The sequence below is a fragment of the Hirundo rustica genome, chromosome 8, assembly GCF_015227805.2.
Source record: "Hirundo rustica isolate bHirRus1 chromosome 8, bHirRus1.pri.v3, whole genome shotgun sequence".
NCBI lineage: Eukaryota > Metazoa > Chordata > Aves > Passeriformes > Hirundinidae > Hirundo > Hirundo rustica.
The window spans coordinates 27,801,466-27,931,706 of record NC_053457.1 but is presented as its reverse complement, the minus strand read 5'-3'; the positions used below and the strand labels follow the sequence as shown (position 1 = coordinate 27,931,706).

The following is a 130,241-nucleotide window of genomic DNA, read 5'->3' as shown; positions in this document are numbered from 1 at the left end:
AGCAGGAAGGAACCAGAGACTGAAGATTTCTTTGGCATTTAGGCAGGCGTTTAAATCATAATGGGGCTCTCGGCAGATGAACTTCCTGAAGATGCAGCTGAACTTGCTTCTTTAAGGTTCTCTGAACATTTCTTTTGGGAGTGGGTGTCATTAGGCAGCCCTAATGAGCATGTGATAATTGTATGAAGATATCCTCTAGTTATTCTTGGAGCCCTCTCAGAGAGAGAATGATTCTCTTCCTCCTTTAAGCAGTATTAAATGGAATGAAGGAAGTTACTCCTCTGGAGGACCCAAGGAATCCACATAGAAGTGGGAATGGACCCCACAATTCATGTCTCAGTGTATTGGTCTGGATGTTACTACTTTTTTCTGGGGCATAATGTTTTTTTATAGGGCAGCGATGAAATCCAAAAGCAGTCCATCCCAAATCAGCCACATGAGCTGTCTTCGATGAGAAAGAGAGGATCTTTATTTTTGAGACTTCTGCCATGCCAATAATTTGGGTTGTTGTCTGGATCTTTTCAACATATTTGCCTTGATCTATTATACTGTTTTCAGCCACAGGAGATTTCTTACCTGAATGAAATACTATCTTGAAGCTGTACAAAATCACACTTCCTATAAAGGGCAGAAATTGCTTCATTAATACAAGAATTAGATTGGTTCAACAAGGGTTCTAATATTTCAGCCCTCTGAAAAGTACATCTTGTCTTTAAGAGAGAATTTATAGCAAATTTGTGATATAGTCCTCCTACAGCATCATATATAACCAGCTGCACATGGGAAAATTCTCCAAAGGGTGACAAATCTTTTCTTGTGGTAACTGGGAAACCTTTAGATTCTCAGCATTAGAAGCATGGAGATAAGTTCACACAGAGATTGGCTTACTGCTGAAAATTCAACACCTCCTGGATATTTGATGCAATTTTTTGCCTGTCACTGGGATGCTTTGGCTTGGAGGGAAAAAAAAAAAAAAAAAAATCAAAAAAAAAAAATCCCTCCAGAAGCACTATAAATGGGCATACAGAAAAAAATTCAGTTTGTGTAGCGGGATGTTTCCTGGATGAAGGCAACATGTGCAGTGCTGCAGATGATCTATGAGAAGAACCAGAGCCTAAAGAGATCTGGAGATAGAAGGCAGGAAGCTTTGGAGGAACAGAAAGGCAGGTATCAAAGCAACCAGCCTGGGAACACAGAGTCCCATGCTGAACAACTCCTTGTGTGCTTGGCTGGCACAGCCGATGCAATCACGCCGGAGTTATACCGACACTGGCAGTGAACACAGAAAGGCTTGGCATTCCTTTTCCTTCACTGGAAAGGGATATCATGTGGAAATATGGTAAAAAAATAAAACCGTAGGCAGAAGAGAACAAGCCAAATCCTGAAATATTAAAAATACTTTCCTACTGAAATTTAAAAGTGTGCCATAATTGGAAAAAGAAGAAAACAACCTTCAACTGATCCAATGAGTGATTGTAAGGAGCAAATAGAGATACTATTCATTTTCCTTCTCTTTTTAAAATATAATTTAAAATTCATGCATATCTTTAGAATTTGTTACTAAACCAGAACTTGAATATATCTGACACTGCAATCTTGCTACTTTTAATCATACTTTACTGTTAGAATAAACACAAGTCTTAGATCCTTGGGGAAATGAGGACTTCACAGAATCACAGAATGGCTGGGGTTGGAAGGGGACTCTGGAGTCACCTTGTCCAATCTCCCCTGCTCAGACAGAATCCCCGAGGGCAGGTTGTCCAGGAACACGTCCAGCATCTCCTTCAAGTGCCATGTGAATTTCTGTGATGGGGATCAATACTGGCATAAGAGTTTTCATCCTGTTTCTCACTTGAGCTTTCTGGTCCATTTGTGTACAAACTCTGCTGAGATAACCTGATGTTCTAGATCAGCAGAAGGAACAAGAATGACAATGCACGTGAACGATGTTTGATGACATGAAAGAAAACACAAATCAGCTTTTAAATTTATTACCTCTGAATTTTCAGCATGTAAAGCAGAACATGTTAGCCCTCAGATAATTTGTTAATTTGTTCTTATAAAAGCACACAGAACATTTAATACTGCGTCAGCCAGTCCAACTTGCTCCATTTACAGCATCAAAGGGACGTGAACTTGAACCTCAGCTGAAACAGAGACCATTCTAGATAGTGCCCCAAGATTAAGCAATGTTTTGAAATCGAGTTCAACGTAAGTCTTCTGTTCTCTGTGGAGCAAGTTATCACTAGTTCTGCAAACAGAAAAGAATATCTTATGTTTCCCAGAGTAAAAAGGGTCTCACAGAGACCCTTTGGCTGAGAATCCAGCCAAAATCAGAACAACTCACTGTATATCATGTTTATTTCAGCTGTATATCTTGGGCTAATGAAGTAATCACTTTTGCATTGGGCAGAAGCACAATATTTATACAGTTTCAGGCAACCAAGTATTTATGATGTTACTGTAGATACATACATCTTTTAGAGGCAGAAAACATACAGCACACTGAATATTTTTCCCCACTTGAAACAAGATGAAAACTGAAGAGGCTGAAGAGCCATTGCATTTTAAATACCGTGAAAAGGATTGGTGCTTTTCACAGCTATATTTAGCTACAATAAACATCGCACACAAGAGATTCACAAACCTAAAGAGGGTACTGAAACCCTCTTGTGCTCTTGTAAGAAATATAGCAATACCTGCTCTCTCAGAAAGGAAAAAATGCTGCAACTGTTTAACATGAAGCAGGAGACGTAACAGTTCCCCAGGAAACTATCTTGTGCTTAACACAGGTATTAAAAGACAGGTTTAATTCATAAATCCTGTTAGAATCCCACACTTCTTTTTTATTCTGAAGGTCATGATATGAATCAAAATGTCTTCACATTCTTACTCAATTTGAAGATACTAGTTGTCCAAAAATCATGAGTCAGAGGCTCTTTTGAGGGAGAGACCCTCTAAGCTGCCTCTGACACCTAGCCTGAGCCAGATCACTCAAAGTCCTGGACAATTTGTGCCAATTCATGTGATGGTGCATTATCTAGCATGCTGTAACTCCCACAGATCTCAAAAAAATGGGTGTCCAAACACCTTTGTTTTGCCTGGATGGAGATGAGGCACTTCCTTGCATGTCTAAATTAGTTAAAGGAGAACACAGAACCGCTCAGATGCATCAGCACTGCCAGGTGTGGTCACTTGTTTTTCACCTGCACGTATTCAAGTGAATACACAAAATTCTGGACATGCCTCTCAACGCTGCTGTCAAAGCAAAAGAGTTGTTCTGAGTAAAACAGCGTGAAATAAAATCTTTTACTAAATTTAACCATGCATGTTACTCAGTATTCTGGCTGCTTCACCTTTGCCCATGTGCAGAGGTATGACCAGTGTGCCTGGTGACTCACACCAAGGGACCAGAATAGAACCCACGAATTAGTTGAGTGTTTATGGCAGAACTTGCCAGAAAGGTGCCTCATTCCCAATTTTAGGTAAGAATCCAGCTGCAGTTTGTAATGTGGTATCCAATTATTCTGAAACCTGAAAAACTGTGACTTTATTAAGCTTGTCTCAGCTAAAAGTTGCTATTTCCCTATCTTACACTAGCTGAACATCCACACCGGTCTTCTATTATTGCAAGACTGTAAAAAATCTCTCAGCAGGAGCAGCAAACGCCAGTGAGCTGTAGAAGTGAACCATCCATTTCTAATAGCATACTGAAGGAGTGTGATAACTTGTTGAGTAGCTTATCCGGAAACTTTTTTACACGATAAATCTCTCCAGTCATTCAAAAATATGGAGAGACTGAAATGGTCTGGAGACAACAGCTTATGTAATGCAGATCTTCCCAGAGCCATCAGAGGTTTCAGCAGGGTTTTTTCCTCTCCATTACCAGAGCATTGAACTCTCCTGAGAAGACTTTGCACAGCAGACCTATGAGCAGTGCCATTGGGAAAGAAGGGTACCAGTTTAAATGTTTTCCATTGTTCCAGGTACTGAAACAGCAGGTTTCCTGCTGAGAATATTCTGGTTAGATGCAAAGACACTTTGATTAGGTTTTAATTTGAAAAATGTTTTAAATTAAGCTAAGTATGGTGGTAATAATCCTCTTAAAAGGTAATGGACTGAAAGTTATTAAATCTGTGAGTATAAGGCTAGGTTTATCTTTAGGCTGCTTCTTAGGAAGGTGGCACCTGGGCCCCTCTGAGAAGGACAACTACATCCATAGATGAAAAAAAAACTACTGAAGTTTTCCAGAAATCTCCAGAAAAGTGGAAAATACATATCTGACATTCCTAGTGGTTTTAAAACATACAAGGTGCCCTTGTCTTTTTTCCTTCTCATGGGTTATTATGAAAAATAAGTCACTTTGAATCAAAACTGATCAGATAGAAGACTATGGGAACTGCAAAAATGCTACTCTGTGACTCAGTGTTCATAGGCACAGTTATTGAGGGATCCCTAATTGCTCTCTACAGCTACCTGGGAGGAGATTGTAGTAAGGTGGGCGTCAGTCTCTTCTCCATGTAGCAAAGAAATGGCCTCAAGTTGTGCCAGTGGAGGTTTAGATTGCATATTAGGAAAATTTTCTTCACAGAAAGGGTTGTTAAACAAAGAAACAGGATGCCCAGAGGAGTGGTAGGGTCACCATCCCTGGAACTGGGATGTGTGGATGTGGCACTGGAGGACATGGGCTAGTGATGAACAAGGCGATGAATAACTGATGAATTTAAAAGTCTTTTCCAACCGCAACAATTTCATGATTCTGTGATTCTAATATCTCCATGCTTCCTTGATCAAATATATCTGCAGACAGAAAGACTGCTCGGGCAGAACTGCACAAGTTTGCCCACGTCGGCCAGGTGCAGTTGAATTCTTCTTTTTCCTTTACCTTTTCTGCCAACACCGCTGTGGAGCTGCTGTTCCTTGTGACCATTGCATGGCTCTTCTGAGGTGGAAGCAAAGCCTACTCATCCCTGAGTCTGCTGTGGAACCTGTGGTTTCATAACTTAGCAACTTCAAACAGAAACGGGTATGGTCCTGCTCTTCTACCTCCAGCAAAGCAAACAGCAAGTGCCTGAATGGGCTGGGACTGGGCTGAGACAATCAGGCGTTGTGGAAAAAACCAGTGTCCTCTTTGCAGCCTTTCATTTCATTCTTTGATTTCCCAATCCCATCCACATTTCTGTGTTGTCCAAGATCTGATCAGTCCGTTAAACAAAATATTTTATTTCTTGTGGATAAACAACTCAGAGAATATGCTTTTAAGTGCTGTGAAGGATAAGAGCATAGAACAACACACCCACCCCTGACATTTCTGCAGTCCTTAGCTACCTGTTGTCTTCCCGTGTTTCTGTCTGAATACTGGCTTTTTTAGTCAGTCTAACAAAGCCGGAACTCAGTTCTGCATGTTCTTTCCAGCACTTCACCATTCTTAAATGCCCAATGCCTTTTATCTCACTTTTCCTGTTTTAATTTTCAGTCACCCCATGAGTGTTGCTGGACCAGGGAAGACTAGAGCCCCCTGTGCAGGTACCACAACCCCAGCTTTTAAACTCCTCCTCTGCCTTGGAGTTCTTACCATCTACATACACGAAGCAGACAAAGGAAAAGAAATGGACAAACGGTGAGCTCTGCAGTATGGAAGGATCATGTGTGAATTCAAGTTCTCACTCGATCCTACTTCTTCTTCTAAAATCCATTTTATTTTACCTTTTTATTATTATTTTATTTTATTAATCTTGAAAGACTTTATTCAGCTCTGATGTTTTCAGCTGACTGTAGCTCACTTTGTCGTTGCAGTATGAGTTGAACAAGTGGGAAGACCTAACCTGAGCTGAGAGAAAACTGTCACCAGCGTCAGTGAATCACACAGACATAATTTCAAGTTGACCTGGTGCATTTAGCTGCTTCCTAATGAGAAATTTACTGGAATGATGCTGTGTCTGCCTACCCAGCCCCCATGGCAAGGGGCTGATTGCATTGGGGATCAGGGTGAGAAGCCTTCTGCTGCTTGTTGAGATTTCTTGCTAGTTAAAAAGAAAAGAAAAAGAAAACAAGTCTAGGCTTTTCATTTTAACTGAAAGAATTGTTCCATAGAGGAAAAGGAGCAGTGTTGCTTCTCCTCAGAGCACATTTGGCCATCATATTTATTTACTCTTATCCTGCCACTCCAGCAACAGTGAAGCAGCAGGTGGCCTTGCATACTTCAAGAAGGAAGGCATTTGGTGGCCATGGAATCACTACATTTGGGAAACAAGGCTCCCATTTCCCAGAGACTGTGCAGTCAAGGCAGCAGTTTGGATGCCACCCCCTTTCCTTATGGTCAAGAATTGTTTCCGTCTCTGAGATTTTGTTGGATTTACATTAATTCTTAATGACTGGCTGGCTGTATTACAGAAGATTTTTATCAAGCGTGCACTTTTAGCAGAGGAGCTGAAGGAAAAAGGGCAGGAAATCTGAACTGCCTCTCAGCTCCTATTAGCATGGGCAGACAGAGCTGCCAAGGGAGGAGGGAGGTTTGGGCTGAAGGTGGTCCCAGCTGGGTCTAACAGCAGCAACCTGTGCCTCCATGGCACTTCACTCATCACTCTTCCAGTAACTGCAGCCACCCAATTTCCTCCCTCAGGCCACAACCCACCGGGAGTGTGAGACGCTGAATTTGCACCTCTGAGCCCTGGTGGCACGGAGAGATGCTGAGGGAGGGCAGGCACTTGCCTTGAATATGCCGGTGCTTACAAAGGCTGAGGAGAAGGGGAGAAGAAGAAATCAAGCAAGGAGCAGGGATCCAGTCTGTCCCTACTGCTGGTCTGCAACTGGGGCAGCTGTAAAACAAGAGCTGTAAAACTTCAGGAGGCTGGTGGCTGCGGTATGAGACAGTCAGCACCTGTTTCTGGAGCAGATGACTTTTAGGGGAACTGTAGCTTGTATGGATTTAGATTTTACCTCATAGCTGAAAAAGCTGACCAGAGCTTTTTTTACTAAATGTAAACACATTTTCCTTTGACAGGTTTTTAAATGAAATGTTTCCTCTTGGAGACAGTGAAACAGTTTTTTATTTTGATGTTTTCCAAATGAAACTCACCCTTTTGAAAAAGCCTACTTTGCTTAAACTGTATTTAAAATGAAATGTCTCAAAAAAGAAAATTGAATAAACTCAATTCTTCAAAAAAAAAAAAAAAAGTTTAAAGGGGAATGAAACAAAATGTTTGCATCCCCAAAATATTACTCCTTTATTTTACCCTTGATTAAATCTCTTTCCTCTAACTTTCCTTTAGAATTGGAATACTGGGTGAAAAGACTTTGTATTTCACTACAAGAGTAAATGGCACCAATAACGCTACAGAACACGAGTGGAGGTTAAACTGAGCTGAGACAGATGGCAGCAATAAGCCTTTCCAGAGACTACTGCAAAAGCACACCCTTGCCACTCTTAGATCATTTTGTTTGAGGAAAACAAAGTAAAGTGGCTTGGAAAGATGATGCGCTGTGTGTCGTTGGCAGTAGCAGCACGCAGGAGGAGATCAGCAATGGAAAATGTTCCTGCAGAAGAGGCTCAATCTGCAAGGGCTCTCTTCTCCTCACAAGCTAAGTGTTAATCAGCACAGCCAGTGGTAAGGGCTTCACTCCCTGGGGTTTCATATGGTTGAAAAACTTATCATAGTTGTGAAGCTGACTTGTAAAGTACATGGGGAGGAGAAGGATACAAAAAGCTGTGTGTTGTTTTTAAACTTACTAACTTACCTCAGAAGGTTTCTCCCAGATTTAACCGTGCATTCAGAGAGTTAGACCTAAGCAGAATTTGCCTTTTAATTAACCCTCAGCAGCAATAAATAATATGAAGAGGAAACTGCAAGCTGAAGGCAGTGGAGTAGACCTGAGCAGGGCCAGGGAAATCCTGGGAGTCAGCCAGCCTGGCTGTGCCATGGTCATATTTTAGTTGGCTTGCTGTGCATGTCACATTTCAGTGAGAACAGTAAGTGATGGATCAGGAAATCTAGGATGGTACGATAATTAATAGCACATGGCTAAAATTAAAAATTAAGCATGGCCAGTGTCCATTATGTAGGAATATAGATTGTTCAAACTGTTTTTCTTAGCAAAGGAATTAAATCACAGTGAGCTGAAAAGTCTGTGGTTACTTGACAGTGTGGCTTTCTCCAGCAGAAACCAAAGGAGTCTCTTTTAACTGATGTCTGCTTTCCAGAGAAGAGTGTGCACTCTCCTAACTCTTGGATCTCACACAGGTCTGAAGCAGACCACCAAGCACCAGGAACTTTGGCTGGTGGCTGACATAAAAGCAGCCTCAAATCCAGATCTATAAATCCAGCAATAGGTTCCACCCCTGTAATTTGCCAGGTTCCAGCAATTGGGAGTGCATAAGCTCCAAAGGTTGTGAATTTCCATTATTTTCTCTAAAAAGCCTTAATGGGAACCTGGAATTTAAACACTGCTTCATATATACAGAGTAATGTAGGAGTAAACAGATTTCAGGAAGATATCTCAGACTGATCCTGACTTCTTAATCTTTATATTGACCTTCTTTTCAATTTGCTTTCTGTAATGAAAGAGAAAAAAAAAAAGATAAAAGCTCATCTTCTGATCAGAAAACTTCTTTAGAACAGAAATCGGGATATAAATGGGGAGATGGGCACAAGTTCATCCTTGCCTGGTTTCTGACATAAATAATCTGTTCTGCAGATACACATCAACGTGAAAATTCTTCTGAAATACAATGTCTTCTTGTGAAAGGCACAGGAGAAAGGCAGCAGCAGGAGCGGCCCAGAAACAGCCCTTCAGAAATCAGGTTAATTTCTCACTTGAGCTTGAGCTTGAGTGTCGCTTGTTTTCAGCCTCAGGCTTTAGAAATGTTATTGTCGGTTGTACTTTCTTTTTCCCAGACAGACATGGTGAAGAAAATATGGATAATGGTGGGATGAGCTCTTCAGCTTCAATAACACAGACCCCCACCCTGGAGAGAGCAGGTGGGAGCAGAAAGCTCAGTTCATCTGTGACCAGCAGAGTACCCACACACAAAGGGGAGTTTTATTAGGCTTCAGAATCCATGCCTGGCTGAGATGGAGTGGCACAGCTCATGCTTCTCAAGTTTTATTTCTTCTTGGCAGAGCTGGAGAAACGCCCCATCAAGCACTCAGTCACTTCAGTGTTTCTACCTAGATAGAGCTTGGGGAGGAGGAACCCCCTCCATTATATTCGGGTTGTCTTTGCAGCACAAAAGGATGTAAATAATTACTTCAGCTGGGCTCTTCAGAAGCCGATTGAGCTGCTGGAGAAACATTAGTAGGGCAGTATCACTTCATCCAACATGCACACGTGAGTACAAATGGCCAAACAAAAAAGGAACAAAGAGATTGCAGGGCTTGCCTAATAAACACAAATATGTATGTTTTATCAGGGTGTTTAGATGCAAAGAACAGTAAAGAGGAATAAGACATGGCTTTTCAAAAGGATTTAATTCAGCCTGTAATGGTTTGCAGACATATCCAGCAAATCTCCAGATAATTAAGCCTGTCTCTGGCATACCAAAGCAAAATGTTTACAGCTTTTTCCCTTTAAAATCACATTATCTGGAATGCTTCCATTGATAGCAGAAGGACGAAGCTCAGAGGTAAAAAAAAAAAATTCGTGCAAGACAACACAGTTGTAACGGTCTTTTCCATTCATTTCTGTGAACTTCATCCTTTTCCTTGGACAGGCTGCCAGGGGACCATCAGGCAGTTTTCAGCATGTGCATCACTTACCCCTGCTGCTGCAGCAATCTGGGGTAAGGAGGGGCTGCTGAAAAAGTACTGGCAGATCTCTGTTCTCTCCCTCTGCCTCCTCAAAGCCCTCAAAATGTATTGTCACTTCCATTACTACCAAAAAGAAAACACACGGGGCTTTCCTGCTTATGGAAAATTAATGTATTCCCATCTATCACAAGCCAAGCCAAAATTAGCAAAAACTTCATTTAATACCATGCTGAGATGGTTTTATTCACTGAGTCTCCTTGACTCAAGACATACTGCTGCCTCAGAGCAGAACTCCCACACATCCTGGTTTATTACCAAAGCTCACATTTTATTGGCAATTCTTAATCCTCATGTTATTTTGTTACTCAGACAAATTTATCTAAACCTATCTGCAAATTCTTGCAAATACAGACTGTGCTGTCTGAGGATGGAGGAGTCTGGGACTCACTGCATAAGGCAATACAAAAATCATGGTTTTTATTTCCTTGGAAGTTGCAGGCCAGGAACCTCATTAAACTGCTTGAAAACTCCCTTTGCTCCACTCATGGAGGCAGACTGGCAAAATAAGATCTATGAACCCCACACCAGGTTAATTCCCTTGAGAGGAATTGGTCTAAATTTATAAAAATGGAACTCCTGGCCTTTCTTCCCTACTGTCAGTATTTAATTTGGAAGGAAATGCTCAAAATTCTTTATAACTCGATTTTATTGCCTCTAAAATGATAGATCAACATGCATTTTTACCCTGTACATTGACCTCCTCAGATGCAGAACATATGACTTAGATCTCCCCTTGAGGTATGTGTTGACTTCTGGCTGATTTTCTCAGTTTATCACAGCTCAGGATCTGTCCAAAGAAGTGTCAAAGTTTTGTGTTATAGCTCTTCCTTCACCAGCAATACATCATTTAGGTGTGTCCTTCTGGTGTGGTAAAAAGGTAAAATATTCTGTGCTTCATCCATGAAGGATGCAGGAAGGGAGTGTTAAGAACAAATTTGATTTGCTAGCGTGCATTTAAAAACTACCTAGAATTTCTTTGGGGTCTATCACAAGGGTTGAAAGCTCTGTCAAAGCTTATACAGATATTTGAAGAGGAAGGCTTTCCAACATACAGATAAATGAATAAATATGCAGTGGAGAAAAAGAGAACTAAACTATTGCTTCACATATTTTTCAATGTCAACCTGCAGAAGCTGCTCTGAAATTAATGGATTTGCACCTGCACGGTTGGAAGTAGAACCTAATTCTCAATCTATAATTTAAAGGAGGATCGCACTGGTATCTTGCTATTTTCCACATTTTGGATTGCTCTAAAGTGCATTCTGAATCTTTAATGTGCATCATTGATTCATGGAAAAGGCATCATCATTAAAGCAATTTGTTTCAGGCAATTCTCGTCACCTGGAAGTTTCTATTCTTCATAGTCAGTGGGAAGAATAGAAAAGAAAAAAAAAAAAAAAGAAGAGAGTGTCTGGAAAATCAGGGACTTGATTTTAGCCATCACTTAATTATAGTGTGGGACTAAACCAACAGCTTTTCATCCCAGGCTTGTTCAACAGTGAAGCTGTAGAACAGTGGGAGGAGGAGAGTATGGTAAAAATAAGGATCTATATTGCAGATACTATCATGTAAAATTATTCAAAAACAGTAAAGACATGGGTTTGTGTATAATCTATTAAAAACTGCACAGGGGAATCTCAACTCTAAGTAAATGACAATGCTCTGGGCTTTCAAATTCTCAGAGAATTATTTCTAAGCTTACATGAAAGTAAACATAATTATCTTTCATTTTCAAATGTGAGACAGAGAGGTTAATCAAATGATGCAGCTTTTAATTTTCCTTTTTTAAATCTCTGAACAGAGCTTGTGATTTGCTGTTTCATCTCTAAGAGTCTGCCCACTGAGAATTGCTGCTGTATAATAGGAGGTTGGGTTCTCATTTTCAAACTTTGGAGTCGCCAAACACGTACACAGAAAAAAAGCTGTAAAAGGAGAAATAATCCATCTGGTGCTGCTGCAGGTTTCCCACTCAATCTCTGCAGAGATGGACCAAGAATAAAAATAGCATGTAATAACCAGCCTGGACTTCTTAGAGTAAAGAAGGGAGAAAGATCATATGAGTGTTTGAACTTCTAAAGCCTTAGGCTGAACTGTGATAAACTAGGAACTATTGAACCAAGTTTAGTTGCAGTGTGATGGAGAAAGAGGAAGCTCTCTCGCCTCTTATCAAACTCTACTCACTCTTGTTGTTTAGAGAGTCGCATCTTAGTTAAAAAAAAAAAAAAATCTGGTTTTAATTATCCTCTATGACTGCCACAAAGGGTAGCATTTTCCTCACGTGGACTCAACATATTTCTGATAAAAAGGCTGATAGGGCAAAAACATGGAGTCAGTTCCTAATCAGTAGATTATCCTCAACACTTTCATTTACTGCATGTTGTCCAGTGATGGCAGTGGGGGGATTGCTCCTTCAGGTGGCACCAGCCATCCCCTCAAACACACAGATGTGAGCCAAGGAGCCCTGACGTGGGCACGGGCTGGATGCTCCCCCAAGAAAACAAAAGCTCGCCTTGAGAAGGAAACCCCCATGCGGTGGGGCTGTCCCAGTTCCAACGTGGATGTCAGACATCTCTTACGACCGCGGATATTCTGAAATGCTACTCCGACCTCCCACCCCCATGGACCATCTCCCTGCTCCTGCTGGAGCCTTGGTGAGGGCTGGACCACCATCAGGGACAGGAGCAACCTCACACTGGAGCGCATCAGCTCCCAGCAGCCAAGAGAGAGGGGGAGGAAGTGTTTTTATTTACAGCGATCAATGCACGGAGGGCCGGAATCCTATGTGCAAACAGGCTTCTGGATGCAGCTCTGTGGATGAGCAGAGCAGAGGAGCAAACAGCCCTTGACACAGCTAATGAGTCACTCTGGGCCGTGAAAAGGACAGCGGCTTTGCGGAGCTGCTATTTCACAGCTACTCTACAGAAGATAAGATCTGCATTAAGCTAGATTTCTTTTGTTCCGTGAGTCAGGGAAAGAAAAAAGTGCAACAATAAAAGGAAAGGCTGTAAAGGAGATAAGGATTCCATTCTGAATTCTGTTAAAACCTTTCTTTTTGTGAGACAGTTATTTTCTCCCTCCCCAGCTCAGCGCCCGAGGTACCTCTCTGAGAGAGCTATACCAGGATACAGCTGGAGTTTGGTGCATTAATATTTGAAGAAATATTTAAATAGATGTGAAGGACACATCTGCATATAAACTAAGACATACACAATCCATTACTGCATTGATTATTATATTTTGTACACACACACAAAAGGTATTTGTTCTATATTGTTTAGTGGGGCTATTCTGCATTTTCACTGTAATAAATAAGATTGAGATTCCATCTTGATTAAGAAACGACTGTAAGAATGAAAAGATATAGCATCTAATTCTCACTCACTTGGTATAGAGATATAAAGTATGCCTGTAGAAGAATATCACCCCCAGGAAACCTTTCAAATGCATGATTCTGGGAAATTCAGACTTCCCTTTGTAGCCCCATGAATGCGTATACAGTTATTCTTTTGGAACTAAATGTTGGTGTTCATGTGACCTACAGAACTGAAGGTCAAGCCTTAAAGCTGAATTTGAGAAAGACAATTTCAACTTGGTTTCTACTTCCTTAGAAAGCTGCCTTAGCTGATTTTTCCTCCCAAGAAAAATTGTAAAGTTCATGTTTTTGCTTTGCTTCTTTCTGCTTCCCTTACTGACATTGAAGGAAATTTGAGAGGAAATCATGGCAAGTTCAAGAAGAGAGGTAAATATTTCTGTCTGGGCTGGAGAACCATGGATTCTTTGGAATTGACAGCAACAAGCCAGCAAATCCAGGAGCCAGAGAAAGAGTAACAGTTTTACAATTTCTAAGCAGCTCTGACTATCCCTGGTAGTCAGCGTTTCTTTCAAACCAGCTGAGCATGGAGAATAGAGTGGCAATTCCAGAACTTTTGGCCATGCCATTCCTCTCAAGGTGGTAATGACCCACAGCTAAAGTGAAGATGTAATATTTCAAGTGTTATGAGCAAACATCACAGAGAGCTTTTTAAAGTGCTGGTATGATCACTACGGGACTCGGGTGAAAAAGAAAGGGAACAAACCAGCTGTACAAAAACTTCCTTGGTAATTCTAAACAATGCACTGCTAACTTTGATGTGAAATGACTTCTAAAATGTGCACTGGTAAAACATAATTCTTCAAAATATACTGTATTATTCACTGTTTGAAGTAAGACCTACCTGGACAAAACATCATTTCACTGGTGCCAGAACTCAGCAATGGAAATGAAGATGTCCCTGCATTGATCAGGAGAATATTCTTTTGTATATTTTCTAATGCTTTGTTTAGCTTCATTTGAGCAAAGTGAATTTCCACATTATACTCATTTCCATACACCTCAGAAACAAAATACTTTTACATTTAAAACCAAGTTTCAATGATAGAAAGAAAGAAACCTGTAAGTTTAATAGAAAATGTCTCTAGTGTCTAGAATATTTAAATAAAATGGCAACATTAGAGAAGTTAGTAAAATGGTGCTTTCTTGTGCTCCTTGTAATGAAAAGTATATTTTTAGGAAGAAAAGTAGTAGGAGAGAAAAAAAAAAAAAGGCACAGAGAGAAAGAAAAAAGCCAAAGAGTCATAAACCCCAAAAAATCTATAACTGAGCTGGCAAAACTACATGCCAAGTTTCAGCTAAAGACATCGAATTTCAGCTGACTGGTTCATCTAATTTACTGCTTTGTTTTGGACATCAGGTTCAAATGCTTCAAAGGAAAGCTGGACCAATACAGCTATGTCCTGAATTTTCCAAGTGTGATGAGCTCAGTTTGGAGAAGGAACTGAGTATTTGACCTTACCCTGCACAATTTGGGTTCTCAATTTTCTTTCTTCCTTATTATTTTTAAAAGGGTTATTAAACTGTGTATCTTATCAAGAGACTATCTTTTCAGGGCTAAGGTCTAAAAGCTCAAGGAGAACTTCAGAGAACACTGAAATGAGGACTTGTACTTAAGGGTGAAATTCAGACTGTGACCCAGGTGCTGTGTAAGTGGCCTTGGAGAGCAACCAGATTTTCTGCATCCCAGTGCCCAGCCCACAGGAAACTAAACACCATGTCCAGATTTGACTACAGAAATCCCTACATTCGTGTTCAGGCACTCACACGTGTTTGTGAGGGCCACAGTACTGAGGTGATGGAGCTTCCCTCCTGGCCCAACAGCCCAGCCCTGCTCGAGGACAGGCTCTCTCCTGGGTACCACTGGCCTTTCCTACAAGTCTGTGGAGATCTGGAAATCAGGGCTCAGGTTCCTGTCTCTCTGCTGCTCATTCCCTTGTCACAGGAGCCAAGATTTTCAGCTTCCAGTGTATGACATAGACAAGCCATAGCGAGCTGCAGGACCTTGCAGCTCCAGTGACTCCTCTCTGCAGCTGATGTGCATCTAGCACAGGTTGGGCATTGCATCCTCAGTCCAACCCCAAGAGCAGAGCACAAAGGGAAATGAAGTGACTCATCCAATGATATACTCTGATGTCCTGAGGTGATAAACAGAAAAACCCAACTGAAATTATTTGGAATGCTGCAGCATGACTGAAGTGCTCAGCCCCAAGGATTTCTAGTAACCAAATAGCAAATGATGCTGCAGATGATGACTTAGGTGAGCTGGCAGAACAGCCTAAGGTCTGTACACACTGTTGCCTAGCCACGTTTTTAAATCATTCCAGTTACCAAAATAGCCTAGAAAGTCTGCTCTGTCTTTCACCTTCCCAATATAAATAAAGTAATGAAAAACTTGGCTGGATTTAATTTGTGTATCTTTGCTTTCTGCACATTCTTTCTAGTTTGGAATAGAGAGGGACACTCCTTTCATCCACAGAACAGCCCCAGTTGTGGCAGCAGCTATTCCAGATTAACCAGATCTGGGGATGAAATGTACTGCACAAAAATGCCTGTTACTGTCTTTTCAGCACTATGCTTTAACTCAGTTCTGGAAAGATCTGCTAAAAGGCATTTACTTCCAACTTCCTATTTCTCTTTCTGCAGTCCAAATGCCAGTCAGCTTTGATGACATATTTCTGGAGGCTGGCTGCATGACCACTAAGAACAGACTGACACTACCTATAATGGGTGTTTTATAGCTGTTAAATGGACAATTCTTGTTTGCTCCCTACTTAGGAACCTTCTGGCCAACAAATTTCTGGTTTCTGAACAAGCAGTTTTGGGGGATGTAAACTGAGTGAGAATGGTATCTGTATGAATGAAACTCACAATATTATCCCTTCCAACTTGAAATATTCTAATATTCAGTGAGTGTTTCTGTCCTCCCAAACGCCACACACATTCTCAGAAGTTTTGGTTTACTGTTCACGGATATTGCTCCATAGATACTGCAAATTCTCTGCAAACTTTGCTTGTGGTCTTTCACTCAAGAATTACAAGTGTGGTGATTTACTCATTTCCTGAATGTCATACACACTATGTATTTTCCCACAGTTTCAATATAAGTCCTTCATAGCTGGATTATTTATTTGCTCTTTTGTCAGCTGTATAATTTTATCCGTGTCACTTGTTGAAGAAAAGCAAGAAAGGTCAAGCTTACCTGGAAAGCAATACACAGTTTTTGAGGCACTCGTTATTGTTAGGGGAAGTAATATCAAAAGAGACAGTGAAGTGAAAATAATTTTTGGATTCCAAGGTGTCTAGAATTCAGGTGACTTTGTTTCTGTTATTCTTGTCTCTTGAGGCTGTTGTTTTCTAGTCCACAACAAACATAAAGTAATCTAAGTTACTATGGCCTTCGCTCAGATAACCCTGCTGGTGACACAGGCCACAAAATGCCCAACTGATCTTTTTAAGTTGTTGTAACTTGACTTAGGCATAAGAATTTTCTTTTTTTCCCCCCAAAAATGCTGTTCTGATGTGCTGAGGGCTCCAGTTAAAGCTTGAGGCCTGTGACACTGATTCAGAGATGTTCTCAACACACACCAAAGCTCCCAATGTCACATTCAGCACTTTGGTGAGGGGTAGGTTGACACCAAGCCCTCACTGGTGGTGATTTCCAGCAGCCCCAGGCAGTTTGGTGCTCACTGGAAGACATTTCATTACTATCAGTGCCCTTTAGTTCGAGTTTGAGCTCTTCAGAGGTCCCCCACAAACTGCTGACCTATGAATGTGAAATACTACAGCCATATCTATTCTGGAAACTATTGTCCTGGCTGTATAAGCAGATTTAAGAAAATCACCGACAATAAATCTTCAGCATTTCCTTTGCGCATAAGGTGGTATCTCCATTTCCCATTTTCCCTCATACATTTTATTCTGTGATTTATATCCCATGCAGAAGCAAAGCTATTTAAAATACAGAAGACCTGACAATTCCCAGCTGTTATAAAGGGCTTTCAGTTAAATTGTTGCCTCAGTTTATAGATAGCAGAAGATGAACAGCCATCCTTTGCAAAATAGATCCTTTGAGGAAACATTAAGTCGGGAATCCCAGAATTGAGCACTTAAGTGCTTAAGCCACTTAAAAATATTTAGAACAGAAAGCTCACCTGACAATCTGGGAGCAGTAAAGTGCTCACAGGATTTGCATGGATGAAAGACTCTGTGGTAGACTAGCACTGCATTGTGCTAGTCAATCATATCAAGATTCCTGCTTGATACATAACTTAATTTTGAACTAAAAGCTGCTTAGTTATGTTGTGACAGGTAAAAGAATTATAAAAGAAAGGCCTCATAAAATCAGGCCCTGCTGAATTGCCAAAGTTAGCCTGTCGCTTCTTCTAAGTCATTTGCAAGTTCCTATGCAAAAACAATCTTTGTATGAAAATGCATTAGCATAACAACCTGTTCTTGGATTGAAAAAGAAACGCACCTGCAATAATAAGGGATTTGTCCCATGAGAATCAGTAAAGAAAATATGTAAACAATACAAGAATAGAGAGATTTGACAGACAAGTAGAATGCCCTTTTCAGAAACCAATAGAGTAATTGGCAAGAAAACTATCAACCAACTAAAGTTGCACACGAGGTCTGTAAAAACTGTATAAAATGACTTGTGAAAATCAAGAATTGGCTTTTCCGTATGAAGAAAACGGAGTCTCGGTGAAGTCACTTATACGAGAGCTGATGACCCGAGGCGATGGCGGGAGGCGACGGCCGAGCCTGCCGCGAAAAGGGACGCGGGGCCAAGCCGAGAGGGGACTCGAAATTCGGAACGAACAGCCCGCAGCTAAAGGAAATTCAAACAGAAAATACACAAAGCAGCTAAAGGCTGCGGCTCCAGCAGGACGGGACGGCACGAAATACACAAAGACAAGAAGCCAGCGGCCGAGCGGGACCCGAGCGGGGAGCGCACGGGGATAGAAACTAACACAGAAACAAACACAAACACAAAAACAAACACAGCTCCCGGGAAGGCGCCGCCGGGGGTGGGGTGAACATGGACCGAAAAATGCAGTGCGGCCACTGAGACGTGGGGAGACAGCGGTCCCAAAGCCGTGGTGAGGAACCGCAGATGAGGGGGACGCGGTCTCGAATGGCGGGGACGGCCCAGGGCCGGGAAACAGATCGCGTCCGAGGAGGCGCGGGCCACGGCCTGAAGAACCGTGGAAAAAGGACCAAGCGAGCCGCGGAGACGCGATCCAGAATCGTGGGAGAGCGACAGCCTTGAGCCGCGGAGACAGCGGCCAAAAAGAGTCGTGAAAAATCCGCTGTGGAAGATGCTCGGCGCGGAGCGATAACACACGCGAAAGGCCGCGGGGTAACGTCCCGCTGAGTTTTAAAGAGGAGTAAAAGAGGGGAAGTCCTCCATCACGAATGTCAACTGACGAAACAGCGAGAGTACGTGTGTGGGCACCTTATATTGCACAAACAGGGGATAAAACAGGATAAAAGGAAAATTGCCAACTTTATTACTATGCCGTAGAAAACACCGTGAGAGTAGATGCACAAAACGCCTTTTCTCTCGAGAGGTGGGACGGGTTGGGGCAGTTTTCGTGGGTAGCAGCCATAGGGGAAGATATGGTAGCCACAAAATCGCTACCTACAGGGTATTTTATTAGAAATTAAGTTTAAAAAATTGCAATCTGCTGAAGGGACCGCAGCTGCTGCGGCAGCCGCTCCCCCCGCGGGCTCCAGTTCAGTATCTCCTGTGTCTGTAGGTCCTTTTCTGTTCCCTCTACCCACGAACGATGGAAAGATTACCTTCTAATTCCATTTTTTCATGTTGAAAAAAACTATTTAAAAACGTTATCACCACTTTGAAAGTGCTTTCAGTCTAAGCCGTGTGAAGACGCCGGCCGCCCGGCGAACCGAACAGAGAGCCTGGAGGCGGCACCGGTCTGCGTGTGCCCCCGTGAAATGGCTCCGGCGGGACACAGGGACACAGGGACACCGGGACACAGTGCCCCGGGCGGCGCGGCGGGGCCGCTCCCGCTCCCCGGGAAGCCGCGGTGGCCGCGGTGGCTGGGGCAGCTCCCTGCGGGTGAGTTTTATCCTCCCGAAAGCCCCGGGCACCGCTCGGTTCTCCGCTCCGTACGGAACGCGGGAGCTCTGCCGGCGGCAGCAAGCGGAGCACATTCCCTGCCCGCAGCTCCTCCCCAGAGCTGATGTTCCAATGGCCGTTCTCCCCTTCCCTCACGGGCTCTGCGCGGGATTTCCAACAGCCCCGCCGGCTCTCCGGGGCCACGAACGCTTTGTGCCCATCTAACCTTTTCTGTATTTGTTTTCGGCGTTTTCCCCCCTTTTGCTACACGCGGCCTTTAGAGGTGTTTTTTTTGTGTCGCTTTTGTCCCGCGGGTGTTCGGGGCAGGCGGGGACGCGGCAGCCCCGGGAGCTCCCGCCGCCACCGCTGCCCGGGCATTGCGGAGCTGAGAATCTCATCCCCACGGATGGGAGCACAACGCCGCGCCGTTTGTTTTTCCCTTTCCCCCTCAGCAGCTGCAAGGTGGCAGCGGCCGGAGTTTTTTTTTTCTCTTTCCCAGCCCCACCTTGTCTTTTTTTATTAATTCAGTAACTTAAAGAGAAGATAATGCATGTGTTTTTATCATCGACAGGGTAAAAGTAGTCATCTGTTCATTTGATCAGACATCAATTGCCTCTGAGAAGATGAGGCCCAGTGAGAAGAGAAATGACCTGACCATCACCCAGCCTTCCTAACCAGAACTAGAGCTAAAGTAGGAGTGCCAGAACTTGGCTGTGGCTGGAGACTTAGGGAGGAAACTTATCAACAAAAGCTTTATGTCATCATCGTAGTATAGTGTTCTTACTAAGCTTCTTCAGCTATTCCCTGTTCCAGGCTCCCAAAAGGACATTCAGTGATGTCAAAGGTCAACATTTCCAGCTCATGGACTTTGTCCTGAGTCTCAACTATTTGGACTTTAGAACAATGGTCATTTATCTCAATTTCCCCTAAAGACACTGGACATTTATATTTTCTCTCATGCTGTGAGACCCTGTGTCAGTGACATGATTGGATTTAATAAGTTTTATTGATTGTGATCGGTTTTTTATGTATCTTGTCCCGTATTTAATAGATAACTGGTAATACCCTTAATAAGATGCAAATTGTTTTAACATCAGACCATATGGGATTTTAATTTAATAAAAAAGAGGGAGATGTTGTGACAGGTAAAAGAATTATAAAAGAAAGGCCTCATAAAATCAGGCCCTGCTGAACTGCCAAAGTTAGCCTGTCACTTCTTCTCAGTCATTTGCAAGTTCCTATGCAAAAACAATCTTTGTATGAAAATGCGTTAGCATAACAACCTGTTCTTGGATTGAAAAAGAAACGCACCTGCAGTAATAAGGGATTTGTCCCATGAGAATCAGTAAAGAAAATATGTAAACAATACAAGAATAGAGAGATTTGACAGACAAGTAGAATACCTTTTTCGGTAACCAATAGAGTAATTGGCAAGAAAGCTATCAACCAATTAAAGTTGTACACAAGGTCTGTAAAAACTGTATAAAATGACTTGTGAAAATAAAAAATTGGCTTTTCCTGCATGAAGGAAATGGAGTCTCGGCTAACTTATTACAATAAGGTTATTTGATTTTTTAAATTGTGTTTATTGAGGATTTGCTCTGTGAAAATGTTCATATGTTTTAAAATCAAAGGAAAAAGAAGAATTCCAGGAGATTAAAGATGAGAGCGTGTTAACCCCTGAGATTTAGAATGACGGAGCATTGTACAACAGACAATATCTTGCTTACAGGATGGAGGGTGTGTACTACCAAGCTGGCATGCATGAAAAATCTGACAATCAATGTTAACCACCTGGCCATACCACTGAAAGAATCTGTTTTAAGAAGCTGTGTAAATAAACTTGGATAGTTTGCATAACAACATATCCTTATCATCTCTGAAGCTGCCGAGTTCAAACAACAGGACACAGAGATTAGCAGCAGGAGCCTTTCTTTGGAAGTGAGATCCAAATTCATCTGTTCTTTGAGCAGACTGGAACATTTTTTGCCATGATGAGAAGCTCTCAGACGCATTGCAGATTTTTTCCCCCCATTTTTTCCATGTTTATTTTGTAGGATAAATGGCACCTACATGCTTAATTCGGGGCTTTTAATTCCTTTTTCACACTGCAGAAGGTTTCGTTAATGGCACAGAAAATGTAGTGCAACCTCTTAAATATCAGGCTAAGGAAAAAAAATCTAGGAAATGCTTTTTATGATGGGGCTATTTAAATATAATCACATATCTGTCACCACAGAGGTCTGCTTATAACAGGCTGTCAGTTCTCTCGGAGAGGGAGTGATCTGCAGTCAAAGGTTTTAAATAAGGAAGTGCAGAATTTTCAGAACTTCTATAATGGACATCCAAGAAAGAATATAGTGGAAAGCCAAGTGTACTAGAATGTAGTATATTAGTAAGCCAGTACCATCAAGGACAGTGCTTATTTTTGCTTGAGAGGGTATGAAACTGCCATATAATCACTGAGAACTGAGTACTCTCTTCTCCCACTGCCATAAAGGATAAGACCTGGCTTGGGCTCTCTTGTGTTTTATGACAGCTTTGGTTATGCAGCCTTACATTCCTGACTAGAATATTAGTTGCATTAACTATAGGTTGTTTTTTATATCTTGAAAGGTATTGTCCAACCAGGACAGGTACATATGTGACCCTCTTCAGACTTTAAAAGAAATAAACCAAAGTTAGGGAATCTGTGAAAAAAATTTAAGATCCTAAAATGATATCTTAATTTTTGTTGCTGAATTTTATTTGTCTTAGATGCTTCTTTCCCAGGTTAATGTCATGTATTGGGTGCTTTACACTTCAAGCCCCTCCATTTTACAGAAAAAGAAAAAGAGTACACTATTCCTTCCAATATTTTCCTTAGATTCTCTATTACCTTAATAGAAAAATCAACTAGGGGAAGGTGTGAAAGAGTTAAAAAGGCAGCTTTTATTGAAGAGCTGAGCTCAGGATTCCTCACATACTGGAAGGAGGCTTTGCAAGTTAGTTCTAATAAAACATCAGAAAACAAGGTTAGAATATCAGACAGGAATTCTTCAGGATTAAAGGTAAAAATAAACCAGACCAGGCCAGAAGATTTATGTGTCATGGCAGAGCTTCCCCCAAAAAAGGGCTTTTGACCATCCAACTGTCAGGGTGGTTCCACTGGTGGCGCAGCTGGAATGCTCCATGATTCCTCACTGACACGGAGGGATCACACAGCTCCATCTCAGGGCAAGGCTTTCCACCTCCTCTCACTGACAGAGACATCAAACCTGGCAGATTGCTGCTCTCGGGTATAAATGCCTCTATTTCCTCCTGTCTGGGCTGCAGCTCTGCAGCACTGAAGGTGAAATCATCACTTATTCATCACTTATTCCATGAACTGCAGCAAAGTCCTGGCAGTGACAGCAGCAAATGGGAGGTCACCACATCTTCCTTGTCTGCTGAGAAAGGCTTCCCACAGAAGAGTGTCCTTTAACTGGTGCTAACAGGCCTTTGACTACTGCCTTTGCTCAGAACAAACAACCTGTGGTCCAAACTGCCAAGAGCCTCTCCCTGCCAGAGGGACCTGGGAGCCTGCAGGAGCAGTGGGAGCACAGGCAGCAAAGGTTATGGGAATGATGGGAAGCAGCTTCTGATGCTGAGTGTGGAGAAGTGTGCAAAGAACAGCTTATACAGAACAGAAGGTCTGTGGCTGAGGAGGTTGAATCCTTCTGCCACAGTCTTGATCCTTCAAATTAAATCCAGGAAACTGTTTGTGACCTTCCAGATGTTCAGTGCCAAAAAGCCAGGTCGGTGTTTATCAGTCACTCAGATCCCCACGTAAGGTAACAGGGGGCAGCCTGGTGGCTTTTCCAAGGCCATGGACTGTAGTTCTATGGGAATTAAACACAGCCACAAAACTTGCCTCCCAAAGACTGCAAACGTGCCCTTTGCAGCAGCACACAGAGGGAAGGCTCATCCCTTCCCTCACATGTGTAGGATCTGCTGTGTTTTGGAGGAAGTCAGAGGTCACACCACAGGATCAAACCCCATGTGTGATGCTCCTGCGTTTTTTATCAATTGTCTGCTCATCCACTAGAGGAGAAAAAAAGCCAAGAAATATCATGAAGGCAAATGCATCTTTAGCCAACTTCAACTTCATTTTTTCAGTATGTGATTAAACTTCCTTATTAAAAGCATGATAAAATCTTTGGATACTCTAGGATTTGAACCTGCACAGACATCCAGCTCAGATGAACTCCATGTGCCCTTCTGGAATTCCTGGACTAAGGACAAAATTCCCCCAGTTCAGGAAAGTCTTTTTAAATTTATTTTCCTATACATTGCTTAAGCTTCGGTGGGACAAGCAATGGGAGATTTATCTACAAACGCGTAGGCAAAATCAAGACATTGGATTGATGGAAGCAGAAATTAATATTTTGTACAAGTCACCTATTTTATCCTTCTGGCTCCCAAATCAATTTTAAAAGCTGTTCTGCTAAGATTAAGCACTGCCAGGGAAATAAACCTGTCATACCAACTGTTATTACCATTTATATTACCACAGTTCTCAGGAAAAACTCCGTGGCACTGCGTGCTCTGTAAACACATGAAGAGAAGAAAATCCCATGTCCATGGAGAGCTAACACTGAGATTTTACAACTGATGGACAACACCAGGCACCAAATGGCACAGCACAGCCAGCAGACAGAGTCTGACAGCAAACAATGAGATATTATTGGTGTAGGAGTGAGTGATCTTAGTCCAGGAGAGCCTAAAAGTTGATGACACTTCAGTGTTGTAAGAAAGGTTTTGCCAGTGTTGATGAGAAAATCCTTTTGAAAAATTAGGGGAAGCCTCAGAGCCTAGCTGTGCAATATTTGCAAGAATAAGAGTGGGTAATGGTGCAGAAAGATTAAAAAAAACCCCAGAGGCTGGAGTTTGTATCTTGAAAATTAATAGAATCTCACAAATAGGAAATGACCAGGCTGAGAAGCACAGTGAAATATGTAAAGGTTGATACCAACAAGCAGGGAGAGCTGGCACCTGGATTCTAGAAAGTCATGTTTCAGTCACCAGCCTTTGGACTGTGAAATCAACACCTGCCAGAGTCACCTTTGAGACAGAATTCTGTAACTAACATGGTGTATTGTAGAAACTGAGACATGAGGTAGAAAACCTCAAACAAGTGTTCGGATTAGAGAGAGCAGAGAAAAGGTGGAAAAAAACCTGCTGATATTCAGATAGCAAGTTGCAAATGCAAGGAACCAGTGAGTAGTTTAAACTACTCAAAAAAGTAGAATAAACTTCTAAGACTTGTCTGTAATCTGAATAAAAATTAATCTGTAACCAGATTAATTGTAACCAAGCAAAAGTTTGCTTACAAAAGGAAAGGAGTAACACAGAGGAGTAATAAACAGATGATGAGTTTTCAGGTATAGTACATTTTATAAAGTCAAAGGAAGATAAATGGTCAGACTTTGTTAGTAGAAAAAGACATTCTGGAGGAGAGAGGGAGGACTCTGACTCCTCAGCAGAGGAGGTGGTTGAGGATTTTTGTACCATCCAGAGACAAAATGTGAAAAGGGATCAGGGAAAGAAGAGTAGCAGTCCACAGGAATTCCCACCAAAATCTGGAGACGGGAAAGTGGACTGTTCAACCAAGAACATGATGAATGAGCAGTGTCCAAAGTATGCAGAGAGTTGGAATAAAGGGAAGTACAGAGGCAAACAAAATGAACATTTCAAAACCAGAAGACTGTTTGTATACATTGAAGGCAACTGGCAGACCAAGAAGACTGAAGATGGTTAGCAATGGATAATTAGAAACCTTGCTGAGAGCAATTTCAATGGTCAGCGTGGAGACAGCCACATTAGTGGGATGTGGTATAGAGGTGAAATAGAGGAAGTAGAACCTCTTGCAAATAACACATCTCATGAGAGTAAAGAGAAAAGGGAAAGGGATGCACAGGGTAGTAGTAATTTTTTTTTTGAATACTAGAGAAACTAAATTGCTTTTCTTTCCAGAGAAAGGAGCTACAAGCAGATGGTTACTGGGCTACAAGCCTTGGGAGAACTAATTACAGAGATGAATGGAGAGTGAACAGGGTCATGTGATGGTCATTTAAAAAAAACTCAGCAGAGATTAACAAGAGGAGCACATCAATGCAGGGATAAATGCATCTATTTGCTGCCTGAGAGAAATGTATAAACTCCACTGCCCATTTAGAAGCAGGAAAATTAATTCCACCTGAGGGTTCAGCCTTTGTGTGGTTCATATCATAGAGTCAAGCTTACCAGTGGATTGAGACTCTTCTCAAAGTGAGAATTCAGTAGGCTTTAATGCTGAGATGTGCTATTGAAGTGCTGCTGGAACATAATTCTACTGAATTTTCCTCACTAATTTCCTTAGCTGACAAAACCAAAAAACCCCAAATAAAGCCCCAACAACGATAACAACCAGAAAGTATGGGATTATAGAATCGTAGAATGAGTTGGGTTGGAAGAGACATTAAAGATTATCTCATTCCAGCCCCGCTGCTATGGGCAGGGACACCTTCCACCAGGATGTATCATTGCACACTGTCAAGGTGGCAAGTCAGAATTGCTTTGGGATAACTTGATTCCTCCATCTGAAAATTTCTTTACTTGACTGCAAACAAGTTCCAAACATTCAAGTTTTCTAGGTAAACTTGTTGGGATTTTCTGCAAACAGCAAAATATTTCCTTCCTGGGAGAACTTTCATTATAAATACAACTTTCCTGAGAGACTGTGTGAAGTTGAGCATGGATTGAATCCTGGTAATTTCTTGCTTGTCACTGTACAAGGTAGTCCCTAAGCTTTCTGCAGGTTAGGAGAATGTGGAAAACAGTCACTGACAGGTTCATCTGAGCTAGACTGTTCTTGGAAAACAGATGCATGCCTGCTGTCAGGTGCCTGCAGCAAGGCAGTCTCTCTTATACTGTCAAGAAAAAAGCTGTGATATGCAGAGTGCCAGAGGGTGTCAGGGTGATCAGGCCACCACTGTATGTGAAAGCAGGAAAGACCCTGTACCAAGTGTGTAAGAAAAACATTCAGTCTTGTGATTACACGTGATGATCTCACATAGACCAGAAATGGGTCTCAAAGCTGTTGAGACCTCAATCCACTAACATTTAAACAAAAGCATTTTTTAAAAATCAGCAAGTTTGTAATATATTGGAAAAAATACCCACTTCTATATAAAATATTCCATCCATCCTATTTCACTCATCTTGGCTAAGTTCTGTATTTCTTCTCTATTTTATGTACTTCCATGTAATCTAAGCCTCCTTTAAAGAGAACAGTTCTGTTCAGCAACCTTAAGTAAATAAGAATTTTAATCCCTTGCTAGTTTAAATTCATAACTAATCCAGTTATGACTCAGTAAATGTTTCATTTTACACTTAGCAGTGGATTTGTGAGGCAAATTTTTGTCACTGTCTGCTAGAGACTCCATTACACCCTCTGCATCTTCCTCATAAGCTCTCAGAAGTTCTGCCACATGCGTGTCTGATTTGAGTCTATGATAACAACAGCACTTTATAGCACTTCCACTGCTAAGAGCATGGCAAAAATGCAAATTAAATCCATCTTCTTCACTCAACTGCATAGAGGAAAGAAAAATTTAAATGATGGGTTTCTCAGCAGCCCCCAGCAAGTTTCCTTTGGATTGAACTGCCACTTAGGCATTGATGCACCTATGCACCGCTTAGTGCATTTCAATGTTATATTTACTCCTGTGGTTCCACTTGCTGAATGTATTCAGATTCTGAAAAAATGGTTACATCTCTCATTCTTGGTGATCTCCGTGTCTCAGTATCAACCCCGGATAACATGGAAAACATCACAGCTTTAGTCAAGTGTGTCAATGTGCACAAGGAAGGGGAGGGAAGGCGCACAGGCCTTGAGGAAATGACTGCTTATGCTTGCTGCTGACACACATCAGTGCTTTCATCAATGATAAATCATTATATCAATAAAAACATCATTGAACTGCTGACTCTGCTTTGCTCTGATTAAAACACCTCACACTTTTTGTGCTGTCATCTCAGATGGGGTTCACTTCACTACTTCACTCGCCCAAGCTCTGCTGTCTAAAGCAGATATTAAACCTGATGTGCTGCCTTCTTGTTAGAAAATAAAGACAGTGTTAGAACAACTACTTAGTGCTCAAGGACAGTAATTGCAATGATAACTTAAAAAATAACATTGCAGTTCCATGGTGAATGGATTTCCGAAGTTATGAAGCACAAGGGTAAGTTTGACTAAATGTTTGGTTTTAGTGAAACAACATCTTCATTAATATCTAACTACTCCTTGACATTACAGCTTTGTTCAGGGTTTGGAAAATACACCCAGAATTTACAGCCTGAGCTAGGAGCTCTGAGCACTAGCATTCCCATATAATCTGCTTAAGGGAATGTCTGAGATAGTAAAATTATGGAGAGATTTAACTACGGGTTATAACTTGCTAATGCTTTTCCAAAAAAAGAAACAGTATGTGCTGCTGTAGCAACACTTTAGAAAGCTACTCCTTTACATACCAAGGCTGAAATCCTCACCTCTGCTTTGATTTCTGTGCTTAAAGCAGAGGGCAAAGGAGCACAAACCCACTCTAGAAAGCCCTGTTACAGCAAGGGTGGAACTTTGCTACCCACACTGGCATCTAAAATAGCCAGCAGGTATTGTTTTCAGTTCTGGTGGGATTGTGTGCACACAATACCAGGGTGACAGGCAGAAAAGATAAAATTCAGATGAGGCAGCAGAGTCATGAGTTTGAACAGCCACAGGAAACTGCTTCAGATGGGAAGGACAGGGCAGGGAGAGGAGCTGCTTAAAGCCCCATTTACCCAATCTCCAGGTAAATTGCTCTTGGCAGGAGATTGCAGAATCCCTTGCAATAACAAGAAAATATCTTGGCCCCATTAGTGATGTTAACATGAAAGGTTCCTTTCCCTTGCCTTTAGAAACAAGCTAATTAATAGTTTCCTAGAGCAGTGACTTTGTGACCACAGAAATCTGCACCCAGCGGTGCCTCCCGGGGTTCTGGCAAAATGCACCAGCCCAGCTCCGCCCCACAAATGCCATTAGAAATGAAAACATCATAGACTTGTTTGCATGTAGAATGTACAGGTCCGTGTTCACACAGGATTTCTGTTTTAAGAACACTGAGAAGTTGGGGGTGAAGGTGTCATTTCAGAGATGACGACTGGAAGCCAGTCAAGGTTCAGCTTTGTGATCTGTGGCCAATGCTCACTAAGATGCTGAGAGATTGTGTGACCTGACCTAAACCAGCTGAGTTTAGCTTGGCAGAAGCTCTTGATGAACATTTTAGTAAAACAGAAATCTCAATCCAATTTGAATGTCTGTCAAATCTGGACTTAATGCATCAGGCTAAGCTGAATATACTGCATCTGCATGAAAATCAAAGAAAGCTGAATTTTATAAGTAGTGTGTATAAATATTTCAAATATTTGACTAGATGAATAAACACGAGGAATAATGTTTACTGGGGTGGTGGGAATGACACAAATTCAACACAGTTACACTACAATTTATGAGGCTGAGCTACAGTAGATGTTCCAGAATTTTTGTTACACAATGCTTTCAGTAATGAGAAATCACTGTATCAATAAACACATGGTGAGCAGCACAAATAAGAGGTCATCTCTGTAGGCATGCTGGTGTCCATCTCCACTTGTACTGGAGCACATGAGAGCCTGCATTATTGCCCTGTACCCACAGGTTCTTGGTCAAAGCTGCAAAACTTATCTGAGTAAAACAATTATTAAAAAAACATAAAGCTTATAAATGTAAAAAAACATACAGTTCAACCATAATTATAATTAAACAGGCACCCACGTGCTGCAAAGTGTGGCACAGCCTAACCACAGTAACAAACATTGCTTCAAGTGGAGCTCCATGCAGAGGCATCTCTTCCAGTAGCTAAATTTGCTCTGGGATCTCTGCAATAAACTGAAGGACACAATCAGGCAGCCTGTGACTCATGCAATGCACCATTTCTAATGCCTCTTACGTGCAGAAATGAAAATAAAAGCAGGTCTCTTGTTCCCAGAGCCCTGGAGGGGGGAGTCCTCACGACTCACGCTGTTTTACAGACCCTCGGTCACTGAAGGGCCGACTGACACCCACGGCTGCAGAGCCTGTGGCAAAGGGAGTGGGAAACAATCAGTACTTCTTAATGAAAGCCTTTTATTCAAGCTGCAACCCCTCACAGCAGACACATTTCATAACTTCTAGATCTGTGTTCACACAAGGATTGACAGAAAAAGCCAGCCTTGAAAGAAAACATGAAATTTTTTAATGTTTATTTTTCCATGAAAAAGCTTTACAAGGAGAAAGAGGCTGCACAGGAGAAAGCGTACATTCTTTAATCACTGTTTATCTGTTGGTTTGATAGCCAAGGCTGACATTTCTTCTACAGTGTATTTATTTGTTCTCATAATATTACAGGACATTTACCCTTTATTTAAAAAAGGATCATCATCTATGAATATTGTTAAGAACACTGTTAGGCAACACTGTGAAGAATTTACATGACCCAGATCAGCTGCAGATGAAGTGCTTTCATTTTAATTCTTCTCATATTTTGTAACAACAAATGTAAACCTCATTTTTAAAATAATCAGATATGTGAAAGGCTTTGCATCAAATGTAATGGAGAAATAAAGGTTTAGTGTCTCAAAGAACAGACAAAATTTTCCAATGCCTACAAAGCAACACTGAAATTCTCATGGAAGAAAACGAAATTCCTATCTTTCTCCTTAAACCACCTGGAGACATTCAAGGTGATAAGTGCTCAAATGCGAATTTCCTCACTAGCATTATACTGCTGGGGTTTTCAGATATCCCAGCAGCAGATCCTAAATGAAGTCACATGTTTTCACAGTGAGATAACCTGACCCTTCTTGGCTGCCCCTACACACAACCTTCTGCTGTGTAAAGCATCCTTGCTGACCTGTAGAACAGATGAAAACAACTCCAAACCAAAGACCAACCCTCCACCCCTCGAAAACCAAGAGGCATCACCTTTGCCTCTTTAGATCAGTGCATGTTTTGCTTTCCATCTCACTCAAACCCAAATTTCAGCAAGCTGTTTGAAGTCTCCCTGCCATGTTTGTTCTAGAGTGTACAAAAGAGGTAACAATAGTTTCAGAAGCAAGCTCACAAGATGGAGACACAACTGCGTTTTGAAGGGTTTTGTAAGAAAAGGAGTTTGACAAATAAGCACCTTAATTTCAAATTAATTCAATAACATGACAGAGAAGGAAAACTCTTCACAGTTTCAGAATTAGTAGAATTAAATCCCTCTGAAGCTTGCAAACCATGAAAGTCCTTAGGAAGGAACCTTATTTCAATCAGTACTCCAGTATTTCTTAAAGAAACACTTTCAAGTATTGTTACAAAAGGCACTGATTTTTTCCTTCAGGCATCAAGATGTAATAAAAACACAGAATTTCTGTCACCTTGGGCCAAACTCTTGGCCCTAAAGAAATTTGCCACTAATCTTGGAGCACCTGGATTTCACTCAGTCACTGTTTAACAACTACCTTCTTTTTCTTTATTGATTTTCTTAAAAAATCACATTGATCCATCACAGGTTTAAAGAGACAATGATTAATGGTACATCAATGATAACGACAGAGAGGAGAATGTTTTAGTTGTTCTAATGCTATTTTGAAAGTGAAAATGGGACACTTCTGAAGTTAAATATTCAAGAGATAAAACATTTAGCAATTTGTTTCTCCACTTCACTATCAATTCATTTTTAAAAACCAGATTTGGAAATCTGATTCATGCAATTCTCAGGACAGATTCCTTGAATATATGGTTCAAACCTGGTATTTCAGTTTAACCAAAAGCTTGGAAAATGGGCTCTTATGTTTTTTTGGGTTTTTTTAATGGGTGTAAAATTAATTTGGGAATTGCTGTTTTGCTTTCTATGAAGTCTGACAATGACCAGATGGGTTGAATTTCTCAATCCTTCGTCAAAATAGGAAAGAATATAGTGTGGAATATCTCTCTTCTGAGGCATGCTGAGTACAGAGCATTACGTTAAGGCAGATGTATGAACAGGTTTTCTTTAAACAGGATTTCTTAAGCTCAAAATTGTCAGTGTTTCAAAGGAACTAGGCAAGACTTAAAGAATACTTGCAATTCCTTTGCTTAGCCCTAGAGCCTGCAATTGGACAGAGTTCCCTGGTACGCTTGAAAGTAATGGACCACCAAAGAGGTAAACTAAGCAATATTTAATTATAGCTACACACACATTCCTCAACTCACGCCCAAGGCTTCCAGCTTCTCATCTGCAGCAGGAGTGCATTACCTGACAATAATTAAACAACCTGCAACAAGACAGCAAATTACATAATAGCTAAAGTATTTTAACCTATAGCAGCTAAAGTATTTAATCTCTAGCATCGAAGTTTCCTGAAACCAAGAGCCATCAGAATCCCTGCTCAAGTTTGATGGGATACCCTGGGACAGCTACAAACAACTTCAAGACCTCAGTGGACAGCGCCAGAGGTAAAGGTAAAACTTCTGACAGTAGCTGCATCAGTGCAAAGCTTGATTAAGCTAACCTGAGGACATCATCTTGTTCTAATGTTATCTAGAATTACTTGCTGTTTACATCCCCATCCCTGAAGCAGGGGAGGGGCAAGGAGCTGGTGGAGGGAATTATCCTTCCTACTTGGATCCCTCCACAGTAATGAGATATGGGCTGCATTTCACTGCGGAAACTACAGCAGGAAAGGACAGACCCAAAAACCTAACCAACCCCCCCTATAACTGTGTGACAAAGAAACAAAGATAAATTTGGAAACTCAATCGTAGGTGTGATGAGTCCTGAACAGGAATGAATCCTAATCCTAAATGAGAGCAGTGACTATCTATTAGAGTACAGAAACTATAAAATACAGATCAGCCGCTTCTAATGGAAGACAGTACTCAAATTTGGTTACATGAACATAATGGAATGTAAAATATTAGAATATTGTAGACTATTAGAATATTGTTTCTAAATTAATGATCTCTTGTTGAATGCAAAAACATTGATGTTATATGTTTAAAAACATTAAATCACAAGATGTTGTGATTTAATTAAAAAATAACGAGGTCTCTCATTTACAAACATTATCTCCAATTACTTGTCACCGTTCCCATACTTTGTTTGCTTGGGACAGAGAAGCTCCTCTAATCCCTGACAAACCAACTTCAATGAAAATTGTAATGATAAATTCTGAGTATTAAATGTTTGCTAACATAAATCAGTAATATTAGTTGATTATATAAGCAAGTGACCTGGAAGATTTCAGTGGAGAATTACTGGGGTGACTGATGAGCTGCTGTGTGTGGAAAATTCTCCTTAGGTAGCACAACTGCAGCCTGGAGAACACAATGTGTCACAGCACATCTCACACCTTCTTGCAAGAAAGAAAACTTAATTTTGAGTTCACACTAATGTGAGAGTGTAGCCTCAACGTGTCTTTGAGGTAAGTCAATGAATACCAGTGATTTTAAAAGATTACTGATCTTAAGAATGTACAGAAATTTCTGCTATCGTCTGCTAAACTAAAACCATTTACAACAAGATCTGTCACTCATAACTCTACAAAGTCAGACATTTAAAGCTTCCATGTAAGTAGAAAACCTTGCTAGGAATCAGAAATTCAAGACAATTTGTAGTCAATAATGCCTCTAACTTTGCTAAAATAAATAGTCAATAATTAAAGGAACAAAAGGACATGGCCCTACATAAGAAGGAAACTTTCTTCATTTTCATCATCCCCCTCCTCTGAGCAAGAGGTAAGGAATATATTTTTCTTGATGTTCTCTCAACAAAACAATTTTACCCATGGTTTCAGCTACAATATTTTCCTACTGAAATAAAATCAGTGCATTAAGAATATATACAGTATACTGGAAGCCATATGCACCTTTTCTCACGATAAGCAGATAAGGCATTTACCTGATGCTATAAAACTACTTCCTCACGTATTACTTGCCTGGTCTGTACTTGCTTGGTACCACACTACCACAGCATTATACAAACATTATAGTGCTCTACAGGTGGAAGATATGAGAGGGCAAACACAAACTGTGAACTGCGTCCAACAGAAAAGCTAAAAAGGATGCAAGAATCTAACACAAAAAGAAATCAACTAAAAATATATGCATAAAATATGTGCCCATCAACAGGTTTACACAGTCATCATATCCCTACCCTTCCTTTAACAGAAGGGAGCAAACTACAGAAAGATATTACTGAATTCAAACAACATGAAAGAGCTATTAAAACAGATTATCCTCCCTCTTCAAAAACACATTCTCTTTTTTCTAGCCTAATAAAAAATATTATACTGCAATTGAATAAAATTACTAAAAACATCTCATGGAACTAATAATACATCCATTCAAAACCAAAAGCTGTCCCAGAAATGCAAACACCTCAACTAAAAACTTAAAATGCCACTGAACTTGTTCCCATTATACAAATCAACCATGACCAATTCTCTTTAGAGACTTGCTATAGTCTTTTAATGCTTTATTAAGGTCTGCTGCAAAACCTGTAAAAGCCAGAAAAAAGTCATGTTTGGAAAAGGCCCTGAATTACAAAATTTTACTGTGAGACACAAATCTGCGAGTGCTGAGCCATTCCAATCTGCTCAGAATTTTTATATCAGGGAACACCAAAAAACTTAGTTCCCATACAAAGAGGTAGCAGTCATCAATATATCTGATTTATTTTTTTTTACAGGACAGTAACATTTCCTATTTTTCTGCATCCTATTTGGAAGTACTTTCTGGTACTTGAATTTCTTGTAGCTTGTACATGCTATTCAGTTTGCCTGTCTGGTGGAATTTATGGCACTTGTTGCTTTACTAAGAGCAGCTTGTAAACCCTGGAGGAAGAAATGGAAATAGAATCCCTAAATATCATAAGCTCTAAAAAAATCTGTGCTTTTCTAATCACAGAACATTTGAATACCTGTACACTACAAGTGAAACAAAAATAGTGACTCTGGGAATGTGCATCCCTATCCCTTGGACAAACAAAACTTTATGTTAGACTACAGGATTAAAGGCCAATCAGTGAACACGGAGACTGAGCAAGGAGAGAACACTTAGAATGAAAATATAACTACAGTATTGCAATTAAACATTATATACTATAGTTAAATAAAGTGAGGAATACAGTCTTTCTCCTACAGCAATACATTAATTGAAAGTGTCAATAAAAAAACAGATTTGTGATTTTTTTTTCTTTTAAATATTGGAATACAAGCATGACCTGATCCAATTGAAATAGAAAAATATAATGACATTCTAGCTGAAAATTTTAATTGGGGTTGTTCAGCTTGGAGAAGACTGGAGAGACCTTTGAGCACCTCTCAGCACCTGAAGGAGCTACAGGAGCTGGACAGAGACTTGACAAGGGCATGTAGGGATAGGACTGGGGGAATGGCTTTAAGCTGAAAGAAGGCAGATTTAGACTGGATATTGGGAAGAAATTCTTTACTGTGAGGATGGTCAGACACTGGCACAGGCTGCCCAGAGAAGTTGGGGATGCCAACTGACCCTGAAAGTGTCCACAATCAGGCTGGGTGCAGCTCAGTAATCTGCCCTAGTGGAAGGTGTCCCTGTCCATGGCAGGGGTTGGATGGTCTCTCAGATGGTCTCTCCCTTCCAACCCAAACCATTCTACGATAGGACAAAATGAGAGAGAAAAGTTCCATCTGGTTTATTACATGTTCAAGGTAATTGTGACCATTTGGTTTGTTATTTTGTACTTCTGAACCTAATGCTTGCTCTTTCCAGAGAGCAACAGAAAATCTGCAGGCTATCTACAAGCTGATTGAAGGTTTCCTGAGTACTCTCCAAAGGTAAAGAGATAAACAAAAAATTGTGAAAGACTGAGTTTTACTAAATTCTAAAAAACAATGAATGCCCAAATCAGTTTCTTTATCTTCATCCTTCCAACAGCATTTGTCATCTGTGAACAAAGTAGGAAAGCTTTTTCATTCTTCAAAGTGGCATGTGAGAATTGAGAGGCTTACCCAAAGGAGCTGAAACAGTGAATTAGAAAAGTTGCTTAAAAACCAAATGTTAAGAAAAATAACATTTCAGCCCTTGCTTTGCTGACAGGTGAGATAACAACCACATTTCTAGTGCCACAAAGAACTCTCAGATAGACTGGCATTTCAATGGAAGGAAGAACCACACCAGTCTACATGGATCCCTTAAACAAAAGCCTCTTGGGTTCGTGACCAACATTTCAGTCAGCCTTTAAGTCAGAAAAAGCAACAACAACTGATAGTGGGGATTTACTGACAGACATCAGGAGTAATTGTTTTAGGAAAGACTATAAAAAAATTCTTTCACTACTGCACTTTAGAATATGTGTGATAATACTATCTCTCAACTTAAAACAAAATAATCTTCAGAACTGATCATCATGACCAGAGCACAGGGCCTAACCCAATTAGCACTTAAGCATGATGGAAACTCTTCCAGTTCAAGTAATAAACTTGCACCTCCACTTCACCCTGTCCCTACTTATTATGGCAAATAGAGGGAATTTTATTTGCAAAACACTTAACCACCAAGGGCAGAGTTTTGCAATAGAGTTTTAAAGCATTTTACTCAAAGATTAGGTTACCAGTGTTCTAGCAAAAGATCAGAAGCTCTAAACATGAATGTAAATAATCCATTATCAAGTATACAGTTCTGGTTCAGTGGCCACTTAACAAATCCAAGGACTAACAGTGACTTCAAAAGATTCTGAATCAGACTTCAAGAGTGTAATATTCTTCGTAATATTACGTATATGCAAGACAGAAGTCTTCAGAATAGTCTTTGCAGAGAAATCATAAAAATGGGAGTGAATCACCCTGCTTGAAATGGTTGACATTTAATTTTTGCAGTGCAGATATTCAACCATTACCTACCACTTTCTATAAAATGCAAATCGGTATGTATCAGAGAGGCTCCAGCATGGCTGTGTGGTGGTTATTTTATATACATATAGACATTGCAGAGAGGCACATTCTTTGTTAAAAATCAGCATGAAATTCTTCTGCAGGAACTTGAATGCTTCCTTTCACAGATGAACCTTTGCTCTTCATGTAAGGCGGTCATGTTGAGTTAAAGCAAAATACTCAGTTTGCATAAAACTAGAGCTGCACCTAGCTTAAGGTGTATTTCCAAAATACACGTGTCATAAGCGTCATTACAGAAGAATAAGCAAGATACTTTTATAGAGTAGAGAAAGAAACTTCCTTTTGACATTCTATTAAAATGTAGTAAGGGCACAAAAGGAATTTTGAAGTGTTAGTCCAAAATGATCTCCTCTAACCCTATTTACAGTGCAAAGATCTTACAGTAACATCACAAAGTAACACCAGCTCTTTCAAATGGACTCTAAAAATTGTTGCCCACTTCTTACGACCGGCAGACATCCAGTATGTTCACAACTGGCAACAGAGTCTACAGTATTACAAAGTTATTGCTGCTACTGTAATGTAGAGAAATGAGGTTGTGATGATAAATTTTCCCGTTAGACTGTAGGGAAAACTACTTCGTTTTACCAAGCATATTATTTCTTAGCTTTGTCATAAGCTCCAGGAAGAAAGAGAGAGAAGTTATCTATTTGTACTTTCTCCCACAGAAATGGTGGGTAGCAAAATGAAGTGTGAAATCAGCTGGCTTCGTGTTAGTTGGTTACAAAGGTGTGTGTCAGTTCCACTTGAGCGGAGCTGCCTCGGTCTGTGCCAGTGACCTGCAAGGGCTGGCTGAACGAGACTCCTGCCATCATACAGGCACTGCTACCTTTGCTGCAGTAGTAGAGGCACGCTTTGATGGCCAGGGTGGCTTCAGCTGACACACAGCTCCCAGGCAACTGAAAGGGAATGACAGTTTGACAGGAAACATCCTTTATTTCTCCTGTCAGACACTGTCCTTGCAGCAACCAGGTGTTATCTGCAAAAGAAGAACAGATTTTATCTTTAGGTTATTTAACACCATGTCTGAAAGCTACACAAACACTTACTCTACCTACAGGACAACAAGGACTTTCCACCTGCAACATCAGAGGAAATCTCCTTCCTGATTTTTCCAGTTGTGAACAGAAAAAAAAAAAAAAAAAAGGAAAAGTAATTTAAAAATGCTTTATCGGTCACTTAAAGATGGAGACATCCATGGCTTTGCATCAGCGCTCTAAGTGTATATATACAGTACATCTTATTTAAATGCAATGGAACTGCAATTTCTCCTATTCACTCTTTAAAGGATATTAAAATTTATTCTGATATGCACAAGCAAAACTTGTTAAATGAATGGCTACCATACATTTGCATCAGAGATCTAACATACCAGGTAAGGTATCTGCCATAAATACATTAAACTGTAGGTAAAATGATGGCATTTCCAAACAGCAGTGCTGGTCTTGTACGTGGGTTGGTGCAATTTAGCAATGCTCAGGCTGACTGTTAGAATGAAACCTGAGTCTCACTTTTATTTAAATATTTGAGAGTATGTGAACTAAAAAACGACCTGTACACTACATACACCTAGCTGATTGCATTGAGCCATAAAATAATGCAGCATGTATTAATTCAAGCAAAAAGCAGTCTACCAGGTGTTTGGCTTTTTTCAGTTTTTGCACTCCAGCTGTTAAATGCATTAACTCTAAATATCATGTATTGCATCACAAGGTCAAACAGGAACACAGGATGGGGAGGGATGTCTTGATTCATCAGACTGAGATCCCTTGCACTGCAGGATGTGCTGACATAATCCACTTCCCTTCCTAACCAGGAACTTTACCTTCTGCTGTGATAAACCAGGCACTGGGAGCTTCTTCATTCAGTTTTGAATCTGGAGGAAGAGTTAGCTTTAATAAAAACTGAATTGTCTGGCCGGGAGCAACAGTCAGTGAAGGAAGTTGAATATTTGGTGCAGATTTAGGCAGTCTTGGAAGGTTTGCTATTTTATCCTTTTGCACAGGCAAGTTATCTGGAACATCACATGCTTCTGGCTTCAGGATAGGCAACTATCAGGAGAAATGAAATACAATATTTATTTCATTTTTTATTACTACTGAAAATAAATGGGCTTTCACAACACAATCATGGTTTCAAAGTGACATCATATGGCTATTGCCCTAAAACTTTCTGACAGCATGCAACAATACAGAAATGACAAAACAGAAAAAGGGAAGGACAAAATGTTTTGTTAAAAGAAAAAGCCCAGATTAATCCAAATAAAAGCAATATTTATTATTAAAGCCATAAAACCCACAACTACTTTATAGTATCCCTTAATTTAAATTTTTTTACAGCTGGATTACATTTTTGCTTTAGATAAACTGCAAATGTATTTCCTTCTAATTCTGGTATTAAACTGCATGCTTCAGGATTTTAACGCTGCACATAGCACAGTAAAATAGAGGAGAATTTCCCAGAAAAGCCACCAACATTTTACACGATATGAAAATTTAAACACACATAGAGACTGTGTATTATTAAATGCAAGAAACATATGAGAAGACATTAGGACCATTATGTCATATGTATACATGCATTTAAGAAAATCACTAAGATATAGTGGCATTGTAAGGTGGACATAAGTACAGATTTGTTTGTTTACAATCAAATAAAGCTGTGCTCCATTTTGACAGTGGTTTTGATTTGACAGCTTGAAAGCCCTTTACATATCTTCCTTTAAGTCACTGACCTCCTACAATCATCTCTTAGCGCTTAATTACAGGGCTTGGTAATTAATTTCACTTCCTTTTTTTACAAAGTGCTAATGAAATTATTTTCATGTGCGAAAAAACTGGGCCGTATGTTTTAATGACTGACATTTCTATATTAACCTTTTCTACAGAGTTGAGACTTTCTGTTTTCATGCAAAAGTTGCCTTTCTCAAGACTGAGGCTTTCAACAGCTGTGCTAACAGGCAATGTTTATCTGCCTGAGCATCACAAAACATCCTGTGGATATGGGTACTGTACCCAAAGTTAGCTGTCTCATTCTTACTACGCTCGCTGAAGTCTGAAATAGTAATTTGTATTAAGAAACACCACTATCAGCCTATTTAACAAGTATTACTTGCCATGGAAAGAATTTTTGTTTCCAAATCCAGCACTTTAATCTGATGATTATTTGTGTCTGCAACATACATCAGGCGGCCGCTTTCTTCAACGCACAAACCTCCCGGTTCATTGAAAGCTGACTGGGTAAAGCTGGAACCAACAACATTGCCTGCTTCTCCTGTGCCTGCCAGGGTAGCACAGTTCTTCATCTTGGGATCCACAACCTTAATCTACGATCAACAAAGACATAAAAAGCTTTTCTGAGAAAACCCAGCAGGATTTAGATGTTCTGTATTATCTCATGTCCCGCATTTCCAGTAGCCAGCACTTTCTGAGTACCTCAGCTGGCAGGTGTGCATCCTAGATGTTGTGTTATCACTCTTTACCAAGTGACATGTCCCATCTTTCCCTCTCCCCACTCCCCTATGGACTCCAATTCTTCCTTGGTCTTCATTCAGGGTTCCCTTCCATGATTTTGAAGGTACCTAACCCTCAGCTACAAAAGTATGCTGGATGACTTGTTTTTCTAATGTTTGCTGCCTTTCCAGAAACATTTTCAAAACAGTGAGAGCAAAACAAAACTGGCAGGCAAACTTCTAGATTATTTTTCTTCTAAAAAGAGATGTTTTTTTTTTTTAATACCAAAAAAGTTTATAGTGTTTTATGCACGATCTGAAACAAAATATCATTTGCCTTAAAATGTCAATGAGCATTTAGTGTTATATACCCTACTCTTCAAATCAAACAGATTACTTCTCTTTTAATGCATGTAGTCAGTGGACATGCATGTAGCTAGAAACCTTCTAGACATGAATGCTTATATAACATCACATAAGAACAATCATTCAAAACAATGTCTCTTATCCCAGAGTTCCATGTTCTCAAAACTTAGGTGGCTTTTTTAAGGGAAAAACAAGTCCTCTTGTCCTGTCAGTTTTCTCAAACCTGCAGTATTCCTGAATAAGCCCTTCTAGCTCTTTCACTGTAGTTCAGCATCTTTGGGAAGGTACACAGAAAGTCTACAGTGTGAACTGTAACTTGGCACTTTAAATTCATCCTCCCCAAGAGACCATCATAACAACACAGAAGAATGTGACAGCAAAACAATGGTAAAGAGAAGGACCCAGAAGGGAAGGAAGGAAGGAAGCAAGGAAAGAAAAAGAACCCACAAAGGAACTCGTGTAATTAATTCAGCTTATCAGGGCCAAGCAAAATCTGCCTATGTTACTAAAACAATTCTTCATAGTAAAAAAAATTTCCAAGTCTGTATATACTATACACTTACCTTATGATTATAGGAATCTGCCACATAGAGCAGCTTTCTTTTCTTGTCCCATGTTACTCCCAAGGGATGCTGCAGCTTTGCATTTATGCCTGCTCCATCCACATCACCAAAAGCAAACAAATTCTGAAAAATTATTTTATTCAATTAATAGATTTGGTTATTCAACGTGGAGGTGAATTGAAATGATTGTAATTAAATGGAAATTCACTGACTTAGAAAGAATTAAGACAATTTCAAAACAAGGATACTGTAATCTGGAAGCGTGGATGCTAACCACAGAAATAGAAGCTCTCACATCTAAGTTATAAATATGAATTCACCTGATTTAAAGACCACACAATGCTGAGTCAAATTGGCTATTTTAAGAGTAAGTAAAGTAGTTTCTTATCTAAGGAGCAACAGTCTGCACTACAACCCGAGCGTCACAACTGCCACGCATTTGCCCTCCAAGCAGTGAAGTTAAGAAATTGATGGCCACGGAAACTGATTTACCCTCTCACCCCAAAAGTGGTTCCTCCAGGTCAGGCTTGAGGAATATTAGTAGGGCAGTGTGGGGAAGTTTGAGGTGATTACCAAAGGGTCTCTCTCTCCTCCTACAAGGTGTTTCACGGCCCCGTCCTTGAGCGAGATGGTTCGCACGGTGCTGCTCTCGCTGTCGGCCACGAACAGGCAGTTCCAGGGCTCCTCTGGGGCCAGGGAGAGCCCCGAGGGCTGGGCAAACCCTGCCTTGTGTGGGTAGGCGTTGTTCCTGTTCTCCTCATTCCCACTGCCAGCAAAGCGAAGGCAGACTCCTTTCTTTAAGTCACTAAAGGCAAACAGCACCCAATTTCAATCGTGAGTTTGGAACAGCTCAGACAAGATGCATAAACAGAAGCTAGAGAACAGGCACTCGTGAGTTGTAAAACCAACTGTAAAACAGCAGTGAGGAATTACTCAATGCCTTTGTGGTAACTTTTGTATCACCTCAGCACATCATTCATTACTAAGTAACTCAGCAAATGCAAGGAAATGTAACATTCAATTATATGAATCGACCTTACCAAGTCATAGCTGCATAGCTAAAGTAGCATCTTTTATTTCATCTAACAGATGTGGGAAAAGGAGGCAGACTTTTAAGCATATAAGCCTTTAAACTAAATTATTTTCAGTTTAATTTGATTATCTCTCTCTTTGGGATTTAAAAGCTGTTTATCAAGACAAGAGGCAATTTCTCATTTCTCTTAACACAGTTGCTTTACCTTCCCTTTGGTAGTTTTCCACCTTCCAACATCAGCGCCCATATCTGGTGAATGCCTGCCATCGCTATCCATAGCACATCATCTTCCTGTGTGCCTGAAACTTTTAGAAAGGGACACAGAAAAACAGATTTAAAAAACCCCCACTTTGGAAATGTTTTATAATACAAAGACATCATTAAACCAATCCTGCTGTCCCCCCCGCCCCCTACTCATCCTCCCAATAGGAGAAAAAAATAAAACCAAAAAACAGAGCGAGAGAGAGAGAGAATATCTTTCATCTACCAAAACTTGCTATTTTTCTTCTTTTCCTCTTGCTGTTTTATTCCCAGGGGTTTAAAAACCGTGGTTTTAATATCCCTACCTGATAAAGGCCATGTTTCAAATGAGATTTGCTCTTTGCAACATTCTACTATTGTGTCTGTCTCACATGCAATTTTTGATTCATACTAGCCAACAAATAAGTACCTATCTCTGCTAAGCATGGTTTTGGGAGATGCAATCTTGATTTTTTTTTTACTACACTAGTGGCAAAATTAGATACTCCAGAAAACTACTGGGAGCTGTTTACAGGTTTTGAAAGAAATAACCGTGGCAATACCATTGTATATTATACACAAAGGAGATCCTGTTTGAAGCTATGGGTAACTGTTGCTTTCTCTGGAGAGCATCAACTGCAGTTTATTCAACCAGTAAATGTGACCTGGGCATTTCCTAATTTTCTCCTGAAGTAACCATCCAGTTTCCAAGTTGTTTTCCATTGGTACATGTAAGTGCAGTGTCACAAATGCAAGATGCAGATCTGTGGAACAGTGACCTTCTGATCAAGAAGTGTTCAAGCATCTATTTTTTTTTTAACTTGAAGTATGAAACTATTACTCAGCAATCCAAATCTATAAATAACTACACAAAGCTTGCCCAGGTAATACTTCACAAAGAAAATGATACAAGTGGAAATTGAACAACATATTTGCACTCTATAGCTTTAAACGTAATCAGAGGACAGCAGTAAAAAAATGCATGAAGGCAGGTTGTGAAAGACAATGAAAAAACTCCCAACAACCTAAAAGCAAAAGACATTTACTTACCTTAGTCTTCCCTGAAAATCTTAAAGAATAGAAAGCTGATATTCAAAAACTGCATTAAAATGAGGACAGTATTATCTTTTTTAACACTGCCCCATGTAATTATAGACAATATATAGACAATATATTAGGTATTGGAATAACCATCAGCCACTCAACAGAAAAATACCTTCAAATTGCCCACAAAAACTTTTTCTTCATAAGAACTTGTAAAGCACTGTGCATCTCATAGCTCTTCCTGAAAAAAACCTCATGGATCATTCTCCCTTGTCTTCCCTCCCTGCCCCAATATTTTAGAGTTTCATTATAAAAGTAATGTTATGTAAAATGCTTGCAAGCATTTTAAAACTGACAAGTTAGTCCAAAAAATGAAATTACCACCATTGCCTCAATGGAGATCCTGCCATTCTTCTTCTAATCCTAAATCTCTTCTAAACTACACACCACAAGAGGGGGAAAATGGCATCCTTCTTTCTCAAGAATTAATTTCCTTAAACTGTGAGCTTTCTTCAGAGCAGTACTGATATGATTTTAACAGAGATTTTCTTCAGCATTTTCTGTTTCTTGGATTCAATATACAAGTTCCCAAGACTGTTATCAAAGTAACTCTGGTGACTCTTTTCTGCACCTCCCTGTGGCTCCATGTTTTTACATAAACTAGAGCTCCAAAAATGAAAGTCAAACTTGCAAAGTGCCTAAAAGTTTTTTTCTTGATTCAAAAAGGTTTGCAAATTGAGTTGCAAAACACACATTTTATAAATTACCAGAAATGCTACCAAAGTTCCAACAATGCCAAAACCACTCCAGTATAAAAAAACAACACCTCCCTGTTCCAATCACTTTTTGATTAGAGCTCGTTTCTAAGAGATTTAGATTGAGAAAATAGATTATGAAATCATTTCACTCCTTCCTATATAGTAACTTCTCAGCCTCAGGATTTTCTATTTGCATTATGCATATCTTGCACTTTCAGATGTTACTATTCTAAGTACCCCAGAATAAAAACTTTTAAAATCGCTGGTCTATTCAGAAAGTCAGCTTTTTTATCTTGTTATGCTATGCAATTCATTCTGAGTTATCTCAGAAAGTTTTGTTAATTATTTAATATTCACTTTATCCACCAGTTAAATGAAGGAATGAGACTTTACTGTTGAAAAATCTGTTCCATTCATCTATCCAGTTCTCTAATACCATAGACTGAAAACTCCCCTGTGACAGCTAGATGTTGAAAAATTGAAAAGGCTTCTTACTCTAATTCTGAAACCAGCAAGACGTATGAAATATGAGAAAAAAACATAAATATTGTATTCAAATGTTACTGAATATTTAAGATTAATAGAGAGAAGATCTCTTCTTCAACTACAGAATAAGGCAGTAAAAATAAGTAAGAGCTCCGTAACTGTCATAAATTTTAACACAAATATTTTCCACTGGATGGCCGGTAGAACAAAGAGAATGAATGCAAGCATGGAAACGGCACAAGATCTTTGTGAAATGTGGAAAGTGCATCAGAGATTTAATAAAAAAAACTAGACAAACTGAGAAAATTAAAACTAATGCTACACAGCTAAGGTATTTTATCACACAATAGTCCTCGCATGGTTTAATACCTTATGTTCTGATACAAGAGGCAGAAAAACTTTTTCACAACAGAACAGTTTGGGGACATCACCATTGTTATCTTTGTACAGTTCTCGCAGGAGAAGGGGGCCAGGGAGAGCCAGAGTGCTAAAGTTATGGTAGTGCCATCATTATAATAACTCCTTATCATCCATGAATGGAAAGTATTTATTTCTAAAGAATTTATTATAAAACAACATAAGAGAGCAAAGAAATTCTCTTACATTTATTCAATTAAGCACCACATTCCAACCCATCTTGAGCTGTTTTAAAAATGCAGGCTAGTTTCTCCTTATTAGGGTATGTGCTTTCTTGTCTGTGGTGTGCCTGTGTCCAAGCAAGGTATGGCTTGCAAATGGGATATCCTCGTGTTATAAACATTCCTAATAGCCAGCTACAGCTCTGAGTGCACAAACAACCCCCATCACACGATGCCTTAGCTCTTGCACAGCGCTACAATCCTGAATATGCCTCTCCTATATGTGTGCTAAGAATTCCCAGTCCTGTCTGTACACAGGCACATCTTCCAGCAGTCAGAACACTGCTGACCATTGCTGGTGGGTCAATCTGAATGCACAGAAATCACTTTCTTTGGCACCAGTCACAAGCAGTATCTGTTTGAAGGGATTCCATTCCCAGGGCTACCCACACTTCCAGCTTCCCTGTCTGGGACTGCATGCTTACTTCCAGTCTGGGAATCAAAAGCCTGGGAATCAAAGTTACATTTTGTGGCTGGCACCACTGACATTTTCTAAATAGACTGAAGTCTGAAAATATTATTCCTGTCTACTAATTTTATCTTTGAAGAAATAAAAAGAACCAAGGAAGAAGTCTGTCGGTACACTCATCCTCTGCAAATTCCCAAGAAGCAAAAGGGGCTACACAACACACCCTGCAGTTCACAGATAGCCACATGCACAGTGAATGCACATCTCACCTGCTCTTCAGTCACTGGAAGTTCAGCAAATTAAATGCAAATATGACAGAAGAATAGGGAATCAGTGTTCTTCAGTGAGACACAAACAGAAAACTCCAAAGGAATGCTTTTTTAGAGAAGCCTGGACTTTTACAAGTAGACATCATCCTTTTTGGATGACTAAAAATCAATTTTCTTCCTTTTTTTTTTTTTTTTTTTTTTTTTTTTTTTTTCCTACCTGGCACTCTTTCTTTCTTAAACATCATGCAAACAGCAGGACCCTTAATGAAACAAAATGCTTCTGGAATTTTTCTCCTTAGTTAGCATACCTTCCCTCTCATTAAGGGAAATCCTTGGATTTAGATACCAATGGGATTTCATACAGTCAAGATAACAGGGAGCTAAAAATTATGACTGTAACAAAGTAAGTAAGTTTTCTAACTCAGGCCTTCTAACTGTAATGGCGGTAAATATTAAAAAAAAAAAAAAAATCCCAAGCAGAAGAGATAGTATTTGCAAACATGAAAGAATTAATTTGGATTATTTAGTGTTGGGATACATCATTATAACCACAGAAAGAGCTAAGTCTGGTTGTGTTTTACTCGTTCCTAATTAAGCACAGCAAACACACACTTGAGGGCAGTTCAGCACCAAGCTCTCCCTCTACTTCCAACACCTGCATTCCATATTCAAAAGCACTTCCAGCCTCAAATGGTAACAGCTAAAAAATGTGTCGCCTTCTGATCCCAGTGTGCCTGACAAAGCCTCTCTAAGACTTGTTAAGATGTGTTTTATTGCAGCAGTTTTGCATCTGAAATTAAGAACTGATACACCAACTATTCTTTAGAAATCTGATTTGTAGTTTAAGCTTTTTTATTGTGAACATAGATTTAACTCCCAGAATCAGACTATAGACTGTGGAGCAAAGAGAATGAGATCCATCACTACATGTACAAATACTTTTTTTACAGAGGGCAATTTCAAGTCATGGACTTCAAAATGATTCTAAGTTTGACACCTGTTAGGATGGCAACTCTGCTAATCCAACTGTTTCTTTTTTTGCTGCAGAAAGTAATCATTGTCACTTTGCATTTTGTCAAGACGTAGAGAAGTCTAACTTAGAAAAGTAGTCTGTCAAACTAAATTGAGTAAGATTACTGTTAAATATTCAGCCACTACTCTGTTATATCCTTATGTCAAGACTTCAGCCTTTGTATGTCACAGGCATGTTTACACTAAAATACTGACATAACTACCTAATTTCTTAATCTGTTTCTATAATGAACATGCAAAATGCTAATCAATTTTGTTACTATTACTATTCAGCAATACTCATAAACCCAAAGTAAGACTGGGTAAGGTCCTGCTTCACTGCAATCCTGCCCTGTAACTTCCTAACTTCTTATTTCCCAAAAGACCTTTTCACCTAAAACAGTTCTTACATAGGAATAAAATCTTATTATAACTCTTTCACTTTACTTCACCCTTCTCTTTAATGAAGTTACATCTCTGAAATTCCAGGAATCTAAAATAAAAAATAATGGCTATTTACAAGTAATTTAGGATCCAGCTCAACAAGAAAAGAAAGACAATACAGTTTTGTGTCAGTGATGGCTCTTACCATGATTTTCTAAACTTGCATAAGGGCAAAGCCAAATCTTTGATATCTTTGATATCTTTGAGCTTGTGCTTTGCATAGGAAACTGCCGAAGAGATGAGCAGGCCTTTTGCATTCCAAGTAAGTCTACACATTGCTACATCATGAAGTCACATCACATATGCAACATATCTTTGGAATAATTCTAGCTTTGCTTTGTCCAGAAAAATGATTCCAAATTATAGACTGATGATAGCAAAACCAGCTCTTTTATTTTCAGTGATTACCCTGGAAAATTTCTTCCATAGGACAGTGGCCAGAGCCTCAATGACAGAATGAGACCAGATTAGAAGGAAAAAGGGTGACATGTAGAAGAAAGCATCCTTTCAAGATACAGACAGTTCAGACATAAACACTTCATGTATGATCTGAGCTCAAGAAGGAAGTGCTAACTGCTTACTGCTTAAGTGATTTTTAATTTTTTTTTTTTTTTTTTACATTATGAAAGAATCACCATGAGTAATACAGGGAAAAAAAAAAAAATGTTTGCTCTGGAATGCAGTGGTACCAAATAACCCTCTGGCAGAAACACAGAGAAGGATGAAAAATATCTTACATACTTTTGCCTTTTAAGGGCTATAAAAATTGCACCAGTATGATAAGGTACTGTCCTTTCATTTAAATCATATCTACATAATACTTAAATTGACGTAAAAAATTCCAACAAGTTTACTGAAAGCATGGTTAATACTGTACTTGGGAGTTTCTATAAATAGATTCCCATCATGCAGTTTAAGACCGGATTTTGGAATGTGAAACACACTGTTATGTCACCAAGCACAGGTCACTGTCCTGCTTCTTCCAGCAGAATGCAGCTATCAAGAACATTTCATGCTCAAATCAACTGTGCATTAAAGTATCACTTGCTTTCAACACCCACTAAATAAAAATAGAAGGGCGCAACAGAGAAAGCTAAAAAAGCACACAGTAATTTTGCAATGTATTTTTAACCTGCTGTCCCTCCCCTTCTATTTCCCACACAATCTCTGTCAATGCAAATTTCAGCATCAACCTCAGCAAAGCCAGAATTTAATCCATGGAGTTCATTCAAGAATTTTAACAGGAAGGTAAAACACAAGCACACTGGCCACAACTAAAGAAATAAAAAAGATGACAAGGAAGAATACTCTGTCTGAATACTACCATCTGTTTTGTCTCCTTCAACTCCCTTGCTTCAAAGGGAGATACTTGTGCCAAATTTCATTTAAATAGTGTTTCAGACTCACTTAATCTCTGTCTCAGATTTCACATCTGTATAGAACAGAGCAACAAAAGCCTACTTAGGAAAATACTACGTGGGTAGTTAAAAGAATGTTACATAGTATCAGTTCTGAATATTAACTATCCACATCCTCAGTTTTTTCCTCAGTATTTTCTATTTCTCAACCACCTATATATTAAGGTTTTAAAGAAAGAATAATTTTTTCAGCTGGTCAATACATACTTTAAACCATATACAGGAGGAAACTCAAAAAATGTCAATGATAGAGGAAAATCCTTTCTCTTAAGAGGCAACCTTTCCCCTTTGAGACTTTGAAAAAGGTAAGCAAAAGCTGTTTAATACAATCTAATGTAGTACATAACCTGCTTAAACATTTCAACTTCCTTTTTCTCCCTTCCATGTTCTGGATAGCATGGCATTAGATACTGAAAGGCAACTCCCAGAAGTATCACTTGTTTAAAAATTATAAAATCCATCTATGAAAAAACAACTATAAATCTATCTTCTGAAACTGCACGGAGTTTAAGCTACATAGATCTAAGGGAAGTAGGAAGGTACGGTGTTATTTCCCACATGCCACACCAATTAACATGGAAGTCAAACTTCTAAAATTTGTGATAATGAACCTACGTTTGCTGAAGTGCATGTTAACTCCTGCAAGTTGCACAGAGAGATACAAGCATACGTCAAAAAACCGACACTGCTGTGTGGGTGCAAACAAAAGGAATTTTTGAAACTCTCATCAATTACTTCACCCATCCAAATGCCTGACACTGGCAGACCAGTTTTAATATTCTGCCAACAAGGTACAGGCTTGTAGGACAGCACTCTGAGAGGCACAACTGAACTCTGTTATACTGCAGAGGAGCAGAAGATCCCACTATGCTAAAGCAAGCTGCAGCTGAGCAATTTGCAACTCAACAATGCAACCTTGGCAAACTCTGCTGCATCGCTGACAAACTATTTTGATGTCTGGCAACAAACTTAAAGGAGTCACTGCAGCTTATGACAGTAAAAAACGCTTGGTAGACATGCACTGCAGCCCTGGTTCCTCATGCTCTGCGACAGATTCCTGTTAACATTCCATTCAATATAACTCTCCACTTTTACAACTCTCTGGTTATAGTTTTCCAAAGAATTTTAGAATTTATTGCTATTACAGTAATGCATATTTTCCCCCAGTTTATCTATTAGGCTTATTACGCTCTCAGAAAAAATAATGCTTAACTGCTTAACTGACAGTTTATTTAATATTTTTTGGCAATGTAAACAGACAACGGACTAGTAGGCTCTAATTGAATATGAAAAAAATCTGCACCGGTCTGAACAAAGTGCATTCAGAAGATCTGATTTCTTTGCAAATGCTTATTAAAATTCAGCAGTCAATGTTGAACAGTACAGATGACTAATCCTCTACAGGTGACTAACTCAGTAAATACTATGTTCATGTTGATAACAATTATCATATCAATTAACATTTAACAAGCAGAACTCTCAAAATGAAAAGAAAAAATCATATATTTAACTACTGACAGAAGCAGAAGAAAGCATAATGAAAAATTAAAAGTAAAATTATGGGATATTTTGAATAGTTCTGTTAACCAGCTCAAGTTTCTGAAGCACTGATCAGTTATTAGTCTCCTCTGCTGATCTGTGAAACAGCTCTGCAATAACATCCCACAGGGATCAGCTTTCTGGTTCAAGATCTCTTGAAAGCGACACCATCTAGCCACACAAGTCTCCTGATTCATAAAAGGAAAATCAGATTATACAAAACTCGGTAAAACTCATGCCTGCATTCATAGCAGCCCACATCCAATGAGACTCTTTTTCAGGTGCTCCTCCGTGCCCTTCCAAGTAGGATTCCATATGCTTAACAGAGGTTGCAAGGCTTGCTGATCAGACCTTTGAAAAAAGGCACTTTTTTTTGGTACCAGACATGTTAATAGAAGTGTTAAATGATATCCCACTTGCTCACTCAAGTACTCAAGGCTGCTGGCTGTACCCTGTCTATGCTGAGAACGTATTTGTACCAGATGATTCTACACTATCAGCATTCCTGAACCAGCTTCATGGACCTGTTGGACCAAGGCCAGAGGAGGCCACAAGGATCATTCAGGAGCTGGAGCACCACCTCTGCTATGGAAACAGTCGGAGACAGTTGGGAGTTTTTCATCATGCAGAAGAGAAGACTCTGGAGAAACCTTAGAGCACCTTCCAGTATATAAAGGAACTAAAAGAGAACTCGAGAGGGACTTTTGATAAGGGCATGCAGTGATAGGACAAGGGGAAATGGCTTCAAAATGACAGAGGGAAGATTTACATTAGAAATTAGGAAGAAATTCTTGACTGTGAGGATGGTAAGGAATTGGCACAGGTTGCCCAGGAAAGCTGTGGATGCCCCATCTCCGGAATTGTTCAAGACCAGGCTGGATGAGACTTTGAGCAACCTGGTCTAGTGGAAGATGTCCCTGCCTGTGGTAGGAGGGTGGGAAAAATGGTCTTTAAAGTCCCCTCCCACCCCAGCATTCTGTGATTCCAGGTTCCCTTAATTTCAGTGTATTTTCCTCCCTCATAACAGACACAGATTTTAACAAATGCTTCCACGTCAGTAAAATGTTACTAAACTCACAAAGCATCTCTAATTTCAAGATATTAGAGGTAAATCATGATCCTTCCCCACCCTCTTCATCTGCAGATTAAAGAAATCCCAATATTAGAAGTCAATTTTTCAAGTCTGAAATACCAACCTAAGGGTTTTATGCCACATCAAAGCATTGTTCTGTCTGTGTTAATAAACTGGCATTTGGAACTTCTAAATTAGATTGAAAGGGAAACCTGAGAAAGTTGTGTTTCAACTCACAGTCAGTAAGAGCTGAAAACACGGCAGCTATGAGATGCCAGGCTCAGATGCGTGTCAAGTGAATTGGAAAAGAAAGCTACTAAAGTCATCAGGAGGTGATTCTTGCATCCTGTTATGCAAAGATTTATTTTACCTCCTGATGCTTGCAAGGTTGGTGCTGAGGTATTTCTCTATCTGACTGCCTCTGTAGTGATCTTGAGTCTAATGATTTTATGTCACCAAAACAGGAATAAACAGAGGTCCCCAACAAAAATTATTTTTATTTCCTAAACTCAAATATTTACAAGTGGTCAGGCATGTAGCTATAGTCAAGGAAAGGAACTTTTAGACAATGCTTGCTTCCTGTAAAATGTACCTGCTTCTTAAATGATCCTGGCTCAAGGCACTGGCCCAACAAAAGCAATCATGATTTCCTTCTGTGTCTGGATCCAGTGACTACACAACTTGATACAAAAGAATTCTTCTTCTGTCAAGTAACATTTGAGGATCCAAAGCAGAACTGCAGTTACCATTGGCAATAGAAACTGTTGCGTTTTAGACTCAGTTTTACAGTAAACCTTTACTTCTTCTATCTCAGATTAATACCAAAACAAGAAAACATTTAGTAAACAGCCACACATGTAAATATGAGATGTTAAAACTCAACTGATACAGTACTTGAACTTCCAAAGATCACATCCCATGGAGAGCTGATGGGCTGTTCTTCTCCTTTTGCTCCACCTTCCTTATCAACACCTTGTACCCCAATGCCTGCTACAGTGGTCACCATCTGCAGCTCCAGGTCAATCTGTGTGAAGCAAAATGACACATTAAATGAACATATAAAATTAACTTGACCAAAGGTACAGATAATTTGAGATAGGTGTCAAAACTAGAGAAATTCTAACAAATATCAGGCATTTGTTTTTTAGGAGAAATAATTAATTTTACCACAAATGCTTGTTGATGGACAGGGAGTATGGGGGTGTGGTAGCAGCTGGCAGCATGAAAACCATGCACATGGAACTCTATTCCACGTGCAACAAAAATTAACACTGCTCTGTCAGCATTTGCTCAACAGCTGTAGGAGAAACCATCACAAATTTCTGGATAAATAATTAGATAAACAATGGATGTATTAAGGGCGCACCTCTAATCAAAAATGGGATATTGGTGAGGACCTGAGTCCAAGATCTTCTGAGATGCACACAATACTTTAAATAATAAGGCAATATTATATTGCATCACCAAACTAAACCTCTGATTATCCTAAATTTGACCTAACCTAATGTAAGATCCAATTCCTACTTGCTAAAACTTAGCAAGTGTTTAATCAAAAAGAATACACTTGCAGCCAATTCAGGTATTAGGGCACTTACCTGTATGTGAGAGACCCAGACAGCCAACGGAAATTTGGATATTCACTGCACCACAGCACTACAATAACTTTAGATAAGAATCTGATACTACTGGAAGTAAACAAAACCAGTTTTTGCTTCCAGTACTAAGAATAGCTGATTCTGAAAACAGGAAATTAAGAGTGACTAGGAAGAAAAAACAAACCAAAACCAAACCCCTGGTATGCTATAAGGAGTAGCCCACCTCATCTGCATTTGAAAGGAAGCACAAAGTATATGTAGCCCTTAAAAAAACCCTGCACAACAGCATTTCTTTATAAGATAGTGGACCAAATTTCCTTTCTGACGATATCTGGAGAGTAATTCATGTGGTGCAAATTCACCTGTGTAAGTAAAATACAGTAGAAGAATTAAACTCTGAATTTCCTTATGGAAAATTTACCTTTCTAATTAGGTGATTTTCTGTATCAGCTACATAAATAACATTATTTTTTATAGCGATCCCTTGTGGTGAGTTGAAAGCTGCCTCTGAAAATCCTCCATCTCTCCTTCCACTGTTTGGACCTATAAATAAAACACAGCAAACTCAAAAGTAATTTTTGAAAAGAAAAAGTGCATACATTTAAACCTCTAGGAGAATTACATATTCCAAGAGCTGCTTTCACAGCACCTTGTACATTTTACATTATTACTATTTGGTGTAGACTCATTTTAGTCACTGTGCTTTGCAATCAAAATAGCCTGGTGCTATTAAGTTCTGAGCTCATTCTGCACAAGTTTTCTGTTTTTTTAAGCTCATATTTTAAAGGGAAGTTTTAATAGGGTCCTAAATTGTTCTAGAGGAGTCCTAATAGGGTTCTAAATTGCACTAAAAGACAACAGCAACAATGGAAGGCAAAAAAAAACCCACTTCAGTTTTTTTTATTCTTGACAAGCCAGCAGGGAAAAAAAAAAATCCAAAGCTTAACTCCATTTCATTGGTTTAGATTTTGGTGTAATCACAAATGAAACTAATATTTGATTAGCAACATTTTCTCATTAGGAAAACTAATTAGGAAAAAGATGATATGGAACTAATTACACACAAAAGGACACTAAGAATGATGGAGTGACAGTCTTCTGCATACAACAATAAGGAAACAGAAAGGAACAGAACAGTTTGAAGGTAAGCACTGTACTTCAGAGGAGGTAGCATTTAAAGTGCATTAGCAGGATGTGTCAGCAGAAGACATTTAGGTATGAGTTACATGTGTACCACGATTTATGATGCAAATGACAATTTCAACCTTTGTGCATGCCCACATTTATTACTGCACTATCAACTCCATTACCTTATTTTCTGCCCACTGAATCATTTAACTGAGTCACTGAAATACACAAACTTTTACAACCTGCTGTCAGAAATCAATTTAGACCTATCAGACACAAAGGACTGAAGTACGGGTGTGTCAAATTCCAGCAGCTCCCCATGTAAGTGAGAGGTGCACATCCCCAGGGAAGGGAATAGCACACAATGCCAGTGAAGGAGGGTACCAGTTTGGAGCTTAGGACACTCCTGAATTCCTGTTTAATGACTGTCCCAGAACACTAAAGGGTAGCTTGTAGGCAGAGACTTCCTCTCACATATCAAGCCGAAACCAAATTCTCTCATATTTGTCACAATAAATTCTGTTTGCACATCCTAAAGGAGAAAGGTATTTAGACAAATGCCTTAATGATAAATCAGATTAACTTGAATAAATAGCCTGTCTAGCCAATGCAGTATTACTTCAAATAGCAAGAGAATTTTTCCTCCTTTCTTTAAACATAAGAGTATTTTTATGAGATTTGTAGGATCCTGCCCTGGGGCAGGCATTAGTCAATTCCAGACTAAGTAATGCAGGACACATCAGCACACAGGTCCTGATCCTGGGACATAAACAAACCACTGTTTTCAATAATTTGAGGATTTGACTGCTTCCTAAATCTGTCTATTATGGTTGTCCAAACAGTTACATACTTGTTGCACTAAGATGTAACTGACCATTTTAATAGGTTTAAAAAAAAACCAATTTCACCTGTGAAACAGTAAAGCATACAAAGATTGTGCAATTGTCTTCATTTGCATTGTAAAGCACATTGATATTTCCCAAAAGCAACTATGGATGTTACTTTTCTAAAGCTGAAATGTTACTTATATAAACTTGGTAATAAGTATAACCAAATTTAAAATAGTTTAATTATTTTCATAACTTGTTTATACATTATCATCTCAGTTTTGATGAGAACACAGGTCTTTTTAGATGTACTAAGACAACTGCGTTTTCAGGTGCCTGTGCACTTACTGGAATGCCACTGTTCTTAGTAATTCTCCTCTGCTTTTGAAACCAGAGGAGATCCTACACACGAATGCTCTTCCATTGAAAAAACTCAATAACCAAACAAAGAACACACATGAAAAACTTCTCCTAACAGCACCACCACAACAATTCAACATTCACTTCTATTGGAAAGGGGGGCATTACAGTCCCTTGTCTTTTCCCTACCTTGATGTAGATATACATCCTTTACACCTAAAACCATTTGCAATTCCTTCAGAGGAATACAAAGTGCATTTCTGTAATTCATATTGGACATCACATGAAAACATGAACTTTAGTCAATGAAGCAATGAAAAACAATTAGGCATCTCCAACAATTGCATTAACAGTGTCTCACTGATGGTGTTACACCATATCCCCCAAATCGAGTAAAAGCGATTTTAGTACAAAACAAAATTCTGGCAATGCTTTAAAAGCTGCCAGGTCCTGTAGGAAAAGAATCAGCCCAGGAGGAACAGCAAACATACTCTACTCCTAAACTAAAATTGCTATAATAAACTTGCATATATAAAGCCTTACCTCCAATAGTGTGTAGAATTTGTCCATTTTTACGAGTAACCAAAATCCTGTGATGTCCAGTGTCTGCTATGACCAACCTTTCTCCTGAATCGTCCACAGTCACTTTGCCAGGAAACAGCAGAGGAGAAGGTGGAAGGGAGTCTCTGTACAGCTTTATCCCAATGTTGTTATCTTTGATTTGTCCTCTTTCCTTGTAGAATTTCAGTGTTATAGAAGTGAATAAAAACAATTTCTCTCTGTGTCCCTCTCCAACAAGAGAAAACAGCATATTTCCACGAGGCCCAAGAATGACCAGAGTTGGCCAGCAGGACACTTCTAGTTCATGCCACAGCGTTGCATCTGCATCATTTACTACAGGGTGAACAATATTGTACCTCAGAACAGCACTTTTAATGTTATCCAGAACTTTTTCATTTGGGAATTTCGCTGAATGGATGCCAACAATAACAAGACCATCTGCAAAGAAAAATGAAGTTGTGCACAAAAATGTGTTTGAATAATAATTAAAAATTAAAAAAAAAAAAAAAAGGAAAAATGAACCACAGTTATCTCATAATCTGACTGACTGCTTCTTAGAATAAGAGCAGACTTGAACAAACAGAAAGCAGTTATATCTCAGCAGGAGCATAGGTAGCTACGTATAGAAAATACTGAAATTCAGAAATAACACTTCAGTAAAATTACCAAATTTTAGGACCATTACTTCCCCAGCTGTTTGACGTGAATTGCTCTCAGTTCCTGAACCTCTACATACCAAGCCAGAAAATAGTTTCAAAATGATTGTGGGTAAATTGTGGCTGTTCAACTGATACTTAGGGTTTTTTTAGGATACTCAGGACACCTCTTTGCCTTCTGATTCCTATACATAATTATTGGGTTTTAGAAAATTCTTTCTCACAGTTTAGTAGAAGCCACAAAAATAACACCAAATTGTGGAACTCCAGAATTACCTGGAGAATACCAGAATAACTACCTCTAGATAAACAGTAAAAGATACAATGAACAGGCCTCTGAAATCAATACAGTATTCTGTATTTCAAATAAAAAAAGGCAGCATTGACAACTGTGACAAATAATGCTCACTACAAACAAGGCAGGCTTGAATATTAAAAATTTCATAACTAAAACATTAAGAAGCCACTGTAATTGTTACATTAGTTTTATTAACTCTTCTGGAGCAGAATGTTGAAGTATCAGACAGCTGAAGCTGTACAATCATTAACTGAAATCCAAATAGCAGGTCAAATATTTTAACTGTAAAGGGATCAGCACCAGTGCCTCTATCTGTCCTTCAAAAAGATCATTAAAGCTAGAAAGACAATTCCATAGTGAACACTTGAACAGCACAAGTAAGGTACAACATCCCCTTGTGAGGAAAACTGTGGAAATGATGGATGCTATGCTCAGAAATAACAATATGCACTCCATTTAAAACACTTTGTTTGAAGGATTACAGCAGAGCACAACACTGGATTTATGCCAAGCTATTTCTGAATATTAAAAAGTACTTCCTCTTATAGAAGTAATTTCTGGACTGCTGATAACATGAACTGGATATGCACTGGGGTTTAAAATAACTTTCTGAATGCCACTTGAAACACAGAAATAGCACCACTGGAGATAGCAGTGAGAGCATATCAGATAAAGATGCTGGGCGACATTCAATCCCATGGAAAGCAGTCTTCATTTTGAAACAGATCTCCTGAAGTTCCAGACAATAGAACTATGGCACATGTACTGTAATGTTTATAATGATTTAGGATCACCCTAACATTACAGCCTCCTGTGTTTAAATTTCTACTGTCTGGTGATAACACATGCTCCATGTAAGGGCATTCGAGCCACATTAAAACAAAGCCACCAGAGTATGTATGTATAGAATATGTATGTACACAATGTACAGTCAACTAGACCAAGGTTTGTTCCTGTAACTAAGAAAAATAATGCAATATGCCTTCAAGTATTCAAAGAAGAGACTGAAGATCCAAATGCATTATGAGACAGAGGCTTTTCCCAAGCAAGATGTTTCGTTCTTCCAACTTTTATCTTTCTCAACCTTCTCAAGTCAACAACACCCCCCCTCCCATTTCTCCCAGTAATTAGCAAATTTCATTTGCCTTGGGTGAAAAAGATGCACACTGATATAAGACCATGTACTGAAAAGTTCTTCTATGGCTATTTTCATCCCAAGCATCTCTTTTCTCACTCCAGTTTCTACAGGAACAGGATAGCTGAAATCCAAAGAAAACTTACAGGGGTAGTTCAAATACAAAAATCATTTATCACCCATCAGCAAAGTAGTAACTCCTTTGATAAAAGTTTAATACAAGTCAAAGGAAAAAATATGTCTCCAAGTGGACCTCTAATTCAGAGTGCTGCAGCCTCTTCTACACCAGTATAGAGATATTCAAGCACTTCTGGGTGAAAGCTTGTGGGGGGAGGTTGTTAGAATAAGTATTTTGTTATTATCTGATTTAACACCCTGGCAGTAAAAACCAGATCAAGAATATGACAGCAATATTATTACCCTCGCAGTATACTATGAAATATTTACCATTTAAAGGTATTTTAAAGGTATTATTCATTTTATGCCAATATAATCTTCCAAAATATCAAGACCTTCTTCCCAACATGCCTGATCCACAACAGTCCACTTATCATTTGCCATTCACCTTCCACTTAAAACTGACTCCTTCTCAAAAAAATGCCATGAACGTTTTTCCTTATAAGATCAAGTTCCTAATATTTGAAACATTACACTGCATCTCAAGTTTCTCCAAAGCAAACATCTAAGCTTTCCAAGGTAGAAAAATTAGTTTGAATCTTCTGTGAAGTGCTAAATAACCTATCTAAAGCACTATGTAAATTTCAAAGATATTGCAATTTCTTTCTCTAGTGAAAAAGATAACACATGAAAATAAACACTGCCACAATTAAAACCAATCAGAAACAGCAACGGAGAATCAAACATTATAATGTTATTTACCATGTATATATTGTATTTAATATCATATTTTAGGGCTGAAAGTACTGTTCTTCATCTCCCTGTTTAGTCTATTAAAATATCCCAGATAAGTGAGTAGCTGACACTGTGCAAGACTACAGCTTATCTCTGACAAGCCATCATGACAAGACACTGCATTCTAAACAGAAATTACCCTGCATTTTTATTCAGTCAGCGTGAGAGACAGATCTCATTTCAGATGAGACTTTAAAGATCTTAATTCCCTCTCTAGAATAAAAGGTTATTAATGGTATACAACATGACGCCAGTAGCGAAAAAAATCTACACTAAGCTTACATATTTTGTTATTTCAGTTCCAACCGAAAAAAAAGTAATCTATATCCTGTTCTACCACCTGTCTATGTCCATTCTACCAGCTTTACTATGTTCTTCTCAAAGCTGGTTCCTCAGTCAAGGGTAGAAAGTTACCTACTTATATTAATTTTGAGCCTGTACCTCACATTCTTGAGTACCTTTTTGAAAGTCACCTTATTCATAGAGGTATCAGATTTGGGCTTTATAAGCACATATCCTGCTTGTCTAACTACACAGGCACAACAGATACTTTATTTAACCTCATTTAAAAATGTGATGGAAGTACACACAGTCACCTTTTTTAGGCTACTTAAAAGATTAGAAGACATTTTTAGACACCCCTGAAATACTGCCAGCAGTTTAGTAACCAGCAACAAAGTGACTCAGCTCCTCAGCCTGCAACAGTGCCAGGAAATTCTATTCCGAGCCAGCCAAAGCACTTTTACCTTTATCAGAGTACTGGTGCTCTAAGGCATGGAGGTCAGGCAGCAGGTGCAAACAATTGATGCAGCAGTAGGTGAAGAAATCCAACACCACAACTTTTCCACAAAGATCTTTGTGAAGAGAAATTGGACCTTCAGTGTTTAACCATTGCAGATCTGGAGTTCAGAGAACAGTGACAGCCAGTTAGGGGAAGGGTAGGGAAAGGCATCAACACCACACAATGCTCCTGCTACTTTTAACTTTAAAAAAAAAGAAAAACAGTTTGAGATCCCTTTTTATGCAGGTAGAAAAGCAAACAAAAAGTCTTTTATTTATCCAACTCATCCTTGTGTTCCGCAATTCTTCATAATTAGTAAATGAAAATATAATTAATAAGAGTCACGGTAATATGGAAGTGTAGTTTATATCTTTACATAGGCACTTTTCAATTGAAAGAACATTTAAGCCTCGTAACAAATTTCATACATTTTAAAACGTAATCTACATTATTCAACCCCCAACAATGCCATTTGGGTAACAATTTTTTTAGACTCACAAAAAGGCTACTAGAAGTTTAAAAGTGTTAAACTCTTAATGATTTTTTCCCCACAGTTTTGTAAAGAACTGATTTCAGAGATCATTGGAATATTCTTGTGCTTATAAGCTTTGATCTTGATTTTCAGAGTTTGAAATGACAGGTATCAATTAATTCTGTCACACGGGAGGAAATACAACTTTTTCAGATATGTACAACAGTATTCCTGGACATTTATTTTAACCACTTGACATGAAACATAACAACATTCTTTCCTCCTCCGATCCCATCAGAGATATCAAGATATGGAATAAATATCCTAGAATGCAGTCTGCCAGTATTACCTCTTAACATTTCTAAAAATTATAGAAGGAAAAGACAGTTATGATAAAATGCAAAGCTAACTAGGTTTTCAACTTTCACTTTGACAGTTTCAGAAAGTAAGTTCTTACTGCTCCAGAAGTTATTCCTACTCAAGTCAGCAGGAGGCTTGTTTTGTGTTTCACTAAGAGGAGGACTGGTCTCGATTTCCCCATACTTAAACATAAATGAATGCATTCACACTTAGCTTTGGTGAGAATAATGAGAATAATTCAAGTATATGCATTATTCCCACAGTGTAGGAGCTTGTTTGTTCACTTTTCAAAAGAAAAGGGTAGTTTATATATTTTACAGCACTTATCCCCTTTTCACTAGAATTAAAATACCTTTCATAGAGATTGGCTACTCATTTGACCTTTTTTCAGAGGAGAAAATAAACCTTGACAGAACACTGAAACAATACTAATGGCAAAAGCTAAAACTCAATTCAGGGCCCCAAATCTAGACAGAGAGAGCATTCCTTTTGCTCCAATGGTTAAAAGCCGTATTTCATTCCCATGATCCGTGTGATTTTAACCCTAGAGCTCAGGGGTGAGCTGTCTGTCCAGCAGCATGATGTGAGCTCCCACAGCTGCAGGGAGCCTCTCAAAGGTTAAAAAGAACCTGAGCAGGACTTGCAAGATCTTACAAGACTTAACCTTTCATTTCCCCCTTGGCACAAGGAGAGACACAGAAATGCGTGAAAGGGGCAAACCATGGCAGGAGGATGAATGGCATCTCCCGCAGTTTGTGTTACCAGGGGCATGGAAATTGACAAGCGCGGTTAAGTCACGGGGACAGAGCTGGGGAACATCCTAAGGGATGCTCCGGGAAACCAAGAGAGCTCAGGAGAACACTATGACCAGAGGCGACAGATATAAACACACAGTGCAGACGGGAAACAGATTTAGAAGAGAGGCTTTACAGAACGTGTTTTTGCAGGTAGCACAAGGGAGAGGATGTTTAAAGGGATTCTTTTTGCCTTGTCCTTCGCTGCTGGTGCTCCCAGGAGCTGCATTTCCTGTAGCTACAAGTGCCATTTAACCAGCGGCTCACGGAGCCGGCCCTGCCCGGTGCTCGCAAGCGGCGGCACCCGCAGGCGAACCCCGCACGGGGAGAGCCGGGGCTCCGCCGCCTGTCCCGGGGAGACCCCCGGCCCCGCCCGGGCCGCGCCACCCACCTCCGCCGAGCTCGGGCACCGTCAGGTCCCGCTCGCGGCTGTCCATTTTCTTCAGGTACTGGTAGACCAGGTTCTCCTTCTCCTGGGCAGTGTCAGCGTCGAGCAGCGCGTACTCGAGCTGTGTCTGGGCGGGCAGGAGCCCCGCCAGCCCGCCCGCCGCCATCGCCTCGGCCGGGCGCTGTTTACCGGCCTGGCGCTTCACCGCCGCACATTCGGCACCGCCCGCGCCGCCAGGGCGGAACACCGCCACTGTAACAGAAAATAAAGCACGAAGCACGGACACGCAATAACTCGTCTATCTTAAAGCAGGACCGCCTCACTTATTCCCTGTTTTTACGTATCCTTGGTATCCACAGCAGCACATTCCCAGGAGCGGCCCGGGGGTGCGGGGGGGGGGGAGATTCCCGCGCAGCAGATTCAACACAGCCCGTGTTTCCCGCCCGGTCGCTTTAGCGTTTTTACGATGTAAAAACTGAACAGCACCGGAAAAAGTCGAAAGCAAGCTCCATTAATTTAAGCGGTGAGATTCGGGGCTCTTTTGGGAGGCATACCATGGGAGAAGCGGAGAAGCTGAGCAACAGCCGCGGTGACGAACCTGCGGAAGCGAATGAGCGGCCGCGGCGGGAAACGGCGGAGGAGGCGGCAGCTCCGGAACCGGCGGGACCGGGGGCATCCCGGGGAACGACCCGGGACATTCGGGACCCGGGACATCCCGGGGAACATCCCGGGGCATTCGGGACCCGGGACATCCCGGGGAACATCCCGGGACATTCGAGACCTGGGACATCCCGGGGAACATCCTGGGACATCCCGGGGAACACCTGGACATCCCACAGAGCATCCCGGTCACTCGGAGGTACTGGGACACGCCGTGGAGGAGCATCCCGGGACACCCCGACAACAATCCCGTGGCCGAATTCTTCCCTGTTTTGTTTTCAAATCTTTAAAATCTTTCTGCCCCCACCGAGGCCGGGTGGAGCTTACGATGCGGAGGGGAAGCTGAAGGGAATGGCTCGCCCTGGAAGGCTCTGCCGATTCGGGCCCTGTGTCACAGGAGGAATTGCAAATCTACAAAGAGACGCTCATTAAATTATTTCTGGGATAGGATCCACCATGCTTCTGTCCCATCAGGGACTGCTGCTTGATTTGTGGCTCAGTGTTGCTTTTTTAACATGGGCTTCTGGAGCTTTTCCTCTGCTAGTGAAGAGTGGAGGGAAGAGAAAATATATTAGTGGGAGGAAAGACAGGTTTGTGAACTGTTGCATAAAAGATAGAGGAATATTTCATGTGTCACCATGTCTGAAGATGCTTTATTGGAAGAGGACATTTGGGACTACAAATCCATTAGGAAGAAAAAGCATCAAAGTAATTCACAGAGCATCTCTACTGTGCAGAAAGTAAGTGATGGCAAGGGCAGGCCAAAAAGAAAGAGAAATAGGAAGAAGAAATCCACAGGAAAAACGGATACACCTCAGAAAACCAAGCAGAGCTCAGGGCCAGGCCAGGATGTGGATCACAGTAAAGAAGACAGTAGTGTGCACTCCCAGGAAAGCGCGAGTAGCCTGGCAGAACAGAGCTCACAAAATGCAAGGCCCGTTCACGATGGATTCTGTCCCAGCTGCCAGATGCCTTTCTCTCTGCTGCTGGTCCAGACGCCTCAGTGGCACGTCTATGAATGTTTGGAAACTCCAGGATCCATTGAGAAAGGTACGATTACAGTGAGAAAAAAGCTGTCAGAGGCAAGCTGCAGACTTCTCACGAAATGTTGCTGGCTTTTTAAAATTCAGCTCAAAATCGGAAATGGCAGTTGGTATGACTTCTGTCATGCTTTATTATGATGTTACTGATCGGTCCTATTTTTGTATGAGATTTTTGCTTCTTTGTGAAGAGCATGGAAATCTGACATGAAAATCGCATTTCAGAATCTAATCTCAAAACTCTGAGAAAGTTTCATGACTGTTTATCAAGTTTTAGTATTTAATTGAACAAACTGAAGGTGCATATTTAAAAATTTGAAACCTGTTATAATAACTAAGTCTATCAGAAAAGTACCTTCAGGCACAAGGGTGCTACTTTTGAGATCAAGATATAGATTCTCTGTAGACATAGATTTTATTAGCATGTATCCATGTTATGTGATTTGTTCAGTTGTCTGTGGACATTTGGAAGCTGAAATACGCCAATTTACTTGAAGTGTTAGCTTGTGTGCCAATATGGTTTAGAAATTTTTTATAGAAATAGAGATTAACGTTCCTGTATCATAAGACAACTGCTTTCTTTTGAGATCTGTACACGAAGAATAAAACTGACACATTCCAAATTCTAGTTTCATGGGGAAATACCGTATCTGAACATATTCAGGTATCCAATTTATGTCATTAATACACCTCATAACTTTTGTAAAGCAGAAAGCATACAGACAGGAAACGTGACTAAAGACTGCTTTAGGTAATGCAACCACTCTCCTTTTTATATTTTGGTAACTTTCTTAGAGTTTCTTCTTCAGAACAATGAAATGTAAGTCCTTTCATGCTGATTTTGGCAATGTTTTTAATTTAAGGCAGGTGTTTTAACACCTCATTTTCATCTTACTCCCATAATTAACAGGTGAAAAATCCTTCTGATGGGTTTATGCATTCACTTTAAAAGCCTGAAAAGTTAGGCTGGCAAACTGTCAGTGGGAAAGCTTTAGGGAAGAGATTCTTCTTTTTTTTCCTAGCATTTCAATGCTGAATGTTTTCTTCATATAGGTAAATAGACTTTTTTTTTTTTTTTCTTTTAGTGTGTAAAATCAGACACTTTGAAATGGAATTTCAGGTTATTTTGGAGTTGAGATTTGGGTTTTTTGTTTATTATGTCTATTTGAAATGTGCTGGCTGCTTCTGGTGCTGCTTCTCTGAGCCTGTTGCTTGGCTGTGGGACATCTCTAAACCTGAAGCTGTGAGGTTACAGGAGCACAGCATTGAAGCAGGGTCACGTATTCTTGTGGTTAACAGGCTGTATAGCTCAGTTATACTGCTGTATGTATACATATGTATGAGCAGCAGCTGTTTGATTTTAGGCTGCATTCTCATTTCTCAGCTCAGAGGAAGAGGCCTTGGGAGCTTGAAAATTACTTTTTACTTGCGCCTTCTGTCCTCCCGCAGCTGTATTTTTAAGAAAAAGCTCCTACATGTTGTTTCATGTGTGATTTTTATTTTAACTATGCCAACTATACTTGCAAAGGTATTAACATTACACATCTCTTTAACTCTCTCCGTAGAGTGTCCTGATGGTTTGCTGTGCACCTCCACCATTCCATCTCACTACAAGCGTTACAGCCATTTCCTACTCGCAGCAGACAGGGCAGGGGAGTATCTTGTAAACCCTTTGGGAACCGCTGTGGAGATGAAGCTGACATGTTCTACTGCTGCAAAGCCCAGCTGTTCCTCAAGTTATGCAGAGGAAACCTCACGGGATGAGAAACCCTCTGTTGAAATAAAGCACGTCCCAAATGATGATTGTGCATCAATGGTACAGAGTTCACCACAAATGAAGGCTCTAAGTAAAATTAGTGGAAGTACTTCCTTTTTTGCAGGTGTTGAAAAACCTCAACAGACATGTCAGCTTCCACAGACAGCGGACGGTCGTTGTAAATTTGAATTTTTTGATTTTGCATCCTCTCAAGAAAGCGAAACAGGAAAAGATCTGTGTCTTGAGAAAGATACAAGTCAGCCAAGTCTGCTACAGTCAGGAGTGGACTTCAATGACTGTGAAATTTCTTACTCTCCACTAAGTACATTTGAGGAAAGTGAAGAGGAGCAGGAGGAGAAAGTAAAAGTATCACAGAATAAATTATTCAAAGTGCAGAACTCAGAGGAAGACTCTAACTCTGTGGCGTTTAAAACATTTGATAGACTTCTCTTACAGAGGAGGCCTCAGTATGAGCATACAAAAATGGAAAATTTTGTAGCTAAAAAAACCCTCTGTGAGGGAGAAAATGCATTGAATCATCTAGATCCTCAGCAAGGGGTGGTAGCCAGTGGATCCTCTTTTGCCTCTAGTTACAAGGAGGCTGAACAGCCAGAACTGAGTTCCTCTGCTGCCAGAGCAGGAACCACAGAGTCAGAAGATGCTGGTGCTTGTGCTCTGGATTCTGCATACATGAATTTTACTGAGACATCATCACTGCTGGACAGAGAAGATGCTGGATCTCCTCTGACACAGAGGAGTAATGTTTTGAGGGAGCCAAGAAACATTTTAACTCATTCAGATAAAATGACTGCCAGTGCAACTGGAAAAATAGCTCACCAGGAGAGTTCACAGACAGCAGTGGAGAAAAAAGGAAATCTTAGTACAGCTGCTGTGAGCTTTCCCAGCCCCATCTCTTCTACATCAGTGCCATCTCTTTCATTAGCAACTATGAACACTAAGTCCAGTCCTGCCAAAGAACTTAAACAAATGGACATTGGTGTTTTCTTTGGGTTAAAACCCAAAGCAAAGGAGGAACGCAAAGGAGAGGCGTGTTTGAATGAGAAAAAGCAGATACCAGGTTCAGTATCTCCTAAAGGAAAGAGGCCCAGACAGCAAAAAAGGAAGGCTGAGGGGTCTGTGGAAGATGTGAAAGCAGTTACAGAAAGTCCAAATAAAAATGAAGCCATTGCAGATGTACCTTCTGGTGGCCAACGAAGGTGGAGAAAAAAATTTAAAGAATTACCTACCACAGGTGAAGAACCAAGTAAAAAACACTGCCCCTTCTACAAGAAAATACCAGGTGAGAGGTAACTTGGTTTTTTGTAGAGGTTAGTTTATTTTGACTGGAGTGTTGTCTTTTTGTTCTAACTTTTTACTCTTGATAACTACTTTCTTTAATTATTTTTAATATATATATATATATATTTAATTTATATATATATAAAATATAAATACATGCTCCTAATTCCTGAAATTAATCTTTTGCATTGTTTCAGTTGTGCCTGAAAATAGCATTGTCAGTAGAAATCATTTCCTTAACACTGAGGTAGAAGAATTGAGTTTAATTTTGCGTTTGAAATTCAATAGTGTTAGAAATATGATTTATTTCAACTGTGAAAACAAAGGAAGAAAACCGAGCAGAAGAGTTTAGTTCAAAAACAGCCAAGAATTTATCAGGATCTCCTCAAGCAATTAGGTAAATAAAAGCATGGTGGCTCAGCATCTTGAAAAGCTTGAGATGCTCACACCACTAAAGTTAGTTTTGGTACCTCTCAAACACTTGAAGGATTTTTGGTTAGGGGTCAGACTGCCACGTTTTTTTTTGACTTGAAGTTCTGGCCTCAGTTAAGTGTAACTATTTCTTGTTCTCATAGAAGATCTGGGAAATTTGTGTAGCATAAAATGCAAAATATTTGAGTGCCACCAGCAGAATTAGTTCTGTGCACTGTTTGGTGGTTTTAAGAAAGAATAATCCAATGGAAAATTACTGTTTATCAGTATGTTTGCATTTAAAAGTGTTTGCAGAGAGTAGGGTTGTCTTCTATACATCTGTCTTTATGCAAAATCTATACAAACACTGAAAGCATATGATAGCAAGTCAGGCACGTTTCATCTCAGCATTTGAAGACCCCAGGTTGCTTGCTTAATAATTGTTATTGCATGCTTTAAGAGAAATACTTAATTTAGAATAGTTGAAGAATTGCAGTTTGATTGCAAAATGCAATTCTGTTGAGCTGCAGTTATCTGTTTTGTGGTAAGACATTAGATTTCAATTTATTTGAACTTTCAAGAATACCATTGAGTGCAGATAAATGTGTCTTATTTGCTTAACCAGTTGACATCTATATAAGAGGGCAGCTGCATGACATATTTGGGAGGCTTTCAAAAGTATTTGTGAAAACTTTGTGAAATTTTTATTTTAGTAAGTGAAAATCTCTTTTTGCAACTGTTGACTGATACATAAAACATGTTAATCTTTAAGTGGCTCCTTCAAGAGTATGCAGAGTAACTATTACCTTTTAATTAGGAAGAAAGAAAGAAAAAAAATAGCAGCAATATCTGATTAGAAATTGGTTCTGAAGTATGCATGTTTACTGACTGCCTTCTCTTCCCTCTTGGCTGTAGGAACTGGTTTTACAGTTGATGCCTTCCGGTATGGAGAAATCGAAGGCTGCACAGCTTATTTCCTTACCCATTTTCACTCTGACCACTACTGTGGACTAACAAAAAACTTCAGGTTTCCAATCTACTGTAATAAGGTAAGGTTTTTCAAGGTTGCTAGGTACCATCATATCCATATGCAGCTGCAATCACTTTTGTACTGATGGAAATAAATAGAAGATCTGTGGCTCCTTTATTGGGTCAGTAGATATGTACAAAGTGCATTTTGTTTGTGAGAAATCCTTACCCTGATCTGACTGACCAAGAGGATTAGTGAAACATCCCTGACTACATACCATAGAAAAATCAGGTTTAAAAAGAATCTCTAGAGGTCACATAGACCAATCTCCTGCACAATGTGGGTCTACCTTCAAAGTTAGATCAGACTGCAGGGGGTCTTTTGTCAGTCAAATTTTGAACATAGGCCAGATTTTACTATGTTTCTTTACAACCTGTTTCAGTGCTTACCTTTTCTGGATTTTTTTTTCACCTAATAATACATTTGAAATTTCTGGTTTTGGAAGTTGACGTTGTAGCTTGGGGGTTTTTTTGTGTGCATCATGAAGAATCTGGCTCCATTTTCTGTGTATCTATTCCAGTGATGGAAGTCTGAAATAGATTCTGCATAACCATCTGTTTTTCACGTTAAGCAAGTGGAATTATTTTAGACTGATGCTTTGTGTCCTGTACTTCAGGCCGTTGAATGGCCATGACTGCCATTTGCTGTTGTATGTCCAACCAGCTCATCTTTACTTTAACATAAGGCACCTTGCCTAATCAACACATCCAGAGCTTGCATCAAAAACACTATTTGTGATTCAATCTGGAAGTTTCCTGAAATGCTTGTGTCCTGTGTTGCCCTTGCAGTTGGAGTGACTGCAGTCCTCCATTATAAGATCCAGGGACCTGTTACCTGCAAACGTCTTCACTTTTTTTAAAGAAGGTTTCACCCACCTCTTCCTTTTGACTTAATAGTTTTTAACAGATCTTCTTCCCCCTTGTTTGCCTCTTCTCTGATTCCAATCCATAACCTGTTGACAGGCTTTTAAAAGTTTGCTATCTAAACCCAGCTTTTCTCATTTTTCTTTTTGAGAACTGAAATGCTGCTGAAATGCTTGATGATGCCCAGGGCCTTATAGTTTCTCTCTCTAAGCCAGGCTGGCTTTGGGAGCTTTTGTTTCTAAAACGATCACTGCTTCTTTTAGATTTTGTTCCTATTTTAAATCCTCTCTGTGTTCCAGGTAACTGGCAATCTGGTGAAGAGCAAACTCCGGGTCCAGGAGCAATATGTCCACGTGCTGCCGATGGACACGCAGTGTGTGGTCAATGGGATCAAAGTGCTTTTGCTCGATGCCAATCAGTAGGTATCACTGCATTTCTTGTGGAAAATTCCTTACAGGTAGTTAGCTTTTGAAATAGGTGAGTTGTCTTCAAAAATGAAACAGGCTTTTTGGAATTTAATTTAATTTTTTTTGTGTGTATGTTGTGTTAAGCACATGTAGCTCCATAATTTTTTATGTTTATTGTGTCACTTGATGCCATGGTCTAATTAGGTGTTAGGGCATGGGTTGGACTCGATGATCTTGAAGGTCTCTTCCAACCTAGACATGCTGAATTCTGTGTGATTCTGTGAGAGGTTGAATGATTTTCTAGTGGTCTGGACACTTCCTGGTTTTTGGTGTCTAGTTGAGAACCTAGTAGATTTGATTATCAGATGCATTAGGTTTCTGTAGCTTGAACTGACGATAGGGAAATCCTGAGCTAAAGAAAAATGTAGTACTTTGGCTTCTGTGAGAGACATAACCTAGCTAACATTTTGAAAATTGAACTTTGGAGAAAAGGCTGTTGAAATCTGGACAAGATTTCTACTGAATTTGGTGATAAAGGGTGAGATTTTGTGCGTTAGACTGGCACTATGTGATAATGCTGGGTTTAAAGTTCAGTAGCACCTGACTTCCAGTCCTGTGCTCATTGTTCTGCCTCTTGGTACTTTTTTGGCCATGTGCTGGAGGAAGACTCCCTTCCCTGCAGTACATATATTGAAAGGCAGGACTGTGTCACAGCTGGTTTGAACATTGCTTAGTGTAGGATTTGTTTATACTTGGAGAGATACAACTCCACAAAGTCCTCTGAGAACCCTCTCTAGGAATGCAGGAAGCCTTTGTTGCTTATGTAATTTGTATGCTTCTCATTTTTCCTGTTTGTCCCTCTCATTCTCTGCTCCAATTTAAAACTCCTACATACCATAGCTACAAAGTTCATCTTCTTGAAGAGTTCACCAATTCTGTCTTAACTTTGTTTCATGCCAGATTTTCTTTTTTTGAGATTTCATTTACCCTTTGCAGAGGACTGATACCTGAAGTAGTCCCACTCAGGTTTTTCAGTCCGAGCTCTTGCCTTTCAGAGAGTTTTGGCAAGCAGCTGCAGAAGGCACGATGCATTCACTGTCACCAGTAAGGAAGTTGTATTTATAACCAGGGAGTTCTGAATCTAGGGCAACATTTAAAATCTTCAAGTAGAATTTAAAAGGAAATGCTCCAGTAAGTCCTGCAGGAAGGAAGATGCATCTGCAGCAATACAACTCTGTTTCTCTTGAATGAGAATGCTGTTTCTCTTTGGTGTGCTGTTTCCCCTTTGAATCAAAGAGTGATTGTAACTGAGGCAGGATCTTTGTCATGCCTAGAAGGTGGGGCATCCCGAAAAGGCAGTTAATGTTTGATTGCTTTACTGTTGATGTGGGTTTTTTGTTTCTTCTTTCCATCTCAGGTGAGACTTAAGCTTGTGTGTGGCCATAGGATTAGCTGCAGAATTCCTTTAGAAATCAGGAATTTCTAGCTAAATTAGTCTGCATAGTAGCTATGATTTAAAATGCTATTCTGCACATTTCTACTACTGAAGGGTGATCTACCTCTTGAAGTAGTTTATCAATATAGAGTGTTGACATAATTTGTGTGGGTGTTTTGTTTGTTTCAGTTGTCCAGGTGCAGCAATGATCCTTTTCTACCTGCCAAGTGGGGCTGTTATTCTGCACACAGGGGATTTCAGAGCAGACCCTTCCATGGAGCGCTATCCTGCTCTGATGGGCCAGCAAGTCCACACCCTTTACCTTGACACCACGTAAGTTGTCTGGAAATGGATTTTTTTGTTGCTGTTTGTTCTTAGTCTTTTCACTTTAGTAAGGCTTTATATGAACCAAATAAATGTAAGTGTAAATGACATTGCTGTGATAACACTTGTTAGCTCTATTTAGTGTTGAATAAAAGCAGATGTTTATTAGGAGTGCATATATGTCTAGCTTGTTCATTGGTTATGCTGTTACGTTAGAGAATGAAAGTGAGTGGTGGAAAAGATGTTGAAATATTTGCTCAGATCACCATATTATTTATAAGTGGTATTAAATTCTGGGTGTCAAAACTCATACATTAAGTGTTCTGCTCTAAAACAAGAGGTTTATGGAACACTGGTTTTCAGTGGATTCAACTCTATTATGAAAAGAGGTGTGAAGGAATTCAAAGGTGAAAGAATGCCAAAAGGCTGAATCAGTTTTGGGGATTTTCATTAGACCTTTCTCTGATTCATGTATACAGAACTGTTTTTGTGTGGATGGTGACTAATGCCCAGCTGCAGACTTTTATTTCTGTTCCATGTGTTTCTGTGAATGCGTAATGAGTTACATTATGGTTTGTGTGTATGACAAAAAATAGGCATAAGGATAAAATCAGGATGTGATACAAATATCTAGCTTGCAAGAGCATTTGGTAATTTTGAAGAAGAAAATGTAGAATTCAGTGTCAGAGAGTGAATAGTTGTAGAGAAAACAGGGATATGCTCAGGGTAATCTTTGTTGGAACAATTTCATTTGGGCACCTCAGTGTTTCTAATAGACCACAATTATATAGAATAAAGTCTTTTTCACTTGGAGTTTTGAGAGCTTTCATGGTAACTTCGGGTGTGTTTTATTTTTTGTAACAAAGTGATTTGTTTTATTTCCATGCCCCAGATACTGCAGCCCTGAGTACACCTTTCCTTCACAACAAGAGGTTATCCAGTTTGCTGTCAACATTGCCTTTGAGACGGTCACTTTAAACCCACGAACTCTAGTTGTCTGTGGCACTTACTCCATTGGGAAAGAAAAGGTTTTCTTAGGTATGTAAAAGGAGTGTACTGGACCAAATAACTAACTTAATATCTAATTTAGTGTTACAAGATGGCCTTCTTGAAGATATAAAAGGTGGTTTGGTCTGAATGTTTAGATATTGTATAAAGAAATTAAATGTGTTTAATAGTGCTCTTGCTATTTTTTTTAGTTTTCTAATCAATAAGTTTTGACTTTCTGAAAGAAATAGTGTTGTACCATGTTTGCAACCTTCCCCCCACAGTGAATATACATGTGGCCAGTTTATATATTCACTGTATGAACCTCTTTAATTGATTGCAGTGAGAAAATTGCTAAGGGTGATTAAAAAATAAATAAATGAGGCCTTTATGACGTTTTTGTTAATAATTTTGTGCTGTCAAGAAGCAGCAAAGGGATGTTATTCTTAGACTTCTGAGTTTTTTCTTCCAGTTTATGTAATATATCTTTTCTGACTAAATGGAGATCTTGTGTGCTAAGCTTCACTCAGTTACAGCACCAGGAACCAACGTGATTGCCCAAATGTCTGCTTCAGAGCAGGCAGATGTGCACCATTTGTGCTTTTGTGTATATTTAAAGTCATCAATACAAGACTTACTGAAGTTTAGTCTGTCTTCAATGTGGGCTATTTGCTACATATTCCAAAAACTGCACATTTCTGGCATCTTTGGAATAAATACCAGTTCACCTCAGTAACTTTCTACCAAAGAAACGTGGCTTAGAATTTATCAAGGTACTTTTCCTTCTTTTTCCAACTCTCATGCAAAGTTCTGCTGCTAAAATGTGGGGGACAAAGGTTTTTAACACCCATTATAGGATTCTCTTCTTAATGTTAAAATACAAAACACTATATCTTGTTGAATATGGATTTCTTTTCTAATAGTAGAAGTAAAAATTGTCTTGTACAATAATCAGGACTATCTCCAAAACAAGCCAAAAAAGAACTCTTACAATTTTCTTTATCTGATTTCTTCCTGATGAATCCTAAAGCAATTGCTGAAGTTCTGGGCTCAAAAGCAAGTGTGTCCCGTGACAAGTACAAAACCCTGCAGTGCTTGGAGTCAGCAGCTGTTAATTCCCTCATCAGTGTGGACTGGAAGGGTACTTTGCTTCATGTTCTTCCCATGATGCAGATTAATTTTAAGGTAAGTTCAGAAAATGGACTGTGTTGATGAACCTGCTAGTAAAATTCTCTTGGCTCCTCCCAACCACTGCTGTGTTTGGTGCTTTTTAACCTCTTGTCAGATCATATTTATTTAGTGAAGCTTTGATATGTAGCAATACATTGAAAATAAATGCAATTAAACATTAATAATTTCTCCAAACGTGATGTGGTGCTTGTACAAGATGAGGCTCGTTCAAAGACCTGCTCTTTGCAGGCCTTTTTGAAGTAGATTTATGTAATGACTGCCTGATCTGTCCTCTTAGCAATTAATATATTGTGACATGGAGTTCCTGTTTCCAGCCTGTCTTTTACCTGGCCCAGTGTAGGAAAAGTCTAAAAGGATTTTCTGCCTGTGAGTCTCCATTATGAGTCAGCCTGTGGACATGGCCAGCTACCAGTTCTCTAATATTTGTCACAAAAGCAAGTAAGCCAGTTGACTTTAAAACATTATTTCATCTAAGTTGATTTCAAATGCACATATGGTTGAGATTTGAGACGCTGAGTTTTTGTTGTTGAGCGTTTTTTTTCTGGGAATTTCTTAGTTTGGAAAGATGACTAATTCCTAGGTTATTCTGAAGAGACTACAAAATACTGAGGAGCAGTAAGGTAAAGCAGCAGGCTCTAGATTAAAGGTAACCTGGAAGAAAGGAAAAAAGAGTGGTTGTTTATGCCTTCCAGGCTTGGATTCATTTTCCTCTTTTGCTTCAGGCCTGCTGTGCCATCTCAAGCAAATCCTTCAGAGCAAGATGGTATTTAGCTGCAGGACTAGTCAAGGTCAGAGTTGGCCTAAAAAGGAGTAAAGAAGGCCATATGGTTTGGATGGAGCTGAAGGAGATGGAACTTAGTATCTTAATGCTTTAACTTTGTTCCATGATGTTTTCTGTGGTGGAGCAGAAAATGAGTAATGGAAATATGTATGGATTTATTTTTAGTGTGTTGTGCTGTCTTAAACAGTGATTTATTTTAGTTTCTTCTGCAGATTTCTGGGTTGCTAAGTCACCTGGATGACTATCCAGTATTGATACTCACACAGCTGCACTTCCAGGGGGTGATTGAACTCTCAAGGGCGGCTTTGCTTCCCAGAGGGAGGCAGTTGTGTCATGCAGGGTCTCACCTCTGAGATCAGGAGGCTCCAGACAAATCTACAGAGAGACAGAAGCCATGCCTGGACCCTGAAAAGGGCCAGGAGAGATGAAAGGCATGATGATCTAGTGGGTCAGAGTGCTGGTCTGACAGCAGGGCCCTCTGTGCTGGGGCTGTGCCCTCAGGTGTGGAGTTGTGGTCTCCTTGGTGAGGATGTGTCCATGTAGGCTGGGCACACCTCCAGAGCGCCAAGCTGCCAGTGGGGCTGCAGCTACAGGAGTGCCCAGGTGGAATGCACTGTCAGTAAAATGTGGAGAACTTTAAATGCTTAAAGATGAGTTCATGTGATCATTTATCTTACTTTTGGATTTGATATATATTAAGAAAATATATAAAAAAAAACCCAGAGAAGTGGTATTTCACTGCAGTATTTGGTTTTACCCCAGTAAAATGCAGGGATTCCTGTATGTAACTGACAAATGGCTGTTCTTGAATAAGCCAGATGAGTTGAAGTGGTGTTAGGGCTGGTGGTAGATTAAATATTTAATCATGTTTGAGTCTTTTCCTACCTTATGGAATCTGTTTGTGTACACTGCTGACTTTAGCGACACTGAATATCAGGCTGTCATGGTGATTGAAGGAGGTTGGTGTAGCAGTGAAATATATTTTCCATTCAAAAGGATGAAGGTTTAGAACAGTGTTGGCTGAAGCAATAAACAAAGAAATTGGAATGTATATTTAAAATGGACTTGTTATGAGCAAACACTGTAGTCATTTGTTTTGGGGAAAGAGGCCATCTTTTCCAAAATGCACGCACGGTTCTTTTGCAACAAACATTTTTTTGTAACTCAAAAACTGAGGCTTTTGCCAAACTTGACTATGCAGTGGAAAATTTCCAGGGAACTGAGTTCTGTGGGTCTGTGAATCTGTTTCACGTTGTTTAACTCAGCAAGGTTTTGTACTGGTATTGAGGTGAGACTTCCAGAAGTGCTTGTGATTGAAATACAGAAATAATTTTTTTAATAAGGTTGAAATTGCATCCTTAATGTGAATGAATGTTGCACGCTTGATTTATAACAAAATTCAAAAGCAGATTAGCATTGTTAATATAATAATCATTGTATTTCAAGTACTATATTTAGATTTCATTAGAGCAAAGGGAGTAAATATGTGAATAAGTACCTTAATCTATGTTAATCCTCCAGAAATGAAGTGTGAAGGAGAATTAGACTGCTACAGTTATACCCTTAATCAAGTGAGGACTGAACATTGACAATGTATTCAAAGTCACAGCAGTGAGCCATAATTCCTTTTGTTGAATGAGATGTCTGCTGTGGTAGGGTTTTAAAAAATTATTTTATGGACCTGGTTTGATGGATTCCGTATGTTGCTACTGGAAGTTGTACTGAAGGTGTTGTTAAGTGTGGCAGCTTTCTGCTGCCCTTTTTTATAGCTGTCAAGTGTCTGACAGGTTGGGTAATGTTCTATCACAGCCCATCTATCCCCCTCTACCCTCCTTTGTAATCAATCTTTATTTTGTGTTCCTCTCTCTCCTGCTACTATGAAGTTTGATTTCGTGTTCTGTAACCTTTTAGGACTTTTAAATTAGGAATTTGCCTGTGAGATTTTATAGAGGACACATGAAATTGATTTTCTATTTTTAACTTGAAGCAATACCAACTTTGCTTTATCCAGAAATAGGATTGTACGTACTTGGAAACTTTTTCAAGGTAATTTTCTTTTTGGAGTGAGAAGATGAGAGGTGGTTTCCTTCCTGTCTTGGAGAGGTGGGAAAACATGGTTTAGTGCTCAGTGCAGTACTCAGCTCATGCACTGGCTTGCTGTAAGTTTTCTGGGGTAGGTTAATTAACTCTGGTTACTTCTGGGCAAAAGCAGGTGTCAGGACCTCTGTGACACTGCAAATTAACCAGATGATTTTGCACTGAAGCAACATTTCACCATTCTCTATCTCCACTCAGCTGCTGACCTCTAGTTTAGAGGAGGAAATTAATGATTTGTGGAGCAAAATTTATAAGAAGGTGTGATTATCCCTCATCTGTAATGCATAGCTGTTCATATGTGCCTAATTCAGATTAAGAAATTGAGATCCTAAAGGACCAGTTGTTTTGCAAAAGTCAATATTTAGCATTCATGATTTCAAGATACATGATCGTTATAATTAAAAAATACCAGCACACGAAAATAAAATGCAGTCTGGAGCCTCTCCATCATGAAATAGCCAACCTTTAGTCTAATTAACTATTTAATGGAATTAAGTATATGCTATATTTTTTTCTCCCGCAGGGCTTGCAAGATCACTTGAATAAATTTTCTGAGGATTTTGATCATGTTCTGGCTTTCAAACCTACGGGGTGGACCTACTCTGATTCATGCCTTTCTCTGGAGGATATCAAGCCTCAGACAAGAGGAAAAATCACTATATATGGTATAAGAGAGGCAAAGATTCAGTGCATTTAGCTTTGTGTGGATGCTTTTCCTAATTTTATTCTGGAAACGCCTACTGATTTTTGTAACTGTTGCTTTTTCTGGTAACTCGTTGAGAAACTGCACCGATCTCTTCAGGAGAGATCTGTGAAATGAGTAATCCAGAACACCATAAATTCAGATTTTTACATGCATTTTTCCCCTGTCCTTGTCATTCAAATAGAGATTTTCATCTGATCCAGGTAGAGACTTCAGGGAAGGAGTCTTGGCCTGACTGATGCTGGTGGCAGTGTAGTTCCAGAGCCAAGATTTCATTCTGTGTCTTGTTTCTGAGAGTGTCTTCCTCTCAGTTCTTATTGGTGGGTGGAGCTAAATCCCTTACCATTCCTTTAACCAGGTCATTGATGCTGCTTAGCTTGCACTGATGAATGACTTGGTGACCTAAGGCAAGATAATTTTCCTAGAAGGGAAAACTGGAGAGGGGGGAGATATGTTTTACCTTAGCTATAAACTTCAGATCCCAAACAGGAATTGTAAAAACCCTTTTATCTGAAGTATTTCTCAGCTGGAAGGCTTGGAAGAAGCTAAGTAGACTGACAGATGGCTGTGATTTGTTTTCATTTCAGGGATTCCTTACAGTGAACACAGCAGTTACCTGGAAATGAAGCGTTTTGTTCAGTGGCTGAAGCCACAGAAAATCATCCCCACTGTAAATGTTGGTGACTGGAGAGACAGAAGCTTGATGGAAATGCATTTTAGAGACTGGATGACCGAGGGCAATAGGCATAAATAAATATAAGGAAGGATGTGTATTTCAAAGGCAGTAGGCTGGAATGGGAATTGAGTTCCTGTGAGTGTTATTTATCTCTCTTTTCTGCAAAGCTTTCTTTAGGGAGGACTAAACTGCCATTCTTTGGGGAAAGAAAAAAAAGGCACCTGGTTTTCTTGTGTAACTACCAAATTTTTTTCCCCCATAACTTACCATTTTTGCAATCTCATATTTTGGGTTATTTTTCTCTTGCTCCTTTTCCCCTGTTCCTCATTTTCCTCAGGCTGTGGAGATGCTCAGATGTGTAATGCTGGACATTAAACAATCCAAGGTACTTTCAGTTAATTTAATTTATCTGTTAAACTAAGTTATTGTAATAAATGAGAGAATACTAAGCTTATGTCACATGCTGTCAACTCAGGCTTCAGGGAAGCTCGTTTCATGAAGCAGAAGTGGCTATTGTGTTTTAAATCTTTTAAAAAAACCTTAACTTGTGAGAAAGTATTGACTTGGGATCCTGCAGCTTATGTACTTTAGACAGTTGTTTACCAAAGACATTCTTTATTCCGCTCAAGATGTTCTGCTTCTTTTTTTTAAGTGATCTTTTTTAAAATAAAGAATTTATCTTATGTCTAAGTGTTCTTTCCTTGCAAAATGAATTTCCTTTCAGTGCCAAAGTTGCTAACCTGAGCAGCCTGTCTGTGCTGTCTTTGGTGAGTGTGCTGTGTGTGTTGCTTGTCTGAACTTGCTCATGTCTTCTGTAGTGCCAGTTCTCATCTCAAAGCACAGAAGTGGTTCCTCACCATGTAATCTCCATTGGGGTTTGCAGAGTTGTTTATGGACAGGTTTGCCACCTGAATTCTGGAAAAAGGCCAATACTAGTGCTGGCAGCAGAAAGGTAAATTTCACTTTGCATTTTTCTGCCCTGCTTCCACCAGATTATCCAGTGCTGATTTTTCTGTGTCTGCCTGGTGTTTATGTACTGAAGTACGTGGGTGCATGCAGGCACACTAGTAAAATTTTAATTACTAAAATAAAACTGTTTCAGATTTCCAGAATGGAAACACATGTAAAGAATCATTCCCCAGCCCCTCAGAGTAGCTTGTCTGGAATCTTCAATGCTATTTTATGTTGTAAAAACATTTTTTTAAATGATCAATGTAAGTATAAACACATCCTTGTCTGAGTGACGAGCTCTGCAATGTGAAGTCACTTGTTTTATTTCTGTCTTGTGAGAGAAATAACTGAGAAACTGATGGCAAAAAGATTCTTTGTACTAAAAGAATTGTGAATGAGTGTTTCACTGACATACAGCATTGTTAAATGCTTCAGTTTAAATTAGGCAGTTAAAGGAATCTGAAGGTTTTGTTTTACATCATGCATAGTGCTAGCTGGCTGTCACAAGAAGTGGTAACTGTCTTGGACTGGAGTGCTCATTTGTAGGATTCCACTCCTTTTTGGAGGTGTATGAAGAAATGTCTTTCATGGCTTTTGCAAATACCAAACCTGAATTAATGCCTTGTACAAATCTAAGCGAATCTTGGGGATTCTATTTGGCAGGCAATTGTTTTAACCAGTTGAATCATTAAGGAATTATGCATGGATTTTTGGCCTTCAGGGTCTTCTTCCTGACTAATTTTTGCACAGAGTATGAGAGGCTGGAATAAGCACTCCAGAGTGAAATCTTAGTCACAGCTAAGCTCAGACATCTTCTTGCTTCCATAGTTGCATTTTCAAGAATGGCTGTTCCTACAGAGAATGGGTGTATCCTAGTTTGTATTTGTACTTCCACCAGCTGGGTTTTGTGTGTAGATAAAATTGTGCAGCATTTAATCCACCTTCATGGTAGGAGATCTCTATCTTACCCACTTACTTGGCTTCCTTTTTATGGAAAAATAAGTATTTTCAGAATCCAAAATCAGGAATAAATTATTTTTGTTCTCTTTATAATAAAGAGGAAGATTAATAACAGGATTAGATTGTGTGGCAGGACATACAAGCAGATGTGGAAAACTAAATATAACTAACAAGAATTTTGTGGGGAGATGTGTGGCAAGACTTTTTCCCTTGTCTTGGTGGTTCCAAGGGGCATCTCTCTGATCTCAGCAGTTTAAGTCCTTTAGGGAGTGTAGACCTGGGATAAACCAAATTTCAGTGTTATTGTACAGACATCATTAATTAGGACTTAGAGTCTGGCTCTACTTTTCCTAATGAAGAACTGAAATTTTTTTCAGTCTTTGGGCAATGCTGGTATTAGAGATGGATGAAAGAAAGCATTCATTACTTTGGTTGAGGGTGGGGGTTCTGACAACAGCAAAAGTGCCACGTTTTCACGGTCAGTGGATGGGGTCTCAGACCTCTGTGGTGCTATAGAAACATTAGACCAGGGTCTCCTGGAGTGGAGGTGTGGTGGAGGAGTCAGCCTGTGCTGACACAAATCTACCAGATTTCTCTAAAGCAAGATGTGAACATCCCAGAGGCTCTTCCTGTTTGCCTGGTGCTGACAGGCTCAGGGCAGAAGGCAAAGCACACAAAAGGGACAGCTGTAACACGCGCTTGATCGGTGCCCAGAGCGGCTTTCAAAGCCAACCCCTCTAAAGAATCACTTTGTATTTCCCATCAGGGCTCCTGCTCTGATTACATATCACCCCAATGGGCAGATAAATGAGCTAAAAGCAGCTCTGTTGGAAAAGGGTGGCAGGAGGAGAGAGGGGAGATGAGGAGAGCAGCTCCTGGCTGTGCTGACTCAGGCGCTGGGTTTCAGCTGGCTGTGATAAATGGAAGCACCCCCAGCCTCTGGCCACCCCTGGGGAGGCTGCTGGAAGGCACTGGGGAGGCACTGCAGGATAAAAGCAGATGGGCAGCTGAAGGGAACTTCAAGGTGCCGGTATCTCTTTAAACCTGGATGTGAAATAACAATTCACATAGCAATATGTGAAACAATGGCAACCTGGAGTGGAGAAAGGAACTGAGGTGCCGTTGGCATGGTTAAAGGATTTCTCTTATTTGATCGAGTCTGTCTGCTTGTATGAGCTTCGTAAAAGTTGTTAGGATAAATTGCCATTTAAGTTTGTTTTCTTTTTAAGGAAGTTTGACTTCAGATACCTCCTTCATGCAATTAGGGATTGATTTTTGACTGAACATGAATTTTGAATTTGAACACTGCTTTGGGGGGATTGTGGGAGACTTATTTCCATGTCAGGGTAAAGAGGCAGTTATTGCTTTGATGTGTTTTCTGTGTCTGAATAATTTTTTTTGAGTTTTCTTTGGTAGAGGAAAAAAAAGCAGCAGGTGAGTTTTGAGAACAAAATGCAGCCCAAACATTTCCATCCTCCCTTAGCTACAGAAAACTATCTGCTTCTCATTTCAGAACCAAAACAAGTAAGACCATTACTTTTAAGGGTGGGTCACAGTCTTTTTTATGTGTTAAGAATTTAAGTGAAATGATGCAATTTGAAATTTTATCCAATAGCCACCATTCCAAGCCAAGTGTGCTTGCAAAACATTCAGTATTAATGTTTGTAAACCACACAGTAATAGTATATAGTGGGAATTATGACTGGGATGAATGAAATTCACAGGAAATACTGAAAGCTTGTCAGTACCAATATTAAAAATTGAAGACCTTGTACTTAAGTTTCACATCTTGGTACACATTATAAATGTGCATTTGGAGTGCTGAATTTAACGGTCTCCCCAGCAGTGCAGAGAAAAGCTAGAAGGAGATTTCAGCTTCTTAACAGAAATGAAGGGATAAGACAGTCTGTCACTGCAGAGAAGGAGAACAGCACGGGAGAGCTGACTGCTGCCTCCCACGGAATCTCACCAGCTCTACCTGCTGTCTGCAGGCAGGAGGTTTGGTGGAGGAGCTGCAGCCCACAAAGGCAGAGCCCTGCACCACCTGGAGGCCTCTTCTCTTTCTCCTTTCTTCTCTGGACCTTTAGCCACTGTTGTACAATGGCACCTCGTTATCAAATCTCCAGCAAATACTTTGGCAGGGAGGAGGATTTTCCACTCTGTCACATCTGCTCTGGTATCTCAGAGCAGATAGGCACTTGTTTGTGCCAGTTTCCAATAAGTTCTTATATAAACCAAACAGCTTTAAAAACCTCTAAGCCTTCCCATCTGGCATTTCAGTTAAACTTCGTTCACCTTTCCATCTGTACGTTGTCTTGCTTGTTAAGGGTGGAAGAGGAAGAAAGTTCACCACCTCAGGGAAATAGATAGAAGCAATGCACCAGAGGAAAAGGTGACATGAGGACACAAATGCCAACAACAGTGACTTTGGAGCAGAGTTCAGCGAGACCAGGGCTGGCTGTGGGGCTCTACATGTGCTGCCTCCTGCTGCCTCCCACCCCTCCTGCTTGTCCATCACGATCTTCCTCCCTCCAGAAGTCATGATTTCAGTGAACTCTGTTGTGAGAAGCAAAGTTGATTTTTTTCTGATCACTCCAGTCGTTTGTCAGCTCCTAGCAGAGACCTCCCCAAATAAGGCACTGCCAGCAGCAGGATCTGACCCAGTTTTCAGCTCCTGTTTCAGAGAAGGTATGGATTGGAGCATTTATCTCAGCGGGGCTTCTTCAATCAGAGAAAGACAGGCTGGATTTCTCTTGTTACTGAGGCCTTGTTATTTGCTCGGCTCTCTGCCCTGCTCTCGGTCACATCTATTGCCTGAACGAGGGAGGTAAAGCTGAAATTCTGTTCTTTGTGCTGTTACCCAGCGACCATCTGAGGAACTGAGCTCTGCAGCACAGCGGGAGCCTGCTTTTCCACTAACACCTTCATGGTCACAGCCCAGCTCGTTCCTTGGGGCTCAGCTGTGGGGCCAACAGCCAGGCGGGGGCCATTGGCACCCCCCAGAATCACTGGGGCAGGGACTGGCACCTGGGGGGCAGTGGGCCATGGCACGGCTGTCAGGGACCCTTGGTGCCTTCCAGGACAGGACAAACATCTCCAGCAGCGTGTGAAGGTTCCTGCTTCTCTGCCATATAAACCCAAATATTCTGTAATTGACAGAGGAGCGGCAGGGAGAGGGATGAATGCAGCAGGACGGGTGCAATTAGCGACAGCTCATTAGGAAATGATTAATGGGGAATATTGTCATTCTAAACATTTCTGAGCCTCCTTGCTGCACACATTCCCTGACAGTGTCGTGGCTTTGTCCCACCTGGAGGACCAGGGCAGGAACCTGCCATGAATTTCTCCTGCTCCAGAAAGGTTCAGTTCGAGATGTGGCAGCAGCTCTTGATTCTGTGAGCTCTGTGAGGGCCCTGACTGGGGCAGTGCAGGAATCCAGTGGCCTTTATTCACCGGTTTTCACACCAAGCACAACCACAGGGACATCACCACAAACAAAACTGACATCACCACATGGTGCCACAGCCCCCTGGCAGGTGTGGGTCCCTTTGGGGATGACAGCCGTGTCCACCCCCCCCTGCAGGCACGGACATCCTCCTGTCTCCCAGGTGCCGTGCCAAAACACCCCTGCACTATTCCCGGCCTTGTGACCATCAGCATTTGGGCCACTGGCAGAACATAAAAAGGCAAATGGATGGCAAGGTCCCAGGGTGACCAGTCCACAGCTCAGGGCATGTTTCATCCCCGTGCCAGAGAGACTAGACACATATTTACTCTGGGTTATTTCAGTGTTCTAGCTGTCCTTGAGGGCAGGTGCTACTTACTGACACTTGTCTTATGCTAGGAAATAACCTGAAGCAGACTTTTATTTATTTATTTATTTATTTATTTATTTATTTATTTATTTATTTTTAAAAAACCCCACCAAATATAAAAAAATATACTTTAAGCAGAGAACTCCTGTTTTACCATCTTTGAGGTGTTTTTTTTTTCCTATCCACAGTCCCTCTTGCTGTTTATAGTTTTTCCCCATGACTGAGTTTTCCTTCCTCTTTATTCTCCCCCCCCAGCTACTTTTCCACTACTGGGGATTTCTCAGAAATGTTACGCTGCCAGAATTCACTTTTATTCTTAGAAACTGGAGCACAAGAGCAATTGCTTGGAAGCAAAATGACATCTGTGAAGAATGACTTTGGACACTGAATAAAATAGAAGAGGGGCAAATTGGAGGGCAGAAGGTCAGAATTCCTGTTGGGCACTTAATTACTTAAAGGACATTTAGCATATAAATGAGGTTATTTTGGCCAAAGGTGTCCTGGTGTAGAATATGTGACCGATCAGTAGATGCTGCTGAGGAGCAACTACTTGAAAACATCGGCTTCTCCTGGTTAAAAAAATTGTGCAACCCTCATCACTGACGGAGGTAGTATCCTTCCAACAGCCTTGAGGCATAAGCCATGGTTTTATGCTGTGTTTTACAGGCACAAACAGAAACAGATTTCTTGGGAGAACTTACAGAGGCAGGAAATAAAAAAAGGATGTAGCTGATGATATCCTTACCGATGAACATCACAAACATCTGACATTTTAAAAGAAGATTAGCGCCGCTGATAGGCACGATCTTAATGCTCCCACCAACACCTCAATTTCATCCTCCACTGCTGGGTTATAAACAAAGCAAATTCTCAGGCACAGATCAAATCAGGCACCCCAGGATGAAAAACTGAACGTGGCCAGACATTTGCTGCCACCACAGCAGCTTGGTGCCCTGCAGAGTGCTGGTCCTGCTGTAAGATGGAGCCACCAAGGAGCTGTCAGCAGCAAGCAAAGGGCTCCTGGTCACTGAGGGTCCTCATGATGAAGGTGTGGTTACATTTAAAACGATTTTCCTGAATGCAAGATTTGTATCTACCTTGTCTGGCTTCTCCACTTCTCTAAGGGATGCATTAAATTAGAAGGTGAAAAGGGGCCAAAAGGAATATTCAAAATTCCAGTGGCATTTCTAGGAGCTGCCTGGCATGCCCCAAGTTCCTGGCAGTGACTTGCTGGCCAGCCTGCAGGAGGGAAGTAGCTTGCTACAGTGAGGCACGTACGTGGAAGGAGTGTTCATCCCTGGAAAACAACCCAAAAGATCCCTTAGGGCACTCAGATTACCCTGTCATCTCCACAGACCCAGAGGTACACAGCCTGTACGTGCACTTTCTGGGCCCTGCTCTGACCAAGGGAGCAGCAGCAGGGAAGGAAGCACCTTTGCAAATATTGGTATGTCCCCTAAAGGCCTGAAACGCTGGATGAGAAGAACTCCACAGCCCCTGCTGGTGTAGCTTTCCATGAGCAGCACAGATGTTGTGAGCCAGCTCCTGGCAGGGAAGTGGGAACATCACCTAACATTCCCTCACGAAGGGACTCAGGCAAGCCAGTTTCTGCAGGACATCGGGGATGGACTCTCCTTCAGCATGGAACCAGCACATCAGCATGGAACCAGCATCTCCCCAGAGCACAGGGCATCCATGAACACGCCCTCATGCCTGCAACATACGGGTCTGGTGGAGGCTTTTCCAGGAATTTCCTGGGAGCTAAAGCAGTTTCTAGCATTGAATGTGGTGCTAGAGATCACAAAATGTGATCTGAAACCTCTCCTTGAATTTTACTGAGTGTGTGTGAGGAAATGGTTCTCCTGGGGTCATCAGAAAATCTGGGGCAAAACACAGACTGAGCAGCTGGTGTCCCCAGCTCACCACAGATCCACTCTCTCTGTGCAGGGTATCATCACTCTCCTTTATTGCAGTTGCTCCTCTTTGAATCCCTTTGCAGAAATTCCAGCCACGCTGAAGTATGTCTGGCTGTTATTTACATATCCCTATTAAACACATAGGTATTTATTTACATAGCCCTGTTACATATATAGCTATCCCTCCAAGCCCCCAGGCTGGAGGGACTCTAATAAGAGAATTAAGCATTACACAGAGCTTGTCTCTGGCTCACTTTAGGGTGGATGCTGCACAGATAACATTTCCTGGCTGGACTCATTCTCCTGCAGGACTTGTGCTCTCCTGATCACTTTATGACTCCAAGCCCAGCTCTCAGCAGTGTTGCCCTTGTGAGGAAGTGTGGAGGTTGTGTGGCCTGGTTTGTGCTTTCTGCTCAATGGACTTTTTATTTTTCTTAACTTCAATGACCTCACATCAATATCCCCTACCTTTCCTTTCTCTCTCTTTCAGGACTCCCTTTTCTCCTGGGCAATTGCCACCTTCCTAGCTAGATGCGAGAGTAGAAAGAGCATGATTCATGTTTAGGAATCCAAGGGGAAATATTAGCAGCTGCAAATGAGTGAGTGCAGCATAGGAGCGTGTACAAATTAACAGCCAGGGAAACAAATCTTTATTTAAGTGCAGCTTTTTTCAAAAGGGCTCTTTAGTGACTCAGCTGCACTTTACTGGGAAGTTACAGGTAAACTTTGCAGGACAAGGAGGGGCCATGTTAGGAGAAAATGAGGCATATTGCAACATACAGTGTGTTGTAAAGTGTTAGCACATTTATTAATCATATGTGGGCAGACAACTTCACACACCCTACCAGAATTTACAGTACCAATCTAATTTCCATTCTGTATCTCTGTGTTATGAATCAGCCAATATGTGACATTAATTATCTGCATTTAGCATTGTGCAAACTGACATAATGATCAATTATGGAGTACAAAAATACACATCTGTAACTGTTCACTGAAGTACAGAAGTAATCCCCCAGTTCTCTAAGCTATTCTGGAATTATTCTGTACCTGCTATATCTAACCAAACTCTGGTTTTGTCCAAAAGTAACATTCTTCCATGGCTGAGAGGCGCAGCATGCAGTGCTCAGTATCTCCTCCAGCAGCAGGTTCCATGGAGGGGGCTCTTCTCCCACCACCACAGGGGAATCTTCTTCACTAATTCACCTTTTGAGAAATGTTTCTCTACAAAGTTCTAGGAAATTGCTCCATGGCTTTGGATTTCTTTTTGATGAAGTTCTTTGAATTTCAATTTCTCACCTCCTTCGTTCATCCATAACAGGAAGCACAAGGTATTTGTCTCATGGTTCAGTGTCATGAGGCCATTTGTAGGAACTGTGTGAAAAAATGATGGAAGAATGCAGAATGTTTGCTCTAAGAAGGAAAGAATGGAGAACAGGTAGAAAAAATACCTCCCATAATGAAGATTTCTCTGCAGACAGTGGCAATCTAAATGTTCCCTATGCCCATTGAAAACAGGGCAAGAAAAAGTCATGTTAATTTTCTGAAAAAATTGTCTAGGATAAATATTAGAAAAAAAAAATTCCTGATTTTACAGACAGATGAGTCTTGGAGCAACACAGGAAAGTTTGGACTTTCCTTTCCCAAAGTTCAGAAGAAGAGCTGAGGGAAACTTTGGCCAGGAGAGGCTGAGTACGACTCCTCAGTAGATACCCTTGAAGCAGGTGATCTGTGATTTTAGGATTCAGGCCATGAGGACTGTCCTAGCAGATTGACAGAGTGCCAGGGCTGGAAGAAGCCCTGTGCAGTGATAGCCAGCCATCCACCCCTCAGGGGCTCCTTAGGGAAAAATGGATTTGCTGTGCTCAAAGCAGCAGTGCAGAGCAAAGGACTCCCATAGCAGCTTTGGAGAAGAGCTCCCAAGGAATGAGTTTTCTTCCATTTTCAGCCTCTGTCGTTCCAGAACTGGGAGTTCCCTGTGTATTTATGCAGCATTCAGAACAAACAGGCCTTTGAACACCACTGAAACAGAAAAATCAAAATGTGATCCTTTCCACCTTGAGAAACAAGCATGTCCCAAACACCCTTATCTCAAAAGCAGAAGTGACAGGCTGTGGAAACATTCAGTGTGGAAATTAATCTTTTGAACAGGAGCTGAGTCTGAATAAATTATATACATATTTGTTTTTGCCTATTTTGAGTTACATGATGCTGTTTTCATCTTCAGCTGAATAAAATTTTATAATGATGTTTTTAAAGTCCAGCACATTTGTCAAATTTACTACTGAAGTAAGTTGCACCAATGCTGATTTTTAGTGTGTGTAGTTCCTTGCTGTAGTAGCCAATTTGGCCTTATTCAATTGGAGGCTGGATAAACAGCTCTTTTGAGCCAAATCCACCTTAATCAAAGCTTATATAAATCTCTTAATATCAGTAATCCTGTGCCTGCTAAACCCAGTAGTTTTTTTTGGTTGTATCTGGCAAGATAAAATTATCAGTCCTCAAACCCAGTGATTCTGTTTGTTGCCACATCACTGTATGCTGGCACTATCTATTTTACAGCAATATGTGTGTGTAAAAATTCCCACACAGCGTCCATGTTCATACAGGGCACAGGTTTGTGCTCTGCCATGTCACACCATGGTGCTGTAAGCAACAGAGGTCACTCTAGGACAGGACAAAAATCCCTTTTTGGCATCCACTGGAGCACTCCTGAAGGCAGTTCCTTATCAATTTCCATTTGGAGTGCTATCAGCTGAAAATTGGTCATGTTTCTATGGTAGCAATGTGAGGAAGGCATATCCACAAATAAATATTTACAGAAAATATCCTTGTTTGGGAAACAAATAAGCACTTGCTCTGCTGCACCAGTGACATCCCTGTGGTACTATCTGGTAGCATCAAAACATCCTCTGTGAGAAACAGTGTACTCTTTGCATTGGTGTGAGGGCACATGCCTTCAGATGCATCCTTTCTCTCCGTGGTTTTCCCAGCTCTCTTTACCAGGAACCCTTTCACAGAGCAGGCCAGTGCTTCTTTCTCCCAAATCCATTCATTCCTTTTCACTTAGGGCTTATTTTGGATGTCAATGAAGCCAAAGGTGCTCCAGACACAATCCTTTCTCCAAGCAGCTCTTCTTCCTGTCATCCCTTGGATGTATTTTTGTTGCTGTGTCCTAACACAAAAGGATGTCCCACTGAACGACTACACAATATTTTATGTACCAGCCTTTCCTCCAGCACTGCAGCTCTTAGCTCACTTGAGCCTCTCTAAGGGGAATCCAGGGAAAACACAGCTTTAGTCCAAATGCTGGTTGTTTGCCCACCCCTAACTGATTAGGAGTTCAGTAATAAATTATTGTAACTCAGTGCAAAGAGGTGAGCAGAGGCACAAACCAGTACTTTCTGCTGAAATGAAAAGTATACAGAGCACAGAGGTCACGTAAATTATCTGACCCTCGTCTTCTTCCATGTAACAGAAATGCATGCTGACATGAAATATAAGCCAAATACATGCAATTCATGCTAAAAATAAGTTATTAGGACATAAAACAAAATCCACATTCTCCATTCTTTGTACTTCAGCAACAAAGATGTCTGGCAGCTGAAGAAGATGATTATCTCTATATACCATATATCACCTTCTCCTCCCTGATTTTTCCCTTGAGTTTTGGCACTTACTTGATTATTGAGTTTTTTTTTTTGTTTTTGTTTTCAGGAACATGAGCAGCCTTTAGCATGGAAGATATCTGAATGTGGAATCCTACATACAGTAAGTTTCACCTTAAAAAAGAAAAGAAATGGACATTTTTATAGCTTGTTATATCTGATCAACACTTGTGCAACTGTCTGACTTGCATTTGAGCTAGCTAATAAAAAATTCCTCATTAAGAGAGATGAGTATTTTTTTTTCCTTGCTGAGACTGGCTTTCCTTTCTTTAGATGGCAATAACATCTCATGACCTCAACATTCTCAGCAGAATTCAAACATGAATGTGTTTGGATAAGAGTCATGAACCTGAATACTGAAATATGAGTTCAGAAACACGTGTCATAGATCACAGTTGGGTTAAAGGACCTCTTAGAAATGTCCCACATTCTTCACAAAACACAGTCTCACACAAGGGGATGTGTAGTGCTTGATAAGTTATAGGACGTAGGAGTCCAGGGCTCTGCCCTCAATACCCAAAACCATCATAAGCAACCATACATCCACTGGAGGCAGTGATTTATTTCCCAAACTGGCAATTTACATGCAGTAGGCAAAAAAATCCCAAGTAACTCCAGTTTATGGTTGCCCAGTAACATCTCTTGGTGTTGCTCAAACTCTTCCTCAAACTCTGCAGCGCTGGCCTTGCGTTCCCCACACAGCTCAGGAATACGAGACACCGCATCAGAATGATGCTGAGGAGATATTTGGTGCTGGAGTTACTAATGCCAAACTTAGACCACAGTAACCTGGTTCAAATTGAGCCTCTTGAAATGCAAAAAAAAGGAGATTGCCTTCTCATTTGGCTTGATACATTTGAGTCAAGGTCAGTCAACTTACCTCCTTTCTCGTGGACCTGCTGATGAAGAAGTAAGCCTCCTCCACACCCTGGGGCTGCAGATCATTCACAGCCACCACGTGGTCTCCGTGGTTAAACAAACACCCCAGTCTGTGAGGACCAGTCCACTGTGAAACGCTGTGCGGGGCAGACCACAAAGGGAACACACAGGATATCCAGTCACTGCAGTGGCTGCACAGGACTGCATTTATGGGGCTGCCCTCTGCAGCTGCTGTGACTCTGTAACTTTTTGATCTGGTTCTGGTTGAAACCATCACTAATTATTACCCAGCGTGCTGGATTCTGTAGAGACCTTTACAGCAGCAGTTGACATACAAACTCGAGTACACAAAGAATCGGAGAGAGCAGAAAGAATCACTGAAGTGCCAACAAGCACCGCCCCTGTGCCCTGCTCTGCCCTGCCAAAGCTGCACGTGGCTGTCTATAGGAGAACTTATTATAGGTGGCACTTATTCCCATCTCACAGGCACTGTCACAAGACATCCAGACTTACCATATCCGTCCTGCAGCTTCAGTAAGTTTTAGGTAATTGTTAATATCAGCCAGGGGTACAAAAATATCCAGTTTCTGCAGCTGCATCTCATCTGTAACTTGACTGTGAGAGAAAAACATCAGAGACCACAGAATCACAGAACAGCTCACACTGGAAGGGACACATAAGGACTATTGAATCCAACTCCCTGCTCCTTGCAGGCTCCCCAAAACTAAATGCTATGACTAAGGGCATCATCCAAGTTCCTCTGGAATGCTGACAGGCTTGGCAAGATGAAACCCATGAACACGTCTGTCTTCTCTGCAACCAGCTGGAGAAGACACTTACCCGAGCAGTATAGACAAGTGAACCACTGAGAGGGGCAACGAGTTTTGCCTTCTCTGGAGGGTTGGCTGCAGGCTGGGGCTGCTTTCTGGGAATTTTGTGTCTTTGTCTGCTTCCAGGTCTCTTGGGCATGCACTGTTGTTCTGGCATTTGGGAGGGGATGGCAGCCCATCACATCTGCCCGTGAGCTGGCATCTCTCATCCAGCAGCTTACTAAAGAGGAACGATGATAAAAAATTAAGGGGTTTGACAATTCCAGGCACTCTTGCTGTGTTTGAAGCTGGACCAAGCAGCCCTCAATAAAGCAAAGAATAACAAGTTCTTGTAGAATATCCAGTGGACAAAATAAAACTTAAGTAAAATAAACAGTCCTTCTAAAAATGGACCATAAATCTCAAAATAAACGTTTTCAGTATGCAATAACTATTTATTAAGCCTGGAAACATTTCAGCTAACAGCATGCCTTGACAAAGAAACTGAGTACAGATTGTTGGCCTTGGCTGTACTGGGTTCTGCAGGGATGTAAAGCTGTCCCTTGGGAGACGTGATAACTCAGAACTACTTGAACTCATTTTAGTTTTATTTGATAAGCATTTTATTGCTTGGAACTGACTCCCCATTGTGCCCCAAACAAGACTTGGGGTCAGTAGCAAAAGCTGCTCTTGGTATATATTAACTCAGATGGCATAACCTTGTGAAGTTTTTCTAGTAATTCCCTCTAGGGGTTCCCAAAGAACACAGGCGAGCTTGAATTGATCTGTTGGGATTATTGGTTAGTGGGTCTGAATTTCCAGTTGCCTCCCTGCCTGTGGCCTAAGATCTGACTGTCTGTAGGTGTCAGGCCAAGAGCCACTGGCCACTCCTCTGGCTCAGGACGAGCTTTACCCTGCAGGCACAATTCTCTTTGATATTCAGTGCTATGTTGCGGAGGTTGTAAAGTTCCCTGGTGGCCCTACAACTGTGACAGAAAGTTCAGGTTTTTCTTTGTGATGTGGCTAACACGGTACCCTCAAAATGCACAACAACAGAGCCATTCTTTGGATGGCAGAATGAAAGGGAGGACATGTCCTAACTCACATAACTTCTTAATGGAAAGGTTGGGAGCTCATGCCCCGTCTCTACCTTTCTTTTAACCTCTAGATAATGCTGCCTGTTTTGGAAGCACCTGCCTGAAAGGTTGTTGGAGTTTGGCTGCAGTGACTCAGTAAAGTGGTGAGCTGTTGTGTCATGAAAACCCAGAATGAGTCAACAAAAGGTGCTGCATCATATAGTCAGAGCCTGTGGAAGTGCAGGAGTCTGCAGTGTGAGCTAAAATTTCACGTTGATGAGTTTGAATTTGATTCCAGTGTTCCCATGAGTGCTGAACTTTGTGATCTAAGGCCCAGCAAGGACTGAATCAAACAAGATGCAGCCTCTAGATCTTGTTATGCAAATACCAGAGATGTCAGCTCTATCTGTATTGCTGTGCCACTTTTGATTTCCAAAACCTTAATGAAGCTGTTACTTACAGTGATTTCATTGACATGTAAATGTTCTCCCTTTCTGGCTTGTTCTGCACTGGCTCCTCTTGCACAGGGACATCAGACTCAGCTGTAGGGTCAGGCTTTGATGCTTCAGTAGTGCACTGTCAGAAACACACAACAATATAACACATTAATGTCATTGCCCTGCCTACAGAAGGAGCCCCCATTAATTTACTTATTTTTGTTCAGCGCTCATGCTGTTTAAACATATTAGCTAATATAGCCTTGGGTTTCCTCAAATCAGTCAATTTCCAGAAACTGGGAGCTAGAAAGGTGCTTGGAACTTAAAAGTTAATGCTGGAATTATTGCCACTGCCGGACTGGGACACGACCAGACATATTCTACAGTACTACCACAGGAAAAAAAAAAAAATAAAAAAATTGTTGCCTTTCAATTTAAGCAGGCCGAAAAAGGACACTTGTTCTTTGGGTGTGCTTGACTTAGAGCACTTAGACTATATGACCACATCACCATTGCTAATGTCCTTCAGTCAGATGTACAGTCTGTGACTTCTGCAGAAAACTGACCACTTATCCTCTCCAGACCACTAATTGCATGGGAAGCCTAGAGAAATTAGCCTCCCAAACTGGGTGTCAAAATCTGTATAAAATTAACAGCATGATTTCTCTTGCTGCCTTGTTTCACAGTGAAATGTTGATGCTAAAATTTACTGCAGTGTTTTAAAAGTACTGCTTTTATGCAGCTTACTGGTGCTTCAACAGAATTACATTTCAAAATATATAAAACTAATGTACTGTTACATTCTCTAAATGAAGTTCTCACTTTCAGAAAAAAACCTCAACCCTACCCCATTATACAATAGGCAAAAGCCATTTACAATGAATGAGCCAATTTGGGGAATTTCAACAAAATCAGCAATGTTTTTTGTCAAAATGCCACTTTGCACCAGGAAGGCCCTTTGAATGAATCTAGCATATTTCTTCTTGTATAAATGAAAGCTCTATTACCTACTGCTTTATCTATGTATTCCTTTTTGCAAGGTACAAGTGGTTCCCCCTACCAGTTCCTCTTTGGCTCATTAAATGTCCCCTGTGTCCTTGGAGCTGTTAACAGACCAGCAGAACTCACAGCTGATAAACTACCTTTGCTAAAACATTGCTAGGAGTTTGGTAATAATCTTCCTCGTCCTTTTTGATGTTTTCCTCTGGATCTGACAACAGCAGATTTTCCTCACTTCTTCCCAGGATTTTATCCTGCTGAAAGAATGGGTTTGCATTTAACAGGCTCAGTTAATACATATTAATATGCATTTTTCCTTTCTGTGGAGCAGTAACAGAACCAGCAAATATTCACAGAAAACATGGTAAGATACATTTCTTCTTGAAGTGAGATATGCTCAGAACCAACTTGTTTTAGAAAAAAAGGTTTCTATATCTGTTCTCCTGCCTGTATTTTTGAAATTCAATGCACACAGAAAAAAACCAGCCACTGGTATTACTATTTCTCGTAGACAGACTAGTGGTAACCAGTTGCAATTGATTTCATGATTGCAGCCTGTTATTTTGTTTAAAAATCAAGTGTTTTAAACACTTTGTGTATGAATCTGCATGAATTTGGGGTCACTTTTGTGGAATAGATTTTGGTTTTGTATTCAGTTCTGAAGTCCTTACATTAGGAAGAAAGTCTGTAGGAAATCTAGGGGTGAGTTGGGATATATTTGTCCTTTTAAGCAGCTTCTAACTGCTATCAAATAAAGAATGAATTTGGGATTTCCTTGACTAATGAGAAATTTATTATCTCATACTTCTCTGTGAACAAGAAGATTCTGCAGAAGACTGGAGCTCTGACATAGAATCCTTTGTGTCCTGAGTGATATCCTGCCTTCATAGGATATGAGGCAATTTGGTAAGCCAAGGAGAAATTAATCCCTCCACCAAGTTTACCTTTTCAAGTCACAAAGAGAAATTATTTATTTTTATGTCTCCTTGTTGACTTCACTACAGTGAAGAGTATGGTAATTAGTACTTAGCTGCCTCCCAGTTAAATTCTCTGAGCCATGTTTGTGCTGCAACTGTTTTTTATCTCTACACTCACATCCTTGGTTTCCATGGTGATCATTTTAATAATTGCTAAATATGCCACAAATGTATTACTGTTTTCAAGGTAAAGTAAATTAAACTAATTACTTTCTTACATGTAACATGTAACTAATTACTTTCTAACATGTAGCAGAAGAAACCGGCAATGAATATTAATTAAGGATGATTATTGTATTTTTTTCCTTATTTGTATAGATGGCATTAGGATCAACTCATGCCATGGGAGTCAAGACAAAGTTCAAGTGTCTGAAGAACCATAATATGGATTCACATTGAAGGGAAAGTAGGCTGTGGAGAAAATTGGCTGTAGCAAAAGATAGAAATGACACCTGGAGAACAACTGAGTCATTGTTACCTATAAGCTCCTTAAGGGAAATTATATGTTGCCCTTAGAGAGAGGAATCTCCTTTCAAAAAACCAGGTGTGTAACAGATCCCAAGGGTGCCTTGCAGCCTGCAATGCAGTAATGCACAGCATAGGGTGATGCAAGGCAGGGCTCCTAATTTCAATGTATTTCAGATGTTGAAATCTGTGTATCAAAATGGTTGATACTGAATTGCTGAGTCAGATGAGGTTTGGTAGCTCCAAAAGGTGGGTTGAAAAGGAGCCAGGACCCCAGATCCCTCCAGGGCCCCTGCCAGCATGATAAGACTCACTGACATGGAGAATCCTGTTTTCATGAGTGACAACTACTTCACAAAGAGATTTCAAGATCTGGGCCTGGCTGAGGGAATCACCAATAAAAAGCCAAACACATCAGATGCTTGAAGTGGGGGGTGACACTGCTAAAAGGAAGTTAAATACAAGGGATTAGGCAGGAAGTCAGTTGTCTACATGTCACTGAGCAGAGATTAAGTCCCGAGATGTTAGCAGATGTCAAACTTATGAGGCAAGAGCAATATTTTTATCCAATGAACAAACGTTGTATCTTGTTCTCTATTCAGCAAGGTGATTTATTTTCACACATACCAAAACAGAAACATGAGCTTTGTGCTATTCCCTCTGCTTCAGGCTAAAAAACTAAAATCCAAATTCCTTATCTTTTAACCCTCATGGCCAGCCTGTCCTAGCCTGAACAGCTGCTCTCTGAGGCATCGTAAGTATGAGAAGAATTAATGAATAAGACAGAAAAGGTATGCACAAGGAAGAGATACAAGGAAATTCTTGACATACACCCAGAGCAGGACTGGTTAAAATCAGACCAGGGGTTAACTCAGTGCATTTCAGGGCTCAGACTCAAATTGAGTTACTGCAACTTTATAAAGTACTGTGCATCAGCTGAGCTATGCTGACAGCCCATGGCATTGCAATGCAGTTTCAACCATTCCCTTCTTCCCACTAAATTTAGCTGTATTATCTCCCACTTGCTGTCAGCCCATATACAAGGAAGGCGATTGCAGCGTGCGATTTACCACCCTGAGCTGGGATAGCAGAGCAGATCCTTTGCCCTGTATCTCAGCCGCTCCAGGTCATAGGCCGATGCATAAACTGTCAATAAGATGGGTTTAAGCTGCAGAGTGGTGTGGTAGAGCTCTGGTTGTGCCTTCTGTCCTCTTGACTCTGCTGCAAAGGCAGCAATACACGGCAGAGGAAAACTGCTGCAGGCACCAGCTCAGGGAACACGGGTCAGAACACTTAGCCAGTAATACAAGATAACATTCATCTTTTTATCTTTGCAAATCACCCCCGCTAGATATGGAAGCGAAATTACTTGAAGACATATTGATGCTGACAGAAGGTCAGTTCTAAGATGTGCCTCAATTTAACAAGCTCTTGTTCTGTAATTTAGTTACATTGACTCGATTGCTACTGGCAAAGGCTGAAGAAATAAACCATTTAATGACAACTGTGGCACAGCTGAGAAATGTGCAGGGAGGGACAAATCCTCAATCAGTGCAAATGCTGAGCTTTCTTCATCAAGTCAGTGAGAGCTGCCACGAGCTGCACTTGCTGCACAGAAACTCTGAGGCTCTGACTCCAAAACATCCAAACACACAGAGGTATTCCAAGTTTTTAAAGATCATTTTCAGTGGTAAACAAGAAAACAGACTAAGTATTTAGGAAACGTTCATAGTGGAAATCAACTCGATGTGCTAGGAAAGTAGGTGGATAATCTGTACTCACAGACACCCGGGTGAGATAAAAGCAAATACTCATTTTTGCAGATGGAACAAGGCAAGAGCTGTTTGATTTGTCCTGCTCACCAGGCTTGGAAAAGCTCCTCTTGGTGGGTCACACTGAGCCTGATGGGGGCCAGGATCTGAATAAGGCCTGTTCTTGTCTTCTGAGGAACCAGTCTGCTGTACACAAAGGAAAAAAGTTGACTCTTCATAAAGATACCCTGGAGGTGCTTGACCCACATTCAGCTTTGCCATTTGCACAGAGCTTTGTGACTACAGAGACCCAGCAATTCCTTGGCTGCTATTTCACCCTGATACCTGGGCTGCAATTGCTGTGGGACAGCAGCAATGCTTTCCCTTCTATTTAAGTATTGAGGGGAAAGTCTGGAAGGCAGAGAGGAATTGGGTCTGAACTCTCCTCTAAGCTTTACAGTCTAAAAAGAGAGAGATAAATTAAAGCACAATCACAAATCAGGAGGAATGTGGTTAGCAGCTGCCAAAACAATCATCACATGCCTCTGCCAAGTCATGTCAAAGCAAGCCTTCAGGAGTTTGCCTAATGTCCACTAACATTTGCCAGTCAGTTGAGACAACCTCTGGGTGTTGTCTCTCTTTATTTACACGCAGACTTGCCTCAAAAGTATTTCCCTTGTGGGGACTCTATGGTGTCACCATCCAGGTCCTACTCAGGAGCCCCACCAGAACAGACCACCCACTGCAGAAACTCTGGAGAGCTTTTGATGGAAAGAAATAACTATGCAAAAGGAATTCCACAGTCATGCCTGGACACAGACTCATTACTAAGGATGGTTCATTTGTTCACCTTCTGGTAGCTTTGCCCATCTGGAAAGCCGGTCGTATCTATAGAATTCAAGATCAGTGGCAAAGAGGAAGGCCGGCCTCTGAGTTCTGGATTTGGAAGATCTTGGTTCTAGAAATACGGAAAAAGCAGTGTAAGAAAACAGGCACCTTTTGGGTGTGGGCTACAATGTACTGATATCTCACTAGAGCAAATTTTACCTCTAACGGCTCAGAGGTGTTGTCTGCATGGCATTTTTCAGGCAGACATACATTTTCCCTGCTTGCACTTTGAGCTGTTTGGAAGCTGCAGAGATGTGAGTACTTAGTACTGAGTCTAAACTGGTGGGCCTGGCTGGCTGACAAGGTGTAGAAACTTGGTCCTGAGCTTGAACTACCAGGGCTTCCAGCTGATTTATGACATTGACAGACTGATGTAAAACAACATGTAAATATATCCAAAATGCACCTGCTCAGTATAACACACGAGTTTTCACTCTAATACAGAAAAAGTGTGATTTATTGCAGCATAATATCAATCTTCCCCTCATTTCCATATTACTCTTCAAGGAGATTTCTTCAGTGTAAAATCAGTCCCAGTACAGACAGACTGTGCAATGCCTGCTTGATGATTAAAGCCAGGGTACAGGATTTATATGAAAATGAATTTCTGAATAACCAAGGTCAGAGGCAACTTGCAAGGCAAAGACTGGGAAAATTCCTTTGCACAGCTTTGTAATGAAAAAAAGAAATGCCTTTTTTTCCCCTAAAGTAAAGTACAGTAACATGTCACCTGAGGGCAGCATCCACTTCTTTTGTCCCCCCTGCAGATTGAAGATATCAGAGCGACCCAGTCCTCTATTTCCTGCCTGAAGTTGGAACAAGAGGAATGAAAGCTTACTTGCAGGTAACACACAAGGGCAATCCTTCTGCCTACCTACCTCTCCCTGTGGGGCCCGAAACAAAAATTCCTGAGATCAAGGGAAAAACCCTGCAGTTGCCTTTCATGAAGGAGTGCTTGTGTGGTCATAGCCAGATGGCAAAGTCTGACTCAGAGAGCTAACAAGGCTTGGGAATGCATTTGGGCCATCAGGATGAGGAACACACCATGAAAGGACTGTTGAAGCTGTTTTTCGTGCTTGCAGTGGATTTAGTTGGATTAATTCTGGAATGCTTCCCACTGAGTGTGGGCAGTGAGAGCCCCGGGGGGAGGCGTGGGGTGGCACAGCTCAATAGCACTCAGGTATGTGTTTTTCTTCTTATCAGAATTTCACACATCAGCTGCTCTTCTGCAAAAAGGCAAAAAAACCCCGATACGCTCGTGACTGGGGAACTGAAGAGGAGATGCTGGGAACCAGCAGTACAGGAGCACTGTGACAAACATCCTTCTCCCTCACCTAACTGAGCTTTGGCTGATCACCCCCTCAGAAACAGTGTCTGTCCCTGCTCAGAACTTGATTCCAGCCTGAAAAAGCATGGACTGCAGCACCCTGCTGCAGCAAAAGCCCCAGCCAGTACTTCTGGGATTTGCTTTCCGTCAGGGGAATTTTTGCCTTCTGTCTGCTTCCCTTGATTAATAACCTGCCTTTCAGGCAATATTGTTCCCTGTGGCTTACCCATGAGGAGCAGAACCTTTCCTGACTCCCAGGAGCTGCTGGGTGAGAAGGCACAGGTCTCTGCTCTTTCTTGTCCCCTTAACCAGCACAGTTTGAAATGGCACTGCCACTGGCATCCCCACTCCCAGCCCTGTGCTCCCACTGCTTCACATGCTGGATGCTGTGACTGCATGGCTCCAGGGAAAGTGAGCTCACCTGCCTGAACCAGCAAAAAATTCACCCAGCCATGAGTAAGGGGAGGAAATGCCACAGAAAAAAGCTGTTTTCCATTGGATCACGCAGCTGGATCACCTCATCCCAGAGCTGTGCCATCAGCAGCTGAGACACAGAAGGGAAGGGAGTGGCTGTGAAGGAGCAGGACCCTGCCTTGGGGCAGCAGCTCAGAGCTACATTAGTTTGACAGTACTGTCACGCTGCTTTTGCACATCTTGCCGCGCCCACCTGCTGCTCCCAATGAGGTAGTAACATCTGTTTCCAGTGCTGATGGACATCACCTGCTCAGGAAGGCATTTAAACATCTTCCTCACCGTTTCCATAATTTCAGCATCACTTATGCCAACTTCAATACTTATGATTCTGTGAAGATAACCATATGAAACATCCTATATAACTCTGCACAGTTACATACAAATAGACACACATGTATATGTGTGCATGTCCATATTTTACTCTGACCACAGCATAATATGATAAGATCTGCAAGAGAAAAGTTAAATGTTTTTCCACAGAAAAAAGTGCTCAAGAAAATAAATGCACACATTTAAAAGAGATGGTCTTTCAATGAAGAAAATCTCCAGGCAAAAATATAAAATTAACTTTTGCAAAGTGCTCAGACTATGGATCCTCATTTCTGGGAAAAAAAGGCTTTTGGTTTAATTCAGAATCTTGAAAAGAAAAAAATAGTAAGAAAAATTTCTTATGGAAGTTTTTTAACCACTATAAAAAAATAGATTTGATTTGAAACTAATTGTATATTAATAGTGTTTTAATGGAGGGGAAGAAGAACAGAAGTACTCTTAATGGATACTTGAAGCATTGAAGCATTACTTCCATTAACTTCCAAGAAACCAAATTAATAAAAATAATAACAACAGTAATTATGGTAATAATGTAACCACAGACCACTGAGCAGGCTGCAATATTGTTGAAAGCTTCACAATGTAAATCCTTTTAATGGAAGAAGCACAACAGCAATGTGGTGGCTGGCCTCCATGCCTAACAATTTCAGGAACCTGGAGTATTAACCTCTAGATCTGACAGGAGAATATTCACATTTCCCATTACCTCTTCTGTTTCCCTTGCACATATCCCATACCCCCCAAGGCATGGCAAAGGGTGCCAGTCCAAATCCAGCGACAGTCTTGCTGCAGTAGGCACTGTGCTGGCAGGAAGGAAATGACCAACCCAAACGAGCCAAGCAGGGCAATTTCTCGGCAGAGTAAGAGGCAGAGAGCAACCACCATCATCCCAAAGGGTTAGGAGAAAGTCAGGAGACCTGTGCACAAACCTGCAAAGCACTCTGTGAAGCTGTAAGCTGGGAAAGGGTGTGTGCCACAGGTGAGAATGGCACAGCCTGTCCTTATTGTCACGTGAATGAATGCACAGCACTGTGCCCACAGGAGGTAAAACGTGTTCTACTGCAGGAACACAGCCTGTGGCATCGTGCAGCCAAGCCAGGTATTGCCTTGCCAGATACAACAATCACTCACACAAAAGCAAACTACAACAAAGCAATCCAAGATTTTCACTTGTCCATCTATCATAGTTGAACCCAAAGCCTACAGATCCCAAGGGAATGTTTGGTGGACTTCATTGGGTTTGAATCAGGAACCCAATCCCAACTTGTTCAGTCAGGAACAAGTGCTTGTACAATCAGTGGCCATTGAACAGTGCAGGTACATGAGTGAAAATAAAAAAAAATTATGTATTTGAGCTACATACTGATCAACAGCTATGGAGCCTTTTATGTGCTGGCCTTTTAGATACTTCAGGATGTAATTCCCTTTGCTGGATTTGGAGAGGACAAAAAGACGCCTTTTCCAGGAATTCTGCCAAAGAGAAAGCCATTTATCTCTCGTTAAAATTCAGGATAGCAGATATGAGGGATTGCTGAAATATGACTAATCTGTGCTAGTATACCTGTGAGCTGAAAAGTTGAAGAGGCGGTGATTTGATGAGGAACCCGTGCTTGCAGACTCCACCTTCAGGGCAAAACATATTTTGAATTCTCACTTATCAAAGAGAAATGAACAGCGCCATTACTTAGATTGCTGCCAATTAATCTCTTTAAAACGACCTGTTTGAACTGGAAATTGTTGCTTAGCACTGCGTTTCTGTGCCTAAACGGCCATAAGACAAACACAAATCAAGGCTATAAAATATAGAGCCAAGCCTTGCTTCCCTGATGTTAATGCTGACAACTGGCCCAAGCAGTAAAGTAATGGTAGTGAAAATGTAGGGGCTCCGAAAATATCATGAGCTGCTGTCTTATTTAACTGATCTTATTTAACCTTTGGGGTCTGGTCTTATTTAGCTTCATAATTAGTGATCAGAAATGCACCCCTAAAGAAATTCATAGATGGCATTCAATCAGCTAAGGATAGATCATCTCACAGATTTACTACTGACAAATTTAAGTACAAGAAATTTTGTACCTGCAGAATTTATTTTACTTGTAGAAGCCATCTGATTGTTTCTTCCATGCACAAAACAAAACAAAAAGAGGAAAAATGTTGAAGCTAATTCCTTTCAGTTGGCTTGCTGCACGCACAGTTGCTGTGGAGAAAATAACAAAAATCTTACAACTGGTAATTTTCATACTGATGGTCAAAGTACATAAAATAACCATAATAACTATTAATTTAAGTATGTTTATACATACTTTTATATAATATTAAATTATGCACTATGTTCTATATTTGTTATTTTATAACACAAGCACAAAATTACAAATAACAAGTATTTTTTGCAAGTTTGTCGTATAAATACAATGCCTTTTCGAAAGTCTCCCTTTGCCTTACCTCAAAACTCTCATTCCCTGCAAAATCAGACCTTGGCTGGAAGTTGTTTTACCTACAAGGAGGTTGCACAGACCCTCTTGTGCCGCCTGAAGCCACAGAGCCTCTCCTGGGAAAATCTGAAGGATTACAAGTGCTGTTCTCTGGTTTTCACTGAGAACCCTGGCTGCAGTGAGAGATTTAAGGGCTTTCCTCTGTTTCTTCAGTGATTTACTCCATGGTGCCAAAAGTAAGCGTGGTACAGTCAGGAGTAGGGTGGTCAGGAATGGGGTGGGTTGCACACAGAATTTTACCCCTGAGACACAACTAAAGCTATGGACTTTCATTCCTCCTGTTCCAGGCTGTAAATGGGAATGACTCACTGCAAACTTAGGTCCATCAGAGGTTTCTGCACATTTCTGTCTGTATTTTCTTTGAGATTTTTTTCAGGGAAACCTTTGCAATCTTTGCCTTTTGGGGAGAAACGCCACGATAAACTGTTATAAAATTTGCTTGCAGAGTTTTCATTTGTTGCCTACCAGAGAAACAAAAGGACAAAAAAGCCATTTCCAAAACTAAAAATGACTGTACACAAAGTCAATAGTAGGGGCACACACCTGGGGTTGCAATGAAAGGCAATGCATTGTTCTGCTCAATGTGACTGACAGTCATCTCAACTGGCAAACGATGCTATTGCTACAAAACAATGTTCCAAGAGTCTCTGACAGGATAAAAGTCTCTTCTGGATGTCAGCAAAAGTCAAGATTTGCATGTGGGAAGAAAAATACCCGTGAGATTAGTTGTGCTATCTCGCTCTGGCTTTTGGGAAACAGTTTTTAATTGTTACATTTAATTGTCTTTTCAACAGAAAGCAACATTGTAAACAGGTTATGTCTAATTCAAAATAGAAAATGCCAATTCCGTGACTATACCCCCCCGGATTTTTGTATGCCAGGCATTAAGGGATTTGATTGCTTCAAACCTTTTGAAATGCAATGAGACACTTCAGTCAAAATGCAAAATAAAATGCCTCAAATCATTATGATGAAAGCTATTATAAATCTTCAAAAATTTCCAAGATCAGGAAAACAAACTGTGTTAATACTTACAAGCAAAATGTCTTCATGGTGAAGAAAGTTTTAGAGACATACACCTTCAAGTAAATCCAGATTTCCTGTACTGCCTTCTGCAGCAAAACACGATGTGTCCTTGCCCTGCATTGTGACTGCCCTCTTATAGTCCGTGTATAAATACAAACACCCTGAAATACGACCCACAAGGAAATTCCTCTTTCTGCATGGGAAGCAAACTAAAGACTGCTCTGGACAGGGGAAATCCAGAAGATTAATATTCACTTAGAAGCAATGAAAAATATGGACATTTGAGGCAGTGATAAATGTCTCCTATGTAGAAAAAAAAAAGCCTGGAGACGGTGTGGTTTTGTTGGTTCAGCTTTCCGAAAAGTCTCTTCCCAAGCTGCTTCTAAAGCATAATATCCACCCATGGCTGGAATATAAAACAACTGTAAGAACCCTAAAAGAGCATAAAAGTACCAAAAATTGAAAGCAATTTCAGATTTAAACATCATTTAGTTGTACATACAATGGTGAAGCAGGATTTCTTATGCTGCCTATATCATGACAAGTAACTTCAGTATTAAGTCTTGGCTGTAAGTGAACTTTAGGGATTCTCTCCAGAAACATTCAGAGTATCAATAATGAAAGTGGATTTACACACTAAACCACCTGGCTAATCCTGCAGACGGCGAGGGAATTGCTTTCTGATAGAAAATAGTCATAAATTTGGCCAGGGAAAAAAAGCTAAAACACCCTGGAGCTTTTAAATGGCTATTCACAACCTGGCTCTGCTCGAGTGAAAGGGTGAAGTTCCTCACTCTGAGTGGGCTCCTGCAGGCTCAGGGGCTGGCACAGCTCTCAGCTATGTCAGTATCACCACTCAGGGGTGATGGCTGTTGGTACACAATTCTCCTTTGAAATAATATTAATTTTTTCTGGACATGATCTCAAGTAATGCTCATCTAGCAGAGATCCTGGTCCTGACACAAGGGTATGTTTTTCTCTCTGTCTTTCACTCCCACTCTGAGTTAATCTTGCCATGTTACTTTCCTCTCTGGCAGAGCATTCAGACATTTTATGCTGATCTTTCTGTATCTCATATATTAGAACTGGCCTGAAGGATAGTTCTGGAGACAGGGGAATATTGTTCACAGAAATTTAAAAACCAGCTAAACATCAAGCAAATAAACACTAGTGAACTATAAAGACATGAAAGAGCTTCCAGAGAAGTAACAAATACTGAAATGTTGTCTGGCCAGGAATATTCCTATACCTGGCATATACTATACCTTAATATACAGGTATATTAAGAATATACCTGCAAACCAGGAGTATCCTCAATTCCAGAAAATAGCTTAAGATGGAGCTATATGGCAGAAGCAACAGGGACAACACTTTCACATGCACTGCTAGAGCACTGTACAATTTACTGTATAAAGGGCAAGATTCCATTAACTTTGGTTTACTCCAAAAGAGGACATGGCCTGTCCAACCCAAGTCATCCAAAGCCAAATTACTTTTCCAATCTACCTTTCCACTGGCACTGTAAACCTCCTGAAAAGGTGCCAGAGACCTTCCTGCATTCTTTAAAGAGAAAGGGACTGAGATATATCTTGGTTGGTTTTTACTTCACCAGATCGAGTGACAAACATGCAGATATAAAAAAGAAATTTTTAAAAAAGGTCTTTATTGATACCATGCTCAATATGTCCATAAAGCACAATTTATTTAATTCAAACTGTAAATTTGACTTATGAAAAAATATATGTCTCACTATGTCACAGTATTTGTAAGAAAATAAACTTAATGATTTGGTTTTAATACATTTAGTTTTAATAATGACTTGGCTTTAATACACTTTAATGCACTTATTTTCTCAGAAGATTGCAAGTTGTATAGAGTGCATTAACTGGGAAAAGAGTGAACAACTAATCCTTTATCAGTTTAACCAAATCATTAAACTTACTTTTTGATCTAGCTACCAACTAAAGTGAATATAAAAAGTAGAAATATAAAAATCACCAACATAACTCTAAAACACAAAATCAAGACCATACAGTAACTAAGAAGGCACTTCTGGTTTCTGATTCAAGTAAGCATTTCCAGTTTTGGCAAAACTCCTCACAACTATAAGTTAAATCTAAAACATACATTTGTTACTGGAACATATAATTCTACCTTTTCAACATTAAATTTTAATGTTTTACAATAAAACCTTGTCATTAACTTTCTGATGGTTCAAAAGTTCTGAATCAACAAGCAGACATTCTTATTTCTGCAAGCAGAAGAACTGCAATACCACTGTTTCAGGTTGTTCTCTCAGTCAATTGTCATGTGCAAGGCAAAATATCTTTACAATGGCACTTTAATATGGTGTCATTACAAGTAAAATTTGCCAATCTTTCACAAAGATTTAGATTGTTCTATTTGTTACATTTCTATGCTGTTCAGATAAATAATCTAAAAATATTGATTTTTTAATACATTCATCTTATTCTAGAATTATGACTAAACTGACTTCCAGATTGAGCACAGAGCAACCATTAGCCTTCATTAATATTGTTCATTAAAAGGAAATTAATATATTAGACTAAGAAACACCCTTTTTAAATAGCTATAAACTGTTTTATTACTGGACATACCCATAATATGATGATCTTTGGAAATTTCTAAGGAGTTTATGGTTCCATGAGCTAGCAGTAAGCGAGGAGGAGTCTCAAGATTTTTTGATTTTATTCTTAATTTACAATCTGCTTTCTGGGAACAAACTTTACGGGTCACTGACTCATAACATCTTCAGTAGCCATAAATCATGACAGCCACACTAAGGGAAACCAAGACACAGTAACTAGTAATAGCTGTCAGGCTGGCCCACATCTTCTTTAAAATATTGCATTTTGTCCACCCATCAGATACCCCAGCTCATACAACATAAAAATCTAGCGTTATTACATTTCTGTTATTAAAAATGTGTTACTCCTGTTGATAATCGCATCTCCACCCAAAATCATACCCTGACCTTTCACCATGGGCTGCATTAAGATGCACTTTCAGAAGTAAAGTTCCTTAGTGAGCATGGAGACCACGCAGGGAATCTGCTTCTTCTCACTGAAGCGAGGATCGTCAGACTGGGACTCAAAATTCGTGGCCACCACGTAGTTGACCCGTGTGAGGATCTGCATGATCTCAAGCTGCTTCCCATGCTCATTTAGCACAGAGCACAAAGACTGCACAAACCAGGAGCCTCTTCCAGGATTTCTCCAGGAGTAATAACCTGACAGGAAAGACAAGGAAGAAAATACATGGAGTCATTTTTGCCCTTCTGTGTGAAAGATTCTGGGCACAGTTTAACAATGCACGCACAGAAAGCTGAACTTTTAAGAGCTGTGTCACATATTCTACTTCATTAAAGTAGAGAATAATGTATATTAACTCTCCAAACCTCACATTGCTTATGTACCATTCTACATTTTGGCATTTTACAAGAAATAAAATTACACAGGTTTCCTTTCTGAGAATAGGCTTTGTGCTGTAACTACTCCTCCTCCTGCCCTCATCACACATTCAACACACCAGGACATGGAAGGGCTGGATTCCATGAAACAGTACTGCCTTTGCCACGTGTAATCTCCCTTTTCCTCTACAGCCAGTGCAGAAGGGCTGGATACACAATGTACAGCCCAGGTTGCAGACTCTATGGTATATTCTTCCAGGGCAAGGCCCTGGGAATTCTCCTGAGGAATTCAAAGGATTCCACAGGGATCCATCTCCAATCCAGTCACTATGGATGGTGAGTTTTCAGGCTTCTACTCCCTCCTTAAGACTCTCTCCCTTACCTGGCACTGTGGAATAAGCAAATAGAAAATCTGCTTCTACTGGGATTTTGTATCTCGGGTTGGCATCTGTCTCCAGGGTGTCATTGGCAGGTCCAGAGTCAGTTTGTATGCCTTCATCAAATTCAGAGCCTCTGCAGGCCTGAAAGCAGAGAATATAAATAGAATGTACCCAATTGTTATAACAATTACAATTAATCAAAATTCTTTAATGGATTCAGTTCTAATCAGTACTTTGCATGTATTAAAAGCAGAGATGCAGTTCTGGGGGATATCTAATAGTTCAGTGATAAAGTTACTAGCTTCCCCTTTCCAAAAAGTACACATCCGGTAGGTAGAGGGAGGCAAAGGGGTTGAGGCTGTGCATCAACAAGCTTGTCAACGAGTGCCATGTCAGCCTTGGTTTATTCTGACCAGGATTACTTTCACCAGTCTAAAGTCATCCTCAGCACTCAATTATTACATAATGCCGTGTCCAGTGTGACTTCTGGACAATTTCTTGACAGCGGATTCCACAGGTGGAGACTCCACAGTGTGACCAACCTGTTCTAGTGTTTGACCACCCATTACAAGTATATTGCATTTTTAATATTTTTCCATCTATCTCTTTGATTCTTAATTTTCTCTTAATCATGGGTTTAGCTAAAGAGCACACTGGGACAATGGTCCGGGTGGGTAATTTTCAGCTCTTGATCAGTAGCTTTGACTGACAGCCCTTGCAAAAGAACAAGTCTGACTGGCTTATATAACAGGGATGGTTGCCTTTATTAAGATAATTTTAAAGTCTATAAAGTAACCATTTCAAAAGCCTAATTAGAAGAAACATCACTTCAGTAGTATTAAGAGTCTAAAACAGTTTTCACTTTGAGGATGAGGATTAATTGAAGGAATAGCCTAGGGAAAACCACATCTGCTGCAACTCTTATATGTAAATAATACTATGTATTATGGAAAAAAGAGAATTCAGACCCATGATAAGCCAGTTAATGCTGTTTGAAACAGTTGTCTTTAAAAGCTTAACAATATACAATTAATTACATGCTAATTTAGAAGTGCAATACAAATTTTTATGCTACTAAGGAAAAGAAAAATGTTTCTTCTAGCAGTAATTTGCAGAAGCAGCCTTAATTCAAAGAGACCTGGACAGTATTATTCCTACTGAAAATCATGTACTCTCCTTAGCTCTGTCTGCACAGAAGTGAGCTTATCTTTCCGTTTTGAAATTCATATATTACCAAGAGAAACCATGTAAAAAATTACAATGATAACATTGTTAACACCTGTGAATCTCATATATAAATTATCTTTTAAAAACAACAACAAAAAAATTTACCCATAGACAACTTCTCTCAACACATTTTTCCACAAAACCTCCAGCAACATTCAGAAAGTCAAGCTACAGGGTCTTTCTAGGGCAGACAACCAACAGAGCCTGTTTTCACTGCTGCAGCAGTAGGATGCTTTTTACCTTAGGGCTATTACCTGAATGAAAAACAGTTTGGGTTTGCCTATAAGGCTTTTACACTTGTCTCCTCTGAACAGTGCAGTCAGACTCTTGATGGCCATGGGTCCATCTGTGCCATAGATGAGCCCTTCTTCCCCATGGCTTAGGAGGATACAGGCAAAACAGGCAGCATCACTGTGGTTCTCCTCGGCAGCTACAAGGCAAACGCTTCTGAGTCAAAAGGAAGCTGCGTTTTAAATGGAAATTATATTTAGCAAGCACTAAATATACACTGAGCTACTATTGTCAGGCATAAGAAGGAGTGGATCATCTTTTACAGTGTGATGAGTACCTTGAGTACATGGATGCATCCTTCACTCGACTCTGAGTTTAGCCCATTGGAATCAACGGGCTGAACTCCTTATCTAATATGACAAGACTCTTCACCTAACGCACAGGACGAGTGCTTCACAAGAACACCTTGCATTTCTGAACTGATGTTGGGGGATGAGGTGGGCAATTTAGCCCAGTCCATTCCGAAAATAAATCCTCCCATAGAGAAAATTGTACATGTGGGGCCTAAGCAATCTGCTCTACTTTAAACCTGCTGTGACTTCCAAAGGTCTGTTCCCCTCTAAATTATTCTCCGATTCTGAATTTTTACCTTCCTTCAGTACTTTCTCCATAGCATCGCGGCTTCGGTCATGGTATATATGAACCTCAAACCCTAAGTTTTTAAAGCACTTAGCCAGATCTCCAGCATCTTTGTCAGTGCCATTGCGAGTGCCCATTCCTGCCAGAAAACAAAGAACATGGTTGACTGCAAGTGGTACAGCTCAAAATGATTCACGTGTCCAAAGGCAAATGTTTAAGTTTGTAATTGATAAACTTCAACAATGTCTCGGTGACATGTTTTTAAAACAATCCTCTAGCAGCTCTGAGAACAAATTGTGAGATTTTAAAAATAATGCTGCCTTCAGTGTTAACACATAATATCTTATCCTGAAAAATGCTGGCGTTCCCCCAGCACCTTGCAACTCAGTATCTCTAAGGATGATCCATCTCCTTCTGGTTATGCAGTGCAATGCAGGCACAAAGCACCCCACAGAAAACCTGCTGAAAAGTGTTCCTATTATACCCAGTAAAAGGAACTGATACAGAATCTTTGGGGAGAACAACTTACTGTGTTTGCCAAGTGTACAGGAAAAATCCTACAAGCCTGATAATAACACAAGTATTTGTCTACCTTGAAACCACATGTGGTCTGGAAAGTTAAATGCAGGAGTGTGAACAGAGCACACCTACAGCTATTAGCTTTCGTAGCTCACAGCTGTAGCTCAGGGACAGAGAATTTATAACATGGGTTGTAGATGCCAAAGTTCAAATTTTAACAACATAGTTTTAAACTCTGGAACAAAGGTTTGGTTTCAAGTTGGTATAGCCAGGAGACATGGTCTCTGAGACATAAACTGAAAAGATGTTGAAAAGAGCCACTCTAACATAAGTGCTAGAGAACAGGAAAAGTTTTAGCAACAACTATTTTTCAAAAATATAAAAACATTCTTTTAAATTCCATGTCCTAAAAATAGAATACTTATTGATTAAAGAATGTATAAAAATTCTATGGTCCGTAATGAGCATCATCAAAGAAAGAACATTACCTGTTTTGTCTTCAAAATTTTTATTGTTTATAATAATGCATTTGCCAACTTTCTTGTAATCCATATTGTACTGGAATGTGGGTGTAACAATTCGGTATTGATTACTGAGAGAGGATTTTGGCTTCTCTTCTTCTCCATTCTTCCTTTTTCTAGGCGAACCAAATGAAATTATTGTTAGTGACCAGTCACATGCACGGCCTATTTACGTAACTCAAACCATTTGTGCAGCCCTGCCCAATGTTTCTCCTTCTCTAATATTTGTTTTCTTCATTTATATTTTGGATCGAGGCATGAAGATCTTGTGATTTCCATGAAGTGATTACTGTGTGTGGATGGATTCTGACGAGGTGAAATAACTCTGGAGTGAACTGCAGCCAACAGCCAACACACAGATCCTGACACAGAGATAAAACAAACTACAGGAAGTGAGGCTGGCAGCAACCTTTTGCAAACTGTTTCTGGATATATTTTACTTTTACTATAAGTAATTAATGTAAGGACAGATTTCCCTTGATAGCTATTCCAGGAACATGAAGATAAGCAGTTTACCCAACTGTGTGATGAGATTAGTTTACTGAATCACCCCTAAATTCTGTGCAGGTTAAGACTAAAGCAGTAGGTAGTTTCTACTGACAAAGGTTACAGATGTGAACAAGTCACATGTTAATTTGGTCTGCCAAACAGCAGTCTGAACCTATGTAAAAACACAAGCACACCTCAATGTAATCATTGATACCTGAACGACATGTCACATAAAACCTAAGAAAAAGCAAATCAAATTATTATAACAATTATGTTAATGGATTATATTAATAAATCTTCTCTGGTTATATGACCATGTACTGATCTTTTTGCTATGTACAGGAGTCTGACACTGGATTAGAAAGAGATACCAAGGGATAGCACAGACATTACTGTCAGATTTAATCTAAATAAAGTATTAACACCGAATCGATTACAGCTAGCATGCACACCTGATGTACAAGAAAGAGGAACTCAGCAGTACTTGCTTTTAGAGGCGGACTTCTTGGTCCAAGCAGGCTTCAGGTGTGGTTAAGATTTCCTCAAGCAGAACTGAAGCCAGTAAGAGCCCATAAGGAGCCTGATTCAATCTCAGAATTATAAGCAAGATTTGTAGCTAGCCCACTTAAAAACAGTGCTCAGGAAAGGGCAGAAGAAGTTATTGACACCTCTCTTATTTGTTCCAGCATCCAGCTTCCAATAGTATTTATTGCTGATGTCTGAGAGGAAAATATAAACTACTTTCTCAGCACAAAGAACTGTATAATACAGTTTGGTTATAACAAAATTAGATTTTTCCTATAATCTCAATTCATTGAAATGTTTTCACTATTCTCATTCTGACATCTTCCTAAAGAATTATTAATTTATTTGCTTCAATAATAACCTGTAGACATGAGATTGCTATGAATTGATTAAATGTTGTTTAGGTAATCTATTTTCTTACCTGCCTGATTTAACAATGGTTGTCTTTTAGCTTTGTGTCCTCTTTTTTATTACTAAAGGACAAGGCTAATTGGAATCTATAATAAACCTTCTTTAAATGATTCATCATGTATAAATGCTACTGCAATTCAATTTCAAAACAGCTTCTTATCTTTGAGTGCCGTCATGTTGTATTATAAAGGGCCAAATTAAATAGCTGTACCTGGCAGGCTTTCATTATACTCTTTTTACATGTGACCATCTTAATATCATGTCCTCTTTTAGGCCTCCCTTAGAGACTGAAAAACAAGATATTGAACCGTATCTACTTGAGAATTATGTCTGGAAATACAGGGGTTTTTTTTCCTGACAAATTCATATGCTTCTTGAGTGCTCTGAAAGCAATAATTAAATATGCTTTGTGTCAAGAAGGTTTTAACCAATTCTTAACTAATTCATTTAAAGAATTAGTCAGACCTGTATGATACTGATATTACATTTGACTTTCAAAGAGATCTCAGATTCTTATTTTAGCCTAAAATTCTCCCTGTTCCTCCATCTCCAGACAGTTCTTTGTCCAAGAGAGAAAAAGAAATTTCAGAGCAACAAATAACCACTCAGGTCCATCAAGAGGCATTTCCTCAGCCTCCAGTCCAGATCCTCCACAGATTCCAGTTCCTACAGATTTATCTGGCTTCAGTGATTTCCTGGAAAAGTAGTTTAGGCAACAGTGGCTGTTACAGACAGTAAGATATTTTCAAGGGGATTGTGCACACATTTCTGTTTATGTCCAACCCATGAACAGCTGCCAACACTCAGGGATGGACTCATTTGAGCTGTATCACATTTGCACTGTCTGCTCTTCCAAAATGCTGGAAGTGACCTAACTCTAGCCCAGACATCAGGCAGCCATGCTGGCCCTCAAAAAGCCTCACTGAAAACAGCAGCAAGGGTTAAGTGGCACAGCAATGCAGCCAAGCAAGTTCTCTGAAACCACTTCACTCCCAAGTTCAATAGTTTGCACTCATTCATGCAGAAATACTCGTGAGCTTAAGGGATGTAATTCCTGCGGCTGAAATTCTCCAAAGCAGCCACAAGCTCTGTGCCAGTCAATGGCAAATCCCACAGACAAGCCTTGGCAGCACATTTCCCCATTCCTTTACAGAGGACACTGTGGTTTTATCCTAATGATTCCTCCCAAGCTGAACAGGTTAATGAGATACTAAAAAACCCCAGCATGGTTACGCCTATCACTTCTTTACCGGCAGACAATAAAAAGTTCCAGAAATCTCCTGGCATCAGTCCAAACTGAACGAAAAGGGAGCAAAGGCTGTGGATTACACTTAGCCTGGACCTGCAGTCCAGACAGAAATTCTTTTTTGAAGATCCTGGTTCCTGTGCCAATGTAGCACAATATGGGAACTGCCTGAGTGGACTGCACTGACAGTATAATGCCCAACTTTGCAGATCCAACAAGGTAAATCAGACCTTGTAATGATAAATAATAAAGTTATGAATAAGTAATAATCAGGCCTTAAGGGAAAACTCCTGTCAGTGACAGGCTGGCTTATGATTGGAAGCCTAAGTCTTTTTTCCTGAACTTTGAACTGTACACCCGTTAATATAAATGTTTACTGCAGTTCTTACTAAGCTTCCTAATTGCTGTATTGTCCAAAAGGGTTTCCACAGATTAGTTACATGCTGTTATAAAATGTTTTAAACTATGTGCCCTCTGCTTGATTTCTTTCTGCTTCTCTGACATCTAGTGTCTTTAATTTCCCTCTTTTGGGATTCAAACTTGCCTGGACTAATGAGAAAGTTGAATTTCATGACTGTTTACTCATTCTTCAGGTCTTAATTACAGCTGTGCCGTTATTCCTCACACAGAAATATTCTCCCCATTATTGCTGTCACGTATTTCATGTTCGCTCCCTTTGGTCAAAAGTTCAGCAAAACTGAAACCCCGCTCTGGCACTCTCATATAACCTGAAAATTTTAACCCTCACCATCTCTAAATCCAGGTCTTAGGCTTGTCAACAGCATATTTGGGAATGTGATTTCATCAAGCCTAGACTCGGTCAGTATCAACCCTGAGAAAATCATTATTATCAACTTCTCATTTTTCAAATATAAAACTAAAGTTTTCTATTCTGTTTGTCATTTTGTTACTGAACTTTTAAATGGTAGGAGTCAAGTGTCTTATCAGCATGAGTGGCTAAAATTCTGTCAAAGTCCATGGAGATACCTCACTTGCATAAGGAGGGGACTTGATCGTCTCAAGGACTGCTACTTATCACAAAAAACCCTTATTTTCTCTTATACTGGAATAAATTATTGTTTCAATTGGGTTCAAGTATTAAGGATAAAAATATCACCGACAACATTTAATGATACCTAAAGATTAGTTATAAAATAAAGCAAAGCAGTGTCTCAGCAGCTGTGATTTCTCTCCTTTGACTTCCTTTCTACTGGCACCTTCCTCAGTTTTTGCTGGTACCATATATTAGTGTGACATACCAACACATTAAGAATCCATGTGCAGGACAAAGGCTACCTTGAGCACTGTCTTTATTAGTCTAATCTTCATCTACCCCTCTGCCTGGCTATTTAATTTAAGTGACTGTTCTTTTCCAGGGAGAGTTGTTCAAAAACTCTAAAACTTTAAACTCTAAAAATGATATTACAGAGGAATATCTAGGTTTTGAAAAAAAAAAGCTATAGTCCCCTTCACTCCCAGGAAAATTAGGGCCTTTTGTTGCTGCACTGAAAAATGTAAGCAGATTCAAAACTCTACAATTCTATACTATTTAATTTAAGGGAGCTGACATTCAGAGTTAGGTGGAAAAGGCCACACTGATTCCATTCATTTCTATTTGAAGTAAACCCACTTGAAAAGGAGAGAACTGTGTCTTACTCTGCTCTATGCAGTTCAGTAATTTCGCCTTTCCTTGATAAGCAATATCTCAAAACATCAAGGCAGTTTTACTCTGGCTTCCTTCTTTTATACAATGTGCAATATAATTTTTGAATAACGCATAACACGTTTTTGGTAAAAAGAAATTTTTCCCTTACAAACATGGTGTCTTTGCAAAACACATCACTTCAGGATTCCTTCTGGAGTCCAAATGCTTTTTTGGCATTGGTGAATAGTTTTACTCTAGTTTCTGTCACATTCTCAGCCTTTCTGTTGAGTCTAGGCAAGATTAGAGCAGTGGACAGTACAAATATTCTCAGGTAATCCATCGGCACCCACCAGAACTTTCACACACTTAAGTGTTGTGAGATGAAAGGTATCTTAAATTGTAATGCTCTTTAATTTATTACAAACAACTAAGATGTTTCCTTTAGGACTTTTGACCTCTTTACAGGCTTATTTTGAATAAGTTTCCCACTAAGTTACATTATTGTGGAATGCATGGGACAATGCATTAGTTCTAAGGCCTCTAAAGAAACTTACACAGCCTATATTGCTGATTTATTTTAATGCAGTTTGTGTGGCTCTTATGCTGCTCTTTCTGTCTAAAACCCCCCCAACTCCTTCCATTGTTGCATGCACAGTATAAGTTATGTTTGTGACTACTGCTCACCACAAATGCTGTTTGCTCTCCTGGGGGAAAATCCTGGACTAGACTTATTTACTTAAAAAGAGAGTGAAAGGATAGACAAAAACCAGTGAAAATGCAAATGAGATTGTTTTTGAATTCACAAGGCGTCACTAAGCTACGTGTAGTAAAACTGAGTGTGCTGGAGATCAATCTAGTTATTAATAATAAAAAAATGAACAGGAAAAAGAATCTATAAATTAGCCAAAACAAGGTTCAACATTTTGTTCTATGTTTCTGCCTTAGCCTCAATAATTAGTGGTCTGATACCTCCATAATTCATATGTCTGATGCTTTCTGATGATCATCCATTAAGATCTCTTACTTCTATATAACCTTCTCTTCAAACTACCAGCTTTAATACTTTAATTCAGCTTTAAGACCTTTATCCAGTCTAATTTCACTGTATTTAAAACACCTCTAATTACTGTACACTCTCCCCACTTTGAATGTTGTTTTTTTTTTAATCTTGAACCCTGTTGGCAATATCAAGCAAAAGACACTTGTTAAATCTGACTAGAGCTTTTTAGATCTCAAGTTCTCTAAGCCAGACTCTTTGTTCTTTGTCAGATCTGTTTTGGCAGCGTCACACAGATTTAGAACTGCATGCAAATAACAGATTATCCCGTTGCCTTTTTCCATTAATATTGCATCAGGTAGGCAGAACAGCAACATTTCTGGACAAGAAGAATGTGTCACTAGTTGAACTGTCTTTTATAAAAATGAATATTCCTTTACTGTTAAAAATCAGAAATCATAAATTATGTGGGACAAAGACTAAACTACAAGGTCTTGACCAAATACTAAAACTGTATCACAGTGCTTTTGAAAGTGCATACTCAGGGCTTGCAAATTAGTTGCCAGAAGAGACATTGAAAGAAAAAGTTTAACAGTTGAAACAAGAGTCTCCTGAGGAAAAAGGAGCAATACTAATTGTATAGGAGGACGTTCAAGTAAGCATTGCATACTTTCAAATTCCCTTTCAGCAAAGGTTAGCAAAGGACCGCCGGCTTCGAGAGATGAGCACCAACAAAATCACCAGTCCTTAGAAGGTTACTTTAAAATATATTCCAGATAGACGTCAAAAGAAAACTGAAAAAAAATTCTGATATTGAAGTCAGGATATTTTCCACACAATAGAAAGTCTTCATTTAGTATAGAGAAGAAAAGTGGTCATACAAAACGGCATATAGAAGCTCCCCACGAAGCATTTAAACATTATTTCACCTGCATTGCTTACCATGGCAGATGTCTTACACAAAAGGCATGAAAACTGACAGCTGCAATTTAGATTAGCAAAGATAAACAACACAATACCACACATGAATACACACACAAACACACAAAACTTTGTTCCTAGATTTCTGTTCCCTGCCAGGATCTTGTTTCGTCTGTTAAAGAAATTCAAATTTTCAGTGAAACATGCTAAACTGATAATACTGGAGTCTGAAGTTCATATTTATTGATGATACATAAAGCCTGTGCTGCCTTTGCCCGTTGATACATTGCTTTGCTGAAATGTCTAAACTTTGAAAGTCATTTTTGGGAATGGGTGGAATAAGGGGAAATGGTCAGTGTGCTTCCCAGAACACCACAGCCCCCAGTGAACACATTCCACTTTCCTCCTGGGAGCACCAGGACTGCTCAGGCAATAAAATAATGACTATGAATGTTCTCAAGAACAGGGCCACAGGAATTAACTAGCCTTCAGTTTCTTTTTGAACTGCCAGTTAGTTCATGACTTCTTAAGGGCATCTTTGGAATCAGACTGTCAGCTGACTAAAAAAGCCAGTTTGAAAGTCAACAGAAACAAAGCCTTTTCCTTGAATGAACCTAAAGTTAGGAACCTACCAGGACAGTACCTCGTTCATGTGGGAACTCATGTCACAGGCCCTTCAAATTGTAAACACAGTAATTTTGAACAGAAAATATTGCTGTAGCAGTATCAAAAGAAAAGAGGTAAACAATGATATTACTTCCTTGAACTTATCAACTTATCAAGATAATACTAGAGCTGGGAAGGACCTAAGCTATCATTAAAAAATTCTTTCCAAGACTGGACTGAGTTCACTCATCCAAAAACCCAACATCATACTACAAACGTACTTTTGTTCTCAATAAATGTAACAGTACTGTAACAGGTTGCACAGAAAATTTTCAAAATAAACCACTTCAATTTATTTAAAGAAATCCTGGCATTTCCCTAAATTTCTTAATATCACATCCAAGACTGCAACACAGAATAAAATATATTTATTAAGACCATATGCTAGCTATGTTTTGCCCAATTAAATTGATGAAAGGCATTAAACAAACCAAAATGAGTTGTGCTTCTGCTGTTGAATAACTTTGGGAAAGTAACTCCCAAAGTCTTGGTCCTAGTTTTTCCATTACAAAATGAAGTCTAAACAAACTTATCTCATAAAGCAATTGCAGATCATGTGACTTCTTTCCAGGGGGAGGGTAGTGCAAAACCTGATGCCCCATGTTCTAACCAACTGAGCCAACCTCAGTGGCAATCCTGTGCCCTGTGCTCTGGGATGACCCTGCTCCAGCAGTGGTCCCTCCCAACCTGACCCACTCTGGGGTTCTGTCCAGTAAAGTAGAGGATAATTTAAAAATTCTCATTTTGTACATCTGTGCAATGTTTCTGTCTGGAGTGTGTGGGTTAGTTTACTGAGAGGTGCCTCCTGGAAAGGAAATGCACGAAACTAAGTTTGTAAAGTTATTGTTTGCATTCTTACTGTAAACCTCCACTATGGAGGTATACAGTGGATCTCAGTCCAGAAAAAAATTCCTAACTTTGATTACTGCACATTAGTTCCCCTGAAAAGAGGAAACTGCTAGTGCCTGTATATGACTACTTAACATCAATTGAAACACTAAACACATTTAAAATATCTCATTATAAGATATTTTTCAGACCCTAAGCTACTCTCGTAGCTTTTTTGTTCCCTTTTAGTTTCAGATCCATCTCCAGTTAAGAGTGAGAATCTTCCCTAAAAACCTGGAAAACTTAGAAACAGTCCAAGACAACTCACAGTATAATGAAAGAATTTAGTTGTTTGAAAGAACAAGCCCCACATTACAACTTCTGGCATACTTTGTAAATGTCTTTTGAAGTTCTGACAGTTAATCTAAATATGCCTTCCTGTCTTTTTAAGTATGTGTTAGTGATGGCCTTAACTAATTCAAATCAAAACCACGATTGCAATTTAATTTATTATATACAAATGAAGCAGACCAAGTGCATTGGGATTAAGCCAGCTGCACTTTGGACAAAAAGTATCAACAGACTAATATCTAATATTGTCTACATTTCACAACAGTTAAAAGAAGACAGAAGTAAAAAGAAAAGAAACAGGTAGCAGCGCCCTAGTTTTGTGCACTTAATATTTTAGGGATCACTTACAACCCACATGACAATTTTGTGGTGTGATGCCTGTAAAACAGAGCTCTCAATCATCACTTTGTAATTGAGATTCAGCTTCCCAGTTAGCTGCATGATATCTGTCATGCAGGCCTCACAATACTGTATGCAACATAATAGCCAAAAAACATTCAAAAGGTAAATTTTTACAAATAAAGAATTTTGCTTGCTGAAAGGCTTTCTGCTCATTTCTAGAAAACCTGCACATCCATACCTTCCATGGGTGTTCTGGAAACTGAAATCTTGCATGATCATACTCTAGGCAGTATAATGTACACAGGGAACTGACAATTATATGCAAAAAAGAGATGAAGCTTCTTTTGCCTTTTACCTGAAGCTTCCAGTACCTTCAGAGGTACTCAGAGAAATTAACAGGTACATATGGATTGCTTGAAAAACGACTCAAAATAAAGCAAGCCCTCCAAACACTCATGCTCAGAGAACACTCTGGCAAGGGTTAGCAATTGCAAAATGCCAGTGGAGCTACGATTAGCTGAACTAAACTGTTTTGGGGTATAAACTCATGATTTTCCCAAATGGGTGGCAGAGAAGGAAGGAGGTGAATAACATTCTACAGTACCTTGGCTCATCATCAAATGGTACTCCACACTGCATCTGAAAACAGCTTCAGCTTGTCCTCAGGAGCAGGTCTGATCCTCGGTGCTAAGGCTAGGAGCCCACCATGCTCGGGGTGACATTGCAGAGAGAAGCAGGATGCTGTGTGTGCTCAGGCCCCAGCATTTCCCTGTGTCAGCAGTGGGTCACGCTGGACTGTTCTGTGGGGCTATTCAAACCCCGGAGCCATCACCCCGCGGGCTGAGGTCATGCAGGCCTGAGCTACCTTTGCTGACAAGCAGAAAACACGCTCCCATCACTCATTCTATCTCTGTTCCTATGTAAGAGTACGGGAAAATTGATTTTGAGATGGAGGCGGGACGGCAGACTTCACTTTGTGATACGTCCCTTCTGTCAAAACCTGATCCACCATTACTGCAATATTTACACAATGAATGTTTCTAGCAAAATAATGAACATTCATTATTAACTGACTGTAAGATTAGTTGTACCTAAGATGTATAGTTTACAAACTATACACGTAGTTTGTAGACAAAAGATGCACAGTTTACAAAGATGTAAGATTACAAATGTAAAGATGTATAGTTTACAAAACCTCTCTGTACTTTAATTAACAGAACTACTTCCTACATATTTACCCTCAAGCAGTTTTGGTTTATTATAAACTTGGCTTAAATTTGTTTGGATTGCTCCGAAAGCTTAAACGCTGCTCTACAAAATAACTGTCCTCCAAATTCTGTACGATACAGCCCAGAGTTTGCTGCAATGAAGGAAATAAATTACTACACTAAAAAGTCATTAGGATACTTGACTGTGATTACTTCAGAGGCAGTTCCTGGATAACCCAGTGTTTGCTGTACTTCATGTTGAAAAGTCTCTAAGGAGACTGGAAACAAATACTGACTGTGAATCAATGAGTTCTTGTAATACAGACTAGATACTATTTCAAGATACTTGGGCTTTTCCTATGAGGTACACCCAGGAATGGGTACTACACCTATGGGAGTAGTACAAGCACTGACCACAGTTTCCACTCATCATTAAATACTCCTGCAGTGCTCTCCAGAAGTTGAGTTCCAGCTCTAATAAAAATTGCTTTAACAAAACAACAACAAACAACAAAAAAAACCCCAAAACCCCACCAATGCCCTCCCCAAAACAAAGAAACAAAAAAACCCCAAAACAAACCAAAACCACCTCCGACTTTAAAAAGTATAATAAAAATGAAATATCCTTGTTGTTCCTTGTTACAATTGTCTTTGTAGGAACTTTTCCAGACCATAAATTACTTCTGAAATTTTATGTTTGGTGCTTTCAGGTGAACATAAACAATTGATATTTACCTTGTGCTAAGCAGAACAAACAAACTCCAAACTAAATTAAAATTATATTGTGATAGATTTTGGAGCTGTGACAGTAAAAGGAAAGATCATCACCCATTTACAGGACAAACTATGGCACACAGTGACTTCCTCAGAGACATTAAGGAAACATGAGGCTGAAACAGGTCAGCTCAGACATCTGAGTTGCAGCCCAGAACATAACTTCAGATAATGATTCATCAGCTGTTATTTGCTTTAAAGTAGCCTGCTATTTTTAGTCTAGCTAAGGATAGAAGAGATACTTTTCTTAGCAATAATTACTTTGGATGGTCTATAATATTCTGACACTGAAAAACGTGGAACAGAATGGACAACTCTGGAAAACATATGTATCTGCATCACTGTGAAGCTGTTCTTCCTAAAAGTTCCTCTACCTGAAAAACAGCTTATTTTACAAATCAATATAAAAATAAACTATTGGTAATCCCCATACAGGCACTTATGAGCTGGACTCGATGATCCTTGTGGGTCCCTTCCAATTCAGAATGAATGTGATACTGTGAAAAGGAGATGGAAAATAGATCCCCAAAAGACAGAAGAACAACAAAAAAACTTAGCTGAAACAAACACAACTTTCTACAACTTTTACATCTCCAGACTTGAGGATGAATATCAAAAATTAATATTTATTCTTTGAAGGACGAGTTGATTTTTGTTGAGAAATATGGCTGTACTGAAACAAGGGTCATGAAGTTAGACAGCCTTTGGTAACATCTTTGCTTCCCCACTTTGATGTCCTGCAACCCAAATAAACAATGTACATGTGAAAAGAAAAGGTATATATGCATGAATCTTCTTCATCTAAATACTAATTTACAAACCTGTCAGATATCTTAACCATATAACTATTCCAAGCATTGAACTACAGAAGGCGAGATGCACACTGCCATTTCCAGGAAACTTTCAAATTACTCAAAAGTCTCAAACTTTAAAGTGATGTGGCTTGACAGAAATAAATATCCTACAGATATTTTGGATTTGCAGAGTTTAAGGGCTAAAATATTCTTGGTGACTACATGCTCCACAAAACCTCTCAAATTCCTCAGTGGGATTTTCTTACAATCCATTTCATGTGTCTGCATTGAGGGCACTACAGAATCAGACACTTTAATTTGTAACTAACTACTTGTAAAGATTTTAAAATAGATATTTAAGTTGTGTTTTCTGTTTCCAGATGAGAAGGGGAATATTGACTGTAAAACAAGACAATAAGGCTGCAGCAGATAAAGTAGTAAAGTAACCAGAAAAGAAATGGTTCTATGCAATTTAATTAGGATAAAACTGGCACCTATATACTACTAATAACAAAACTCTTCTGCATTGTTTCTTCACTAAAGCCCATGAGCAGTCAGGATTTTTGACTCTGCAAATGCAAGTCTGCCAAGCCATGGGAATTTCTGGATGCAGCTTCTAAAAAACCCCCAACTTTAATTAGGATCAAGGGAAATCTTAGCTCTACTTAATACAGTGCAACTGCAATTTTATTCCATTTCATGTTACATTAATTTTCCTGGATACTAAAATGCATTTGCTGCTATCAATCTACCAATGAAACACAAATGAAGACATTTAATCATTCTGTGGAGAAGCAAGACTTTGTTTAAAGCCTTGAAAGTGTAAAAGGAGCACACACAGCATAGTAAAAAACCCCAAACTTGTATTTGGAAAATCTGGGAGAATTCAGGAAAAATTCTATTAGTTAGTTAAAAAAAAAATATACATATTTGAAATCCTTAGCTGAATCTTTCTTTAAACATGCTTTAAACTTTTTCTGGTGCACAGCCTTGCCAGAATGTGTCCTGATAGTTTTGTTTTCTGAAACATAACTTTTTTGCTCAACTGCAACACAGCCAATTTTTTGTTCTTTTCGCAGTACACAAAATTAATACCTTCCTGCCATCTAGTGGCTAAAAAAAACCCCCAAAAAAGGGGAACCAAACACAGCTGGAAGATTTAATCCTAAGTTTCTTCCAACTCTTCTCCACACCGGACAGTTTTTCTCACCAACATTAGCTATGTATTAGCACTTTTCCGAAGAGAAGGAAATATGTAGAAGATAATTCCCCTAAATTGTTGAGATGTCAGAAGAATCCTCCCATCCTGGCTTGTTCTCGTGGCCTCCTTGGCAGCCTCAGAGACTTCTCAGAGAGAAATACGTGGTAATGAGTGAGATTTTAATTTGAATTTAATTTGAGTCTAGTTACTGCTCTGACAAGGTAGATCTCCAGTCACAGCCAGAGAGTGGCAAATTGCAGCTGTGAAGCTACTGGAAACAGCTGGTCTTTCTGCACAGCTTTGAATTCAGCTTCTCACCGCTCTGTTCTCTCAAATTAAAATTAATGTGCTTATTTAACATCACAAGTTACTCTTGTTTTCCTATTGAACTTACATATGTTAAGCAATAGTACATGAAATGCAGTGAAGAATTTAATTGAGAGTACTGCACAACTGGTAAAGACTGGGTTGATAAAACAAACAAACAAAAAGGGACAATAAAATCGTAGTCACTCTAAAGCTTTCTAGACACTTTATTTAAGATGTATTACTTCATGCTGCCAAAGTGAAGCTTTGGCAATCAGGACAGAGAGCCACACTGGTTCAAGTAAAAGTACATCTAGACTGGTACCTGATACTGACTAGAAATGAATCTGAAGAACGTAAACAAAACAAAATGGAAACAGAATATATTCTCACAGATACCTCACTTAGGAACATCTTCACCCAAGATGTTAACATCTGGAATATTCTTCCACACATACATCTAATCTCTTTTGAATTTACCTAAAATCTTGACATCAACATATCCCCTGGCTTTGTTCTACAGTGACATTCTGCTCTATGTTAAAATTGCACCTTAACACTTGTTTTAAACCACCTGCATGAACTTTTCATTGGATGTCCCCTAGATTCCCTGCGAGGCATAAAGAATGATCATTTTCTCTTCACTTTCTCCTTTATTACAATCATAGTTTTAGATCAGACCCCACCTTCCTTTATCCTCTCACATTTCTCTCCTACCTTCCTTCAGGCCAAAGAGTTTTAGTTTCTGTAGGACAAAGATCTTTGAATTTTTAAGACCTTAATTGTCAAGCACCTCATTCCTCTTTAAGAAGCCACTACTTTCTTCAAGGAACTCTGTTAGATTTCTCAAATGCATTTTTTTTCTACAAAATCTAAGTTGGATTCTCTCAATTACCTCATATTTAATCTGAGCAATTTTTTACTTCTGAAGAAAAACGTTGCAAATTGCATCTTCAAGGAGTTCCCAAAAGATGAATGCCTCCAAATGATGAATAGCCAAATTATTTGAAAAATTTCTTATAGAAAAAAAAGTCATAGAAATTCTGATTACTGCCTTTTCTTTGGAAATTAGTAACTTTGAGTCGCATAATTAAGTAATAGTATTAGCATATCACCTCTTATAAAAAATACCAAATCAAATATCAAAACCCACACTTTAAAAAGTTGAAAAGAGATCTTTGAAAAATATTTGACAAGATTTAGAAACAAATGTTACATTTGTCTATTTGTTACAATAAATAATACATACATATCATGAAACATATTTGAGGAATGATGAGACAGAAAGTACAGCTTTTTGCTTAACAGCACATCAAGTCTTCTAAGACTAAAGCATCTCCCCTTCTCTCACAAATTTGTTACCCCTATTAAACTCATAAACAGCAAAAATGGAACTATATTAGCCATGTACCCTCTGAATTATACTGATCACTCTAATGTAAATTTCCAATAGTAAAAACAATCAAAACCTCTCTGTAAATGCATTAGACTTTGCATTAAGTATCTCTTGCAAAATCTCACTAAATCCAATGTGAAGCAGCCATTTACTGACATACAACAGTACTTATAAGCTTTGCATGTTCATTTTTCCTCTTTTACATTTCCAATCACATTTATCCAGCATTTTCAGGAGCACAGACGAGCAGTAAATAGTTCTTGCTTCCCAACGATTTAATGAAAGTAAGCTTATGAGACTGCTATGCCTTAAAACAAAAGGCTTTTCATGTGTTCTGTAAGGGGTTACATCTCTAGACTTGGTGAGGCTTCTTTGTGCTACAACCTAGATGGCACATCCAGGCTTTAAAGTAACTTAGACAGCCAGCAGGGGATTCCAGTGATGCTGGAGATTAGCTGAGCTGAGTGCAGTAAAATAGATAATTAATGGCATATTCAATTCCCAGATCCACTAAAGGTCAATGTTTAAGATGTGGGGCTATAATTGATGCTAAATGAACTTGGTGGTCTCTTAGCTGCCAAATAAAACTTATGGGAGCTATTATAGGCTTCCTTAGAGGGAGATACTATAAAGAAATGCTTTAAAACACAGACCAGATACATTAAGCTCATACAATATAAACCACCTTTCTATCCAGACCATCGATAACATTGTGGACATGGCAAACTGAAGACCAAATCAAGCCTTTTTATGTTTCCTTCATTAAAAGGGTACCATGGCAGCTGATACAACAAGAACAGGAGTACAAGTAGAAACTTACTTTCCAAAGAGTGAGAACCTGCTGCTTCTGTCTGGCCTTGCATCAACTAGATCAGAGCCATCTTCATCACCATGCTGATCCTCGGACATCTCTCCAGCAAGGAGATCACCACGCTGATCCTCTGACATCTATAAATAAAAGTACAAGAATGGAAGTGTCCCTCAGTGAGCACTGACATTTTGGAAATACTTCTATGAACCAGATTGTTTATGGTCTGGTTTACAGAAGATACATATGAGGGTTTTAGTCAGTTTTATTGTATAATACCTCCTCAAGAAAGAGTGGCTACAGATTTCTGGAGATGAATCACTGTGGCGTTGCACATGTTCAGTCATCTCTATTTTCTCAAGGCAGTTACCAAAAGGAACTCATCTAATACCACTCTCAAAAATGCAGATCGCAGGCAAATTAAAAATAACTTTAGGGTAAAAGATCACAGAATCATACAATATAATCATACAACAGAACCAGAATATTCTGAGCTGTAAGGGACCCCCTGGGATCATCAAAGTCCAACACCTGGCCTACACAGGGTAGTCCCAAGAATCCCACCATGTCCCTGAGTGCGCTGTCCACATCATAGAAGTAATTCCCAGAAAGTTTTCCATGGTCTGGCTGTTGGGATGAAAGCAAGGGCTCCTGTGTTTTCACTTACACACAGTCAGATGTGTGTAACCGAACGAGCCCTGTGTATTTTCTACGGGGGATTTTAATTTAACCATCAAGCAGTTGGGAAACTACAAGAAGAAAGCACCACCATCTGCACCAGCTCAGCAGCGAGAAGCGCAGAACCCTCACTCAGGGCAGGAGGCACTCAAACAACCGGGCTCTGATTCCAGATTCCCATCAGCAAATTAGCAGTGATTCCTGCCCCTTCCCCATAAGCAGATTAAACTTGCTTTTATCATCCATTTGCTGAGGAGAGGCCACATTTCCATGAAAAACCACCCGGGACACCTGGCAGCAGCAGCTCAGCGGTCACCAGTGGCTCCATGGCTGCATCGCCTGGCCGGGGAGCGGGGCGCTGGCAGAGGCGTGGGAGCCCCCCGAGAGTAAGAGCAGCTCCCAAAGCTGGGTCTAGACCCGGTTTTAACACACACACACACACACCCACACACACACACACACACACACACACACAGCAGCAGGGCGCGCAGGCCGCGGGCGGCAGAGCCGAGCAGCAGCGCGGGGCTGCCAGGAAAGCGGGTCCGCAGCAAGGAACGCGCACCCCAGGGGAGGAAAGCGGGGCAGGGGCCGGGCAGCGGGCCCAGGGGGAGGCAGGGGGCAGGGGAAGGGCTGGGAATGGCCCGGGGCTTGCCTTGCTGCTGGGTCCGGCCGGGTGGGAGCGAAAGCGAAACTCGAAACTTACATCGAAAGCGGCGGGCGCTGCCCCCGGGGCGGTGCCGGGGCGGGGCGGGCTCCCCTGGCGTGTTCCTGTCCCCATCCCTGCCTTTGCTCCCGTCCCCATCCCTGACCTTTGTTCCCATCCCCATCCCCGTCCCCATCCCTGACCTTTGCTCCCGTCCCCATCCCTGACCGCATCCCTGTCCCCGTCCCCATCCCTGACCCCATCCCCGTCCCCGTCCCCGTCCCCGTCCCCGTCCCCGTCCCCGTCCCCGTCCCCGTCCCCGTCCGTCCCCCCGGCAGAGGGTCTCGGCCACAGCCCCCGGGCTCTCCTCGCTGCCCAGGGAATGACGGCCACATCTCAGCGAAACCGAAATTACCACTTTTTAATAGCTGTGCTCCGGCACACCCCCGCGAAAGAGGAGCCGAAAATTTCATGGTGACACGAGATTGTCACCAATAAGGAAATTTTTCCCCTTATATAAACTTCAGTGGCATTCCCTTATCCTCCCAATTATTCTGCGTGTTGCATCTCTGCTAATTACGATCTCCCACTGTGTAGCCGTAGCATCAGGCCCGGCAGTCCAGTACATGGACTGCAGATTGGCACGGTCTCGCTAATTACTCCTGGATGCAGGCTCCGATCCTGCAAAATCATACACCTACCCAGCGGTGCGTGGTGTTTAACATTCACTACCTGAAGAGATTTACATCAAAGAGACATTTTTTCAGTGTAACTGCCTCCTAATTGGCACAAAACACAGGCATGGCAACAAACAGGCTTTCGCTTCCCGACAGGTCAGTGCCTCGGTGTGATGGAGGAGCTCTTGCGCCTGTCTGTGCTCCCTGCTTCCTGGGATCACGCCTGTGGCTCCTGGCTGGATGCGTAGCCAAAGTTTTCTCCTGAAAATCCAACCAGCAGAGTCCCATGGTTCCGCTCGTGCCATCTGTTAGCTGCTTCTTTTTAAGAAGACAACATCACTTCCAAATCCGTAATGGAATCACCATGGACAGCAGAGACACTGGAAATGTATAGATCATTTATCGAGGAGAGGAGAGGAGAGGAGAGGAGAGGAGAGGAGAGGAGAGGAGAGGAGAGGAGACTCTAATCGTGAGCAGTGACTGGCAGTGGCACCTGAAACTCAGAACATCCAAATACGCTTTTCTGATTATGCCTATGGGTGTTACCCAGGAAATACAGAAACTGTTTGCTTCTATATCTTGATGAAAATGTTTATCTACTGCCATTTGGTCACCACAGCCAAATTAGCAGACCTGGAAATAGCTTTTTTTCTAAACATCATTGTATTTTTATCAAAACAGTCGTCTGATAATGCTTGCCAGTTTTCAAGAGTTTACTATTAGAACTGGTTATGGGGAATTTCTAACTCAAACTTTTGATGAAACTTCTATTTTCTTTTCACATTGGTTGCTGGCATTCACAAAGAGGAAGTTTGATTCCTCAGTGTGCTGCAATACCTTCCTTAAATACATGTTAATTTTGATGCAGTACAAGGTGCTAGACTTCTTTTTCAGAAAATCTTGCTTGTTTTCAGTATGGAGTAAGGGGAAAATTAGAAATATAGTAGAAATAGAAGGAAGTGTCTTGCTTCAGGATGTGGAGTGATTGCCACCTAGGAAAGGGTCAGGAAGGAAAAAAATTCTCATGTGGAATATGGCACAGCTGGCTGTATGCATTAGTGGGTAGGAGGAAGAGCCAGCAATGTGATACCTACAGCATCACCATTCCTCTCCTTCGCCCTGGAGACTCAATTTCCTCCTTTAAACCAATAATGGAGGCTTTGACTGGATATTTGCATTGGGGAAAATAAGAGTTTAACCACTGCATGCAGCTGCAGGATGAAAACGGGGCGTGCCTTTGGGAAACTGGAAGGTGGATGGCAGGTACAAACCAGAAGGCTCGAGGCAGCTGAATAGCATCTGTCTGGAATAACAGCTGTGTCCTGTGTTCTGCACTGCACCTGTGAAAACAAGGATGGGGTTTTGTGAGACCTGGGAGGCAGGTGTGGGGACACGTTCAGGATGGAGGATTTGAGTGATTCAAGGTGTGTTCCCTTCTAAACAACAGTTGCTAGATTTTCACATGTTTTGCAAGAAAGGATGGACGGTTTTGATATGCTGTGAGGAATAGGTGGGGCAGGGTGGTTGGGCACACCACAGCTTTCTGGAATTCTGTAGAAAAATGCACCTCAGTGGGCTTGAGGCATGTGTTTTGTTGGGATTTCTCTGTAATCAGGCAGAGATGGTCGGTTGCACATGCCGTATTTTATGAGTTTTAAACTTGAGTCTTATTCGTGTGATGATACACAACAAATGGGTATATTTGGATACTGGTGGTCATGCTTTTCACACTTCAAGCTTTTAGCTTAGATTGTAGCACATCCTCACCAGTTCTTTCTCTGCTGTGTAACAGTCATATCTTCTTGGTCCCTTGGTTCTTTTTTAGATTTCTCTCTTATTTTATATCACTCTTTTAGAAGCATTTACAAAATCCCTACACTCTCAGGTTTTCCTGACACTGGCAACAGGGGGAAAGTGTGAGCAAAAACCCTCTGTTAATGAAATATAAAGAGCTGTTGGTTGGTTTCCAAAACAGCAAACATGGAAAAAGCAACTGTACAAGTTTGGAAGGTGGTTCTTTAGAGGTTTTTATTTAAGTCTTGGGAGATTTTTGTGTTGATAAATATTTTCCAGTTTTCTTTCCATATTTTTCCAAGCATGGAGAGACTGTTTGAGGCAAAAGGTCCTGAGCCCAGGTAACTAATTAACCACAGGGTTCAGAGAAGGTGAACATAGACAGGGCTGGTTGAGTGCTTGAACTTTTACAGGCAGCTTTTACCAGTGCATAAAACTCCCCCTTTGGTAGTGAACCAGCACCTTTGGGGTTGTTGTTTTTTATTTTTTTTTTGCAAACAGAGGGTTGCCATAACTCATGCTGTTCTGCTGAACAGGACACTGTTCTTCATGTGGTTGTAAGGGCTCAGCTTCAATTCAGGAGTGACAGAGGTGACCCTGACTTGAATGTCTCTGAAGACCTCTTCAGAGGTCAGAGGAACATAACCAATATGTTCTCTTTTTTTGTAATCAGATTGAGGATGCAGACATGCTTCAAGTTTTCTGTGCGGTTAATTCAACGAATTTAAGGAGGCTGGAGAGGTAACAATGTTTCTTCCCACTAATTTGCACTTTCAAGGTGCCGTCTCCTTGTACTTTATGTGTAACCACAGTGCTTTTAAACCACATTGATTAAGGTTGTACTGTTAAGTAAAGCCTTTTAAGATTTTCATTGATATCAAAAAAGCCTTTATGAGGCCTTTACTAAAGGAGAAAAAAAACCACAATGAGCTTTTAACTGAAGAGAAAATGTCTTGCTAAGATTTGTCAAGATAACAAACTTGCACTGGTTTTGTGATTTAATTCCTTGCATGATCAAAATGCAGGGCATGCTTTGTAATGAGACCATTCAATGTTTATTTTATAATAAACTCCCTTTTCTCTTAGAAACTTGGCTTTAATCCAGGGTGGTGAAGAACAGGACAGGTTTGGAGTCCTCAGAAATGGGAAAATCTTTAAAAGGCTCCAGCAGAACTGGTGTACAGTGGATGTGAGGGAAGGAGTATGGCTGGAAAAGAGTAGCTGTAGAGGACATTGTGTCTTACCACACTTCTTCTCTTGAACATGCTGTGACTTGGGAGAAGCAGGAGAACTTGGAAAATTCATTTGCTGACTTCCAGCCAAGCTGGCGGTACCTGTCACTGTGAAAAAAAGAAAACCAGGCTTTGTGTCTCTTGAAATGAAGCAGGGGTTATCTGTGAAATAAAGGGCTTTATCTGTCTGAGAGGCCTCTTGGAAGGAACACACGTCTCATTCCCTTCAGAGACATCTGTGTGCTCTGTGGGTACACAGTGTATGTGGGCAGCATGATGATGTGTGCTGGAGTCCTCTACAGATGATCAGTGTTCATGTGACTCCTCGATGAATTATTTGTCCTGTAATTGCCAAGTCTTTATGGTTTTGTGTGGTTCAGGGATGTCCTGCTTTCACCACCTCTCTGAACTTATTTCAGGAGGGTCTTGAGGGACAGGAGCAGGTCATGAACTTTTATTCTTGCTAAAGTGTGAAGCAAGGGCTCCAGCATGGCTTCAGACAGCATGGAGACAACTAGGACTGTCTGGAAGATATACGGTATGGTGACTCTTGGAGTAGATGAACACAAAGAGGTGACAACTGGTAGTGTGCCAAGTGCTAAATAAGGAGGGGACATCCTGGCCACTGTGACCCTAATACAGGTCACTTGCATAAACAGAATGGCAATCTGGGACAAGATGCAAAGCTGTGTGAGAGGGGAACTGGAAGCCTTCCAAACTATTTTGGTTCACAGGTGTGAGCCGGATAAATATTATTGTGATGCAGCTTGGTTGACATAAATCTCTCTTGATCCCAAACAGAATAACATGAGGTAACTCAGCAGTTATTTTAATATAAGAAATTACATTCTTATAAATGAAAATGTTCTTAAAAATGAAAATGCATATTTTTATATACTGAGTTACTTTGAAAGGTCTTAAGTGTTTTCAGGACTTTGTGCCACTGCTCTTCAGATTAGAGACTCTATTTTCAGCACACCAGTTGCTGACAGAACATTGTGCCAGTACATTGTCAGCATTCAGAAAAAGTAGCAATAAAAAGTTAAGCAGAACTGCATATCTCAACAGAGAGATGAATAGGATGCTCTCTAAGCATACCCAGAAGGTTTCGACAGGAATTATTTTGATGGAATTGTTTGCAATTTAGAGAAAAGGGAAGTGCTTAGCAATATCCCAGGAC

At 40.2% G+C, this 130,241-nt stretch overlaps 4 protein-coding genes across 5 annotated transcripts; 1 reads left to right on the top strand and 3 right to left on the bottom strand.

The window, feature by feature from the left end:
• Nucleotides 1–29,571: 29,571 nt before the first annotated feature.
• On the bottom strand, nt 29,572–61,496 carry NHLRC2 (NHL repeat containing 2). Its single transcript, XM_040071142.2, has 11 exons — nt 61,286–61,496; nt 59,234–59,386; nt 55,469–55,924; nt 53,032–53,153; nt 51,910–52,039; nt 41,893–41,992; nt 41,228–41,459; nt 40,655–40,777; nt 39,390–39,599; nt 38,100–38,325; nt 29,572–37,253 (listed from the first exon to the last, which is right to left on the bottom strand). The coding sequence occupies exons 1-11, from the start codon at nt 61,446–61,448 to the stop codon at nt 36,988–36,990; spliced, it is 2,181 nt and encodes a 726-aa protein (XP_039927076.1). The 5' UTR covers nt 61,449–61,496; the 3' UTR covers nt 29,572–36,987.
• Nucleotides 61,497–61,902: 406 nt separating this feature from the next.
• On the top strand, nt 61,903–77,630 carry DCLRE1A (DNA cross-link repair 1A). 2 transcript variants are annotated; one of them, XM_040072099.2, is made up of 9 exons: nt 61,903–62,992; nt 64,548–66,038; nt 67,364–67,497; nt 68,641–68,759; nt 70,373–70,516; nt 71,400–71,545; nt 72,525–72,679; nt 76,087–76,228; nt 76,854–77,630. In XM_040072099.2, exons 1-9 carry the CDS (start codon nt 62,581–62,583, stop codon nt 77,018–77,020), a joined length of 2,910 nt encoding a protein of 969 aa, XP_039928033.1. In that variant the 5' UTR covers nt 61,903–62,580; the 3' UTR covers nt 77,021–77,630. The 2 variants fall into 2 exon arrangements, with proteins under 2 accessions (XP_039928033.1, XP_039928034.1); XM_040072100.2 differs by lacking the exon at nt 61,903–62,992 and adding an exon at nt 63,942–64,035 and having other exon boundaries at nt 76,854–77,592.
• Nucleotides 77,631–89,123: 11,493 nt separating this feature from the next.
• On the bottom strand, nt 89,124–100,771 carry PLEKHS1 (pleckstrin homology domain containing S1). The gene is made up of 12 exons (XM_058421603.1): nt 100,741–100,771; nt 100,226–100,317; nt 100,028–100,134; nt 98,528–98,662; nt 97,264–97,339; nt 96,496–96,603; nt 95,757–95,852; nt 92,596–92,709; nt 91,477–91,592; nt 89,972–90,181; nt 89,645–89,746; nt 89,124–89,268 (listed from the first exon to the last, which is right to left on the bottom strand). The coding sequence occupies exons 1-12, from the start codon at nt 100,769–100,771 to the stop codon at nt 89,124–89,126; spliced, it is 1,332 nt and encodes a 443-aa protein (XP_058277586.1).
• Nucleotides 100,772–103,962: 3,191 nt separating this feature from the next.
• Nucleotides 103,963–124,177, bottom strand: CASP7 (caspase 7). The gene is made up of 6 exons (XM_040071143.2): nt 124,050–124,177; nt 109,097–109,245; nt 108,100–108,228; nt 107,474–107,649; nt 105,995–106,133; nt 103,963–105,432 (listed from the first exon to the last, which is right to left on the bottom strand). The coding sequence occupies exons 1-6, from the start codon at nt 124,175–124,177 to the stop codon at nt 105,209–105,211; spliced, it is 945 nt and encodes a 314-aa protein (XP_039927077.1). The 3' UTR covers nt 103,963–105,208.
• Between the last annotated feature and the right edge of the window lie 6,064 nt (nt 124,178–130,241).

Coding starts and splice junctions, on each gene's coding strand:
- NHLRC2 (XM_040071142.2), bottom strand. CDS start 61,448: ATGGCGGCGGGCGGGCTGGCGGGGCTCCTGCCCGCCCAGACACAGCTC. Junction 41,993..51,909: donor TGTGATCTTTGGAAGTTCAA/GTACTGTATCAG, acceptor CCTTTCTAAAAG/TTTCAGGCACACAGGAAGAT. Junction 38,326..39,389: donor AAACAAAAATTCTTTCCATG/GCAAGTAATACT, acceptor TTCTCCTGATAG/TTGCCTATCCTGAAGCCAGA.
- DCLRE1A (XM_040072099.2), top strand. CDS start 62,581: ATGTCTGAAGATGCTTTATTGGAAGAGGACATTTGGGACTACAAATCC. Junction 70,517..71,399: donor ACCCTTTACCTTGACACCAC/GTAAGTTGTCTG, acceptor TCCATGCCCCAG/ATACTGCAGCCCTGAGTACA. Junction 72,680..76,086: donor TGATGCAGATTAATTTTAAG/GTAAGTTCAGAA, acceptor TTTCTCCCGCAG/GGCTTGCAAGATCACTTGAA.
- PLEKHS1 (XM_058421603.1), bottom strand. CDS start 100,771: ATGGCTTCTACAAGTAAAATAAATTCTGCAG. Junction 100,318..100,740: donor AAGTAAAATAAATTCTGCAG/GTACAAAATTTC, acceptor CTCTTTGATAAG/TGAGAATTCAAAATATGTTT. Junction 89,269..89,644: donor GAAGCTGCAGGACGGATATG/GTAAGTCTGGAT, acceptor TGCCCCGCACAG/CGTTTCACAGTGGACTGGTC.
- CASP7 (XM_040071143.2), bottom strand. CDS start 124,177: ATGTCAGAGGATCAGCGTGGTGATCTCCTTGCTGGAGAGATGTCCGAG. Junction 109,246..124,049: donor AGGTTCTCACTCTTTGGAAA/GTAAGTTTCTAC, acceptor TGGTTCGCCTAG/AAAAAGGAAGAATGGAGAAG. Junction 106,134..107,473: donor CCAAACTGTTTTTCATTCAG/GTAATAGCCCTA, acceptor CTCTGCTTTCAG/GCCTGCAGAGGCTCTGAATT.